This window comes from Zeus faber, assembly GCF_960531495.2.
Source record: "Zeus faber genome assembly, chromosome: 7".
In the NCBI taxonomy this organism is placed as follows: Eukaryota; Metazoa; Chordata; class Actinopteri; order Zeiformes; family Zeidae; genus Zeus; species Zeus faber.
In genome coordinates this window covers 24946299-25090477 of record NC_137203.1, presented here as the reverse complement: position 1 = coordinate 25090477, position 144179 = coordinate 24946299, and the positions used below count along the sequence as shown (strand labels likewise).

The window sequence follows — 144179 nt, the reverse complement described above, 5'->3', positions numbered from 1 at the left end:
GTGTTTACGAGGTGCTCTGGGCCCCTGGTGAGCCTTCCTCTATACCTGCAAGAGAAGAGTCCTCTGAGAGAGGACGCCGGCAACGGGAAAAACAATGTGGATCGGTGCGGCGTTGTGCTTCGGTAGCGCTCGATGCATACGATGAACCCGACGTCTCGGCCCAGGGTGTAGGGTTCAGCGGCCCGCCCCTTCCTGCCTTTGTCTGTCTTTGTTTGCCGGGGGTACGGCTTCATCAACAACCGGTGGCCTGGTGCGTGACCCCGGACGGACGGGTTCCTCGCAGAAGACCTGCCCATATACGTTGAATCAGGGTGACAGGAGCTACAGGTATTTCATTTGTAAATGAAGTAAAAACCCTGAAGGGATGGAGACCTGTTTTGATGGCTATCATGGAAACTAAGAAGAAGTCAAAACTTGGTTTTACCGCAAAGTTATAGGACGGGATACAGCCCGGGGGACGCGTAGGATTAGGACTGAGTGGGCGAGTTGAAACCTGCTCCCTGGGCTTGCTCCCGCTTTGACAGAGCATGAAAAATAGTATCTTGACAATAAATGACAAATGACAACAGTAGAAGTCTGTAGTGAAATATAATTTCTCAAACCCCCACATGAAGAAGCGATACCACGCCGGTGTAACACTTACAGCATACTGGAAATGGCTGCAGTCAAACTGAACCTGTGATACCTGCAGCTACAAGATCAAGGTGAGAGAGTTAGAAGAAAACAGCAAAAGAAAACAAACCAACATGAAGACACCTAAGCGCTTCTCAGTGATATTCTTTGTTTCCACGACACCGAGGGACAAGCTTTCACGGGCCCAAAGTCAAATAGTGCTCAGCATTCCAACGTGGCAGACAGGTCGTTCTATTCAGCAACCCGAGCAAACGGCAGTGCTTCGCCTCGCCCGGCTCCTGGTGTTCGGGGAGGGATTCCCGTGGGGGATTTGTCGAACAGGAGATGAGACTCACCTGTCAGAGGGAGAAAAGCCCTTTGGCTTCAGCACACAAAGAGCGTGACAACATTTTTTTTGACAGATGCTTCCTAGTGACCCACAAGGAGAGATGGGAAAACACACGCCAGAGGGCGTGGGTGACGTGTAGTGATTGACTTTTTTTGCTTTCATCAGCCTGTCACGTCATCTTTTACTGAGTTGAATATACCTGTATTAAAGAAAAAAAAGGTAAAGAATTAATTCATTTGCATTTTGCAAGCATTTCACTCAGAGAACAGTAAGAAATGGACCAACTTTAGAATATTGCCCTCAACCCCAATCCAATTCGGGGCAAACGCATTGTTCAAAGAGGTCATTTGGCTGCAGGCCTGTTGCGTAAATCCAAGTTAGCGAGCAGCAGACATTGTGATGACTTTTCTTTTTTTGGGCATAAATGAGGGAGAATCCGATTCTATCACCTCCCACCCCCCTTCCCACTGCGATTATCAGCGAGTCTCCTGAGGAGCGCTGGTTTCCGTAGACGTGATGGGGAGGTGTTTCCTGTGGCAGGTCTGTCTGCTGCTGATTAGAGCCCATCCATCAGCCAGACCTCCACTGAGCAGAAGGAGGAGGGCATTGTCCCGCGCTGACCAGACGCTCGTATAGAGGCCACACCACTGTGGCTCTGCACCCCGTGCCTCGTCCTCTCTGGCCAAAAATCCAGACCACCGTCCGAGTTGAGTCCGCCTCCTAGTTAACTGCTTGTTTGGACCGAGGTGACCCGCCGATCCAAAAACTTCAGGTTTTGCCTATCTTTTGGTCAGCAATAACTGTAAATAATCTTCTTATTGTCGCGTATTTATTGAGCCATAGAAATGCATGAAGGGCGATGATCTATATAGTCTATATATGTGGTGATATAAATGTTTTTTATAAATTGCTATCGAATAGATTTCATTCTATTTTTTATCCCATTATATTAAAAACTGTTTCAATTATGTGACTCACTTAACTTAATCTGTGCTGTGTGAAGCTCCACTACGTTCGACTTGGATGGTGAATATCCTCCACAGGGCAGACAGGCTGCCTCCAGTGACACAGTCACCACCCTTCACCGGCACAGACACCGGGAGATTGATCGCCCTACACTTACAGTAAACCGGCTTTCTCCCGTTAGGCCACCCCATGAAGAAAGGACGCACAATAACAGGATGACTGGAGTCTAAAAACAGTGTTTTGTTTTTTTTCTTTTGCCGCAGCCTTGGGGGCATCACTTTCCTTGGCTTCCAGCAGCAGTGTAAACAGGAGGTGGTGAAGTATCCTCCTGCCCTGCCCCGCCCCGGCGTGGCTACTGAGCCAGCAACTGAGTCTCAGAGACAGTGTTATGGCTACTGTCTATTGTGTGTAAGGTGTTTCTGGCTAGATAGTCCGTGATGCATGGTCCACTGTGAGAATGCAATTGCGCTCGCCACTGAGTGATTCGGGGAGTGCCAGATTCATTGGGAATGAGTCACAAGAAACGCTGGAAGCCTCAGAAAGACCTCCTCTGGACATCAAGCCAAAAACAATAACATCAAAAAAACCATTTTGACAGTGAAAAAGCACTCAAGGCACAAGGGTTATAGAAATGAAGGCGAGCGCGGCGACTGGAGGCGTGGCCGAAGAATCCGAGGAGCTCCCTAACAAATCCCTGTGGTTAAAAATAACAGGAAATAGCAGCGAAAAGACAAACTTCATATATATTGTGTCAATTCCCATTGCTCTCGTTTACTGAATATACTCAATACATCACATTTCACTCTAGATTTAGGTTCTCTTTCAGTCTTGTTCCACTCCGAGGACCTGGCGTAACTTGTGCTCATAACATTCCACTTTTCGGAGTGCTAAATCTTGTACGTTGTGGAACTATACTTTTTACAATGATACATCAAAAGAAGAAATTACGAGGGACGCCCTGGTGGGAAGCCATTCCCTCCCTTCTATTACTGTCGAAGGGCCCCTTCTAGCCATGCGGTTATCCGGATGCTGCATTCCTGGGTGACTGAACGCCGGTGACCGGGCTCACCTCAACCTGTCAGGTTACTGAAGCTGGGCCTGACGGAGACAATGCCCCGGGTCAACGGGGCCACGCTGCAATCACTAGAGGCAACGCATTCTGTTACTCCCGGTTGACCTCTGACCTTTGGAGGATCAATAAAAGGAGCCAAAGATGTGCGAAAAAAAAAGAGTAAACAAAAACCATGTTGACATCCGTTCAGCAAAGAATGAGTTGAAAATCCTTTTAAATGTGGTTTTGTATTACTTCAACTTTGACTGGATCACATTTGATTGGCTCCACTCTTTGGGTTTTAGCAAACGGCCACTTCCTGACACCTAAACTTCAGCCGCTTGATTAGAGGTTTCTCCGCAGCAGGGATTTACAGACAATATGCGTCAGGCTTGAGTGCACTGATCGAACTGAATGTCCTCCCCTGCTTGGACTGTGAGGTACAGAGCATGTACTGTGCAGGTGGAGAATAAGGTGGAGGCGGTGGGGGCGGGGGGGACCAGGGCAGAGCTATGATGCAGAGCCAACAGAGGAGGGAAATGAGAGTCAGGCTGCGAGAGATTTATAGCGTTCATAATAAAGGTTTCAGAGGAAGGATTACACCATAACAATGTAAGTGGGGGGGGGGATAGAGTAGCGGAACAGGCACTACTTGGCCCCCATCAGGAACACAGCGCCGTTAATAGTCTGGCAACGCCCGCTGTTATTGTTCTGGAGACACTTACTGTACGCCAGGCGGGCTCCTCTCTGCAACACATTGGGGTTTCCGTTTGCCATCCGGAGCTGCCGTGAGCTCATCGTCATCAGCATGGGCCTTTTTGAAGCCGCGGCCAAGTTCCACTGAGGCTCAACTCATTCTAATTGAAATATTAATAATACTGCTTCAAATATTTGCACAATGGCAATTTACGCCTGATCTGTTCCACTTACCTTTCCTGGCACTTTGAGGCAGGCGCCGTGGAATTTTCAGTCGAACTAAGCGGTCACTTGGGATCGGCTGCAGGTCGGTCTACGCCGCGGCTCACAATCTGGTGGGAGGAAGTTGTACGAATGGACAAATTCAAATGTTAAAAATCGTTTTAAACTTGCTATAAAGTATTCCAGCCTGTATTCTGTGCTCATGCATTGACTGCCCTAAATCACTCTCAACTCCACCAAACTTACCCTCGATAATTTCCCTGTTCCGTTTCAGTACATGCATGATGTTGAATGTTTTTTTTTCAAATTCCACAGCTAACGAGTCCTTGGGGGCGGAGGTTGACGTGAAAAACTCTTATCAGAGAAACTGCAGGATTTACAGCAATTATCTACCAGGCTGGGTCACTTCATCACAAAAAAACAGTTGGTACATATTACATTTGCTGTGATAAAACCTCCTACAGACATTCTGCACTCAGTGGAAATTTAAGGCTTGGCCGACAACCCCAAGACGTTTAAAGCAGTACCTCCACAGTTCACTGACTCAAATTCACAAAAGCATCCCATCTTCTGGCACATAGCAAACCACAATTCCAGAAACACCAAGATTCTAATTAGAGAAACAGAGCCACAAAGAATTTTCCTGCAGAGGTGGGTGGTTGGAGAATAGTCGGAGCAGGGGGCTTCAATAGAGAATTTCTCCAGCTTTCCCCTCCTCTTTTGTTGTTCAGGCGTGGGCTGTCAGATCCTATGTGTGCTGGGGAGCAAGTGAATTGAGGGAGCTGGGAAGGCTCTGTGGAAGCCGGCGTTGCGACCCGACGCCGGCCTCTGACCCTGGCACGACCGGAGCTCAGCGGCTCAGCGGCAGGACTCCCAGGCCGACATGACAGCTCCCGCTGCAGGGGACTGGCGGTGGGTAGCCTGCCGCTAATCCCCACCAGACCAGGCTCCTGCAAGCTGCTGCCGCTGCCCCGCCTGCCCGCCTTCATTCCTGCACAAAGTATTCAACACCAAACACCACCACCTCGCAGGGGAAAGAGCCCAACGGAGCTGCATGGATAGAAAGAAGGTAGAAAAAGGTGCATGGGAGGAGAGAGAGGGTGGTCTGTAATATTGTAATTCACCCCCATCTAGAAATACAGAAATATATGCTGGATTCTCAATTAGGCCCCACATTGGGTGGCATATTTCAGATTCCACGTCTGTGTGTAGCCCTGGTGCACAATGATGAAAGTGCATGCTACAGAGCTCAGAGGAGCCAGACTCAGGGGCTCCCTGAAAGCAATTATTCTGGCATGGCCGTAAAGATACACACACACTGATACACGCACAGAGGGTCAAGCCGTGGTGGCCGGGGCCTGACTCCCAGAGCTCCGGCTCTCCAAACACACCCTTTCATTTTTTTTTTTACAAGGAGAGCACAGGAGCCATTGGAGCCACTGGAGAGGAAGAGAGGAAAAGATAGGGACATGCAGAGCCACACTGTGGGGTTGGATGGGTGGGTGTGTGGGTGAGGTATTGACGCATTGTGTGACCAGGGAAGGACTTTGTTAGGTTCTTTAGGTTTGCAGATCAATTACAAATTGCAAATGATCTCCTTTTCATTTGAAGATTTACATGGTTATGCTCTTATCGTTTGCTTATCGTTTTCACAGCCTTCTGAACCTAGAAAAACAAACAAAAAAAAATCAGGGAGATGTTTTCACCTCTTTCCGCAGGGCAGGGTGACATACTGAAGCAGCAAGAAGACATCACAGCTGCAGAGACAAACTCCCACCACCAAGGTACACAATGCTCTGACAGGAAACTTCTTCAACCGAGCGGCAGCATCTGTGGCCAAAGGGCCGGTGCGTACGGCCTGTATGTGCGTGTCGTGTCGAGCGTGGGGGGCATCCTCGCCGCGTGGGAAGGGAAAAGAGATGGTGAGAGTAAGCATCCTGTGCGACGATGCCTCATCCGTGCGGGCGTCGCCTGAAAACACGGAAAACACTTGTCGCTGCCAAATGCCATTAGCTACTGTTCTGGATCCACTGTGCGAGTCACGGTGTGTCAGGAGCCTCGAGCCAGGCAGCCTCTTCTGATAGTCTGGTAAGAACTATGAGAAGAGACATTTTTTCGACTTTAAGGGGAAGGCGGGGAGGCACCCACACAATTTAGAGCGCAACTAAAAATGTAGAGCAAAACCAATGGACGGTCTATAAACTACTCAACAGTATATAGGGCTGGACAGGCCGGTACTGTCGCCCGCCATGTGGACTCACAGATCTGATGGCTCCTCCCCAAGGGACCCCAGGCCCTTGTAGTAGTTCAGCTGAGGTCCTCTCCAACTCGTCACAATTACAGTATCTCAGTATTTCCGAGAATGACGGGCGGACCATGGCATTGGTCTTCTGTGAAAACATTTAATTTCAGCCTATTTTTCTCAAGGGGTGGTGAGGTATTTGGCTGAAATTGGGTAACCTTCAAACAAATAAAAGAGGGGGTGTTAACAAGTTACTAAAGAATGGTTCCACCTGTATAACCTGGACCCAATATAACGGTACCCTGAAGCAGTTCGCACTCTTCGGGGGCGGTTAGTCTAAAACAGTATTGAATCAATTAGTGATTGATGTAAGGCCATGGTTTTGTAAGGAGTTGGAGGAGGCTGAGAGAAGAGCCTGTGCTGTCATACACCCATTTTGCTCCCCTTCGTACATATCTGCACCACCGGCGTTCTCAGTTTTGCAAGTTTATTAAAACACCTCTGAAACCTGTGACTTTTTCAACCCTCTCCGAGAGGCGAGGGTGGGCCCCCAGCCTCTCACATGACCTCGCGGTGATAACCCGGGCCCTCTGGGGGAAGAGGAGAGGGGGGAGTGTGGACGCCGCCACACCACTCCAACCGCACCATCTGTGGCCAGGCGGCTTCACACACAGGCTCCGGCACACGTGTGCAGCAGCAACCCCCCGTATCCATTCAACCAACACTGGATTATTCAAACTCGAATAAGTTACTGTACCTCGCGAGCGCCGGCCTTGCTCATGACCGCGGATCAAGAAGCGTTAATAGCAGACAAAGAGTTTTTTTCTGTTCTCACAAGGTCAGGGTTCATGTTGTTGGAACTATTAGTGTGATTCACAAGGGATAAAAGATACTTAACTGCGGTCAATTTAGTATAACCCTCCAAGTATCGGATAACACCGTGGCTAAATGAAATTAGAAATGCTTTCTCACTGAGCTGAAACTATTGTGTCCTCGATTTACCACGTTCAACTAACGAATCGAACATAGCAGCTCAAGTTATTAATACATGATTATTATAGCTTACACACGTCTGAAGAGAGGCCAGACAGTGGCAGTACCCCAATTGCTTTTCTGGGCCTGTCTGCTGCTTTTTAAAGGATTGGTTAGCTGATTTTGGCAAGGCCTACTAGGCGATACCTGAATAGACGGTTAGCATCTGGACTTTATGTTTGTAAATGTCTGTCGACTCGGCAACTAATTTTGTCTTGGAATCCAAATATTACGCAAAAGTAAGCGACGGCCTATTTATATATGGATTTGTAACTGGCAAGCACTTGTAAAGCTTGCTTTCAATGTTGTCTCTTTCCAGCCAGAATTCTACCACAATGCCTACCCACCTGGCGCACCTTGGGGCTGATATAATTTTAATTAAAAAAAAAAGTGTCCAACAGCCGACCCATTAAGCAGGGACAGCGGTCCACTGCTTCATTTTCTATACAGTACTGACACTGGACTGCCCAATCACTACTCTTTGGAGTCCCACCCCAGCCCAGCAAGCGCGTTCAGAGTGATTTTTAATGGGGAAATTTTGTCAGTCACCACCTCCCCGGCCCGGCCGTCTGGCCAAAAAATGCCAGGGACAATTTTTTGTCCCAGTCCAGCCCTGCTCCTGGGTGGCATATAATCATTCACAGCAGGCCAGACCTGAAGCCTCGCCTGTAGCGTGTCAGTCATCTGTTGTTAACATGTAGCCCAACATCTATATCTGTCTTCCGTCTCCCCCCGTGTCTCCCCGTGTGCCCCGTGTCTTTTCAAAGCACAGAGCTTTGTTCAAAAAAACCTCTGCCGCCACGGCACTCAGTCCGCCAATGTGCACGCCAGAGAGCGGGGCCATTGTTATCTAATTACAGGCCTCCTCTCTTTGATTACGCGAGAGTCTGGTTGACTGCGATTAGGGAGTCAGCTGTGCCCTGGGTCCGGGCTCCTGTCGGCTCCTTCGGCTGGAACCAACAGCTTGCAAACACAACCCAGGCCAAACAATGCTCGGTTCAGTTGCGGTTGGCGCCAGTTGCTTGTTTGAAATCTGAAAATGCTTTTGGGTCGTGCGAGAGTCTTTGTCAGATGGGGTTTCAAAGAGGGCTGGGGCCGCATGAACGAGCGATTAATTTGTGACGAAATGAAATGGAGAGCACCTGTGACATCTGGATAGGCCAAAACTGAATCCCATGTGTGGCTCCATCCTCTTGCATATAGGAGTGGAACATCAGTACAATAGCGAACCGAATAATGAGAGGGTCACAGTGAGTCAGTGTCAGTGGGCCAAAACTATTGTTTAAGGTGACTGAGGTGGAAGACAGCATGATGTCAGTGTGTGTGTGCGTGCGTGCGTGCATGCGTGTGTGTGTGTGTGTGTGTGTGTGTGTGTGTGTGTGTGCGCGTGCGTGCGTGTGTGTGTGTGCGTGCGTGCGTGTGTGTGTGTGTGTGTGTAAATGAGTAAGGGAACGGATATTGTTCAGACTGCAGTTGATCTGATTGAGTTCTCGGGCTGCATTTCATGAGAAATGTCCCCCTTTCAGTTGCAAAAAATTCTGTTTGATTTGCAAGCCTATAACAAATTGTTTCAAGATGGCAGCTCTGACCCGTCTCTCCATACATATAGGAATGAATGGAGGAGCGCTTTTCCTGGGGGAGCACTCGCAGGAAACACCTTCTCCTTTATTATCTTTCATGCTGTTATCGCTGGCAGCGCCTGCCGACTCTCTCCCCGTCTCACTAATCTCCTCGGCAGGCGCGGCCCGCACGCCATCCCAGCAGTGCATTTCTCAGGGCCTCTTGCCCTTCCAACACCCAGCAGCAACCCCCCTAAAAGCCGCTCTGCTCATGTAACCACAGAATGCAGTCATACGCAGATCTGCACCAAGGGGTCGATGTATATACATATAGACCACAGAGCGTGTCCTACCTTAAATGTATTGTGTTTTCTCATTGGTGTTCTTTTTTCATTTGAGCTCAATTAAAAAGCCAAAAACCAATAAAATATATTTTCATGTCATGTCATTTGTCCCAGTGATTAGTGATTACTCGTCATGATCTGATATCTATTTCAGGCAAGACCTGATGGGATCTGGCCAGATGCCAGACCTGTGGCGGAGTCAAGGTGACAACGGCGAGCACACATGCAATCACGGTTACATACGGGACGTAAGCGGATGAATGGTGTGGCATAACGGATGATTCCGATATATGAACACAACCTGAAGCTCCGCGTCCAGATGTGCTCTAATAATGCTGTAGCAGAAATAGAGGCTCAAATTACACGTTTGTTGAGTTAAGGTTCTTTGGGAGAGGCTGTTAATTTTCAGTGTAGAAAAAGCTGGGTCTGAAGAATAATTGTAGGCCTTGTTTTTCGAGCTTAACTTTCTCTGAACCAACATACATCACAACAGTGATAGATTGAGAAGCCTGTGTGTGTGTGTGTGTGTGTGTCTGTGTGTGTGTGTGTGTGTGTGTGTGTTTTACAGAGGATCTACCAGCCTTTGCAGGGCAGTCTCAAGCCTGAATTCAGGATTAGGAGTTTTAAAGATTTGAGAAATGGCACCCGAGCGAGTCGGTGTTGCGGCGGTAGATCAAGAACCACAAGCCTTGAGAGTGGTAATCTAACATAAACTAACAATTTCATACAAGCGTATCCAGGCCGCAACCCGATCATCCGGCGGTCAGGCTACCTCGATGCTCGCGTCAACTGCACCGCTGGGTTTCCGATCCCCCCCCTCCATGGCACCCGCAGCCTCCGCCCGCTCGGCTCCGAAGACACAACACCCACTGTGCTTGCATCCCCGCAGCCCACTGGAAACAAGGGGAGAGCCCGGCTCGCTCCTTGTCAGCGGGAAACAGACCTGCTTTGTTTCCCATGGCCTTTTGCATCTATCTGCCCTGTCGCCGCACTCAAGGACATCCTCGCGTTACTGTATTCCAGGGCCTGTACTTCCAAGGAAAGGGGAGCTGGGGGGCCTCATTAAGACTGGTGGACATCAAACCCACTGGTTAGCTGTATGGTTCCCACTCTGCAGAGAGGGAGAGAGAGAGAGGGAGAGAGAGAGAGACGCTGCCCTGATACTTTTTATCCTTGTCTGGTCTCCAGAGCTCCACAGTGTCCAGCTGGAGGAGCGGTGAGAGGGAGTGCGGGAGAGGAAGTATGTTACTATCTGCTTGAAGAGAGTCTGGGGAGAACCTCCCCCGCCTCCAGATCTAATATGACGCTGCTCTGCGGCCACTACTGGAGCCTCATCGGTCTTACTTCACCTACCTACCTCATCGACATACGCCGTCATTCTGGTTATTAAGCTTGGCCATCCATCTGAAGAATATCATCTGTGGAGGTTCAGCATCCTGCTCGCAGACACTCCGGCAGGACAGGCGGCCATGGGGAGGCGCTCCTTTCGGTCCACATCACCGCGTTAATCATCATCGTCATCCTATCATCGCCAGCCGCTTGCTGGACGACAGCTACTATGCTTTACTATGAACTCAAAGGTTTCAGGGGGAGGATTTAATGCCGCTAACCACAGTGCATTATCGGCACGCATACTTGGCTTCCCTTAAGAGCGTTCCTGCAGCCGCCTCCACTGCAGCCCTACAGCTAGCTGGCACAGCTGTAACGTTAATCATTATAACAGCATCGCCGTCTCGTACGGGGGAATGAGCCAAGATGTGTTTCATCGTCCAAGCCGAAGTTAGAACGATGATAAATCCTCTTATTGCTTAAAGTGTTGTGGTGTTGAAATCTACTCAGGCGTTAAGTGGAACGAGAATCGCGGTAAACATGCTCCCGCATCAAAGTGGGAGGCAGCGGTCTAGCAAAAGCTCGTCCCAGCGGTACCAGGCAGCCGGTTGGCTTTTGCGTAAAAGCGTAGGTTTACTGCCATATATCACATTAAAAGCGGTCTCACAACGGCGTTTGTACAATTCCCAAATGTGACGATGGAGACACATTAGTTCAGAAGAGGAGGTTGACAGCTGGGGTCATCAAAGAGACTTTACTGCCGCCACCTCTCACACAGCCCCCCAACTCCACCCAAACAATCACAGGAAAGGGCCGCGAGTCTTCAGGAGATGAGCAGCGCACAAACATCTTCAAGCAGGATCCAATCGACTGGCACTGAAGTTGGGTGTGTGTGTCCGTCCGTGTGTGTCTGTGTGTGTGTGTGTGTGGGGGCGTATCCTGTTTTTACCTCCCAGCAGCAACAAGTGGCTTTGTGTGCCAACGCTGGCAAGGAATCAAGAAATGCAAGGTTTTGTACCTTAAAGTTTAGACCGGACCACATAGGAGATGGAGATCTTCTCTGGAACATCTATGGGTCCAAGCGCTCACCAACCCACCGTTGGTGGTGAACAAGCAGCAGTAACAGCGGCTTTGAACACGTTAGTCTGTTAAGTGCCTCCTCACACAGAGGACATCCTCCCCATATGGTGAGGGGGGCCGGGCTCCAGTAGTAATCTGCTCCCACTGTTTATAAAATAAACAGGCCCCCGAACGCCAACACACTGGCTACCCAGTTTCTTCCCCCTCCCGTGCCCCCTATAATGCATCTGGCTGACCTTTGACCTGGATACTTTGAACTCAGTTTCCTGTCCGGTGCATCGTGGATATTGCGCAATCGCAAAATGTGCACTGTAAGCCCTTTTTTTTTCACAAAGCGGAAACGAGAACTACAAATACAGTATATTCCTGTTGATGAGGGAGGGAAACCCCCAAACAAGGGGAGGGGTCAGAGTGGTAAACTTTGATTATAAATCAAATCACAAACACAGGCTAGGGGTTAATAGACAAAACAAATTAAACTGACTCTGCAATTGCAATGACGCTGCAATTCGAGGGCGAAGTCCCTTATTATTGCAAATTTCTGCGCCAATAAAATGCAATGGCATTACCTTTTCAAATACCAGGCTGGTTTCACACAACACCCCTCCCTCAATGGCTTCGGCCCCCCACCGCTGCTCTGTGGGAGCCCCCCAGGCCTGCTAGTCCAGCGACGGGAGAATGAGAGGAGATAAACCCGTGCTCGGCCTCCGTCAACACGACAGGCTTTCCAAAGCGAGTAGAGTTACCGCCGGCATTCCTCCGGGGACTCGGTGGGAGTGGGAGCGGGGACCGGGGCTACTCAGACACGGGAGGTTGCTAATCTGCCCCGGGTCTGCCTGCTGATGCCCACCATCTGTGTCTGTAACTCATCACCCGCTGGCCAGGAGCCCTCCACAGGCACACCCACAAGTAAACAAATACCCGGAGAGAGAGAGAGAGAGAGCCGTTTAGAGGCTACCTGGCCAGCTTTTTAATTAGAGATAATCAGAGCCACCTAACAAGCCCAGTGAGGATGAGGTAAGCCCTTAAGAAGCGAGGATAATAGACCTGGCCAGCTGTGAATAATGTGCATGGGGGGGCGGAGGGGGGGCACAATTAGCTCAGATCCTTTCGTCACCCTTATTACGGGAAGAAAAGAATCCGGGACAACTGGCCAAAACAATCAGAAATCCAATAAATACACGAATGGAAGTAGTGAGGTGAGAGGCCAGCCAGTGTTTTTTCCTTGAGCTGGCAGGCGTCGGGAGAATGTGGGGGTTTGCGTATGGTTCATTTACCTGACAAGACTTTACAGCCATAATTGTGCTCAGCCTCTGGCACTACTGAGCTGGACGTATCAAGTTAAGAGGTCAGCGAAATGAGTGCGGGGGTGCAGGGGGTGCAGGGAACAACTGTTTGAGATTGAGGAGCCTCAAAGCCTCCTCGGGGGAGTGGGGGCAGCCGAGCGGGGCGCGCAGGTGTGCAGCACTTACCCTCCCCTCCCCTCCCCTCCCCTCCACGCCCATCTCTCGGGGCTACGATGTTCTCCAGGCTCTGCGGCAAGCAGGTGCTTAGCAAAATCATTCACTACACCTTGGTTTATCTTCACTCCCCGCCCGCACGCCCGAATGCACCCGACAGCGGTTGTTCATTTTGTGTGATTTAACGCTGCTGCGTTTCGGGGCGAGATAAGCGAACACATGGACTGATCCACCTTCTTTAAGTATGTTGGTGTAAGGCTATATTTCTCTTGGGAGCAACTGGATTAAGAACGATGATGTTTAAAGCACTGGCTAAATGTGCCCGCGAGAATTCTTGCTCGTTGTTCTTAGTTAGATTTACCCGCTAAGTATTAATCACATGCTTCGACCAAATATGATCATGGAATGGAAACGCACCGCACCAAAACCTACAATTCTATACAATACAACCTACAATATTCACAAGCGCCTCCATATTGTAAACTGGAATAGTTGATCCTCGCGTTTGGTCTGAAAACATTAGCACACATCATAATATTATTCAATGGAAATCTCTGTTTGGAAAGGTAAGAAATAGATTACATAATGGCAGATCATGCATGGGGAACATTTACAAGAGAGCCCTTCTGCAATCACTGACCTTCCGGGGGGGGGGGCTTCACGGACAGAGAATGGACCGCACCAACAAGCAGACAATTTGAATCTTACACCACGGACGCCATGTTGAAATGTGAGGACCGGCGTAATCACAACTACCTCAGAGAAGAAACGCTCTCTTTCAGAGGACCAAGAAAGAGAAACGAATTTATGCCAGTGATTGGGTTCCACAAAGTTAAATACGAGTATACTTTCCTGAGAGTAAAACACGAATAATTCAATTATCCACTCCGGCCGTGACACAGGCGGTCCCTTCCTGGTGTGTCTTACATAAGGACTAATGTCTCTCTAGCTGCAATAGATAACATTTTGGCCCGCCCTCCCTCTGTTCCCTCACCGTGAACTGCTCACCTGCGCAGACCGATACAAGGCCCGATCTCATATTCACCACCGCTACCCTAAAAATTTGACCCAAGTCAACCTGCCGCGGTCCGTCAAACATGGGAATCGGACACCCCAGAAAACACAAGGCACCTTTGCTCTGCACTTTGCCTGCCCCCGGCCCAGAGCCCGGCACCCGATTCCCCTGGCACCCCCGCCGGCGCATCAGCGCAGAGACCTGGGACCAGAGGGAAAGTCAACCGCATCACATGAATCAACCTCTGTGACAGGGCTCCGCTCCGTGATCACACAGGGATCACAAGTCTCTCTTTTAGCGGCTCCCTCCCTCTCGCCGCCGTCTCTCTCGGACAAGGGACAAGAAAAAAGGCCGCTGGGATGGCCCTCTGAAGCCGCATATTTCCGTTGACGAAGAGATAAATCAGATCATTTCTGGAGTTAGGAAGGGAGCACAGAGAGGGCCTTCTTGGTAGCCTTCCTTTGAGATGTAAATGGCACGGTGGCACTGAAAGAGGACCAGGTGTCCAGTGCAAAAGAGGGAAAGCGTGACGGTGCATGCATTCCTCAGAGAGCTGGAGCATTAACTGTTGCTGTCCCTCATGTGGGCAATCATCAACAGAGCCCATAATGGCCCTATCGGATTGGCACGCAACAACTGTCTGTGTACATATTTGATTTAAATCATTAACAAAAAACAGTACAACCTATTATTTTTAAGGTACACACAAAGTACACAAAAAATCAATTGTAATAGTGGAAATAACGCTAAAAAGTTGTACTCTAACATGCATTGGGATTAGGAGGAGAGAAAACGGGTTATAAAACACTACAATAAATGCTGAATGATCAATAAAGGAACCTCTCCAATCCAGACAGATATTACTTCCACATCTTCCTGTGACTTGTTACCCAGTTCTGTCCTTGGCCTTTAATCACTAGAGGCATTCTACAAGCAAAACACTCAACGTGATTTACCTTGCTTACTGGGGTTACAGAGGTAGTCATTTGCCCTGAACTCCGTAAGCCCAAGGCACAATGTTGGTTTCCACTCTAATTATCCCACACCTTGAGGTGAGGGGCAAAAAGGCATTTGACACCAAATTAAGGAAAGCGAAGCAAACCATTATTAACCTCGGCGGCTTACGGGCCACAAATTACCTTGCACAGGGTGAGTTTAGGGTGAGGAGTAATCCTAGATGGGTAGAGGTCAAATATCCATCTTGTGGTTGAGTTAATTAATTTCAAAGGGTATAGCTGGTGCACCACCTGCTGTTGAAAGTGAGTCACTGCATGGAGCAATTAACATCACTGCAGTGTGGAGCTAAGTCTTTGGGGCTTCGGCCTCAAAAACACTTACATATCTAGACAGATTAAAAACATTAAAAAAGATTCATGTAATGAATAGAAGATGATAGAACTTTTTGCTCAGAACTTTATTTGTAAAGGTCAAAGTATTTAATGTCTGTGTTAACCCTACTTTTGTCTGCAAATGGTAAAATACTACCAATCTCTATAACAATCAAAATAAATGGCAAGGGGTTACTACCAAGAGTTAACCTGATATTCCCAAGGAAAAGACTGATGCTAAGATATGGTGTTGTCAATTGCAAAAATACATTTCATTACAAAACAAATGTTATTTTACATGTCATATCTACATGTTGCATATTAAATTAAACAAATACATCAGCAAAATTGTGAGTGTGTAATAAAAGCGCCTAAAAAAATGCATATAAGGTGACAAACCCATTAAGCTGTTTTACCATTCAAAATGTATTGCTATATATATATATAAGTAACCTGTACATGCTTTCTATAGAAGAGGCTCTTAGTGGATGGCTGGCATAAACACAAATATTTTACCCACTACTTGTGTAGTTCCTTACTGGTTAAACTGCCATTGTAACAAAATATTCAGCTCAGCCAAGTTCATTGTCTGTTCAACACCAGAGGATCATGTTCTGAAATAAAAGCGGCAACAATCCCAACATGACACCTTAACTCCCAAGGAATTGAGCACTATTCTGCAATAATAATGTCCCTGTCCCAAAAAAAGAAAAAAAAAAAAAATCCCTTTCATCTGTAATAACTGAGAAAAAGTATGGATGGGCAGAGGCTGAGTAAAAGGTTTTACTTTGCTTTGGGAATTCTAGCACAAGCAAGATCACACTTCGAGCTCTTAGCTCCGACTGGAGCAATAACAGGAGTTGGGTCAGCACCTTGATCTGCAAACATTCACACACCTTCCAAACCTTCCAGACATATCAAAAAGGAAATACATGCGCAAATACATATAACAGATTTGCATTTGGCAAAAAAAAAAAAAAGACAAGCATTTAGACAGATTAGCTTTTAAGAAGGCAGGAATGTGTCATACAGTGAGGAATGTCCACTATCTTCCTTTCTGTTTCCTACCCATAATGAAACATAGTGTCTGGAAATGCCTGGCCCAGTTCATCTTTGCTTTTACATCGCCCCCAATTCACATCCATCCATAACCAATTCTGTTAAGACTTGACACTTTGGTGTCACAAAACAAACAAGGCACAAAGAATCTAATTGGATACCGTGCTTAACACTGCGCTTGCTGCAAATAAATAATCAGTGATGAAAAAAATTATAATAATAAAAAAAAAAGAAAAGAAATTTGAGTGGTTAAAAACCTGGTCCGACTAAGCGCAGTAATGAAAGTTGGATGAGTTCCAACAAGAATCTTAAAATGAGTGTTCTTGAATTTTTTTGCCAGGGGAATAACCCAGAGTATTTGCAGGGCAATCTAGGGCTGCCCCCTGGTGAGTGCAAAAGGAGTTTGAAACCTTAAACCTTCAGATATTAGATGTGTAACATGAGTCGAGCACTTAAACGTTTTCTTGATTGAAGGAAGGAAAAAAAAAAACAACAAAAAAAAAAAAACGTATAGAAAAAAGAATGGAAAACAATTATTGCGTTAACAAGCTTGTAACTGGAGTTGACATCAACAAAGTATTATTCAATTGAATTCAGTGTTGGCTTTGACCAGAACTGTGCAGAGAAAAGATTGCCTACGACACACAACTGTAACTAGATCTTGACCCAAAATGCTATTAAGACATCCATAAAAAGAAATGAATAACCTTTCTCACAGTGGGCTGGTTAAACACGTGATACCACAACATCTGGAGAAACTAAGAAGGCGTTAGTTGTGTCACACTTGGCATGACTGATTGACGTGTTTACCAGACGTGTGCTAGGCAAGTGGTGCTAGTGGTGTCTAAAAACAGCATGTGGAACACACACACACACACACACACACACACACACACACACACACACACACACACACACACACACACACACACACACACACACACACACACACACACACACACACACACACACACACACACACACACACACACACACACACACCGTGAAAGACCATGGCATGGTTTGGCTGGTTGCTGGTGTTATTTTCAAACGTGCAATGCCCCACTACATCCTAGAGGGAGCTACAGGTAGGTGTCCTGCTCTGTGCTGCTGAGGCTCTGTGTGGAGCGCTGCAACGGAGACTCTTTGGCGAGGGACAGTCCGCTAGGGGGGACTTGATGCTGGGGGGGAGGAGGAGGGACGTCTTCGGGCACAGTCTGTGGCAGGGCTGGGGGCGTATCGCTGGTGTCTGGAAACTGGTCCGGCGGGGGCTGGTCCAGCGGGGACTGGTCCGGCGGGGTCTGGTCCGGCGGGGTCTGGTTCGGCGGGGACTGGTTCGGCGGGGACTGGTCCGGCGGGGACTGGTCCGGCGGGGACTGGTCCGGCGGGGACTGGTCCGGCGGGGGCTGGTCCGGCGGGGGCTGGTCCGGCGGGGGCTGGGCCGGCGGGGGCTGGGCCGGCTGGTCCAGCGGGGGCTGGGCCGGCGGGGGCTGGGCCGGCTGGGCCGGCGGGGGCTGGGCCGGCGGGGGCTGGTTCGGCGGGGGCTGGTTCGGCGGGGGCTGGTTCGGCGGGGGCTGGTTCGGCGGGGGCTGGTGCTCACTGGGGAGAGGGTAAGGATTGGGGATCTCCTCAACGTGCTTGGAGGACTTCTTTGTGCTTTTATCCTTCTTGCTTTTCTTCTGGGCCTTCTTGAGCTGAGGGGTGGCCTGCGGGGGCGGCGGGGCAGCCTCCACTATGATGGTGGGGTTCTGCTGCAGGTCCTGGCGCCGGAGCGGCTCGGACAGCATGATGACCCGGGCGCCGTGCATCCTAGGAGGCGACTTGAAGTTCAGCTCGCCCCTGTTCTTCCTCCAGCGTTTCAGCTGGGAGTAGTGCTCCCTCTCAATGTCTCTCGCCGACACCGGAACTTCCAGGATCTGATGCAGGAAGAGAGAGTTCAGAGCTGGGTGACAATAGAGGGGCTACCATAGCATTAGCACCGACGACTCGGTCTTGACTACTGCAGTGAAATCACTGACTTTTAAGCCCAGTGTGTCAATTACTTTCTGACATAACAGTAAACTGTCACTGAGTCAAAAAAGCAAATGCAACTATGAAACTGCGTTTTAATACACAAGCACAGTATCCTCAATAACAATATAGAAATATGCAGATTTCAGGGAAGTGACCAAGTATTCTGTGGTAAATCAAACCAACCACCACTGCCCACCACATAATTTCTGGTTATTCTGTGCACAATCTGAATTGTGAGATAATACCAAATGTCCAGGGGCAAACCAGGATGGATGGTACCCGCACAGTAAGACTGGCCATCCAAATAATAGAGCCATTGTCTATCTGGGCCTTTTTTTTGCCAAAAGCCTGAAGCGCCCGGCCACTGGGCAGCCTGCGCCCTAGTCAAACTGCCTCTGTATCACTTCAGCTCGCTCTGTGACTCTTCCCTTCCCTCTCCTGCCTTTCTGAACAGCCATTGTTCTCTGCAAGCACCACGTCCAGTGTGTCATGAGGGCTCCATTAAATCGTTAAATATGAAACCAACCAGAGGCATTCCGACTTTCCCCAAGAGGCCTGCGTTTACTTAGTTAGCAGGCACTATTCATGTTGTTCAAATAGTAGAGGCTCTCGCAAGATATGCAGCTTTGGAATTTCTCACAGCTCTGTGCAATTTCTTTGGAGGCACCACCTTGTCGTTTGCACTCACCTCCCGGACCAGGAAGCCCTCCTGCATGTAGCGTGGCTCCATGGCTTTGAGAAGCTCCATCGTTTCATACTGTCCCTGACAGGCTTTCAGCTTGTCACGAGTCCCCAGCATTGACTTCAGCAGCACCAGACCCACACGGAAGATGATCTTCACTCCTGGTCAAAGAAAAAGGCTATAAAAATAGAGTGATATTCACCACAACTGGGTGAAGAGTGATTCGATTTATTTCAACTAGAAATGTCGCAATGATTACATATAGCAATTGTTGAGCTGACCTGGATCATTCTGCTAAGTCTTTACATTTCACAAACACTTTTCCATCCAAATGTCAAGGCATTTTAAGCCAAAGTTAGAAATAGCGCTATAAATAGAATGCATATTAGGCATGTTTCCATTGGTTGCAAGTGTCTATGCAAATGTAAATGTTCCAATGTTCAACAGCATTAACAGTTGCAAGTTTCACTGTTATCAAACAATGATAGAGGGCAGTTTAATCATTAATCGTAATTATTTGTATGACAACCTCAACGTCAACTTAAATGTTTGCGATAGCCCTAATTGTGATGGAAAATTCCAAATAAAAAAAAAAACAGAGCAGAAGTGACAAGTTGGTGCATGCGTTTATCTGAGCCTGTGGTACCGTCGCAGAGGAACATGTCCCAGACACGCAGCACAGAGGCCCAGGGCAGCGTTCTGGAGAAGGCGCACATGAACCACTCGGTCATGTAAAGGATGGGGTCGATCTTGTGCTTCTCCAGGTGACGGTAGGAGATCGGGGAGACACGCCGCAGCAGGGCAAACAGGATCTCCCCATCCAACTGGATCGCTTCCTGAAAGAGAGGCGGGCAGGCACGGGGTGGTGGTTGTTGACAACAACAGACTTGCATTGTTAGGGATGAGGCAATGAATGCAATGTTGGGTAATTCAACATCCATTATTAAAATGAGGGAGTTTATCACCATTATGGAAGGCTTTTTTTTGCTGTCCCCTTTTTGCTGCTGGAACGATGTCAATTTCCCCTTTGTGGGACTAATAAAGGTTTATCTTATCTTAATACAATTGGTGCATATAGTCTTGCATCTCCTTTTTAGCTTCCAATTATGTTTTAACGATGTGACGTTTCATCAGTGAATCTAGCATACAATGAAAATTGTCTTCTATAATAATACCTGGCTACAGCAGTCTAGGCAGGAGCCGACATGCATAACTGATCTTACCAGTTTGGACACAAGATAGATATTTCCGTTTTATTCAGTTGGCCAAACATTGGGACATTACGGCAATGTTCCTAAGTGCCAAGAGTGACAATACCCAAGGCTTATGGTAATCACACTGGGTTAACTTGATTTTAACAAGTCCGGGCCACAGAATGGCTGTAATTTGGGAGATTACAATATGAGAGCCAAGGAGCAACCCCTGAAGCCAACGACTAAATACAGCGACAAATTAGAAATGACAAAACCCCATGACCATGTCATATGCTTGTACTAGAGGGAACGTTTCCAGCCTCACCAGGCCAGGGCTGTAGTACCCGGGAAGATACTTCTCACAGATTTGGACAAGCCCCCAGAAGGCATCCTGTGGAAACAAATACACCAGATGTTAGAGGACTGGATGGAACAGTTCCTTATACCCCTTTCCCACTTCACCAAAAACCTGGTAAACACCCGCGCATATCCGGCATTTGTCATCAGTGGGAAAGGTAAAACCTAGGTTTCAGCGCCGGGTCAAATGACCCTGCAATAGACACAGGTTTTGAATGGCTCCACCTCCGATCAGCTCTGAGGGGAACAGGACAACACGACACGCATTGTAGTTCCGGACAGTGTATCTGTGTATCATGTGATCATTACATATACGATTTAGAATCCACAATCAGAAGTTATTGAATATTTTTCCGCATGGGGGATCATGAAATGGAGCACAGCGGAGAACCCCAACGCTCCCCGCCGGACTCCAAGTCACTCTAGCATCGCCCCAAGCCGATCCCCGCTACCTGCCGCTGAAGTGCACCGGCAGCATCTACTGAGTGTTGGGACGTTCACAAACGACCCGATTATTTTGAAACGCTTAAAATCCCCCATCCCACCACCACCCCAGTGTTATGTGGTTGTTTGTTTAAGTTGCTGTCTCCTCTACTGTTTTGTCCCCAATCACACTGGAACATGATGTCAAACCTGACACACCAGAGGGGGGGGGGGGGGGGGGGGGAGTATTGGGTGCCTGGGTGCTGACACATACCTCACTACAATATAATGTGATGTCCCTCGCGCACAGAGCAAGTCATTACGGTCATTATATTTACAAGAGAAGCTGGGTACTGGGTTTGTGTTCAGGCAGTGGAAGGCCTACCTCAGCAGGCATGTGCATGAGCAGCACAGCAGCAACGGGGGCCTGGGCCTGGCAGTAGCCCTCCTCTGGTCTGTACAGAGTGTAGGCCTTAAGAACACGGAACAGGTCCTGCTGCCTGCGAGGAGAGCAAAAACAAAACACGTGTCCACAAAGAGCAGTCACGCAGCCATTTCAAATGTCGAAAAAGGAAAGTGTCGTCCACTCCACGCAGTGATGAGGTCATGGGATAATGTACCCGTGGCCGCCGCGCGACACAAACATCTCGTGGAAAGGAAACTGACGATGCAGGTCCTTTTCGATCACATCCAGCCACTTGGGGTCCCCTGCCTGGTTATCTAGCTCCTGGAAAAACAAATTTAGACAACTGTGACGGCCATTTATCACCATTTTAGCAACTGTTATAGCTACAGTTCAACAAATGTCAAAGTACTTTCAATGGACCTATCCTCAATAAAATAATTGAGTACAGTGCAGTATGTATCTCTGGTCCTAGGATGAAATAAAAAATAATTATGTGTTTACAATCTGGGTGGAACTCAACAGTTCTGAATTTAAACTCAGCATGTGTCCAAAAATAACACCCAACAACTGTCTACAAGGCAAGGCTGTAATTGTTTTGTGCAAGAGGTTCTGTATGAATATATTTATTGTTTCACCTCTAATGCATAATACCCAAACTGCCGAAGAGCAGTTAATGTACTTTAAAAATTGAAAGCTAACTGACCACCACTCTGCACATTACTATAGTTTCTCAGGGTCCACAATATGCAGTTATAAAACCTTTGCTGCACGTCATCAATTTTTAGCACAGCGATTCCAAATTGGCTGAAACAGCAGATGAGGTTCAATGGAGGTCCAAAATGAAATCACAGCCTGAGGAGGAAGGAGTAAGGAGGAAATGAGAGTGGTACTCGGCTAACCTGAAACTTCCCCTGGTTCTGCTCCCTCTTCACCTTCCCGCCCGAAAGGTAGAGCCATGCTCGGCCTCGGAGTGCAGGAGGGATCCCTTTCTGGCAGCGCAGCCTCACCTGGGCCACGGAGGAAAAACACGGGAGTTTAATAAACAAAGCAGTGGACAGTAATAACACACACCATCTGTATAGTCAGCAGTACAGGTGAGGGTATTGTCACTTGAAAAGCATTTCCTTTCTGGTCGAGCAAATTAGGAATTGAAACCTCTGCTGGCTTAAAACTTCTCCCCCCTCTGTCATTGTGTTACTGTACTGTAGTGACCAGTAAATTCTATGTAATAATAAGCACATAAAGGTAGAGGAAAATTTTAAATTAACATTCCAAGGGGCTGGTTAACTGCTGAAGCATCTAGGCTTAGCAGAATATAATGGTGAGGGTGAGCAGGACAAAGACAATGTTGTTTCAAGCTAGTTTTACAAATTATACAGATATTCTAAATCTGACTATTTGCCCTGAAGGCATATGCTTATTTGAAATAAACAAGGACAAGCCATGTTTAAATATACAGCTCAAATGAGAAAAAATAAACAAAACACTCCTTAACAATTTGTACATTTGCCTCATAAATAATTATTTTGAAATATGCTTACAAGATAAACTCACGCTGCTCATTTGCCACTAGCTGAGCCTTAAGACAGTCAATGATAACCTCAGAGTTCCGTTTTTAGACAGCTGTGTTTGCTTTTCTAATTGAACGGGGACATGGACAGCTATAAGCAGATCATAAGCGTGGAAATGAAATTCATAATCTTCACTCCTTGAACAACTAGAAAACTGGGGAGGAAAAAGACAAACATTCACCTGACATTGATCAACCGTTTCTTTACGACACACTGTTGACATGAAGCGCAAATTTGACTGCACTGAGACCACGCAACAAGCTGCTCCCACGTAACCTCATAACAGTGTCTGCCATGCGATGTCGGGGAAGCACCACCCCGATTCTTAGCCCGTCAAACTGTCACATGGCGTGTGGGATGACTTGGGATGGAGGAATGGCTCTGAGCCACACCCTGCTGCTGACTCATGGAAATGATCCGAGGTTGCAGCACAATGCTTACACGGCAGAGAGCACTTCACACCGGAAGAAACCCGCTTGACAAGTGGATATGCAAACAAAGAGGACACAAATGGGCCTAGTTCTGGCACAATTCGATACTGACACTCTGAAGACTACCACTAACAGTTTCACAGAACAAGCTGAGCGATACTGAATAGACCTAAAGTGGTTCTGCGTACAGGCATCAAAATGCAGGTTAAATACGTTGCAATATCAAATGTCTGGATATAAGGGCTTATAACTCAAAGCATGTCCATAACAGGGCAAATTAATAATTTTCATGCGTGTAGAACACTCTGCCCAGACCTTGCTGTGTCTCTTGAACATCCATTTGTCCCAGTGGCTGAGCATGTCCAGCCATTTCACCTCCCTTTGCCGAAGAACCCCGGGAGGGACGTCCTGAGCCCTGGGGAGATAAGAGAGCAGAGTTACTGAGTGCTTGATCCAAAACAAAATCCAGGCCTGTTCTCAACATCTTATTTTGGTCTGTTTACGATTAAATGTTCTGGTATACTAAAATGCTCCGATATACCCTGGTGTAAAGCATTTTATGCAAGAAAGTTAAATACTGTAAGGAGCTCTATTGTGTGCAAGATAAGCTTATTAAAAAACATGACAACATCTTGGTATGCCTTGCTTTGAGGAGGACACTCTAGGTGCAGCCTAAACCTTTGGGTGGGCCTGTCGCATGAGGTAATTTATGCTTGGTGCATTCAGCGCAATCCAAGAAAAGGCCCGGCGTATTGAAAGTTCTTAAACAGAAAAAGAAAATATAGTTTAGCCGAAGCTGCATTTATGATTGAGGCCTGGTTCCTCACTGAGCTGTATAATTATCCAATCAGCATAGGCCTGTAATTGTAGTATGTGAAAAGTCTTCAAAGACGACTCTTAAAAGACGTCTTAAAAAGCTGCAGCTCTTTTTGCTTTGAAAAAAAAAAAAAAGACAGACCATGGTGTACCATGCTACACTTGTAAATTGTTTTTGGGTTCTTGCTTTGATTGCCAAGACAAATGTCTGTGTACGCTGTACATTTGATGATTTATGCTCGCCAATTCTGATCTCCACAAGAGTCTAAGCTATCATACATTGCGTGCAGTTATTGCCACACAGTGTTGATAAAGCATTAAACTTAGCGATAACTAACAATAGCCCTGAGCAAATAAAAAAATAAAATAAAAAGAAAAAGGGGCAAACCCCCATAACTAAAGGTCTTTCAGTAATAGGGTGCCAGAGCTGTGGCTCAAGGCATGCCAAAACTCCAGAAAACAGGAAGCTTCAAGCCAGCCAGCGTTTGGCACAAATCTCACTCATTCCTTCCATTCCCATGCTGGAGACTTGAGGCCCAGAGCAAAGGAGAAGAAAAGCTTTCTTCACAAACTCATTGTACACTGCCTCTATGGATCAAACTATGAATGAATTCATATGAATGAATCATTAAAAAAAAAAAAAAAAAAAAAAGGGGAAAAAGATAACATTACTCAAAAGACATCTAGAGTAACAAGTACATGAATTTCCCTTTGGGGGATTAAGTATTATGTTATGACATACGTCAAAAGAAAATAGTAAACTATTGAAAGACAGAATTATAGCATAAAAATGTTGCTTGTTCAAGAATGGACGGCAAAGGCTTGCAAAAGTTAGAACTGAAAGTGGAATACCACACATTTTCAGCAATAACACCATCAAATCCATAGAGTACATTGGTGGTGTGGTGATACAGAGAGGTGTAGTGATTGGTTCTATGGACCACATAACTCTAGGGTATAGGTTTGGCCATGTTAATGCAGAAAATGGGTGGCATTCCTCTTTAAAAAGGCACGATAAACGATTGCCCTGATCCCAAGGCCTGTATTAGGAATACGTATGAGCCAACTCTTTCAAAGACCTGCAGGTACGTTTGTTCATGCCAAGTCATAGGCGAATCTAGACATAAAGAAAGTGCAAGGTGCCACGCCCACAATTAGGATGGAGAATGCGACCCGTTTCCAGCATTGAAAGTGGGTCGCCCTGTGAAGCCCAAATAAAGTCAGAGAGCGCCGAGAAATGTGCGGGTTCAGGACCAAATTCCCAGGTACATGAACACATGATCCGTCCAACGCGATCGCTAGGATCAACAATAGAGACTTGTTGAAAATGTGAATATGAATATAATATGTAATGAAATAAGACGTACAGAGAGACTTCTTAATAGTACAGCGGGGCTAAAACGATGTTGCCTGGAAGAGTTCTGTGGGGGTTTCGGTTTACGTCACTGCCCAGTCTGGAGTCGGTCCTATGGATCCCATCCCGGGGTGGCCATGTCGATGCTGTGTATGGGTATATTTCCCTTTAAAGTCACGGTGCACGTTTACACTCACGCCTGAACCCGCATGTGCCCAGACGATCAACAAGTTGCCGGCACACAATAAACACGAGACACGATGTTGACGGCCTGCGTGGGAATTCCACTCACCACTCCTCGGAGTACTTCTGAGCTCCGCCAATAAATCCATATTTATCGGTGTGTCTGTCGCTGGTGAAGCCGTTGATCTCCGAGTCGGAGCCCAGGGAGCTTTCGTCGTCGAGATGAGTGTGACTGCTGCTGTTCGTCCTGATGCTCCTCGTATCCACTGACCGGCGGCCGTTCTCTATCTGTGCCATAGTTAGCTGGAGAGCTAACCTGGCCGACTAGCTTGACAGCCGAAAAACCCAAACTATTTCTCTGGTAGCATCGTCGAGCCAGGCAGCATATGTCTCATGCTTCTAACTGGCCGCTATATACTGTTATCTCGGACAGTTGACCGAGGAAGACTGGCCGGGCAGAGCGAAGCAGAGGTTATTCGGGACACGGGAGGGTGATTCACTCGCTCCTGCTGCCTAGCGTCAATGCTAATGTCAAAGTTAGCACCAGCTAGCTTAGCTTTTTCAAATGCTAATGCAACGTCAGCTGGTCGTGTCAACAAGCGATTATCTTCGTTACCGGTTGTACGTTTTTAGTCACGATCGCTTCCCTTTTCCAACATAGCTCGCAAGTTAACTTTTTATTTTTGCCGACGTTTACCTATCTGACTGTAGCTTGTGTCCCAGACATGTTCCCACCTCCAGGCTTGGGACCAGCCCTCGTACCCTGGCGATGCGGAGCCCGTGAACGATTTGTTCATGGCGAATCGTTTAAATGACTCAGGGCCACTCCGGCGAAAAGCTCGTTTCGTTCGCGACTCGGTGACTGCAGTCAGACGCAGACATTTACCGAGACATAATCTTGATTAATTAATGAAAAGCCCAAACAAGGTCCTAAAAATGAGAGGACGTTCAACTCGCAAACTCTATAATTGCTAAGGAGTAAATGAATACGGGAAAAATCTATTGACATAATTCATGTTGAATGTGACTGACACTTCGTATTCCACCAAAGTAACACATTTTGATAAAGTAAATGTATTTAGTGATCCACACTTTCTGATAAAAAAAAAACAGTTTGATAAAAACCCTCGATCCTTTTGAGCTGCGGCGCCCTAAACCAACTGAAGCAAAAGGAACGACTCTTTTTACTGAGTGACTCTCATGAACCGAATCCCACAGAGAGCCGAACCTTTCATCACAGCCACTGTCTTACTAGTTCTGCTGCTGCCATGTGGCAGATTCTGGACATGGCAGCAGGTTAAGAACTATAATACTTATTACAGCTATAAATCTCAACTCCTTTGACTTATTACAGCTATAAACCTCAACTTCTTTGACTTATTACAGCTATAAACCTGAACTCCTTTGAGATTTACTTTCTTTTATAAAATTATAGGGTCAGATGAACACAGAGGAACAAAACAAAGCAAAAAACATGAACGTAAGATGTACACAATTCCTTTATTCAATGTATTACAAGCTTGAAGCTCCACATGCTCCCCAAAGTGTGATCATATATTTGTATTACATGCAGTTACGGATTTCTCAAGAAAACTAAACTCATACAACATACAAAGCAACAGAACTGACATTGAGAGACGAAACCTGGAAATTGTATGATATTGTACTGTGGAAACAAAAAAAAAAAAAAAAGTCCATCTGTAAATGTTCTAAATAAATGAAATTAGACAATTATCAAGACCAATTTAACAGGAAAAAAAAGAAATCTAAAAGCAAAGTACTGCCAAATAATAAACAGCATCATCAGATGAAACTTTATTGGGAAACTACTTGTGGTTGTCTGGCTCACTTCTTTCTGCCACCTCTCTCTTTTAGGGCCAGATGAATGACTGAGCCATTGTTCATGTTGTAGTAGGCCAGGGAGTTGGAATCTTTGATGAAAATACCCTGGGAAAAAAAATGGTAAAAAGTATAGTCAGCCACACATAAGAGATGACAAGCTGCATATTCCGCAATGTTAAGGGAAAAAAAAAAAAAGTTTTACCTCATACTGCAACTTCTGTTTTCCTGCCGGCATGCCCGTGGCTTCGTGGATTTTCACTTTGATAACAGACACCTGCGAAATCATTTGTATTAGCGTTTAATACGCATAAATGAGAGGCACACACATGCCATGAAACAGATAGAAAGATAGAAGATTCATACCTGATCTGTGAGCGGGACGGTGAAGTTGAGCACCTGTCCACTCAGCTTCCATTCAGTCTTGTCTTGCATGTTGGGAACCTGCACTTTGACAGCCACAGGACCCTAAAGGTGGGAGAATTTAAAAATAATAATAATGAAAATCTAGACTTGGGTTAGCGACTTTCAGCAACAGGGCTCAACCATCCAAACAGACAAACAAGAAGTTGATGACGTGACAAACCTTGTTTCGGCGTAGAAACTCCTCCTCGGGCATGAGGTTGTCTTCAGTCTTCATCTTCTTGCTGACCGGCTCGTCGTCATGGGGTGGGGGTGGGTGGGAAGGTGGGGCGGGGACGGAGCTGGGGGGCTGTGGCACAGGAGGGGCCGGGACGAAGGCTGGGGAAGGAGGCAACATGGGTGCCATTAAGTAGGGAGAAACCTACAATCACTTACAGACAATCATTCATAATAATATTCAATTGTTCGCATCCTGCAGGAAAAGGGCGTCCAAGGCGGATTCTTACCAGTAGGGACCACCATGGGCGGGGGCCGGGGAGCCATGATGTGGGCGGCTGTGGGAGGCATGGGCACCACATTGATGCGGGGGGCGTGCATCATGGGCGGCATGGGGGTGAGAACTTGTCCAGGGCCGAGGCGCACCACGGGAGCCATGGGCGGCCGGGGAAGCACCGGCACAGCAGACAGGAGAGTGGTGCGCACCGGAGGAGGCATCTGCATTCAAGAACAGGTCGACAACAGGGATGAAACAATATTGATTCAACATCCAAAACATTTGGCTAATAAAAAGCACCAATCCATAGGCTTCACTGAACAATATAGAGTGAGTATATAGTGAGTTTTCTTTTGGCACCAGTAGAACACGATTGGCACATAATCCATTTTCTCCACTAGACATCCAACATTGTTCAGTATCTAAATAGCGGAAAATCAAGTCACTTTTCTTAAACATCATTACATCTCAAACATCACATGTTTGAGGTCTCTCAAAAATGGATTTTTATACTGGTGATCTTGCACCTAACTCTATACCTTAGTACCTATTTTAGACAGCATCTAAAACCATACATCCACATTTAATAATTTATGAGATACACATGTACGGTAGATAAGTGAGCGGAAGAAATGATGAACGGAAACTTACAGAGGGAGGCGGCCGGGGCATGGTCATGGGAGGGTTGGGTTTGGACATATTGGGAGCGGAGGAGGGAATGGGAGGATGGTGGTGAATGTCACTGGGCTTGCTTGGGCCGATCTTCTCTTTGTTATCGTCCTCTCCCACCAGGCCCTTGGCCTTGTGGATGGCCTCGATCTGCTCCTGCAGGGTGATGTTGGCTTGGGCCGCCTGCTGGGTACGTGCCATGCTCCCAGAGTGACCGTCCCAAGTCACCTGTGGGTGAAGTGAATTAAGTATGTGACTCAAAGTCAACATGAAAGTTATAGGGATTTAAAAAAGCATCAGCTTAACAGAATTTGCATCATATACACTCTCATCACTGCGCTCACCTTCTCTTCAGGCTTCTGGATTTCTTCCTCTCCGATCTTCTTACCGATGGCAGTCTCCTCCACACCGAAGATATCGGTACGCCTCTCTGCCAGTTGCTTTAGGCTGCTCTCGATGTCCAGTCCAGGGGCATAAACCTCGTCCTCAATCTGCCTCTCCCTGATGCTGCGGTCCCTCTGCTCCAACCAGCGGGGGTCCAGCAGGCCGATGCGCATGTGCTCCTGCATCTTACTAGCTGGGATCTTCTCTCCGGTGATGGGAGAGATAAGGTACTCATCCGGAGTTGTGACTGCGGGCGGAGGCTTGGAGGCTGAGGGGGGAGAAGAAAAAAACAAAACCTTAATGATGCTGAGGCTATTAGAAAGTTAAGAGCTGCTCATAGTATTCCTGAATTGGACTAGGTTTTACCCTTGGGGTCGTAGTCTTTGCGGATGATAACTTGATCTGGAGTTGGGGGCAGTGGGGGTGGCATTGGGTTGTCTGGGGGCAACGGTGCCTTCATACCCTCATCCTCCTCCTCATCAGAGCCCTAGGAAAATCACAGAGGGAAGGATTTTTACATCATGGAAATATTATAGAATAGTCACTGCGCTGTGCTAGATTTTGTTGTCTGCTGACCTCGTCCATATCCTGCACTTGAGTGTCCTGATCGGGCTGCGAGGGCTGGCCTTCGTTCCGCTGCTCACGCTCGTCCTCATCATCCTCGCTCTCCACCTCCATCTCCACCTCCTCACTCTCACCAAACTTCTCGTAGCGCTCCTGGATCAGGATGCGAGCTCCAAGCTCCTCTGGTGTGGTGGGCGGCGGGAAGTGGCCTGAGGAAACACCACGTTTTGACAAAGTTAAACAAATATAAAGATGTAGATAAGATAAGATGAACCTTTATAAGTCCCACAACTGGGAAATTTACAAAAAGTTGTGTTTGTCTCTTCCATCAGCCTATTTAACTTGTCATTATTTTACCTTTTGACTGGCACATTTTGATAATTTATAGGCCCTCATTTATTTTGTTAATCTGTATTGAAGTGTTTTTTTTTATTTAATTCCACCTACCTTGCTCATTGGGTTGGAAGTCCACTGTCTCCACAACTACAAAGTCGTGCCAGTCAATTTGGGCGTACGCCACTCGTTCCTTCTCCCTTTCCTCCTCCTCCTTCTTCCTTTCACGCTCCTGGAACTTTGCCCACTCCACACGGTACCTCACCTAGTGTGTTTCATGGTAGGCGGTTATCACAAATGTAAAATGGACAGAGAATAAATAGTCTGAATGTAAGAGCCAGATTACTGGACGTACCTGGTCCATCACCTCTCGTGGATTCTCAGCTTCTCTCTTCAGCTTCAGCAGAAGGCCTTTGGGTGGGATGAGAATCTACAGCGCGTCACAAGACAGAACACATTAAACACCTGACACATTTCACTTGAAATGTAATTGTGCTGCAGGGGCGAACCTATCAGTTACCTTAGTGTACTGCTCCACAAGCTTGGTAAAGTAGTTAAAAAGGCTGTGCTGTGGTCGCAGGAAGTCAAATTGGTAGTTCCTCTGTTCTTTCTGCATGAGCTGAGTGAGAAACTGTCGCCCGTTGCGGGCGACAAACTGGGCAGTGAGCTTGACAACGTCAAGATCAAATGCCGAAATTGATGGAGGATCAGCAATAAACTCAAACTCGGGAGGTGGCTCTTTGGGAATCACCGTCTCATGGATCACCTGAGATTGCACCTGTTTACCGTTGGAAAATACAACTAGTAAGAACACATAACAGAAACAATATGTTGTATATTCATATTGGTACGGTGCATATTTGTATTAATATGCATTTACATATTAATACCTTTTGAGGGAGCTGCTGTGACTGTTGCATTGCCTGCTGCTGCATAACTTTCGGGACAGCTGCAGACGGCTCCTGCGCCTTGCCCTCCTTGAATTCATTGACTTTGTGACGGTAGTAGGCATGATATGGGTCGTTGGGGTTGAGGAAATTAAATTTGGGATTATTAATCTCATTTTGGCGGATCCTTGCTTCGAACTCAGGCCCGTTCCTGTAAAAATGACAGGAGTTAGCATGGTCATACAAAACAGGTTCAAATTAACATAATGTTCTACAACATATAAATTATTTCAGAAATTCAGGAGATTCCAACCTGGCAACGAAGCTGGCTGTCTTATCAACAATGTTTCGGACCTCAGGAGGGGGATATATGATGCCAACTATGGGCTTAGTGGCTGGGGTTTCTTCTATTGGTTCATCGGCCTGTTGAAAACAGCACACATTGTTTTTGAAGAATAAATTTGCCTCATTTACAGAATCAACACTTGATGCGTGACTGGACATTTATTTGACCGGGTGAGTAAGCCAGTGTGGATATTTGGCAACGTTTTGAAAAGAGCAACAAGGCAGTTGCACAGAAATGTCAAACCAAATGTCCAAGCAATTTCTTAAAAAGGTATCATTTGTATGGAATAACGTGTGCTGTGGCCTCTCGCCAACGTGTGCACATTATGACCATTTAAGTTTTTCAGTTTTGCGTTGAACAACGGGATTGGATCAAACGCTCCAACTTCATCAATGCGGTTTGTGTTGATGTTTTTACTGTACACGTATACAGTGTCTATACTCAGCATTTCACCAGAGCTAAAATCGCCGGTCTCTTGGTATGATTTTAGGACACTATATCAGTGGTTCGGCAACTGATATAAATCCACCGTTTATTAAATATATTATGTGGCATTTACAGTCCAAAGGCAGTTTGAGCAGCTGCTTGTTTAACACTTGTCCTTGTTAACGTTACCTTGTTGTTGGGTTCCGGCTGGACGATCTGAACAGGCCCGGGAGGCATGGCTGTGTGTTAGTGGCTGGTAGACAAAAATCAACAAAAATAATCAGTAATAGCGCTAACTCGGTGTTAATATCTGTGTTGTACGCATAAACAAAAACAACAACAACGGTAAAAAAAACAGCTGAATTTGTTACACTTGAGAACTTACCGCGTCGTGCTTTCGTCGACCCGTCTTCAATGGAGGCGAAGTACTTCCGGGAGCGTGCCGCTCAGCATTGTGGGACATGAAGTTCTTTTCGGTTAATTATTTTTTTTAAACGCGTCGTCTTGGAGACGGAGCGTCAACAGAAGCGGTTCGCGTCGCTTCGCTACGCTAAGGTGGACTCGAGATAACGAAAAGAGGCTCGAAAATGACTCAGTTCTTAGGCCGCCCAGACTGTGTAGAGAGCCTCCGAAAAGATGTGTACGACCTCCAGGGCGTCTTTCTGGAAGTGTTCTCCAGGACGGGACCCGTTCGCGCTCCCTCCTGGAAGTTCCCAGACAAGCTCTCCTGCCACCTGGACCTGGTGTCGCTGCTGGCACACTACGACTTTATTGATGGAGACGAGGAGTTCAGTCGGCACTCCCACGTTGTCTTGCTAGAGCTGGTGATCGACAGGTAATGTCTGGCCTTGCATCGAGATGCAGAATAGTCTCACACAACCGCAACAAGATCAAATCACATAAAATAACATGACATCTTCCATTGACTCTTAAAAGAAATCGAGTGCTGAAAGAAAGAAAGAAAGACAATTAAATAAAAATAGCATATACAGTATGTACACAATGATACGAATATAATACATAATATGTCTTATATTATATACTAATAATAATACAATGATTTTTATTTGGATAGCACCTTGCATACACAACATGCAACTCAAAGTGATTTCCATTAAACAAAGGCAACGAAATAGTAACAATATTTTTTATAAATATATAATATTTATAATATATATATATATTACGTAACTCAAAATAAATGGAAGACCACCAATTTGACCAAAGATATCATTGATAAAGCCAAATCTTCTTCCCCTCTTTTCTAGCCATTTAACTCTAGATCTTATTAATGCGCCGTTGTCCACTAGATAAATGTAATCCATCTCTAATTGAGTTTCCTTCACTTTGAGCTCCGCTTCAACAAATACATCATCTATTAGTCAACAAAACATTTACTTTGTTTTGTTATTCAAGAATTCTGACTTTTTGATTATTGCTGCGTTTGTGCTTCTTTGATTGCCACATATCTGGCCTTGTTATATCTCCAATAAGTATTATAATGAAATATTTATTCAATTATTTTTTTAATACTATAATAAAATTTTGTCATCTTTCAAGAAAGCACTAATTTGACAAAGCAGCAAATTAATGAAACGTATTTGACAAATTGGTAGGTCTGAGGTGATATTAGAAAAAGATCAATCCTAGATTAAGAAGATGGTCCAAATACAATCTTGCAGCCTGTATTAAGATTGAAAATGTGCAATGTCCAGAGGAGCCGGTCTAATCTTCATTTCAATAATACATTTGCCATAATCGTACAAATCCATATTTCTCAAAGATTTTACAATTGTTATCCATTGTGTTGTTAGTTGTAAATTCTTGGTCTCTACAATTTGTGCAATCACTACTCCTAAGTACAATATTTTCTCATTAAGCCTCCCAATTGGCTCTCCGGTTTCCATAGCTTCTGTTTAGTTAGTATTTAATTCGTAGCCAGAGTAGGAGATATATTTTTCTATTTCTTCCATCGTTGATGGTAGTGATTTATGGATGTCAGTTAGAAACACAATTACATTATTTGCACAAAGTGATGATTTATTCTGTTCTTTCCCCATTGATACACCTCTTATATTTAAGATTTTCCTAATACTTTCCGCCCAAGCCTCCCTATATATTGTAAATATCTGTGTTGATAGCGATCTGGATCTCAGCTTCCATGTATTTGAATTTTTCTTTATGTTGATAAACATCCACACCAAGCTGTTGCACGATTCAGGTCAAGTCTCCATTTTTCTAGAAATCACTGAGATTCTCCTGAATACGGAAGCGCATTGCATTCACAAAATTGTCTCGTAATTACGAGGTCTTTTCTCATAATTATGAGATAAGTTAAGGACCCCAAAAACCGATTATTTTTTAATCGTATTATTTATTTTTCTTCTTCTTCTTCTTCTTCTTCTTCTTCTTCTTCTTCTTCTTCTTCTTCTTCTTCTTCTTCTTATTATTATTATTATTATTGGGTGGGAGCCCAATTGCTTCTGTTAATGAGAAACCGATGTCAGCAGTCTATGGATTTCATGGCTCTGTTGCACTCACAGACAAGATGAATAAAATTGGTATTCGGAGCAGTTCGACATGCGGTCATCCAAGTTTGATCCTTCATTATTGTGGAATAACTTAGTAAAAAACTGTTTTTTTATCATTGCCTCAACGCAGGCAAATGAGAGCTCGCACAGGTCACATGATACCATTGCAGTCTAGTCACTGGTCAACAAACAGGTCCTCACCAAGATAGCGGCACGTGCAGATGTAACTGACGTCAGACTTTCTTTGATGTCATGGATAGGATGAACCCACAGACAATCTGAATGAGATGTTTATTCGGGATAGTTCCAACCTTGCGTTGGTCAAGTTTCATCGAGATCGGTTCAGTATTGTGGATGGAGTTTGTGATCAACAATCACTACCTTACCAAGATGGCGCCGCCACGCACCGACTTATAAATCCTTGTGCGCATACTCTACGGATTGAGTCCAGAAAGCTTGCCCCAAGCTCGGTAGGGCCATTGCCCAAAGCCATAGCTGGACCATCAATGGGTCTCCCGCTTGTACGGTCAGTTGCCTCCTGCAGTCTCCTGAGGGATACGGATCACAGCAGAGGTCATGGGTCCCTACACGTGCCATCCTGGACCCATCCCTCATCGAGGACTTCAACCGAGATCATCCAGACCAGCCTGGTGGGACGTTAGGGGACGTCCCTAGACCTCCATGTTATTTCAGATCCGCCCACTCCTGTTTGCTTTACTGTCACTCCCTTCCCTCCAACTGGTTTCCCCCGACTACAGCTCATTCCCTCGTTGGTCCCTCAGTATTAATACCAGTCCACTTCCCTTTGTTCTCTACCAGATTGTTCAAGTTCAAGTTCACGTTCAAGTTCAAGAGATTATTTGTCACATACATATACATACGGTCATACATATATGCAGTTAAATGTCATGACACCCGGTGATTAGGCACAATAAGCTCTAAAAATACTAAAAAATACCAAAATGTGCATAATCGACACAAGGTGCTCGCGCAGGCAGCCGCAAGGGGAGGCGCCACAATCGCGATTCTGCGTTCTATAATTATATAATAGAGATTGCTGATTTAAACACTTTTTATTCATTACTCATTATATTGTATCACTGTTTGTTCATTATTCACTATGGAACCCTCATAGAACATGAAACTGTCCCTGGGTGCCAGTAAAATAGAATATGGGACTGTCACCAAGTTTCAGAATAATTCAACCTGTAACTCTCATTTAGTTTTAGTAGAACACAACATGTAACTAACATGGAAATGTCCAGTGCAAACTTCAAATGAAAGTCCTTTTCACTTTTAAGACGCAAATATACATTTATATTGTATTTATATGGTACTTGCCGTTCCAAAATAAATTGCAATCATTGCAAAAAAAATAAACAAATAAAATAAATGGCCAACTCTTCTCACTCTCGTTTACTGGAAGTCCTCCTTCCCTCACCATGTATTAAACCAAGTGAATCAAATCGATTCATCGAAGTGCATGAGTTACTCGTCAAGAACCAAGTCTCAAAAAAGGGTCCAGCTTTTCATCACAAGGGGAGCTCCGCTGTGCCAGCTATAGAAACACAGTCTGCACACAATGTTCGAATATTGTCAGGCGGGAGATAAATAACTTTTCTAATCTCCTTTGTTTACCTTGAAGTACCTCCAAACAGCGACATTTCCTTTTTTTCCCCTCTCTTTTTTAAGCGTCAACTACGCAACTACGTTACATTACGTTGGAATCGGGTTTGAGTACCGGAACCTTTTTACCAGTACAGCACATGAGCACAATATCGGGCGTGTACATTTAACTGGCACAGAGTCAGAAAATATATCTGACACTGATCGTCCGATCACCAGTCATGGCTGATAAAGCTGAATGGCTGATGAATCTCACGTAAGCTGGTATTTCGTACCTGTGTGTTTTGAACAAGAATTGCATAGTTGGTACACAAAATGTGTGCAGGTTGGCAGGTCTGCAAGCTACAGCATTTAGATTACATTGACTGTAAATATATTTAAAAGACACAAAAACTGCGTTATTGCACCCGTAAAAATGCCCCCAATACCTACGTTGAGGAGACGTAGATGACAAGTTTCTTTTTGGAACTCAGTGATGGTTATGCGTTCTGTCTGGTGTGTTTGAACGAAAGCATTACGAGTGAGTACACAGATCACCTGATAGCACTGCAGTTTACCAGGCCGTTACGAATCTGCATACCCGGAACAAATGAACTTCTGTATTCACAAAACACACTTGAACAGTGAGCCAAAGCACACTCATCCATTTAACTTTAACAAAGTGCCGACTACCCGCGTATTGCTGCCGGCAGTTATATTTAGGGGTCCAGCCCGCAGCGCAAGTTGACGGAGAACACAGACCACTTGATAGCAATGCAGTCTACCAGGCCATTACAAATCTGCACTCATAAAATATACTGGAGGAGATAGCCAGGACATCGGGCTCTCGGTGGATGGTTGTCGGCTCCGGCAGGGTTAGGCGTTGTGGGTATTTTAGCTGAGTGCAATTTGCCCTTGTTTTTCATCTGACCACAATTATCTTTGCGCGCCAAAGTAAATAATTTGTGCATCCATATGCCAGCGAAAGCCTGCTGCAGGCTCCGTGGTTGTGCACACACGCAGGCTCTGTGTTTTTTTTTTGTTTCGTTCAATTAGAAAAAAGCAAATACATCTAATCTTCTCATATTCATCTCTTATCTTGTTTCATTTGGAGAAGCAGATAACCTTCAGAATGATAACCGCTGTCCAGAAACCCACCCACAGCCTAAAACACCACCCGATCATAGAATAACGCTGTAACCAGGCCAGAACGAATGAACATCTGCAGTCACAAAACACAGCGGAACAGAGAGCCAACGCACACTCATCCATTGAACTTTAACGCAGGGCCGACTACCCTGGAACCCGTGTATTGCTGTCTGCAGCAATATTGGATCCCTATTGTTATTGCTCTGCGTTTGTCGGGCTAAAAGTATTTGAAACACAACAATGACAGTAAAAAAGGAAACAACAGACATGGTTGAGGTCTCGTTAAAACCCGGCCGTTTCAGATGTCTTGAGGTTGAGTTTGATCAATATCGATCTACATTTGGAGCAGAAATTTGTCAAAAACTGCTGGAAATTTACCGGAAGTTGAAGAACGTTGGCGCAACTTGATTAGTTTGAGGAGTGGGCGCTTTGTGACATCATCATCCAAAGTCATGTAAGTCCAAGCTTCGTCTCTCGGAAATCATTCCCCTCCCCCCACATGCGAGTACGAAATCTAGACAGACAGCTTGATGTGGGGTTGCGTTTAAAGGAAACTTGGAAAACTGTAACTCATGCTGCGTTTTACAAAACCCCGGAAACGTATAAGTTCAAGTTCAAGAGATTATTTGTCACATACATATACATACGGTCATACATATATGCAGTGAAATGTCATGACACCTGGTGATTACGCACAATAAGCTCTATAAGCTCTAAAAATACTAAAACAAACCAAAATGTGCGTAATCGACACAAGGTGCTCACGCAGGCAGCCGCAAGGGGAGGCGCCACAATCGTGATTCTGGGTTCTATAAGTTGTATTGCAAGTTGAGAAGTTGAACTGCAGATTAACTCTTTCCTAGATGCAATGGCATACAAATACTCTGTGTTGCATGCTGACAACACAGGTTAAAAGAAATAAATAAGAATTATAACGCTCAAACCTGACTATCGACCACCTGATAAGCCTTTGTGAGGAAGAAGGACAGAGTGAAGCACATCGTTTTCAGTTTAAGTAATTAGCGGAATTTCGGTGAGGCTGCCAACTTTGCCTGCTGGAAACTGTATTCTAGAACTGGCTGGAAAAGAGGTTTTCGTGTCTCGCGCACATCTGTGGCCGTGCATGTTCACAGATGTGTAATGTGCAATGTGGTCGTCTTCCTGACTGCGCTTAATGATCTAGCGGCGTCGACCAAATGCGATAAACAGTTGAATCGTTCAAAGAAGACGTTTTCGCACTGCAGGAAGTTCAAAGAACCATCGGAGGAAACAACCTCTTCTTTCGTGTTCGCACTGTGTCATCCAGAAAAGATCGTAATTCTTAAAACAGCATTCTTCATGGATATTTATACTGAACGCCAGAAGAGCAACATACAGTGACAAAATTGCACGTTGATTGATCAAGTCCCTGGTGTTCGCAACTTTTGCACCCAGTGCTGTAAAACTGTTAATATGTACCTGTGGCAGTTTCGCCTACTACCCGCCACCCACGTGGCATTTTCAGGGACCTCCGGCACAGAGACACAGACGACGGGGTTGTAGACACGCCAGTTTATTGTAGAGAGTGGGCTAGTTGGAATAAGCCCAGAAGCATATGGAGATGTGTCATAACAAGGGCTCCTATCCTGAGTGTGTGTGGGGATGGGGGTTTTCCCTGTTGCTCGTTAGAGGTTGTGGGTCCCTACAGGTGCAAACCTGGACCCATCCCTCATCGAGGACTTAAGACCGAGACCATCCAGACCAGCCTGGTGGGACGTTAGGGGATGTCCCTAGACTGCCATATTATTTCAGATCCGCCCACATCTGTTTGCTTTGCTGTCACACCCTTCCCTTCACCTGGTTTCACCCGCCTGCAGCTCATTTCCTCGTTGGTCCCTCATATAAATACCAGTCCATTTCCCCTTGTTCTCTGCCAGATTGTCTCTTGCATTACGCTGAGTAATCCCGCACTACTTCCTGATTCCTGTACCTTCCATCCGAACCTGTGCCTGCTTCCCTGGACCCTGATTCTCTGCCTGTTCCCTGCCGGATCAGTCTCCGACTGATCTCCTGGTTTTGACCCCTGCCTGTTTTTTTAAATAAACCTTGTGGACTTCGACTTCATACCTGATTTTTTTTTTGTGTCGTGCTTATGGGTTCATATCCGTTCTCACTGAGCATAACGGTACAAAGGGAATTTTGTACAGGCGGGTTCAGCAAGATAACAAAGAGTCTCAAATTATGGAAAGAATTCTGTGTCATAGTTCAAAAATATAATAATAAATAAAAATGTTATTACTAATGTTATTAATAAAAAAGTTAACACTTTAATAAGAAAGATAAATACTACAATCCACATTTTAAATGCAAAAAAACAAACCTACTTCCCCACTCACAAACAAATAATGTGTAACTTGTGTTTTTACAAAATTGCATTTTGCTAATAAATGTGGCATAATTTATATCTGATTTAATATATTTTCATATGGCTTCTTCCACTTGTGTTTTAACAGCAGCCCAAATCCATTGTTATGTTGTATAACCATCCTCTTCTGTTACTAAATGTTGTGTGTGTGTGTGTGTGTGTCACCTATTTTCATATAGCAACATTTTACAACTTAAAACACGCATTTAAATGGTAAATCAAACGTGGATCCGTTTTAGTTTGTGTTCTGTGACATGCATCACTGCGGGGTTGGAGTGGGTGCACAGATTGGATCCTGGAGTGGACTCCACAAACTTGCACCTGGTGTGAATGTAACATTTGAAAGTTCTAACATCATCATGGAGACTATGCTTTAAGGTTTTTTTTTCCATTTAATGTCTGTGATACCGTTAGTAGTTCAAAATTTAGCTCAGAACTTTATCCACCCCAATGGGTGTTCACTCCACTCCAGGATCCGGTCCGTGCATCCACTCCAACCCCCCCCCCCCCCCTTCCCTCCCCTGACATGATATTTGTGTCACAATTCGAAATACAAATGCAAACGGTTCCACACACGCAAGCATCAACCACTTAAATTGGTGTTTAAAAGTTGTAAGTGATACATGTGAAAGTATGATATACTGTACATACACACACACATGCCCACACGTACGTGAAAATATATTTAATCACATATAAATAATGCAAAATTTATTTGCAAAATGGTTAAAACAACAAAATAATTCAATTTGTGGATGGAGACGTTCTGTATGTTTCAGTGTTTTTCCACAGATTTATGGACTGTAGCATCAGCATCTTTTTTCCAATTGTATTTGCATTTATTTTATTCTATTTTATTATGTATATTATATATATATATATACATTTATTTATTTTATTATTTATTATATTTATATATATTTTGTGAATTGTGACAACAGAATTCCTTCTGTAGAAAATGACAAAATTCTTAGGACATCAGGAGTGTGTAGAGAGCCTCCGAAAAGATGTGTACGACCTCCAGGGCATTTTTCTGGAAGTGTTCTCCAGGACGGGACCCGTTCGCGCTCCCTCCTGGAAGTTCCCAGACAAGCTCTCCTGCAACCTGGACCTGGTGTCGCTGCTGGCACACTACGACTTTATTTATGGAGACGATGAGTTCAGTCAGCACTCCCACGTTGTCTTGCTAGAGCTGGTGATCGACAGGTAATGTCTGGCCTTGCATCGAGATGCAGAATAATCTCACACAACCGTACTGATACTTGTCTTCTCCACAGACTATTGCTTCTTCTGCAAAGTTTTAACGTTTATGCCGAGCTGTTGAGGAGTGGACAAAGCAGAGACCACACCCCGAAGAAAGGCTGTGTCTCCGTGGGTCTTGTGGTCCGACAGTATTGGAATAATTTGATAAAATTTGGTGACCTAAAGGTATGCTGATATTTTCAAAACCAAAGATTTTAAAATAAAAAACATAGATAAGTAAAAGACATACATTTATCTCACTGAGTCTAACGATTTATGTTTATAATTGATACCCTATATACCCATACAAATAACTTATCCTGTACATAGCATTTGTATATTTTTATATATATTTGACTATTTCTGCTGAGTATTTTTCATTTTTTGTTTGGCAATTTTAATTTAATAAAAACTTTACTTTTTATTGTATTTTGTTACTATTTTGTTTTATTTTTTTTTATTTCAGATTGGTAAATCATCTGTAGAAATGCAATCATCCTCACCATGACAAATTCCTGATAAATGTAAAAGCACCTGGCGGAATAAACTCATTCTTATTCTAATTGCCACGTCCTTTCTTCTGACAGGGCACCTGCACAGATAATCAAACTCCGCCTGAAACAAAGCGATTTGACTCTGATGAGAAAGCCGGTTCCGTTGTACCAGCCCAGACCTGCGATGTCGGTAGTCAGACCATCGAGTCATCCCTGGTCCCATGCGATGCCTGTAACCAGGTGCAGTCGGTCCTCAGGCAGATGGGCGATGCTCTGGTGGAGCTCTGCCAGAGTGAGGGCCTGCCTTCTTCGCTGCAACCCCTCTTGGAAGCTGTGGAGGACAGCGCCCAAATGGGCCGTCTCACAGCTAGCGACATCGGCCAGTGGGCCAGAGAGCCTCGCAGGGACATGGGGCGGCTGAGGAAGCATCTGCAGGACATGCGGGGGACAGTGCAGACTCTGAGGGATAAACTAGCGGCGGCAGAGAGCGAGCGGGAACACATCGGTTCTCAGTTAGAGGCCACACGGGAGTCGCTGAAGCTGGAGAGGACCAGCAATGAAGCCAGCAAACACCAGATCAAGCGCTCGCTGCAGGAGGCACAAAGAACCCTGAAAGAAACTGAAAACAGACGACAAGTGGAGCAACAACAGCTGCAGAGCGGTACAGTGACCGGACAAATCCATGCGAGGGTAATTTACTTACTGTGCTTGTTTATATTTTTATTTTTTATCAATGTTTATTGCAGAAATGTTGTCCTTGGAGGAGAGCAACTCCAGACTTAATGAGGAATTGGCTTCACAACTTGAAAGGTTAAACGTGCTTGGTAAGATGGTCAAGGGTGTTGGTGGGATGTGTAAAATATTTTTGTATCCATGTCCGTAGCCACGCTGAAGCTGGCTAGAAATTATTCTATTTGCTTGTAGAATGTGAGAAAAACGAGCTGCAGAAGACAGCCGGGGCCTTGCAGATCATGGAAGAAGCCCATCACAATCTGCAGGAAAGGACACAACGGCTGGAGAGTCAGATCTGTGAAAGTCAACTCAGTCTCGACAAGGAGAGCGCCAAGTACCAGAGTGCCTGTCGTCAGCAAGAGGTCATTATCCCAGACCGGCATCTGATTCTTTTCTGTGTAGTTTTTTCACATTTAGACCTATGACCTCCTTCAAATCCAGTCAATGCAGGCCAAACAGAAGTCACTGTTGGAGAGACTGGATGCTCTGGACCAGGACTGTGTGGAGCTACAGAGGCAGCTGGTGGAGTGCGAGGAGAGAGAGAGCGACCTCCAGAAGGGACTGAGACACCTGTCGCAGGAGAAGGACCAACTATTTGCACAATTCACAGAAGAGCAGGTAGGCCCGGTTCACCCTTAAGTGCTGTTGTTGTAATAACGCCTGCCTAATATTACATGCTGTAGCTACTCCTTGCTCTCCCCAGGCCTTGCATTCGGAGGTCCAGAAGGAGAGGCTGCAGCTAGAGTCTCGAGGGAACGCGCTGAAGAGCAACGTGGCCCAACTGCAGGGGGAAGTGCAGGAATTGAAGCAGAGGGAGAGATTGCTGGTGGCCTTCCCAGAGCTCTCCCCACTGCACAAGGCACAAGCCCAGAGTAAGCATTTGTTCAATTTTTCCGTTTGTCTTTCTACACCGCGTTCCAAATTATTATGCTAATTGGATTTAAGTGTCATAAACATTTAATTTTTTTATTTTTCAATGAAACTCATGGATGGTATTGTGTCTCAGGGCTTTTTGGATCACTGAAATCAATCTCAGACACCTGTAATAATTAGTTTGCCAGGTGAGCCCAGTTAAAGGAAAACTACTTAAGAAGGATGTTCCCCATTATTAAGCAGGCCACAGGTTTCAAGCAATATGGAAAAGAAAAAGGATCTCTCTGCTGCAGAAAAGCGTCAAAAAGTGCAATGCCTTGGACAAGGTATGAAAACATTCGATACTTCACGAAAACTTAAGCGTGATCATCGTACTGTGAAGAGATTTGTGGCTGATTCAGAGCACAGATGTGTTGGTGCAGATAGAGGCATAATGAGGAAGGTTTCTGCCAGACAAATTCATGGGATGAAGAGAGCAGCTGCTAAAATGCCGTTACAAAGCAGCAAACAGGTATTTGAAGCTGCTAGTGCCTCTGGAGTCCTACAAACCTCAAGGTGTAGGATCCTCCAGAGGCTTGCAGTTGTGCATAAACCTACTATTGGGCCACCCCTAACCAATGCTCACAAGCAGAAACGGTTGCAGTGGGCCCCAAATACATGAAGACTAATTTTCAAACAGTCTTGTTTACTGATTGTGTCGTGCAACCCTGGATGGTCCAGATGGATGGAGCAGTGGATGGTTGGTGGATGGCCACCATGTCCCAACAAGGATGCGACATCAGCGAGGAGGTGGCGGAGTCATGTTTTGGGCCGGAATCATGGGGAGAGAGCTGGTAGGCCCCTTTAGGGTCCCTGAAGGTGTGAAAACAACCTCAGCAAAGTATATCGTTTCTGACTGACCACTTTCTTCCATGGTACAAAAAGAAGAACCGTGCCTTCCGTAGCAAAATCCTCTTCATGCATGACAATGCACCATCTCATGCTGCAAAGAATACCTGTCATTTCACCTGTTTTATTGGCTGCTATTGGCATAAAAGGAGAGAAACACATGGTGTGGCCCCCATCCTCCCCTGACCTCAACCCTATTGACAACCTTTGGAGCATCCTCAAGCAAAAGATCTATGAGGGTGGGAGGCAGTTTGCATCAAAACAGCAGCTCTGGGAGGCTATTCTGACATCCTGCAAAGAAATTCAAGCAGAAACTCTCCAAAAACAAGTTCAATGGATGCAAGAATTGTGAAGGTGATATCAAAGAAGGGTCCTATGTTAACATGTTACTTGGCCTGTTAAGATGTTTTGGATTGAAATAGCTTTTGATTTCAGTAAATATGACCTCCTAATGCTGCAAATTTAAGAAATGACCATTTTCAGTTCTTTACAACCTATAAAATATTTTGAAACTCTGTTGTGCATAATAATTTTGAACAGTGCATTTTCTCGCACAGCGAGTTTTTTATTTAAAAAAATAAATACTGTTATCATTGGGAGATTTGTTCAATAACATTTGAATTATACCCTAACGGTTGATGAGTTGAAAATTATACTGACTGTCATTTGCATCGACTATTTAGGAAAACCAGAGAAAAATATCATTTGCATAATAATTTGGAACGCGGTATTCATCTCCATAATTCAAGGTGTTAAAACATTCATAAGTAATATCCAGGATGTCTTCTTTTCATCTCTGCAAGGCACAGGGGATGTACAGTTAGATATGGAGCAGCAATTGGAGGCCAATTGTGTTCGGATCCAGGTTTTGGAACAAGAGAATGTCACTCTGCTTAACAGCCTCGGCAAACTAAGGGAAAGAGCCCAAACTATTGCCACCAAGGTAAGGTATCAGGTTTGTTTATAATGGGAGTCATAATTTAAATAAATGTAGTAACACTGCTGAACTGACCTGCAAACAACATCGATGTAGCACTGTTGCTGCAGATCACTAAATAGCTTGATAAGTAATTGTGACTGTGTGTTTTTGTCGATAGGACACCTCACCTGCAGCGGTGTGGACCCATCCACTGCCCAACACAACTCCCTGGGAACAACAGAACAGTGGGAAACAAAGACAGCACAGTCCTTTGTGAGTTACCATCCATTTGTAGAACTATTAGTCCATGAATACGTCACATCTTGCATTGTCACAAAATGAGGGTGTTTTCTCGCTGTGGTGTAAATCTGTGCTGTACATCACCATCGCCTTTGTCACCTTTTGTTCCACAGACGGAGCAGCAATGTGGAACAGTTAAAATACGACATATGGAGCGGAGCGGGCGATGGACAGAGCGTCCCTGAGCCAATCAGGCCGGGAGATCGAAAGCCCAACATGTATTCCTCCCCCCCCGCGGCCTCTCCCACATCCCTGCTGCTGCACTGTCAGGGCCTGAGTGGCAGCCCGGGAACGGGGGCGGTTAAGACCTTCGGCCAATTACGCCGTGCCTCCTCGTCAGTCATGGCAAGGAGGCACGCCATGAACCAGTGGAAAAAGTGAACCCCGGAGACAGTTGGAGACGGTTTTTAATCCGAAGACGCCAGAGAGATTGTCCAAATTGACCATAGTCCGAGCTGAAGATTAGAAGTGTTGCAGCATGCACCGCTATACACCACCCTTCCATCTCTGATCACATCTTTATAATACTGATGTCATTGTGACAATGTAGGAAGGCTGATTAAAACCTGTTTACTGTTAGTATATTGGTGTTTTTACAAATTCTATATTGTGTTGCTGAACACATGGGTGTATAAAACAACTTGACTAACAGGCTTCGTGGCAGGTGAGTCACACCCACTGAGTGGGAGGTTTGTATAACCTTGGATGACAAACACACACAGACACACACACACACACACACACAGGGCCACGCTGGCAGACAGGCCGACTGCTTTCCAAGCTTCTCTGATGAGGAAGGGAGTTCCAATAGCAACACAAGTGAGCTTTCGATGGTGCACTGTTGAGTCTCCGCACGATGTTTAACCTGCCGAAGAACTGTGTCAATGTGTAATGCTACAAAGGTACGTCGGAAACACAACCCCAGGTTTCCCTGAATATTTAATCCTGTCATCATGGATGACATTCTTCAGTTGAAATTCGAGATCTCATGAGCTTGGTCTTGGTCTTGTAATCTGAACCCCCAAAAAGAAAATTTGGAATCCCACTCTTAATGGCAGCAGCTGGAGCCCTGCCTCACTATTTGTTTGGTTGGACGGTTGGTTGCATCAGAGTTACAATGAATGACGTCTGTAAGCACCTTAATGACAAAGGCTAAGAACCAATAAGCTTTTGTTTTTTGGATGACTGAACACCATATCTTTTACTGCATTTCATACCATGAAAGACAATTAATGACTTGACCCAAGGTTAATCCTAAAACTGAGTTAACGATTTAGATGTCTCACCAAGCGTGTAATTTGTCTTTATCCTTCTCTTGCCTTGCGCCTTTAATGCCATTGAATGTTATTTTAATCCCACACTTGACACTGTGATCCAGTGCTTTGTTTTAAAAATCGGATGTGTGACTTTGTAGTGGTCAAAATGAGCATGGGTGACATTAAATTAAAGTAGATATTTGTTGAGGAGAACTACAGTCAATATCAATCTGAATTAATATGGGGTGGTTGTATTGTAGGGAAAGAAAACAGCACTGTTTGCTTGATTTGCTGACCTTAGAGAATGACAGTTCAATCGGTAGGGCTCTTCCTGTGTGTACTGTACTGTATACTTCCCCTTTATGTACTGCCATTGCTGTAAATGTCATGTTTACATTTTCAGAATTTTGTGAGAACACACCTTTCATTATTATTCACAACATTAATTTATGCAATGGCTCAATGCACTCATAAGCACAGGTTCTTGTGAATTCTGCTTTAAAACATTTATTTCTCACAAATAATTTACTCCTCTGAACTTTCACAACAGAAAAAGACTGAAGATTTTAATGTGCGAGTACAGAATACAATACTAACGAGAAGTTATAAAAGATTTGAAGAAGAGCTTACATAACTATGCTTGCTGGCGCAAAAAAGAGACTTTGTATAGCCATCACCACATTAAAGTAAAGCACCACAGTGTCCATACCTTCCACTTGCCCACACACCAGGAACACAGCTGACACGCAGTCATGCCTCAGTTTACAAACAATGTGCAAATATCTACACAAGCCCACTGAATCTGATTTCCTTTGTAATGAAGAACAGAGACCACCTACATTTTGTATACATTTGTTGTGTGACCTTCGTGTGTCTTTTCTGTCATTTCAAATAAAAATAAAATCCCATCAAAGTGTGACAATCTACCAAAAAAAAAACAAAAACAAAAAAAAAACAACCTTCAAACAAACCTCAAACGCTTTGGAAAACACTCTTAAACATTGTTAAGGCCATTGGTTTCTTATGTTGACATAAAAGTTCCACTAAATATGAATAGATATAATGTAAATAATAGCGTCCTTTTTCTGACATAAAAGTGACCCACAAAGAATTAGACCCATCCAGCATGCTCGATGGACTGATCAGGCCAGACACAAAGAGATGGAAATAAAATCGCCTACTATCCGTACTGATGTTAATTTTTTTCAGCCTGTGAAAGTGTTATCCCCGCAATGACGAGAATAATCAAACACCCCCCCCCCCCCCAGTTAGGGTGATCTCCTCTCCATAATCTAGGTCAAACTGTGGTGCGGCCGCAGGGACTCCAAATACAAATCTGTGTGCTTACGGAGGCGGCAGGGGGACAAGATAGGACCCATGTCTGACAAAACAAAACCACCCATCGACGTAGGCTGCGATCCCACCCTGGAGAGACATGCAATTTGTGCTTGCCTTACATATAACAACACATACTACTCATTTCACAAAAAAAAGACTTGATGACAATAAATCCAACATCTCATCATCTGTCTCATGCCGACCTGGAGATAAAGGAGAGGGAGCTGTCACCCCAGCAATGCATGGGAAAACCCACGAGAAGTGCAAGATCTGTGATATGTAAGAGAGCGGGGTCATGGGACGAGAGTCGGGGGGGGGGGATTAAAGCGAGGATTGAAAGTGCTGCTCACCCGTCTAATTGGGGAACACAAACGAATGATGGGTGAGAACATTTGAGCTGAGCGTTCATTCACCTCACCAATACTGCGCTGCACAGAGATGAAAGTGGCGTGCTGTAACGGTATCTGAGAAATACATAATAGAAAAATAATGATAATAGAAAAATAATTAAAAGTTTTACAAATGAAGCGAAGTAGAATTTATGGGGGAGCCATTAGACACAGGACAAGCATGTAAGAGAAAGTGAGAAAGCGACAGGCAAGAGGTGCCGTGTGGGTAGAGCGTAAAAATAAACGAGGTGGAAATGTGTGAACTTGCACTCGCACACTTGTTCCTGTGTGGGAAAGGCATTTCTTTGCTCCACTCGATTAAACGATGCAAAAAGCTGAGCTTACGCTGATTTGACTCGTGATCAAGTTGGTAAGAATTGAAAATCAAAGTGGCAAACATATTTTGCCCGCTGTAAAAAAAAATTTTAAATAACAACGACATCCACTGAGTATACTTGACTATAAGTGCGGATTGGTGCACCAACAAAGCACCGTTTTACTTGAAACGTGTGCTGTTTGACAAACTGTCCAGAGGACAAATATTTGGTTACATTATAGGCTGGGACACAGGAAAAAAACAAAAACGTAAGAATGTGCTGGTTATAAAGAATTTACCACAACTGAGAGATGCTGAGAGATAAAAGACAGATATAAAACTCTTATGTTCCGATATTACAAGATATATAAGTGTGCTTCACGACGAGACATTGTGCATCGCTCCCTTGCGGTGCACTTACATATGCAGAGCAGGGAGATTTGAGAGTTTTGGCAGTCAGTCCAGAAAGTGTCAGGCCCAAGCACACGATGAAAAAAGGAGTGAAAATACTGAAGGACAGTAATAGAACAGTATATAAATGGGAGTGGACAGATAATATTGACCCATGTAATGTCACTAGCTTGGAGAAGATAAGGTCCTCGCTGTGTTCTCCACAGTCATGGAGGCCGCGGAGGCGTTGACGTTCGGGGCCGAGGCATCCACTTGTCCGTCTGGCTGCACGGACTGCACCGTCTCCACCAGGCTGCCGCTGGGGAGCACCACGTACCTGGCGGCCATGTCCTTGGGTAGCAGCTCCCGCAGGCCCTCCTTACTGTGCCAAATCCCATAGCCAAAATACACAAACAGACCTAGGAAAATGAGGCGAAATACCCAAGAACTGAATCAACTTGACAGTTATGACGACTTCAGCCTCTGCTGATCTTAGGATGAGCCACTGAGTCATTGCCTTATGAAATTAAATAAATAAAACCTTTTTTGCCCTCTTTAGTCCTTTTAACAACATTTAATGGAATTCATTTTCTATCCATAAGCAAGTGGTATAACATGTCCTTCAAACAAATTGATAAATAAAACAAACTTATTTTCAAAAATATCTGTTAATTCAACTGTAAGTTATCCTCAAAGTAACTTTGTTGTTCAATGATCAACATAAAACAGGTAATAATCAAATAATAAAAGGAATGGGTTGAACAAAAACAAAATATATACTTGTTGGCTTTGCTTTACCTATTGCAATCCATACTGTAAAGCGAATCCAGGTGAGATAGCTGAGTTTCAGCATCAGGAACACATTCATTAGGATACTGACACCAGGAACGAATGGAACCAGTGGCACCTAAAAAATTGGAAAGAGGATGTCCATTATACATTAAATTATTGTGTTAAATGTCTGTGAATCATAACAACTGTATTAAATGGAAAATGTGCCAAAAGGCTGAGCAGAATGGTTTTGTTTGGCAGGATTTCCCATGAATGTTTGCTGCTGAATTCGAGGTTATTTTCTTCAGCAGACAGAACCGTTTGAAAATCTGATAGCATTTTATTCCTAAAGAGAAAAACAAATCTCAGAGAGTTGGGGTCTCTCAATTACCATTCTACCCACCCTTAACAACTGGTAAAACTGTAAGAGGAGCAAACCTGGAAGGTTTTGGTCTTGGTTTGAGGCTCATGCACCCATATGAGCACCAGGCTGACGATGTAGGCTAAGCTGAAAATAAGCACCAGCAATTTAAAGCTCCAGACAGGCAACTGCAGCGGATTCGTCCCAAACTCCACCACAGCGCAGAGGGAAACGGAGCTCACCATCAGAGCCAGCACACAGAAGGCCACCACTTCGCCTGGCTCAAAGTCCCCCAGCAGCCTGCCCAGATATGGTTCCAAGCGGGCCTTGAGCTGCCCTACTCCACGATGCTCCGTTTCCTTTGCCCGCTCCACCAACTGGAGCTTGTCGGAGAAAGACTCGTACTCCTTTAGCTCCCCGCTGTCCTCCTTTATTGTCTGGGATTCTGAGGTGGCTGGGAAGGGTCCAGCGTTGGGGTTGGGTGATGTGGAGGAGTTGCCACTGGAGCTGCTTTTGCCAGGCTGGAAACGTAGCACAATAATGCTGGCCGCCACAAAGGTGTAGGCAAGGAGGGTACCGATGGAGAGGAACTGCACCAGAGCTTCCAGGTCAAAGATGAGAGCGATGATAGCCATAAGGATTCCAAACACTAAGATGGCATTGACAGGGACCTTGGTGACAGGGTTGACTCTAGCAAAGATGGAAAAGAACAACCCATCCTCCGCCATCGCATAAACAATCCGAGGAAGGGAGAAGAGGTTGCACAGCAGCACAGTGTTCATGGCTGGAGACAGAGAGGAGAGAATCATTACGATGCATCAGATTACAGTGCCATGCAGTCATTATGTCTTCTCACAATACCAGGACAATATATTTAGTGTCTAATTTCTATAATTAAAAGAAAAAGACACTCACCACAGATGGAACCAACTGCAACAATCACTCCAGCCCAACTGTAACCACGACGAAAGAAAGCGTCTGCAAGCGCTGAGTTCGGGTCCAGCGTGTGCCAGGGCACCATTAGTGTGAGCACTGTGGAGACCAGGATGTAGGCTGTGGTGGCCAGGGCAAGGGACACCGCCGTGGCAATGGGAACAGCTTTCTGGGGGTTCTTCGCCTCTTCGCTTGAGGATGCGATCACATCAAAACCCACAAAGGCATAGAAACAGGTGGCTGAACCTGCCAATATCCCAGACAACCCAAAAGGGGCAAAGCCTCCTTCTTTCTGGCTCCAGTTGGCTGGTTCAGCCAGTACAAAGCCAAAGACCAGGATGAAAGCTATGATACCCATGCTAATGGTCGAGAAGATGTGGTTGAGGTAAGAGGACACCTGAACCCCAAATGATATGAAGCAAGAGGCAACTACTAGAATCCCTGCTGCAAGCAAGTCGGGGTAATGGGCAAGGAAGGGAACATCCCAGTCCATAATGTGTGTCTGAGTAAAGTTCTGTATGGCGTGGTTGAAAATGGAGTCAAGGTAGCCGCTCCATGCACGTGCCACAGCCGCCCCACCAATCATGTTCTCCAAAATCACATTCCAGCCAATAAGGAAGGCCCATATCTCTCCCACAGAGACATATGTGAACATGTAGGCAGATCCTGTTTTGGGAATACGTGCTCCAAACTCTGCATAACAAAAGGCTGCCAGTAAGGAAGCAATACCTGCCAAGAGGAAGGATATGATGACAGCGGGCCCAACCATATCTTTTGCTATGGTGCCGGTCAGAACATAAAGTCCAGAGCCCACCATGCCACCGAGGCCGAGCAGTGTTAGGTCCAACGTCGACAAGCAACGTTTCAGCGACGTGGCCATCATGTCGTCATCTAGCGTCTTCAGTCGGTTCAGCCTCTGACAGAGGCGCACCGCTGGTGCACATCCGTTCACACACGTCGCCATAGCTACAGAGTTAGATGCAGCGGCTGGGAAGGATTGTGTTCACACAATTACTTTGGGTCCATGCCCTTATTAAACAATCCTGCAAGACAAAGCACAAATAAATTAAGAAAAACACTGCATTTTAAAACGTGCCTATGTGCCATTTTGGGTAACAGCTTGACAGTCACCAAGGTGCCCTGCTGCCAATGGCTTATAATCAACGACACAGGTTATAAGGACAAGGATATGAGAACATTGTATGTGATGGTGCCAAACTGCTGTCAGTTAATCATCAACTCAACTCTTATTCTTCGGTCTCGCTTAAACCAGAGATTAATGTCTGGAATTGCATGTGAGATACGCGTTCAGAATTTCGCGAGAATGGAAGCTCCCAATTCAAATCTGTAAAGTAGGTATATTATATTTAGGCCTTCTACCCCTGCACCTAGGTGATCTGTAACGCAGAGCCCCGCTGTGCAGGACAGTCCACAGCAGCGTCTGTTTCTTTCGTCTTTTTATTTCATTTATCGCGGAGGAAGAAGGCGCACGCGCCCCGCATCCCCGTCGAGGAGCAACAGCCGATGACGTCACTCCGGACATATGGCGGCTGATGCTCCTGTTATGATTACGCAATGTTTTATCCTCCCGACGAGCGTCGCCGCAAACGGAGGCGAGGTAAATACGCTCTCAAAAAAAAAAAAAAAACGACCGACGACACCCTCGTCGGTCGCCTTCAATTCCACACTGGGGGGGAAAAATAAAATTAAAAATAAAAAAAAAACCCCAATGCGTATGCCCACTTAATTATTTATAACCAACTCACACAAAGGACCATTTTGTTCATCACTCCTATCGTTCAACAGGAGCCGACACAGCCCCTGTACAGGCTGTGATGTGGGGCTATCTTCTTTTTTTTTTTTTTTTTTGGCACGCAGGTTTTAAATATAAATCACATCACTACTGGGTTGCCTTCTATCTATCTATCTATCTATCTATCTATCTATTTTTTAAAGGACCAAATAAGTCATATGACAAGTACACTTACATGTTTACCTTTATCATCCGTCCAGCAGGTCCAGTGGCTGTGCTAGTGACCTAAGCGGGGCGCGTCGTCCGTCATCGCCTGAGAAGGTGCGACGAGAGCGCCCAACGGAGCTGCCTCTTAAAGACACAGCGACACCCGATCGTCCCGCTTCTGGGGTTCGGGCGGAGGGAGGTGGGTGAGGGTTGCCCGCCCTGCGCCCGTCGATTAGTTGACTTCGAAAGAAAATCGGCACACACAACGCGTGTGGCGTCCAGGGCAGGCAAATGTAAAACAAATACAAACACGCTCAGCAGTCTCAAGCCCTTTTATTTTCCTCATCTGTTACGAAATGACATTTCACTGCATACACGTATAAACGTATGTATATCTATGTGACAAATAAACCTCTTGAAATTCTCAGGGAATTTGCAGCACATTGATGAATTTCACGAAATTCAACATTGCAATTGAAGTTACGGTCAATGCCACTTCGTGTTTCTGTCATCGTTCCACTTCAAGTAATATAAAGTCAGGTGACATTGATTGCCAAAGGAGGGCCTCAATTACATATAATTTAGCATAATTAGCTTAACTACTCTTTGGATCACCAGCAGTCTGGTAAAAGTGCCATAGCAAATATGTGGCCACATGGCACAGTGCACTGCACTGCTGCCTCACAGCAAGAAGGTCCTACTTTCAACTCTGCCTGGTGGGTTATCTCCCAATTAACCCTCCCAATTAGGGAGTTTGTATGTTCTCGCCGTGCTCACATGGGGTTTCCTCCATGGAACATCAGTAGGGACCCCCACCAAAAACATGCACATCATCATCGTCTGACCAGCGAGGGACATATGTGACCAGGTCCCTGGGCGTGTTGTTGAATGCTGCCCGCTGCCTGCCCCCCCCCGGAGGAAGGACAAGCCAGGATGGATTAAATGCAGAGGACCCATTTCACCAGTCATTGTAGTGGCGTGATGTGTGACAATTAAAGATTCTTCAGCCCAGTCAAGATGAAGTCTTTTCAAATTTGAAAAAATTAAGTTCAAGCTTGATCCACAGCTCATCTTCTTGTTGACTTAGCAGGCTAGCCACTCTAGTGAAATATTTCTGAAATATAACTGCCTTAAACTGGTGTGTCAAGACAAAACCTATTAACATACCCCCCTTGTTGATCTGGATGGTATCTTTATGGTATCCCTTACATTGAAAATTCCATTATTATTTTTAGTATCCCATCATAATTATATTCTTGACAAAAATCAGACCACCGTTACATGGACTTTTAATGATCACGGAGAGTTGTAATGATGCCATGCGATCAACAGGACATTGTTAACTCCAATCTGAGCACCACTGGACGGTGACCAATCTTTCAATTCAATGAAGCCTCAATATCAAAGACTCAAGGACTGCGACTCCTTCTGTTGAAGCTTGAGAATCAATTCAACAAGGTTCATCTGCATCGTTAGCTCCTGAAATGACAAAGGGGAACGTGAGACCTCAGATGGCTCAACTGTAATTGCTCCATCACCATCTGCTGGACATTTTACTACATCAGAAATTACACCTGTGCTACTAATTTTCAATTTCTTTACGTTAACAAGAAACTCAGTAATGACCTGAGCATTAGTCGTGATGTAGAACCCAGGAACACCAGCCTTCTCCAATGTGTTCTGCTGGTCTATCACTTTTTGGTCCATTTCAGCCACAATCTTCTTATCCATCATTTTCTGCTCCTCACGAACACGGATCTCTAGAACCTGATGGTACGATTTGGAAGCGGTTGAACACTAGAAACAAATGTGGTTGTGACCAAGGCAACATCAGTACAAATATGTTTCTATATTAGGGGGAAAAAAAACAACCTCTGGAAATTGACAGGAGAGTTCAAAAAAGTATGATTTAAAAAGCCTTTATCATGACTAAATTGGTCTTGAAATCTTGGCTTTTCATGACATAAATAATACTGATTAATCTTGTAGTATATCTTTCCCCCTCTGTTATTCTATGAGCACCTACCACTACTTTTTGAATGCACATTCTACATCACAGAGCACCCTGTGTTCCTCCTCTACTCCTTCATGGTTTTTTAATATTGTTGCAGTCTAACTTGGCAGTTTTACAATGGAGTGAGTAATGGTTAAGAAAGTCAGCTTTCCCATTTTCTTACCTCTACCTCACCTTGTTGGTTTGTTTTGAGGAGTGCAAGATTGTGAGGTTTGCAGACCTGCAGGGCTTCTTTGTGCTTCTTCGCCATGTCCTGCTTGAGGGCTAAGTATCAAGGTAGACGGCGGAAACATTTATCCTCACCATACGCAAATGCATCCAAATAGAATGTGTTTTCTATTTAAATTGTCAAACCTTGATGTTCACAATGAAGCTTTTGTCTCTGGTTGTACAGATTCCTCTCTGTCAGATGCTGAATGTCAAGTAGCCTCTGCACGATTTCATACACCGTTCCATCTATGAGGGCCAGGGCCAGGTCACCCAGTGTGCTGTAGGACAGGCGTTGCTGGAAAGAGCTATTAAAGGAGAGCCCAAGCACGCACACACTAGAGTGGTCACAATTATTATATCATCATCTGATTATTTCAGCTGATTGCGATCTCTCTAAAAGCGTCAGACTCCACAGTCATACGTTTCATCTGGATATAAGGTGAATTTTAAACCTATGTCATAAATTATGCAATAAGTAAAATGTGAAATAGGTGAGCTTTCCATCAGTTGGAATTCATTTTGAACGTTCGATACGAATAAATGACTCCTCTTGAGTAGTATTATTCCACTATTGAAAAAAAAAAATACAATTCAATTGGTCATCGCAATTATTACAAATAATAGTGAACTCTAGTGATCTAGTGATCATGGCCGTGACTGCCCTAGCACACACATTCCCGTTTAACACCTTTTCATCTTTAGTTGTAGCATCCAATGTGCTCGTCAGACTTTTTGTATATTGTTAAAAAAAAAAAATAATACTCGTGGTTCCTAACTTGAGTCACCTGGGCAGATCTTTGACCAGTGTCTGCAGCTCAGACAGCAGGTAGTAGTGCCTCTCCTGCTGTTTGGTGGAGTCACACTGCACGCTGGTTCCGGTGTAAACGTCCATCGCACAGGTAGCGCGTAAGCTTAGCAACCCAATTGTGTTTCTCACAACATAACCACCTTATTTCGTCAACAAGCCATGCAATTGTGAAATTAAATGGCTGATATGACACATACACGCAAAACCCACAAGAACTCTAACAACTAAATACACGCGAATACTCGAACGGGGATATAGTAATGGTCGAATTGGGTTCATGGACCCAACATCGGTGGCTCTCTTTATGCCTGTCTGCAATTAAATGACCCTGAAGAGGTGAGGATATTTAATCCAACGGATCACAAATATTGTGGCATAATCAACACCCGTGAATTATTCGACATTAGATTTGGGTTATTTTAGGTTATTGTTTTTTTCTATGAAATTTTTGTCGTTGTTTGAGCTGGCTTTCTGCACACATAGCCTAGATAGGAAGCTGGACATTTGCTGCGTTCAAGTGACACCAGAACTCGGAAAGATCTGAACCTTAACTCGGAAAAGTGCAAAGCGACGACAATTTGAGCCGGGATTCCAAGTCGGGATTTTATGGCGGATTCCGAACCACCCTGTCATGTTTATGCGATGTCAACATACGTTTTGTAGCTTATATGATTCACAAGATTCCAAACATCGGGTATTTACTGCCTTGTCCGGATTCATGCCAACAACAGCAATGTTCCACGTAAAATATTCCACATTTAGCTCGGAAGTGGGGGCTCGGAATGACAGATTTCCGAGTTTGATTTGAATGCAGCAATAGCGCTGCACTCGGTGAGCTGCCGCTACCCGCAGGACATCGATATGTCCGCCAGGTGGCACTGCCGTCACGAAAGTACCGTTAATGAGACGAAAGCCGATTTAGGGGCAATTAGCGCCGTTAGGCGCAGAAGGCGACACGCGCCTCTGCAACTGGTTCCGTGAGAAGTGGATACAGCCATTAACCCGACGTTTTCGGTCGCCGCGGACGGCATTCGAGTTTAAACGATCCACTTCAGGGAGACAGGACCCCATTGAGAGGGACTAGAACTCCACCAACCCATTGGACGGGCGCCCGAGTTGCGCACGACTGGTGGGCTGCGCCGTCACGCACAGAAGGCGCGATGCAATGAAGTCAGTTGCGGAGAAGCAGAACACGATTTAAAGGACGGATGGGCACATAACTGCAGTTGGATCAATAGCTCTCCTCATTAAAATGGCCAAAAATACATCTCTTTATTTTCGAATTGTCGAGGGCAGGAGCCTCCCAGCCAAAGACGTGTAAGTTATTTCTTATTTCCATGGGATTATACGGCTTTTAAATAATGTTCATATCGTAGGCCAAAGGATACGACGCAGCGTTCATCTTTTTGTTGTTGTTGTTGTTGTTGTTGTTGTTGTAGTTGTTGTTGTTGTTGTTGTTATAAAAAAAAAAGTTGAATTACTGTAAACTGTCTCACATCTCGAAAGAATCTGGGGATTGCGGGGGCGGTGATGGGGGTGAGGTCCAGAGGATTTGGTGAACAATGTCTATTCTCAAAGAAATTGAGATATGAAGTCACCATGAAGATAATTTGGACATTTTACACATGCTGTCATGTTTTTCGTGCCCACTCTAGCTCTGGGACTAGTGATCCATACTGCATTGTAAAAGTTGACAATGAAGTCGTGGCCAGGTGAGTTTTACCCTTTACACTACGAAAATAGTCCTAAATATAAATATGTGCGGTGCATGCTTAAAAATATTGATCACGAATTATTATTATTATTATTATTATTATTATTATTATTATTATTATTATTATTATTAATAATAATAATAACAATAATAATAATAATAATATTCATATCAATAGTATAATTTATACTCAATTATTATGTTTTTTTATTATCATATTATTAGATTCTTCTAAATGATTATCAATTTAATTTAATCCAATCAGTGACTTCTTGCCATTCCCTTTTCATACATTTTTGCTTGTCCCACTATTCAGCATAGGTAAAGTGTGTGGTAAAGTTGCATGTAGTTGTGCTTTGAAGGTAGAAAACCTGATACTTGGCTGGCCTTTAAGACAAGCACAGGTAACCATGGAGAGGGATGCATTAATTATTTCAGGGGGCTCCTATTGTAAGCAAAGATATATTTGCAGCACGGGGCTGATATATAGGATGGGAGTCAGGCTGTGTACAGTATTAATGCAATGCAATGCTATTTTAACAAAGAAGAAATAACGGCATCTTATTTATAACAAGTACCACATTTCCAAAGGCACCTGCCCCATGTCATTCATATTGACATCTGATAAACTCGAGGCCATAGTTTCATACACACAGATGTTATGGGGTACAACAGGAAGGCTGATTCATTTTGGGGCATCCATAAAGTCTGCACAATGAAGCAGTTATTTAGTGCCGATGCTAATTATGCCTCAGCTGTACTGTTAGTGCTGATGACCTGCTGAGTGTGATATTCATAAACTGTGTGTGGTTGTTCAACAGTGAGGGAAATCACGGTGTCATCATTTCCACCACAATATCTGAATAATCACCTCGACCCCTGAATCATTGCCGCCTCCTCACATAGATTTATGTTATTTGTCTCGCAAGACCTAAGACTTGCAGGTACTAGTGTATTGGACCTTATTTTGCAGAACCGCTACGGTGTGGAAGAACCTTAATCCTTTCTGGGGAGAAGAGTACACACTGCACCTTCCAATGGGATTCCACTCTCTCTCCTTTTATGTCATGGACGAGGACACGATCAGGTAACGTCATGTCAAGCTGCTACTCATTGCTTGAGGTGCCTTGGGGTTAACCCGTGATCTGATGTATTTTATAAGGTTAAAGCAACAAGTACAATTGGACTGAAACCTCCATGCTTTGAATAAACAAACATCATCATCAGGCAGATGGTGGGCCACATTGAGAGACTGAGGGCTGTATCTTTCCCCTTTTCTCATGACCTGCAGAGTCCACATCAGTCTGTCTTTATGGTAATTCTGTCAAACCGTGGTGAGGAATTCCTTTGGCGCCCTGATCTAGCCACATATCAAGGATGATAATCTTTATCTGTGTCTTTTACCTCAGCCATGACGACGTAATCGGGAAGATAACTCTAAGCAAAGACGTCATTGGGTCCCAAGCTAAAGGTATGACTACTCAAAGTGCATGGCTATGTGTACAGGGACGGCCACACGACCAGAGCTCAGAGGTCAGGTTCCCACGCAGGGTTAAAGGTCTCCGTTTTTTCAAGCTGCTTTTTTGGGAATTTTATTTATCATGCTCTTGCAGGCTCAGTGCCATGCTTTGATTTATAGATACAGTTTTTTACGTTCCCGTTTTGTATACTAAAGCAGCAAACGAATGAAATTGGCACAGGAATATCTCTTCTTGTTGGTACCATAATGGCTCTCTGTCTGAATAAACTCTCGAGTGTTTGCTAGCATAGTGCAGCTCAGGGTGTTTGGCCAGAGCGCTGCGGAACAAGAACAACCAACAGCTTCTCAAACTAATTTACACTTGCGTTTGTAACGGAGACATCTGAATCAATGAAATGATTTATCTGCTCAGTAAAAAGAACACCAAAGCACTTTGTCCTGACATATGGCATTAAAACACCTTATGTCATGAATTTGTGTGTTTTTAACTCCAATATGGTAAATAATTAATCAACCCCTACACAACTGAAAATATTTTCTTTTATTGAATAAGAGAGGTTTTCTTATATTACTGTTTTAATATAACTATGGTATAATGCTGTAGGTGCTGGATACTGTTGCCTTGGCTTTGGCAGCAGCCTGGCATGACCTTCAATCTTATAATTCACTTTAACATGCAGCCGCTGAAGGAGCTACTCCCTCGCACAAGCCTTTTCCAAGACCGGCCTTGAAACTCGTCCCCCACACTGATAAACGACGGAAAATTAACAAATTGTATTTGGACATGCCATACAACATCGATTTGATGAAATGTTTTTCTCTGCGCTCCGTTCGAAGGCCAATATGACACGATATTTGGCGCGTGGAAACTTAGACTCTGTACAAGCCTGTGGAAGATTCTACATCCATGTTTCTCTAGTATTTAATATAAAAGTTATACTTACAAATCCATTTTTTGTCATGTTTGTCTGTGTGCAGTAAGTAGTAGTAGTAATATTGTACAAATAATCCGTTCAACAATTTTGCTTAATTGAGTTCCTCTGTGTGGGTGCACGGTCAGGGCTAGATAACTGGGTGAACCTGACGAGGGTGGACCCAGATGAGGAGGTCCAGGGGGAGATCCACCTGGGTCTGGAGCTGCTGAAAGAAGCAGAGAAGATCCGCCTTCGCTGCGAGGTCTTCGAAGCCAGGTAACCCAATGTAGTAGCGCGGACCACGCAGCTGGAATGAGCTTTTCGGGCAAAGGTAGGTGTCTTTCTTGACAGTTTTGAGAGATGGGTTTAGGATGCGGTGATCCAGATACCACAGTCCCCAGGTTAAAGAACTCAGCTTCAGTATGTCTGCGGCCGGGCTGCTTTCAGCGAAGAGGCTGGTCGTCTCATCACTGCCTCTGCGCTCACAGTTTGTCACCGTCACCCCGCAGGCCTTCACCCTCCGCTCGGCGCTCTGTCAGGTCTTGAGTCACACGGCCACTACGGTTTCTCACTAATCACAGTCCCATCTGTGTGTCCCAGTGCAAGCCAGACTCCTCTACTCGCTGTCGAAGGAGCTAACAACCATGACAATAATGGCTTGTTTCTGTGTTATTCAAAAGTCACCGGATGGCTGTTGATTGAGTTTGAAAGAATTAGGGCGCAGAATCAAGTGGTGGAGTAGGGCTGGACGATAACTTGATATAATCATATATTCAGTCATCTCTCAGCCCCTCATTTCCCTTCGGTAATGGGTCTCGTTGAGCTTTTCAGTGTGTTGATCCATGTTATGTCTTTGGTTGCATTGCAAAACAGAGACCTGGCGCCAAGAGACATCTCCGGAACCTCCGATCCATTTGCCAGAGTCATTGTCAACAACCGCAGTGCAGACACCTCGGTGAGCTTCATGTGTGTGTGCCAGGGGCGGAAATGAAGGGGGAGGGGAGTCCGGACCCCCCCTTCCTGTTGTCCACCTAAATTCGTCATTGTAAACATGACTATATCATTTTAAATAATCGCGGCTCTGTGCTCGGATCGCTCCCTCTCTGACGGTACTGACTGTGCCCACGGCGCCTGTGATCGGCTCGCCAAATCGGTGTGTTTTTATTTCCCTCAGTTTCCTGATGTAACAAAACAAGCACCCCCCCCCCCCCTTCTCAAACCAAATTAACACCATTGGTGTGTGCTGCTGTGACTTAATGTAGTGGAGAGAGTAGAGCAAGCCTTTCCTCGTCATTAAGCCTTCCTGTTGTTTTCTATTTATTATTTTGCACGGCATATTTCCATACAGTATTTCTTTTTCAAAACGAGACCTCACACTTCCTTCTTCAATGGGTCATTCTTGTCTTCTTTTTCCTGCCTTTTCCTCTCCTTCTTGTTCTTCTTCCTCGACCTTATCTCATGACGATAGCTATGATAAGCGATGGCAGATTGGATAGAGTTAGTGATGACTTTATTGAAGGCTTTGAAATATTGCCTGGATTCAGATTATCAAGAAGACCCGTTTCCCACACTGGGGAGAAACGCTGGAGCTGGAGTTGCAGCGTGAGGAGCTGAGCGAGGAGGCGACGGTGACTCTGGAGGTCTGGGACTGGGACATGGTGGGCAAGAACGACTTCCTGGGAAAGGTGAAAAACGTCATGGTGCATGTGATACGTAATACAGACTCCCTGCCTTTTGCTGTTGCTTTACACTACAGTATATTGAGAACATTGTCTGTGCTGTATTGGCTTTCTGTAGGTCATTGTTATTGTCTGATATTGTGGCCTCCCTTGTCGTTTATTAAAACAGGTGGAAATCCCTTTTGCTTGTTTACACAAGACACCTCTGTTGGAGGGCTGGTTTCGTTTGCTCCCACTGGGAAACAATGAGGATGATGCTGGGTGAGGATTATGGGTGTGTGTGTGTGTGTGTGTTTGTTTATACGCCAATGGCAAATTAACTGTATGCAGGTCTTTGTGTGTATGTGTGTGTTTAGTTTAACTTGAGAAACGTTAGAATGAACAAACAACCATGGCATTTAGTTGCTTTTAAAGCGGTAATCCATCAGATCATCTGTCTTGGGTTGATTGCACTGCGTGTCCCAGAATGCCATTTTTCACTGCTCACTTGAGGTGGTGGGGATCTGTTCATCAGTGGGTGCTGTTCTTTTTTTGTGAATGTTCATCCAAAGTTACCTTTTACTGATTTCAACTAGCTAAGCTGCTTAATCAAATTCAGTGCAGCTCCCTTTCACTTCTTGCACTTGCCGATCTTTGCAGTCTTGCTCGGGATGGCAGACCCCGCCCCCAGCAATGGAAACAGCATATCGAGAAGACCATACATAAAGCAAATACATTTTATGGCTTTTTCATAAAAAGTGGTAGCTAAAAAATATATAAAATACAGGTCAAACAAAATTATCTTACCCCTTATGGATAAAAAACAAAAGACCCCAAACCGGAGGTAAGAATTGGAATACGATTTTTACATTTTTATATTTCAAGAAAGAGCTCTCATTTTATTTTAAGCCAGCATATCCTTCAGCATGCATACATATTTAGTAAGGTCTTTGTCAACATCTGCTCACAGAGATAATTTTAGAGCGAGGGGAGTGCAACACTAACAGCAGCAGCCCACTTTCAGTGTGAAGCCGCGCTCAGAGGTTCATTAGAGAATGACTCACGGCTTCAGGGGCATTTAGTTAAGGGGATGAGGCAGAAAAAGCCATAAAATGTCATTACACCTCCAGTATCCCACTTCAAGAGACCCCATTAAGACATCTAACTTTAACTATGGAAATTTACATGGCTTCTAACCTAAGGCATGTCAAATGAGCAGAACTATTAGCTCAGGCCCGAGAGCGGGATCCTCCAATGTCACCGTTGTTTACAAACCAGAGGTTTTGAAAATAAATAGGAGTGCAAGACTCCCGTCGAGAGCTTTTAAAAGACACATTTATGATATCCACTTGCTCTTGCCAACTCTGAGATCAGCACAGGCAGCTGTGCAATTTCACTTCCAAGTTGCATTAGTTGTCACAAAAAATGCGCAGGATTTTTGGTTTCTAAGAAATCCCCTTATTCCATACAAAGTGTCCTGAATTATATCAACAGCATGGGTTAATTTTCTTTCCCACTCTTGTCCATCTACACGCAGAGGCAAATTGGGGGCGTTGCGTCTTAAGGTGCGCTTGGTGGAGGATCGTATCCTGCCCTCCATGTACTACCAGCCCCTCATTGACCTGCTGGTGGAGTCAGTCATCTCTCCTGCAGAGGTCAGCAGCTCTGCCCTCCTCCAAGTTTTACGTGTCACTCTACTGTGTGCTTAAGGTTTCATATGTGCCGTTTATCATTTGTATGTCTGTTATGGACAGTGCTATTTTTTTTGTTACTTGACCTGATGCACGCTTCTCTTTTGACTTTATAAATGTATAAAGTCCACCGGGCTGCAGACCTGTGCCGGGCCGCGGGGTTGCCCTGTTTAGTCTGTGCATTATTTTTTATTTTTTTACGGCAAAGATCAGAGAGAAAACAAATCGAAAACAAGCGAGTGAACACTGTTATTGTCGTAGAGCTATTTATCTATTAATCTAGTATCTATCTGTATTTTCCCTCCCAGTGCTGTACCGTCCGCTGCTTAACGGTTGCAGATGGCTGCAGTGCGGGTGAGGGTGCCTCCTCGCCGGGTCGGTCTGTTTATCTACAGTATTTATCTATTATTTATTTTCCCTCCCCACGCTGTTTACGCTGCTTAACGGTGGCGGGCGGCCGCGGTGCGGGTGGGGGTGCTGCAGTGGGCTGTGCTGTGCCTCGCTCTGCTCGCCGGTCCCGAAGTCAGGGGCAGAATTCTGAGTTTATTTTCGAAACACATGGGTACCTTTTTTTGCACGACCCTTATACTCTTTTATTTATATATTCTTTTATTTTAGGTGTACTTAATATATATATTTATTTATTTTCCTCCGTGGAAACCCGGAGACACTCTACTCCCATTTGAGAAACACTGATCAAGATCATTGTGTATCATCTTACATTGGTATCTTATTAAACGAAAGACACTATGGCAGATTTAGATCCTATATATAAAGCTACAAAAGCATACCTCTTATACTTAGATCCACTGAGAAAACTGGCCTCTGAGTTAACTGATGATTGTAAGGTTTAGATGCTAACCTCAGCTAGTTTATATTCATATATTTGGTTTTAATATTTTATAATAAATAATAATAATAATACTATATGGTATATAATATATGGTACCATTTAATAGTTGATTGTTATTATTCATTATAAAAAAAATTACCCACTTGAAATATTGTTGCCTGGTGGCTGGGCAGCCCACGTAACCTTCCCAAATCCAGTGCAAAAAGAAACACCCAGCCCTGCACCCCGAGGGTGCAAGGCCCAACGGGAAAGGGGAACCGGCGGAGCGGTTTCAGACTCTCTGGACTTAGGCAATGGAAACTGGCTTAAGGTACGTGGAATGTCACCTCTCTAGGGGGAAATGGCCTGGACTAGTGCATGAGGTTGAGCAATACCAACTAGATCAAGTTGGGCTTACTTCTACGCACAGTGTTTGCTCCTTGATAGGGGGTGGACTCTCGCCTACTCAGGAATTGTCCAGGGTGAGAACTGCCAGGCGGGTGTGGGGATACTCACAAGTCCCCCACTGGCAGCTGCACAGTTTGAGTTTGTCCCAATGGATGAGAGGGTCGCCTCAGTGTGACTATGAGTTGCAGAGAGGAAACTCTGACTGTTGTTTGTTTATATGCACCTAACAACAGTTCCGATTATTCTGCCTTCTTAGAGAAGATGGAAGGGGTGCTGGAGAAGGCCCCACTCACAGACTCCATAGTCCTACTAGGAGACTTCAGCACTCATGTGGGCAACAATGAGGGAACCCGGAGGGGCGTGATTTGGAGGAACAGCCTCCCTGACCTGAATCTGAGTGCTGGGTTGTTATTGGACTTCTGTGCTAGTCATGGATTGTCCATAACAAACACCATCTTCAAACAGATGCTCATAAGATGCAAAAAGATGCTTATAAGTGCACTTGGCACCAGAGCACCTTTGTGTCGTTTCAGCACACCTGCGGCCATATGATCTGGACACTTGGGTGAAGAGAGGGGCTGAGCTGTCAACTGATCACCATCTGGGGTGAGTTGGGTCAGCTGGAGGGGGAAGCTGCCAGACAGACCTGGTAAGACCAAAACGCCACAGTGACAGCAGTTGCGAAAGCAAACTCTAGGGTGTGGGAGGAGTTCGGAGAGGCTATGGAGAAGGTCTTTCGGGCGGCCTCAAGGAGGTTCTGGAAAACCATTCGGTGACTGAGGAGGGGAGAGAAGCACATCGCCGAGGCTGTTCTCAGCAATGCGGGGAAACTCTGATATATCCTTGAAAGGTGGAGACATTTGAACTCCTGGAACTCCTGAACCCGATGTGCATGTCCTCTGAAGAGGCAGGGGTTGGAAGAGTCTGGCGGGTCAGAGTCTATTTCCTTGGCAGAGGTCACTGAGGTTGTTGGAAAGCTCCTCAGTGGCAAGGTGCCAGGAGTGGATGAGCTCCGTCCAGAAATGCCGGGTGCCCTGGATGTTGTGGGGATGACTCTGCAATTTCGCGTGGACGTTGGGAACAGTGCCTTTGGACTGGCAGACCGGGATGGGGGTCCCTATTTTTGAAAATGGGGACCGAACCGTGTGTTACAATTATCAGGTGAATCACATTACTCAGCCTGGGAAAGTCTATGCTAAAGTGCTAGAAAGGAGACTCCAGCCGATTTAGGAGACTCCCCAGATTTAGGAGGAACAATGCGGTTTTCGTCCTGGTCATGGAACAGCAGACCAGCTTTTTACTCTGCCGCAGATGATCAAAGGAGCATGGGAGTTTGCCCAACCTGTCTACATCTGTTTTGTGGATTTGGAGAAGGCGGCGGCAGTATGGGTGCCAGGGCTATCTGCGAGATATTCGGTCCTTAAAGACTCAAAGCAAGAGCTTCATGGACACGATATCAAGGTGTAGCCATGGTTGTCCGGAGAGGGTACAGTTTGGTGACATAAGGGTGGCATCACTGCTATTTGCAATGTGATGTCGTCTTTTTGGTGCCATCACACTGTGACCTTCGACACACACTTCACCGGTTTGCAGCCAAGTGTGATGCCGTGAGGATGAGGATCAGCACCTCTAAATCTGAGGCCATAGTTCTCTCATGTAAAAAGATGGCTTGTCCACTACAGGTGAGGGGGGAGCAACTGCCCCAGGGGGAGGTGTTCAGGTATCTTGGGATCTCTTCACGAATGAGGGTAAAAGGGATCAGGAAATTTATCTCTGGTACGGTGAAGCAGCTGCAGTAATGCAGGTACTGTACCGGACCGTGGTGGTGAAGAGGGAGCTGAGTCGCAAGACTCGGTCTTCGTTCCGACCCTCATCTATGGTTATGAGCTATGGGTAGTGACCAAAAGAATGAGATTGTGGATACAAGCAGCTGAAATGGGATTTCTCCATAGGGTGGCGGGGCTCACTCTCTGTGATAGTGTGAGGAACTCCATGATGCGGGAGGACCTCAGAGGACAGCCGCTGCCCGTCCGCATGGAGAGGAGTCAGTTGAGGTGGTTCAGGCATCTTGTAAGGATTCCCCCTGGACACCTCCCTTTGGAGGTGTACCGGGCACGTCCAACTGGGAGGAGACCCAGGGGCAGACCCAGGACATGCTAGAGAGATCTATATCTCTCAGCTGGCCAGGGAACGCCAAGGGATCCCCTAGGAAAGGGTAAAGAAAGTTGCTGAATGTCCCTTGCTTGGAAAGGAACATCTGGGCTGCTCGGTTGGCCCTGTTGCCAGGATAAGCTGGTTAGAAAATGTTGACCTGCCGTTTCTGCTACAATATCCCCAACCTCCATGGCTTCTCGCCGCCAGGTTGAAGACAGCAGCACCCTGACCATGCTGGAGGAGGTGACGACAGTGGAGAGCCGGCAGGACGTTTCAATGACCCTGGTGAAGATCTATCTGGGTCAGGGCCTGGTGGTGCCCTTCCTGGACTACCTTAACACACGGGAAGTCAATCACACCAGTAAGACTTATTTAAGGAACAAGCAGTTGCTGTATTTTTTTAAAGATATTTTTTGGGGCATTTTCATGCTTTATTTGGTAGCAACAGTGTGTGGAGAAAGGGAAGGCAGGGAACAGAGAGAGGGGATGACATGCAGCAAAGGGCCTCGTGCCGGAATTAAACCCGGGTCGCTGTGGTAAGGACTCAGCTTTGAAAATGTTGCGCTCTACCTGATGAGCCACTGGAGCAGCCAGCAGTTGCTGTATCTATATTCACTGAGCACTTTATTACGAACACCTGTCCATCTACTTACATATTCATGCAATTATCTAATCTAATAATGCAGATACGGGTCAGCATTTCCTGTTAATGTTCACATCAACCATCAGAATGGGGAAAAAATGTGATCTCAGTGTTTTCGACAGTGTCACGATTGTTGGTGTCAGACGGGCTGGTTTGAATATTTCTGTAACTGCTGATCTTCTGGGACCACGACAGTCTCTAGAGTTTACTCAGAATGGTGCAAAAAAACAAAAACCATCCAGTGAGCGGCAGTTCTGCGGACAGAAACACCTTATTGATGAGAGGTCAACGGAGAACGGCCAGACTGGTTTGAGCTGACAGAAAGGCTACGGTAACTCAGATAACCACTGCACAATTGTGGTGAGCATAAAAGCATCTCAGAATACATAACACGCTGAACCTTGAGGTGGATGGGCTACAACGGCAGAAGACCACGTCGAGTTCCACTTCTGTCAACCGAGGCTGCAGTGGGCACAGGCCACTGTCCAAAACTGGACAGTTGAAGACTGGAAAAATGTAGCCTAGTATGATGAATCTCTATTTCTGCTGAGGCACACAGATGGTAGGGTCAGAATTTCTGCCAGAACAGGATGAATCCATGGACCCAACCTGTCTTGTGTCAACAGTCCAGGCTCGTGGCAGTGATGTAATGGTGTGGGGAATTTTTTCTTGGCACACTTCTTGGGCCTTAACACCAATCAATCATCACTTGAATGCCAGAGCCTATTTCACTATTGTTGCTGACCATGTGCATCCCTTCATGGCCACAATTTACCCATCTTCTAATGGCTATTTCCAGCATGATAATGCATCACATCACAAAGAAAAGTCGTCTCAAACTGGTTTCATGAACGTGACAGTGAGTTCAATGTTCTTCAGTGACTTTCCCAGTCACCGGATCTGAATCCAATGAAAGACCTTTGGGATGTGATAGAACGGGAGATTCACAACATGAATGTGCAGCTGACAAATCTGCAGGAATTGCATGACGCAGTTATGTCAACATGGACCAGAATCTCAAAGGAATGTTCCCAACATCTTGTGGAATCCATGCCAAGAAGAATTCAGGCTGTTTTGAGGACAAAGGGGTAGTATGGTGTTCCTAATAAAGTGCTCATTGAGTGTATATTATAAACCTGAACACAGCTCAGCAGAACCATAAGGTAATGGTAGTTGGCCAGGAGAGGAAGGTGTGAGAAAATTGAATAATGTAAGAATGTATATGCAGTTGTCAAATATTTTCTTTAGTGAACCAGTCAGTTTGGAAGCCTCGCATTTAATAATAAATATTGTTTAACTCTAGAATTGGCTTCATCAATTTGCCTCTTACCTCTTACATAAAGCAATTGGCATAACAATGGCCAGTGTCCATAACATCTAAGTTTATCCCTGTGAATAAGTGTTAGAATGCGTCAGAATGGGGGTGACCCCATCTGTCGAAGCACTCTTGTTTTTCACCCTCTAGACTCTAGAGGCCCCATTCTGACACACTAAAAATCCAATCTGGACAATCATTAGAAGTCCTCTAGAGTCTATAGGACTTCTAATGATTGTCCAGATTGGATTTTTAGTTTATGTTACAGTCTCTCAATGCTACAAACGTGTCCTGTGTGTGTGCACAGTTTGTCCCACCAGAACTATATTTACTAACCCAATGCTAATTATCCCCTTACTCGACAGTTATGCCATGATTTTGGGTGGGTGTCCATTAGTGCTATTTTGCCACAGTACCATGTCCCTGGGGAGATACACACTGAGCTGCACCAGGGTCTCAGGGTTTTATCAGTGCAGTTTAAGATAATGAGTGTAGTGCTGAAGTTTCCATAGCAACTATACATGATCTAAATGGGAGCTGGCTGATGATTGTCAATTGGAAAAGTAAAAAGAAAATACCCCAAATAAAAATAAACATACTTCAACTGTGGGGTCTTGCAGATGTATCAACTTCAACCGCAGAAGTAAACTTCAGCTTTTACCTGATATCCTTTGAGCTGTATACCTGAACCAGCTTGCCTGGTAATCACCGTAGATGTATCATATCTCTACCTTGAAGGATTTGGGAAACATGGTAGCAGAGCCGGATGATTGGGTGTCAGCCTGACCTCTGTGCTGATACTGAGCTGTAAGCCTCTGAAGGAGCACAACACCCCGAGGACTTACTATATGTGGCTTGATATAAAAGTCATTACTTCCTCTTCCTCAGCCATTTCCCTTCTTTGTCGTTGTCTCTAACAGCGGATCCAAATACCCTATTTCGCTCCAACTCCCTGGCATCCAAAGCCATGGAACAGTTCATGAAGGTGTGTCTGTGTATTTGATTTTATGACGTTTCACGTTGTTTGTAATTACATATGTTTGCTCCCTTGATGAAAAACTATACTCCACCTTCCGAGCATTTATTTCCCTGTCTGTTATTTTTTGCAATGGATGTAAACAGTGAGTGCTTGGCATACGTTGAAGTTCTTCTGGATGGAACCGTTATGTTTATCTGTAGTCCGTCTTTTCTGAAAACGCACTGTTTTTAATACTATTTTGCAGGCTGTTGGGATGCTCTATCTACACGAGGTGCTAAAGCCCACCATCAACCGTATCTTTGATGACAAGAAGTATATTGAACTGGACCCATGCAAGATCGATTTGAACCGCTCCAGGTATAACAAGCCTCGAACAATGTCCTTGATAGACAACAGCCTCGGTCGTTTGCTGACCTAGGATGCTATCTGTTTCACAGAGGCTTGTCTTGTTTCACAAATAATAAAGTAGGACTTTTTGGGCCATTATGCCACTGTGATACTATGTGTTAACTAAAGGTTGGATAGGAAAGCTGTCACAGGCATACTTTCTTGACAATTCTGCCTTGGAAGGAAGACATCAATGTGAGGAAATGGAGGAAGAATGTAAAAAGGGGGCTGTTGCTTGGCAACTGGCATGAGCCCCCCTGAGATGCGTATCTCTGACATGGAGGGAAATCACGGGATCTAGCTTATACTACTTCTATAGCACGTGCCTGCCAATATCTGATCTATGGTCTGTGCCTATTGTATCCTTTCATACTCTTGCAGGATGCTTAAAACAAATGTAATAGCATGTGACATCACTGGGCACACTATCAATAGCCTTTTCGTCTCTGGTTTCTTTTTTTTTATTGCAAGGCGCATCTCCTTTAAAGGTGCCGTTTCAGAGGCTGAGGTGCGGGACAGCAGTGTGGAGATACTTCAGTGCTACCTGTCCAGCGTCATTGAGTCCATTGTGGACTCTGTTGACCAGTGTCCTCCCGTCATGAGAGTGGCCTTCAAACAGCTGCACAAGAGGGTGGAGGAGCAATTTTCCGAACCAGAGTATGAGGTTGGTCTAGAGCTGGTTTAGAAAAGTCATTTCTATCTTGGAGGACAAATATACTGTTATGTGCATTTAGGTGTTTGAGATGCTGCATGTACATATGTGCATCTCTGTTTGTACATCCATTGATTATTTACACTTAAATCTTGAGAGGCATGCATTCATGGCATTGATTACTGCTAGACTGTCAATGTCACAACAGATGAGAGTAAGGAGTACTCTAGAAATAGAGTATAATATCTAATAGTTATGAAAATATTTATAGGTTACAAAATATTTATAGGTTACAATTATATATATCAATGACAGGGAACTAAAAGCAAAAATATAAAGAGCCACACAATTTTTCACACTCTGATTGTTTCAAACACTCACTTCAATGACGTTTTGGACAGGATGTGAAGTACCTGGCCATCAGCGGATTCTTTTTCCTCCGTTTCTTTGCTCCCGCCATTCTGACTCCTAAACTCTTCCACCTGAGGGATCAGCATGCAGACACACGCACCAGCAGGACACTACTGCTGCTGGCCAAGGTACGCTGCATTTTACTCACTGGCCCATGTACACACACACATATAACCATAACATTAGTAACATAAATAAATGCAGCAAGTGAAGGCATAGACATGTGGCACCTAAACGCGACCGGATGGCCATTCTCATCTGCACTTGTAACATTATCATCAATTGGATGCATTTCTGCAACAGAGTGTTCTTACAGTATTGGTATAGGCAGCATTGTCTGTAAAGACTGACAAATAAGACTAATACTGCTTGTCCATCAGCTCACAGACTTTTTATCTAAAATAAAGTAACAACAGCAGTTTGAACGTTTATTCAAGAGCCCATTTCTAAAAGTTTGTTCATAAATACTTATATTAGGTCAAAATAAAACCTCAGCCCTTGATAAAAGTCGTCCATCTGCACCACCTGTCCCCCCAAAATGACATCTCTCAATTAATCATCTACAGTGTTAACAAATGGCATGTCAGCAAGTGTGTGACATCTCAGACACAAAGTGGAGAAAATACTTTCTTGATTTCCGGTGCACTGCTTCTTCGTCTAGATATGATGTTGCGCTGTCCATGGTACTGAAGCCCTGTTGCTATGCGTCCTCCACAGAGATGGGGAGTGGGCTATTTTTACCACTGTGTGCACTGTGACCAAGCTGCGGTTCAAAGCAGAGAGTCAGGGGGGAGATGTGGAGAGGGACTTCCTTCTCCCACCCTCGGCCAGGTGTGGGCTGGACAAAAGGCCTCACAGCAGGCCTGGCCTTAGGGACCCTTTTTGATCTCCAAATTTGAGAGAGACGGGGCCAGACAAGCTGCAGGTTCAGAGATGGCGAGTTCACATGCATGAAATAATCTCTTTGTCACTTAACATCAAGTTAGGGAAGTCTAACACTTGCTCCTGCAACTAAATGTGGTTCTAATGCCTTAAAATAATGCGTTTTAGAATTAAAAAAATGCGTTGAAGTGTAGTGTGTGAAAATGTTGAGATTCAAAGTCTTTTTTTTCGGTTCTTTTCCAGGCCTTACAGAGTGTTGGGAACCTGGGCCTGCAGCTGGGTCACGGAAAGGAGCAGTGGATGGTGCCACTCCATCCCATTATCCTGCGTAGTGTTGCTTCTGTCAAAGACTTCCTCGACAAGTTGATTGACATTGATCATGACAACGGTAAGATTGCATTGCCAGAGTACTAAACTGATGGAGGAGCATCTGAGGTTCTGGATGGAGGCCTGGGCAACATCACATTATCTTTCATGAATACCTCAGTACTGATAATTTGATGATCTTTTGGGGATAAATATTGCTTTCATAAGATATTTACACACAATAAATATTTGAGAAACAATCATTAATGTCGATATTATGACTAAAGGAATCAATGCCAAATAAAGAAAATACATGTAAATACATGTATTTACAGCTTTTACAGCCTTAAAGAGCAGGATATGATAACATTTGACTATAATTGCGATATTGCTATGATCAAAAACCCAGACGACGTCTAGTCTCATATAACAACATAAATATTATATTGATATATTTCCCAGACCTATGTGGATGTAGAACTTGGCTTAGGCCCTTCTAATTTTCTATCTGCCAGGTGCTACTGATGCAATGTCCAGTCATTACTCGGATAAAGAAGAACAATACACTGGTTGTGAAATATTCATAACCAGCTCGAGGCTTAGAAAAAAAAGATGACAGGAGTAGGAGGTTGGCAAAGCGTTGGCCAGAGTAGTCATTGCCAATTATATTGTACACACCACGCTGGTTCAGCTCAAGCTCCTTTCTGGCTGTCACGTGTGAGTGGTTTTGTGGTCGTGAAGCATCTAAGCTGTCTGACATATTATGTTTCAGTTGCACCATCATACCTACAGGTTTTTTTCTTAGTTTAAAGGCCAGTTTGACATTTAATGCTCTTGAGGTGGATTTGCTGTTCAGTAGTGGATGCTTGTTTTGTCCCTTTGAAGATGCACATGTGATGGCGGGGGTGGGGAATAGGGTTCAGACATACTTTAACAAGAAATGGCTGAAATTGTTGTTATTTCACAGTAGATATTTATTTTGCTCATGAACACAGTAGTATAGCTCCACCTTGTGTCTATATTGATACACATACAGTACATGTTAATTATTCATCCACTGCATTTGTTTGCAACCTCCTGTATAAAACCCATCCATCTCTCTACGGCAGTGTCTGAGGTGCCCCAGAGGGCCATATTCCAACCCTCAGTCACAGTGAAAGAGGGGTACCTTCACAAGCACAAGGCTGAGGGGCCACAGCTCTTGTCCCGCTTTGCTTTTAAGAAACGCTACTTCTGGCTCACTAGTGAGACCCTGTCCTACGCCAAGACCCCCGACTGGCAGGTAGGGAAAATTGTTGTCCTGTACCCTGCTGACCCAATGTGAAATTACCACAAGGTGCTGTTCAGATACAGCAGTATTTATTTCCAGACCCGTAAGGTTGTCTATTTTCACCAGCCTGCTCCTATTAAAATTATATATTTCCCATCTAATTTTGGAGTTGATGAACTAATTTGGTTTCTGGGTGAAGCGGTTCCTTTATGGTACCATAATGAAAATGAAATCACTTTCGTTTATGAAAATCAAAGTCAGATGAAAGTGACACACATTATTAGGAAGGTGACACGCAGTCTCTTAAGATGAATTATTTGCCGTGTCCCCCCTTCAAAAGACGTTTTATTATCATCATGGCTCATAGAAAACGGGGAACATTTTAATCAACCCTCTGCTGGTTCTGATCTATTTGTGTTTCCCTCTCTTGGGAGAACATCATTATAAGTGTTATTACGATGTGATGCCCGACCTGGTGATAATGATCTCTGCTCATTCACCAGCCAGAGACATTGAGAAAGACATGGAGCCAGAGAGAGAGAGAGAGAGAGAGAGAGCTCTCTATAGTCCCATAAAAAGTGCTTGCTTTCAGTCCCTGCTTTGTGTGACTGGAATAAAGGCTGGGTTAATTGAGGGCCGGACATATTCCTGCTAACATTGCAAATCAGATTGCAGACAATATTCTGCCTCCCCTCTCCTTCCTCAACGCTGTAGCACTTCAGTGTGAGTTCCCTATTTGAGGTGGCTGATTTACACTTTAAAGTATCCCTTTTTCCTCCACACTGTTCCCCCTCCCCTGTTCCTCCATAACCAAGCCAAGCTGCTCCACTGCTTTGTAGTGGGGAAATGATAAATCAAGTCATGGCAGGGATGTTTCAACCTACTTTTCTTCAGGCCCAGACAGAAGGCTGCCCCGTCATCTGTGGCCGCCGTGTGTTTGTGTTAATTGGTGAGGTTGTCTGTGGCTGAATCGTTGCAGGTGCGCTCTTCGATCCCTATTCATTGCGTGTGTGCGGTGGAGAGGGTGGATGAGAATGCCTTTCAGCAGCAGAACGTAATGCAGGTCATCACCCAGGACAACGACGGACAGCTGCACACCATGTACATCCAGTGCAAGGTTAGTGGGATGACACCAACCAGTAAAACATCCTGACCTCTCTCTTTCATTCGTTTGTTTGTAAGTATATCACTATGTAACGTGTAAATATTGCACAATATACATTGGTAGTTCTTGTTAAAAGTATGTCTCAGAGACTCTAAATACAGCCTTTATTATAAATAATATATAATCAAATGTATCAGAATTTATTTGCTTTTGTTATAGTGTAGTTTTTAAGACATGTTTGTCTTGCTTTCCATTTAATGTTTAGTATACATCTAGTGTTGATCAATTGTTTTCATCGAGTAGGCACAGCGGTTTAATTATTTCATTTGGTATCGACTTGGGGTTAGGGTTTCTTCACAATTTTAAGGCTGTTTCAAGACTCCATGTTGCAGGACCACAAAATGACATGATATGGAAATTGGAATGGTTTTCCATTTTCTCAATGCTTCATTTTCGGTTCAAGTAACAATTGAATACGGTCTGGCGGAGGGGGGCGTTTGAAATGTCAGCTGAGAGATTATAAATGTGTGCGGGGGGGGGGGGCTCTGACCCCTTCATCCATGTGTAGAATGTGAATGAGCTGAACCAGTGGCTGTCGGCCATCAGGAAAGCCAGCATCTACAATGAGCGCATGCTGCCCTCTTTCCATCCGGGGGCTCATCGAAGTGGCAAGTGGACGTGCTGCCTGCAGGCTGAGCGCATCGGTAACCCTGACCTTGATGTCTGATGTCGAAACGGTTATGACATTTTTTGAAGTTGTGACAATGAGTGAACTGAGCCCTGTGCAACATTTTTGGTAATTTCTTTGAAAGGTGTTTAGCCCGGAATTCCCTCACAGCCATTTCTGTAAAAAAAAAAAAAAAGTTATCAGTATGTAGTTTATCACTTGCCACTGACCATTTGTCAGGCACCGTTGATAATAATCTCCTTTGAATGGCAGATGTTTATGTAGTGATAACGTAAAATGAAGCCGCACACCATTTACTCAAGGGTTTGTGTCCAGCTTTAGGCTGCAGTAAAACCCACTCTGCTGTGACTCTGGGGGACTGGAGCGACCCACTGGATCCTGACGTAGAGACTCAGACCATATACAAACAGATCCTGCACGGCAGAGATAAACTCAGGTCAGTGGAGAATCATAGACTAATAAATATATCACTCACTGAACACTAGAGGGCAATGTTGCAGCACTGTCCTGGGCAGAATGTATGTCTTGGGTGATGTCTTGTCATTATCATTCTTACCCTCTAACTGTGCCACTGTGAAGACTGTTGGGTGGTTAAAAGGAAGGTTTCAGAGAAGGTTTAATCATCTCATGATTTCCCCAGGTTAAAATATTTGGAAATGCCAGCCAGTGAGACGAGCACTAAGGAGGAAAAGAGAATCAAGTCAGCAGTTCATCCAGGTCAGCCTGCAGCTACGAAGTACAAAGACTAATAACAAAAATGTAGCTGTTCTCAGTTTGTTCGCTTGTTTGTCTGTCGGTACTACTGTCATGAAGTCCCATTGCTATGCTCTTAGAAGGTGTTTCTCTATTGTTCCTCGAAACCAGATGGTGCAGAGTGCAGCATGCAGCTGCAGAAGTCCAGTCGTGCCGTGGTTGAGCGACTCTTAGGCGTCATCATGGATCTGGAGCAGGCTCACATCACCTTCCAGTGCAGGGAAAAGGAGGAGGCCACCGGTCTCATACTGACACCCTAGACAAGACTGTACTGCCGGACGAGACTAGGCTAGAGCGGCTTCTCAGGCCAGCTCTGCGACCCACAACAAAGTCTGCAGAGGGATTTATACCATGTGGAGCCCTCGAGCTGTTCACATTGTTGGTGGTGTTGGCAGGGACGGTCGCCACAAGAACAACCTTTGTATGCTTCCCGCTGCGGAACTTTTGTCATTTTTCCATGTCATCTCCAACAGCATGACCATAATGTAAATGTTGATTCTGAAGTGTAATCTGTCGTGATGGACATCACTAAGTAGTTGCACGTCCTGCATCCACTTGTTGTGAAAATGTGAAAATAAGCTTTTATATGTTGAGATCTTGTACAGTACATGGTCTCAATCTTTTATGCAATCAGCTCAGTGGAGTGTAATCTGCAGTACATGAATTTTGATATTGCTTTTATTCTTTCATGCTATTGTTATTACTTCAAATTGCCACCATGGCTACGAACGTAGCCAAGAAATAGTCAGTAATTCCCCTGAGTGAATGCTTTCAAAACACATGCCACAAAATTGTTCCCTTGCAGGATAGTGTCCTCCCTTTTAGACTGTTGTATAACTGATGCCATGGACACTTAACATAAAGGTTTGTGATTATCTTGGTGCTTTTGCCAGTGATTTCCAACTTAGCTTAGCTATATATTTTTTATAACAACTGCACCAGTAATATAGGTAACATTTACCTGTTACACATGTTAATGTTCTTTGCCTTTAGTTTTTCACACCCCATTTATGTATCAGATTTACACTATAGACTTATGTTCGTACAGTTTCGGTGCCATTTAAATTTAGCTTTAAGGTTTGGGACAAAATTAGAAATGCCAGTGTATTTTGTTTTTTTCTTTTGTTTTGAAATTTAGATTTTTTTTTTAACACTCCCTTAGAATATTTTTTCTGGTAAGAGACATGTTGTCAATGTGAACATTTTACATGTTAGCAATTTATTGGACCCCTGCAGGTATGGGTTGCATATGTGAATTGTGACAAAAATGGCCCATCTGAGTGCAAGGGAACACCCTGTCATATTTGATTTATAGACATTATTAAACTACATCAACTCTAGGTGTATTACTTAGAGATTGAATAACAACTTGAAAATGAGAAAACCTTTCTGCTGCCCTGCTAACCTGTAATATTCAAATTCAAAAGCCAAACAAGACAATCAAATATACAAATCTAAAGTTAAAATAGTGTTTACTGAATGCTTAACTGAATTGACTGCGTCCAAAGGCTAATGAATAGATTTGCCATTTTCTTACAATATGTTGGGACCTGTTGGGCTGTAATCTCCCAAAACACAAAACGTCACAACTAGAGTGAGGTTGAATTGTTGCTTATTGTGTACTCTCTGATGAAGGGTTATAATAAAATATTTGTCTGTATTTGGTTTTGCTATTACAAAATGGTCGTTTTCTCAAATTGACATGTCTTTATTACGGGTTTATTCAAGGATAGGTAGGTTCGTATGGTGGCCCTGAGAGCTCAACGCACGCACTGCAACTTAAGAGAACACATATAAATAGGCAAAACACCACATAATTAAGAAAACATCTTCACCAATATGACACATGCACAGCATTTCAAGAGATTTATTTGTCACATAAATATACTGTACATACATTCATACATATATGTGGTGAAATGTCTTAAGAAAACGCATTTAGAAAATCCGCCGCAAATCCATATGTGAACTGCATAGCAAAACGCTTTGCGAATACGAAAAACACAACCACAATAACGGGGAACACAACCGCATTAACGGAAAACAAAACTCCGTTAACGGAAAACACAAATGTATTTACAGGAAACACAAACACAAAAACACATTACAGAAGTCAGCCACACCGGATGCGATTTAACTGCAATAAAATATATTCAGCAAAATTATTTTGTGTCTATAATTATACTTTATATAAAAATGTATACCAGTACCAACCTTTTATATCAATCCACATGTTTTTATTTAAGTGATTCAGTGAATTATTCACTGATTTGTTGGCAGGGATACATTCACAAGTGAGTGAATCCCCCTTTTCACCCAAAATATTCTCATCATTCATGAACTTCACACTATCACGGAGCTGGTATAAGTTGTTTTCTCTGGAATATCACACTTAAATTGCTTAAATAAAAACTGTGGATTGATATAAAAGTTGTTCTTTTCCATTTAATAATTACATGGAGGAAGCAGATGGAGGATGTGGAGACAGTGGTCTCATGTAGTGCAATTGGTCTGTGCTAGTTGCGGCTCCAGGTTGTCACTTGTATAAATTCTTATGTATAATTACAGACACAGAATGATTTAGTTTAATACATTTTATCGCAGATAAATCAGTGCATCCAGTTTGGCTCACTTCTGTAATCGTGTGGCTCAGTTCTTTAATGTAGCTTTGATGTTGTGTTTCCTGTTCATACAGTTGTGTTTTCCATTAATGCGTTTATTTATTTATTTTTAATGCCATTGTGTTTTCCGTTAATGAGGTTGTGTTTTTCCCATTAATGCAGGTGTGTTTTCCATTAATATGTTTGTGTTTTCTGTTCATGCGTTTGTGTTTTCTGTTAACGCGTTTGCGTTTTTTGTTAATGCAGTTGTGTTTTTTGTTAATATTGTTGTTTTCCATTCATGCGTTTGTGTTTTCTGTTAATGCAGTTGTGTTGTCTCTTAATGTATTTGTGTTTTCCGTTAATGTGGTTGTGTTTTCCGTTAATGCGGTTGTTTTTCCATTAATGTGGTTGTATTTGCCGTTAATGTGGTTGTGTTTTCTGTTGATGTGTCTGTGTTTTCTGTTAAGGCGCTTGTGATTTTCTGTTAAGGCGCTTGTGTTTTCCGTTAATGCGGTTGTGATTTTTCTAATTTGCAAAGCGTTTTGTCTATTTTCACATTATTTCTTAAATTGCAGTGTGTTGAGCTCCCAGGGCCATCGCTATTTTTCAACCATGGCCTTAATAAATGTTCATGATTTCTAACTATCTATATATCTATATATATCATAAGCTGAAAACTGACCAGTCTGCTGCAGCTTCTCACTGTGCTTAAATGCTGTCCAATAGCGCAAACTTAAAAAAATGTAAAATAATCCAAAATAAATAAATGTCCTGTTCGTAAAATGGGAACCTATAATTCAAGAAATTTTGTGTCTGGTGCCATATTTAGACCAGAGGTGGGACAAGGATGGAAGGCGTGGCTGTCGGCGAGTCTATCGCTCGCGGGACCTCCTCAGCGCAGCCAATCACAGGCCTAGCGGTTCCCCTCGCGGGCCATTGAGGGGGCAGTGGGCGGGGCCCACTTACCGTGCCCCTGTGCAGAAACTCGGCTCTCCGTTTCGCGTTCTTTTCCGGGCGGGACGCCACGGCTCAGGCAAAACTGATTTATAGCGGCAAGGGGGAAAGGAAGAACCAGGAAGAGAGGAGGGTCAAACAAACTACCCCTGCTGAGGGCACATTTATTTTCCCACAAGAAACACACAACACATGCAACAAGGTCATCACAATTCAATAGACTGATAGATTAAGAAGCCCTTTATAGTATGATCAATGTTTCTATAGCAATGTAGCTTTTTTTTAGTTTGACACATATGTTTATGGAAGGAACTCTGTGTCACAATTCACAAAATATATAATAAAAAATAAATACAAATACAACATTTTTTTCATTTTATTGATATATGTTTTAATTATATTATTATATGATATATATTTGTGAATTGTGACACAGAATTCTTGAATTGTCTCTGTGTGAACCATGTTGAAATGACGAAGGTTAGACATTGTTGTATAGAATTGAAAGTTAAACCACAAAATCATGTCTTTCAAATGTCAAACCAAACCAAAGCTGACTGCGTAAAGTGCAAAACAGCAAGTTGTTTCACACGTCGCAAAATTAGATAGGGAGGAGCAAAACGCTCTCTCTTCCTCATCTCCACAAACAAAAACCCTAGAGATAGAGAAATAAATATTTTTCAATTAACCACAGTATAAAGCAAAACCCTGGATGACATTTCGAAAGAAGCGAGGAATTGAATCATTTACAAACCCTACACGTTGCCAATAGACATATGCGCATTTTGGTGGACATGCACCTCTCGTAGATCATCACTAAAAGGACATGACCCTACTGTAGGAAATGAAACTGGACGTGCTTGTCATACATTCAAATGCGTACAAGGACAAACAAATAGACACTTTTCACACAGGATGTACAGGTATAATTGAAGAGAAATTGGTACATTATGGACTGAAGCTTACTACAGTAAATGACACCTTACGAAAAGGGCCCTTCTTGCTACACATAATATACGTATTAGCTCTTACATAGGGCAAATTGCATAAACATCATCCCACCTTTATAAACAAAGAACCAACACGTTTTGTTGTTCGTCATCCTCTCTGAACCCGAGAACTGTGTGAACTGCCGACAGATCTAAAAGGGTCCGCCGTAAGAATTGCGCTCATACATACGGATTGAAACGCTTAAAATCAAAGTTACAGTAAAGAAGCAATCAATCATTTTGGATTTATACAACTCTGTCTCAAGACCTTTTCTACTTAAAAAAAAAAAAAAAAAAGACATTTTATTCCCTGATAAGACTTGGAAGGGTTCCTTCCCGCCGTCTCGTATAAAGGTCATCAAAAGCCAGCGAACGAGAGAAAAGTTGAAATCGAAACAGGAAAAATGACCAAACTGCTTCACGGAGCCGGGGAAAGAACCAGCTGAAAATAGCTTGGCTCGTTGTGGCCAACACCGTAACAGTCCACTTGGGTGGACTTTGACACAAAACACAATATTGAATTAGGATGGGGGGGATTTGGTCAACTTCAGTGTTGCGGTTTTCCCAAAGTATTGTAAAACTAGTTATATTTGGGATAATTGTGCGCAATTAAATACCTGACCGAACTTCTCCCTCCCTACAGGAATTTCACCGATCAGGGAAATCTCGCCCCATCTCGTACTCCAGCGATCTGAAAATAAAAAAGAATGATCTAAATCGCTCTTTGACCGAGACCTGCAGTTTCCACCTTCGGGATTAAAAAAAAATAAAATAAAAATTAAGTCAATAAATTGTCCATGGGGGGGGCGGGGGGGGGCATCGTCATGCTGTTAAAGTCCCCCCTCCGATAATAAAGACACACTTACTGTAGAACTGGAATCCCTCAGGGGCTCAACTACACAGATTCTACATTAAGGTAACTACAGCAGCGTAAGCTAAGACTACGGGTATTATAAGAAGTTCAGAACATGTCATACATACTTCAACAGTCCCTGACATACTGACAAATTCATATTTGTCAGATTTGATGTATACATGTGAGCATGTGCCTGTATATAGATATGTGGACAAGTCGATGTACAGTATTGACCATTTTCTACACAGAGTAGTATAAAAATAAATGAACTTACACCATTGACTCAAAATGAGCTCAGATTTAAAGGTATATTATGTATGCAAATGTACATCATATTTTTCTAACGGAATATATATATATATATATATATATATATATATATATATATATATATATATATATATATATTTCAAAACATTACAAGCCAGTTTATAAATGTCAACTTAAAAAAATAAACAACAGGTGTTGCCAATATAGTTTTAAGACATTTCCCCCCCAAGAAATGAAAGGGTTGAAAAAAGCAAACCGCTGCCTCAAAGTGCTATGGAAGACTATGATTCACCCCCTAAATATTCAGTGGATTAAACCCACAAGTGGGTGCCCAAACTGCAAACCTTAACATCAATGTCCTTTGGAATGCCAAAATCTATCTCAGCTCATTAAAATTGATCAGATATAATTATGGAGAATTATACAACACTTGGTTGACTGAGGAAAAGAAAATACACGACTTCAAATGAAGACTTCAAACGTTCCTGTCGCCAACAGGCCTGGAGTCTGTGTAACTGGGGGTGGGGGGCAAAGAGAGAATTCATTTTTACCTAAACATCAATATGGAACTACGCTCTAGAAAACCTTGACGGGCCTCGTACTGTAGAACGTGCATCCCTACCGCTGAGGAGGCGGAGGCAAAGGGGGCGTGGCCACATGTCACACCGAGACACCGAGTCAATGAGCCCACAGAGGACGCCGCGTGTGCACGGCCACCGCCGCACAAATATGCTGCAGAGAGCAGCGCACAGTCCAACGCCGCACCGGCCCACCAGAGGCGTGCAGATCCCAGTGGAGCGCACAGTGAGGCTTGGCCCAAGATGGATCCCTGCAGGGGAAACAGTAAATCTTTGAGAGTAGCGCTGTTAACTCAGAGGCACGCTTGGATCCTCTGTTCAAAGACTTACACTAACCCCAATATGTTAATATCGCAGAACGTGCATGCATACAGCTCAACCCCCGAGAGAGCATGGGTGGATGGCGTCGGGTTTCTTCCAGCTGGAGGACAATAAAACCGACTTTATTAACAGAGGTCAGCATCATCAGTTTGCCAAAAAAAACAAAAAAAACTAGTGGGTCTAACCTCGGCAGGGAGAAAAAGCCTCCTTCATTGCCGCAGCATTTCAAGGTGCTCACTTCCTCGTACAAGCAGTCAAACTGATTGGTAAGATGCTTGCTTCCACGACATCAACTACACTTCCCTTCGAATGCAGTCTTCAAGGTTACCCTTCAAAAATACAATTACCACTGAACACTAATATTTCAGCTCGCCGGAACTGAACACATGCACTACACAGTAGACCTTCACTTCTCAAGGTGATTGATACATTCTATCCGAACTCCAGCACACCCACAATTTGCAAGTTTGGGTGAGTGCAAGTCCGACACAAACACCAAGCCACGCGTTAAGCGTTATGAACGAAGTTATTTAATTTCTACATCAGGAAAGTAACGGGGGAAGCCATTGACTACTTAAGTTAACTGCGTATTGAAATTCTCCAGAATCTTTCTACACAATATTAAGAAAACAACTGTGACTGCCAACATACTTCCAACAGCGTATTTCCGTGTGTTCAATAGGTACATATTAACATATTAATTAAAATGTTCCATATTGGAATACATCACTGATCCCGTTCTCCTTGCAAAAGTTGCAACATTCATAATGCAGATTTTGTCTGGGCCAAGCAATTTGGAGACGTCCATTTGCTGATGTTCTACCTGATGCTCTGGAACCCTCATCACCTCATGTACCGAAACCATATTCCATATGTCGCACAAAGGATTTACATTCCCTATAACCTGCAGCTTGAATTGTTGAGATACAATTCTCACGTTATCTCCCCACTCGTTTACCCCTTTCCAACAATTTTGCAAACAAGATACATTCTCAAGGTATGGACCAAGAGGCACCCATGGGGAAATCTTAAGATTTTAGGTAATGAAAATTTAACAGAATTAACTGTATTAAATCATCGACCATAACCATGTTGTTTGCTATATTTCTGTTGCTCCTGCACCCACATGGTGTATGTGTAGGCTCTGTTTTGGGTGAGGGGCGGGCGGAGTAAAGGACTTGCTGCTGCTTGCATGTCCCCCCCCCAGGGCCCACGCTCTGGGAGACTGGTGGGTGGGGGGAGGGAGGGGGTGGCGGCGGTGAACTGATGCTCCTCGGTGCCCACTCTGCGGGCCCTCAGTCCTTCAGGTTTTCCTCGCCCACCCCCTGGGCCAACAGCTCCGTCAGCACGTTGTCCAGGTAGTTGGGGTCCGGGTAGCCGTGGCCCGTCAGGTTGGAGCCAAACTCCGTTTTGTGGTGGATCTCGTTCCACACCACCGTGTCCGACTCGCCCGTGGTGCTGGACGTTCCGATGGTGAAGATGAGGCGGCGGTCCCAGGCCATGATCAGGAGCTTCAGAACCTGGGGGGATGGAGGAGAGTGAAGTAGTGGAGGTGCTTGGATGTAATGGAAAGGACCAAAATCTTTGCGAAGACACCAGAAAACATTGGGCTTTGCCCTTAAAAGTTATCACAATGCTACATACACAGTATACAGAGCTGTAATAAACATCGTTGGAGTATTGGACCTTTCTGTCCAGAAGAAAGAAAACTTTTTCCTTGGACCAAACGGAACCTCACTGCAGTAGGCTTTAACGCTTGCTAAGCGTTCTGCGCTGGAGCTCGGTGTCTTGGAGCGGCATCAAAACTTTACCTTTCTGCCTTTGTCGTTGTCGGGGAGGTAGCAGTGCCGAGGGAAGCCTCTGGCGCTGAACTTCTTCCCGGGGTTGGGGTGCTCAGCGGTCTGGGGAAAATGTCAACAGCGAATACAGTCACGACTTCTTGTTTCTCTTTCAATTACAACTTAAATGTAGAGGGAAATGTCAACGGCGCCCACAGGACTGCCTTGCGCGAGTCTTTCATCGCCCCTATCCACACGCGCTCATTCCTGTGTACAATGGCCTGGCTGTCAACGTTTGGACGAGATTAAACCTCAATGAATCTCGTCTCTGCCAGTTACACCCAGCGGACACCACAGAGGAGGAATGTTTAGAGAATACTGACGATTTTTTTACTTTCTCCACAGGCTCATGCAGTGCACTCACTACATGCATAAGTATGTGGAGTTACCCAAGGAGCCTACAGCCCATAATGTGTATGCTAATATCCGCTGAAATGTCCTTGTACTTGGTAGGGGAATGCCTTCCATGCGGGTGTGCGTCTAAATCCCATCTAGTTCACATGTACCATTAAAATGAGCCTACTCTATTTCATGGAATTTTGCACTCTGTTGTGGAGTAATTTCCTTTCCTCTGAAACAGACTGACTGAGAGGATGATTATAGAGGGAGAGAGAAAGATAGAGAGAGAGAAAGAGAGAGAGAACGACAGAGAGAGCGAGCGAGCAAGAGAGAGAGAGAGAGAGAGAGAGAGAGAGAGAGAGAGAGAGAGAGAGGGAGAGGGAGGCCCTTTGAAACGTCCCCTTGCGTGCTGTGTAGTGCTGTGCTGCAGTGTGGACTGGCCGCTGGTCAGATGCCCCCTCACGGGAGACTAAGCTTGCTCATCTGGTATTAAAGGTCAGTTTATTGACTTTATTACAGCTCAGCTATGCAGTCAGAATGAAATATGTCTCCCACTCCTCCCTTACACCTATTTCTTGCCCCCTGACTGAAGGGAGGCGAAATGAACAGTGCTCCCTTTCAGAGAAGGTAAAGCCTCTCTAAGGGACGCTATAAAGCCAGTTAAATATTCCCATTGACAGGACGTTGAAAGAAGGCCAAAGGCCAGCTTGTGTTTCACTTGTTACTGTCGCTGTCTTTCACCCCTATAATAATATTCCTATAGCTTCCCATTCTGACTATTTACTACGTATAATAGTTTGTAATTTAATGCCACTACTACTACTTCTACTACTACTTTGTTGACGACACAAAGATCAACCATGACATTACTGTCATGTGCAAAGGGCTGGCAGCTGCCCGTCGAAAAGGCACAGGATGTGGAAAGACAGGAGTTAGAGTAGTTGGGAGAAAGAGAGGGGTATTTTTGGTGAAGGGAGACTCCAGACCAGACCTGGATGCCGGCAGGAATGTCGTAGACGATGCGGATGGTCTTGGAGTCTTGGTAACCGGGCAGGCAGTGGGGGATGACGTGGTACTCCATCTTCCCTGGGGGCTGGGTGCCAGTCTTCTCCCCGTAGATGGCCTTACACGTCGGGCACTGAAGACTCCCATCCTTTGTAAAAAATGAATACAAATAAAAAGAACGGACAGACGTACGACCGTTTCGGGAAGTTCTTGCCTAAAGCAACAGTTACGATGATAGATAGATAATAGATTGAATCAGTGGCTGGCAACTCCAAGGGGTAGATCGGTATGACAGGTAAGATTATAGAAACCTTTGATCTTTGCAAAACAACTTCAGGGCTTGATCGTGAGCCAAAGCCATGTATTTAAATCCAACTTCACAACATAAAAGATGTATCACTTCATCACTGAGAGACAATATGATAGCGTCTGGCTGACAAGTGCTCACCCACCTTATTGCCATTGTTGTACATGGCCACCAGGCACAACAGATGGTACATGTGGCCACACTTGCCAAGCTTGCCCACAAACTCTGGCTTGATGCCTTTGTGCTGCAGGACGCCTTCATAGCCGGATGACATTACCAGCCTCTCCATGCAGATGGTGCAGTCCTGGCAAACGGCACCAAACACACCTTCGACTCACCATTCGGCATCACACTTTGTAAAGGCATTCACTATTAACTTTCTTTCTTTCTTCATACCTTCTGTATCTGCTGAATGCACATATCTGTCCTTAGTGTGTGTGTGTGTGTGTGTGTGTGTGTGTGTGTGTGTGTGTCTGTGTGTATGTGTGTGTGTGTGTGTGTGTGTGTGTGTGTGTGTGTGTGTGTGTGTGTGTGTGTGTTTGGGTGCATGCATGTGTGTGTCTGTGTGTGTGCCCTCACCTCATCAGGGACTACTTTTATCTTGTCTGTGTATCTCCGGACCACATCTTCTGGGTTTTTTCCTGGGAAAAAGGACCATAAGAGTATTCAACCGAGTACTTACACATACACCCAAACACACATGTACGCACGCACGCACCAAAACACACACAAACACACACACACACACACACACACACACACACACACACACACACGCACACGCACACGCACACGCACACACACACACACACACAGCCTGATACACACAGGCGCCCACTTTCACACACACTTGAAGAAGATGAGAAAGCGATCTAACGTGGGCATGCTGCACTTGTTCAATATGATAAGTCAATATGAAGCGGGTGATGCTTGCTTGTCCTTTAATTACTCTGGAATAACTCCCAGATCTGTGTCAGAGTGTGTTTTTACGAGGCGTCTACGACCACTCCTCTTGCCCAGAAGTACCCACCTGGGTTGCGGTGATCACAGCCAGACTTGCACCTCATTAGATCAAGTGGGTTTGCCTGTGCGTGTGTGTGTGTGTGTGTGTGTGTGTGTGTGTGTGTGTGTGTGCACGTATGCATGCTGAAGTGTTAAGAGGCATTTGAGATGTAAAACAGGAGGTGACCTTCAGCGCCGACACACAAGAACAAGTGAGCCATTTCCAGCACAAACCTACAGCTATCTATCTATCTATCTATCTATCTATCTATCTATCTATCTATCTATCTATCTATCTATCTATCTATCTATCTATCTATCTATCTATCTATCTATCTATCTATCTATGTGCCTGGGCTGTTTGGTGTTTACTCATAACTCTCGATGTACAGTGACCACTGCACACAATAGAGGCAAGGCCAAACATCCAGGCTGATCAATGAAGAAAAACGGCCCCCCCGGGAGCCCTGTGGTTTCCAAGGTGTCCATTGACCGGGACCTTATTTAAGCCCCCCCACCCCCCACGACAAGCTCTTGATAAACGGGGGCTTCTCTTATTCAGTCCAGGTCAGAACAGGGCAATATGACCGTGGCGATGTGGCTGAGAGTGAAGGCAGTAGCAGTTCATCTAACACAGCGTGGAGGCGACTCAATGGGCACACACCCATCAACTAGCTGCTGCCGAGTCATTTTCGTTAACAGTATGCGTGCCGCCACTCCACTGTCACAGATACTTGGCTTAGTTGAGCCGCTTTCGGCTGCCACCGCAGCTTAGATCCAATTGCTTTAGACGCGGAGGTTTGTGCGAGTCTGACCTGTCAGAGAGCCGGGCCGAGGCAGTCAGGCTTCTCATTTCATTAACCAGCCACCCAATAGAGTCAACACCATACGAAATGGTTCAAAAACTTAAAAAGTGAGGACATAGGGTTTCAAGTCAGTTGATTCCTTTCTGCTCCCCACATCCTCCATCTTACCTCTCCGTAGGTGCTTCTTCTTGGTCTTGCGGCGGATGCCGTTGACCCCTGGCACGGGCTTCATGTCGCTCTTATTGATGGGCGGCGGGTGGAGGATGGGCTTCGGGGCGCGTGTCAAACAAACGGGCAAGCCTGCCGCACACATCAGGATACCAGTCATTCCTGGAGCGTGTGGACGTAACACACACACACATGCACACACATGACAGAAACACAGGTAGAGGTAGACAAAAAAATATATATACTGAAATTATGACAAATGAGTGAACAATGACATCACGACAACAGTAGGCTACAATATGTATGTGACAAATAATCTCTTGAACTTGATCTTGAACTTGAACTAGGTTGATTGTTATGTAAAACAAGTTACCTAACCCTCCCGGGGAAAAAAAGATGACTAAATAAAAAGTTAGCCTAAGGTGTGTTCCTCGCATCTGCTGAACATACATTCAGAGAGAGAATTTGTCTGACCTGCGAGCGCCGGGTGCACTGGACCAGATCCGGTCAGATTCTTCACCGGGAGGGCGGGAACTCTGCGTGGAATAAGAGAGAGAAAAAAATAAAAATCCACTCTTTGAAATGTTTGTGTTGACGTCATGCACATCATGCAGCAAAAAGTCTTCATCAATATTCAATTTGGAAAACGTCCTTTCAAGACCATTATCATATGAGGATATTCAAATCACCATATTTGCATAATGCAAACACATTCTATTAACAAGGAACTCATTTTTATTTATCTGTCCTAGGGTGGACAGCACAGAAAATGTCCCAGATTGAGAACGACAACACTTTACAGTTCCGCGATGCTTAGCATGTGAAAAAAACACAAGGCTCAAGGCACAGATGGAGACGACTGCAACGAGATGAGACAGCTTGACTCATGACCACGCCGCTGCTGCTGGACCTTGATTGGGAATGGCATTTGCAGGGGCCCAGCCGTGCAAATCCCACGCAGAGGACAAAGACAAAGACAGTCGACTTGTTTACCCGGCGAGACCCTTCGGAGCAGGGCGGCGGGAGATAAATGCAGAGCCGACAAAAAAACGGCGGGGCTATTTACACTGAATGCCTGCAACTCCAGAGGTCACTTTTAAGCAGAGAAAGGTAGGACCTTCATTTCCTACGTCACAGTTTAGAGTCCAAGTCCCACCATGAATCCCACCAGATAAATGGACTGCGTTTATATAGAGCTATTAGGGGATAGAGACTTGCTCGACCTCTGGAGCTCACCCGTCCAGGGTGGGTTCTTATCAAGCTTCCTCACTCACGCACTCATTCACTCATATGAGGAAATACATCCAGACTGAGGTTGTGGACAGAAATCGCTCTGTGGTTTCATGGGCCCTCGTGAATGCCCATGGAGAGGACTGCACGGAGCTTCTTTGTTTCCATGCCAGGAGAGCACTGCCATGAGGCCCTGACAGTAGGTCCTGCACGTGTTCCATCACCTCTGAGGTATAGAAACCAGTGGTTGAACCAGCGGACCACATCCACCAGACTAAAGCACCGGGGTAGGCCAGGTACACCACTTGTTCAAATTAATGAACATGTCATATGGGCGACATCCGATTCACATTAGCGCATAAAGCAGGGACCTATAGTGAAATAGCTACCTTATGGCCAAGGTGTGTTACTGTGCTTCGGTGGGTAAAACCCTCCCTTTTATTCAAACACGGAATTTTATCAAGTCCAACGCACAGCCGGCTCCCGTCCCCTTTCAGCGCGTGTATAATTCAGGCTTTGTTTGGAGAGTGTCGAGATGAAACAACTGATTTTCATGAAAAAAACAAAAAACGGAACATGAAGCCTTTAGAACTGTTTCTGTTTTGCATCCCATCTGCATATGTATACACAAACACACACACACACACACACACACACACACACACACACACACACACACACACACACACACAACGCGCGTATAGAGACGAGCTGGTCATGAATGTGTTATACAATTATTAATAGGGAATGCTTTGGACTCCATATTAATCGGGTTAATTTTTACTGGTATTCTAGCGAGGGTGTCGACACTGGAACATCTAGCGAACCGCAGTTTAATTACATATAAATAGGCAATCTTAATGAAACAGCTGCACACTGCTCGATTTGGCAGCAAAATGAAACATGGAGATAGATCCGGGGAAGGTATCTGCTACGCCAGAATGAATGTTGATGATATGTTGACAAAAACCTGTCGAAACTGTTATTAACATATGAATTGACGTGAAAAATTAAAGATTTAATGAAATAAATTAAATACATATAATATATAGAAATGATATTATATTATATTATATTATATTATATTAATGTATTTATTTAATTGAATATATGTACTAATATTTAATTTAATTGTGTTGAATTGAATTGAATAAATATATCAATGCCCTTGACGGTGACCAGTTTGCGACATCCCAGTGTTGATACAAATTTTGTAAACCAACTTGACAATCTGCAGGCATCTCCTCCACCCACCTCTGGCACTCTTTTGCACCCGGCTAAACTTGTGACTCCTGGACTTGCCGAGAACCGTTCACCTCCAGCGGACGGTGACCCCACCCGTCCCCGCGGCGCCATCGTGCAGCTCTGGCGCCCACTGACCCACGAAACCTCATTTTCATCACCATCTAATGACAAGCCCTGAACACTACCACCACCACAGCACTTCCCCCCTTTCTTTTTTTACTTTCTCTTACACAATAACACACAAATAAAAATGTTTTTGCCCTTTTAGTAAACATCTAGGAGCACAAAGGATAGACTGTGTTACGACCCGGCGACAACCCTGCAGAGAATGTCTCATGATGTTCAGCAGCTACAGTAGCGCCTGGATCTTACCGCCCACAAAACATGATCGGTTTTTACGAAACAAAACAAAACCCTGAGATGTTCCATTTCTCAGTCACGGCGGCAGCAGAGATTCTTGGGGATTTATTCAGACTCGGGACAGCTGCAGTTCCTCTCGCCCTGCCAGCTCTCATCACTCTCTTCCCCGAAAAAACACGTACACTTCACCGCTTTCTTCTGTCCATCCTTCCCTCCTGCTCCTGCTCCTCCACCTTCTCCCGTTTGTCCTCCTCCTCCTCCTCCTCCGAGGAATCAAGACAGAGGTGATGAAAATTTCAGCCAGGAACTGACCCGAGCTTAAAAGTTGCCTCTTTCTACTTCGAACAAGTCCAAGGTGGGAGGTGTTCCATGTCCCCAAAACCAGACCGAAAATTTCTACGAGCAGAAACTCAGAACTGCGTGTTACTCAAACTTGTGGATATTGTGTGTATATGATCCAAGTGAAAACCAAGATAGTGTGACATTCAGACTCATGTTAATTAGATTAGATTCAACTACTTGTCATTGCAAGTACAAGTACTGAGGCAAGAAAATGCTTTATACCAATCTTAGCAACTTAAGCATCTCGGAGAGTGGGCTGCCATATAGAGGTACCTAGGGAACAATTAGGAGGTTAAGTGTCTTGCTCAAGGACACATCAGCACGCTAGGAGGAGCTGGGGATTGAGCCTGCAATCTTGTGATTACCAGAGAACCCGCTCTTCCTCCTGAGCCACTGCCCCCCTCATCATGCTGACCTCAGCGCTCCCATGACCCTCAGCATAAAGAAAAGGGATCGATGGATTGCTTCTTTAGATTCGAACATCCTCATTAGTCTCTCCGCCTCCTCGACAGTTATTTCCTCACTTCTGTTGTGCTCCATCCATCCGTCCCTTAGCGAGTCACAAGCTCGCCGCGAGGACTTAATCACATCGGAAGCCCCAAACACAGAAGCCACATTTACTGTAGGCCTAGTTAGAAAACTGCTGACGGAGGACTAATACCTCCTCATCTGTTTACCACACGCCATAAAGAGAGTGTGGTGGGGGGAGAGGAACTCCAGCAGCGCCTTAATCGCATATTGATGTGGAGAGAGTAAGGCCGGGGCCAACGCCGCCCCCTCGGCAATTGTGATGGAGATTAAAGAGGGGTTAATGCACTTTACAATGCACCTGAAATGCCCTAAAATAAGCAATAATGGTGCGGAATAAGCTGGAATTGCATCAGCTTAGTCCTGATCCCTTTTAATTAAAAAAATATATATTATTTTAATGGAGGGCTTCGGAGTAAAGCAGCGAAGCAGCAACCACCGGGATAACGATCTAACACAAAGCCCTCCGGTACAAACCCGGTCTCACAGTCTTGATACATGAAGAGGGAAGTACGTCAACACGAGCACCAGCAGCTGCCCTGTGCAGCTTTTGGAATATGCAACCTCATTATGGTCACATGAAGAAGAAAGAAGGGTCTCTCTCTTACCCCTCATCCTCCTGCTCCCTCTCCACATGCATTGTCGGTTGCATGGAAAGGGAAAACATCGGCGCTGTCTGGCTGGGTGACAAATACCTCTAGGTCTTGTTTCTGTTGAATAAGGAAGTCCATGAGGGGAAGTGCAGGAGAGGAAGTGGATGAAAACTCCCTTGGTTCATGCAAACTGCTCAAGCTCATGTGTCTGTCCTCTTATCTCCATCTATCTCTATTTCTATCTCTGTCAGTGAGCGGTAATAAGCAAACAGCTTACGCGCAGAGCGCTTTGATGTAAAAAAAACCAAGCGGCTCGTTGATCATCCGTGTCCCCTCCAGCACAGCTCCACCCAACAAACTGAGATAAGACAGCGGAGATAAGATATTGTGTGGAGGCTCCATTTTCTAAGATGTTATCATGCTGACATGTTGTGTGTAGGATGTCGTCTGTTTCTAGTAATCAGTGGCCCCATCAATCAATCAGCCGACCAACTAATCGATCGATCGATCAATCAATGAATATGATCCAGGTGACGCAAAGGGATTACAAACAGTAACAGAAGACACATTGTTGATGTTTCCCAGATTGTGACATCCTACAGACAGTGTATGGTAAGGTCTGCAGGTTGCAGTACATACACAACTAACTTCCAGGTAACAGTGTAAAACAAAACCCATGTTTTCAAAAACCAGCAGTTGGTGCCACTTCTAATATTTATTTATTACACACCGTTCCCCAGATGAAAAATCGGCCCCAAACGCCACCCTCCGCTCCCCCGCCGGACCACGACCGGCAGGCTTCTTAACATCGATATTTGAAGTCTGACCTTCATCATCCTCGACCCGTGCAGGCCTGAGTTCCTAATGCTGTTACACATTACATGCGGGGATTAGTTTTTTCTCCATCAACGAGGAACATATAATCCTATTTTCAGATACAGTAAGGCGAGACGCACGTGTTTGTGCATGTGTGTTTGTGCGTGCGTGCGTGTGTGTGTGTGTGCGTGTGTGTGTGTGTGTGTAAACGTGTGTGCAACCGCTTTAGTGAAGGTGCTGCAAATGACATGTTTGTACACAGCATAAGCCAAAGAGTGGGTGTGTGAAAAACACACACACACAAAAAACCAAACAGACAAGATCTGAAGTTGAGTGTGGCGTTGAGTGTGTGTGGGTTCTCTTGTTCAGCGTCTGCAGTGTGCGCTCGTGGCAATGTGCAAGGGAGTTCACGTTGCCACCGCGTGAGAGTTTGGGTCTTGAAGTCTGCGAGCTAACCACACTCATCCTGTACATCGAGCCACTCGCCTGAGAACCGGTGTGAGCTCCGCCCCATCGATCTCAACACGTACTCCATCCCCAGCTTCTGTTGTTTCTCTCCTCGTTATTTCTCTCCGCCAGGTAACGGCTGCCCTAGGAGGCGTGTAAAGCTACGCTTTATAAAACAACTTCACCAACACCTTGAAGCCTGAATCCTCCAGATACATCTGAGGCCTCATCCACACGTTTATGGATATTTCTGAAAAAGCATCCCCCCGCTCCCTCTCTGTTGAAAAAAAACAAAAAAAAACCAAAAAACCCCTGTCCACATCAGCAGTGTTTGCGAAAATCTCTCCATCCACACGAGAGTAGAAAAACTATTTTAACATTTTCACATAAGCATGCCCCGGCCAATAGGGGGCAATAATATGTCATAAACCTTGGTGTCACACGCCACAGAAGAGCATGAGGAGCAGGCACGTTGAGCTTCTTACACGATACTGTATGGGCAACATTTCTAAAGTCGGAGGGACTTTTAAACTTCTAATGGAGACACGGTGGACAACACAACGGTCGTCGGGGGTTCCTGACTCAAAGTTGAGGTCCCAACGTCGGCGTTTTCAAGAAGCTCCGTTTTAATTCCCCCACACGAAAACGCGGAAATCCAGAGTTTGAAAAAAAACCTCCACCCTTTCTACAAGCTTTGTTTCCAGTGACCCAGAATGCGCGTTCTCGTGCCAAGGCCATGATGCTGAGGAGATACTACAGGGCCCGGGAAGATTTCACTTCTGCTTTTACGCAAGGAATAGATTCAAGCCGGCTACATCCACAATCCCTTTCGCTTGCCAACTGGATGAAACAGGGTCACAGCCTGTAATGAGGAGCGAATATCACACATTACCTTGCAGCGGAGCAGAATTTAGGCCAGCCAAAGCGACAGAGCGAGCGTCCCGGATGAAGGGCGGCACCATCTATCCCCACGCATAATAGTAACTGTGTCTCTCCCCGTGAGTAGGGAGAGCAAAATGGAATCAAATGAGATCGGCATGGTGAGGATTTAATTTTAGTAAAGAACGCTGGATTGCGGTGGCGGTGGCGGTGGCGGTGGGGGGGTATCAGTTACAGTGCGAGATGCGGTTCCTCTCCTCCCCCTCCCTTTCATTTGAATCGTTCCCAGGTCAGAGCGCTCTTCCGAAGCTCCCGTTTTTCCTTGATCCATTATTCATTCCTCCCCGAGCGTCGCTGTGCCTGCACAGCAAATAGGCTTCCATGGCTACGCCGGAGTGCAGCTCTATGCAGGGACACCTTCCCTACCAACACACACAAACAAACACACGCTCACACACACACACACACACACACACACACACACACACACACACGTACGGACAAACACGCAGACGTGTACGACTTTCAAAGAGTTTGCGTTGGAAACTTAACACAGTGTTTCATCCAGGGCTCGGGATGGCGGTGGTAATGAATTCGTTTCGAAAGCAGAAGCACCAGACTGGAAATGGAGGAGCTGCAGTGTTTCACACGTATTGGGGTCAACATAAGCCTGTTATCTAGGAATACCATTACCACGGTAGTCAGGGAGAAAGGACGGCAGCAGTGGACCTGCAGCTTTCTCTGCAGATCACATTGAGTATACCGTTAACAAGAGCGGCCAATAAATCAGCAACATAGAGAGAGACTAAACAGAGATAGAGGGAGAGGGAGAGAGAGAGAGAGAGAGAGCGAGAGAGACAGACACATGCAGGCAATGGCTTTTTCAACAAGCAGACAAGAAGGGGGGATTGTCTCTGTCTCTTTTTGTATCTTCCCATTGCTGTTGGCTGCAGAATCATCTCCAGTCCGAGCATTATATGGGCAGCCGTGAGAACTAACAGGCGAGTGGAGGCCGAATGGAAATGAAGGGGAAAGAGAGGGAGAGAGCGGGATTTGGGTTTACCCTGGTGGGATGGCTCCTCTGGCGGCACCCATGGAGATGCGCTGGGTGCCTGGCCGGTTCAGGTTGTTCTGCCCGTTGATAGTGAGGGTGTGGTGGTGGCCGTGCGAGGCGGAGAGGGTGGGCAAGGCGGGGGAGCAGGGGAAGTTGGCAGCGGACAGCGGCGTCTGCACCTGCTCAGCCTTGGTGTGGCCCCCCGCTGCACTGATGATGTTGTTCTTGTTGGGGGCCGAGGAGGCCGAGGAGGATGGGGACCAGAGCGTTGTCCCAGAGAAGGTGTTGCTCTGCCGCACCGTCGCGGTGCTCGCCCCACTGGCGTTGCCCCCCGCCGCTGCCCCGCCTCCGTACAGCTTACGCCGCTGCGAGGCCAGGATGGCGTTGGAGGCGGCCCTGGTGCTATTGACCAGGATGCACTGCTGGCAGGAGCAGGGCTGCCCTGAGCTGGCCCCCACCGGCCACGACTGGGATTTGGGGATGGAGCCCATGATGAGGGGGTAGGCTAGGTCCATGCGCCGCCGCAGGCGCCGCTTGCGTTGGCTCTGCCTGTTGGTCTGGGCCATGCTGTTAAAGTCAATGAGGTAGCAGAAGCCCAGAGAGGTCAGGTCCAGCCAGGGGTGCTGCTTCTCGTAGGCGTTTTGGATGGTCACGCAGATCTCCATGTCATAGGGTGTCCACGAGCCATTGTCGTTCTCCCACTCCCACACCACGCCCTTTCCTGGGGCAGACGACGGCTCATAGAAGTTCCTCTGCACTGGACGCATGGTGCCTGAAGAGGAAGGAAAGAAGAGGCAGGGAGGGTCACTTGATGGAAGAGTGGAATTAATCCATTACACACAACAGAGTAAAGTAATTATGGTATTGGTATTATTGTATTCATATTTAAAATACACAAACAAATACAACTTCCTAACTTGAAGATCAAATCAGGTATGTACAGTATCTGTAGGACTATATGCGGCTCACACCCTCGGCCCATTCCTGCTTCAGCCTGGAGGGTTGAGCCACTGGCTGTGTACATCTCTGTGCCTCTGCCGATGGCCAATCTGCTCCTGCCTCCGTTGTAATACAATTACTGCAGTCACATGGGAAATCAGGGCACCTCTGCCCATCCTCCCACCCCCACTGCTGCACGTCAGCCGGGGTACCCAGGCACTACAGCAGGGAGCCGCCCCTTCTCTCCCCCGCGCTTAATTTAACGGGTAAATGCACACTCCCCTACGGCTGGGGTGGAGGTGAATGGTGGAGGGGGGTGATAACGGAGGGCCGTGAGTGTGCACACGTTAAAGATGGGCGTGGGAGTGAAGGGAGGGGTGGGTATGCACATAGGGAGCCCCCTGCGAGTCGGATGGAACGACCCGGCACTGGCAGCCGAGGATCAAATGAATCGGCAGAACATGATCGTGGTGACCTTGAATCTCATCTTGTGAAGGACCAGGCTCTTTTGGATGTCCTTCTGAACTTCATGAAGAGGTATGAAAAAACGCAGAGTCACACAGGCAGATGCACGCAAAAAAAAAACAAAAAAAAAAAAACGGCACCTCCACACTCACGCACACATGCTCAGGGAGCTGGCTCTTCAGTTAGTCACAAATAAACTTTTATCTAGTTGTCCAGTTTCCCCCACAGTATTCCTCTCAAAGGCCTTGTTCACTTTCCTGGTATCTTGTCTTGGCAAAGGACTGCAAGACAGCTGCAGACAAGTGCTTTTGTTCATTGTTTAAAGGCCCTGTGTTTGCTTTTGGAAATGGTGCTATTTGTAAGGCTTTTCAATGCCTTGTCTATGCTTTCTCTTTCCCCCAGCCGGAGCTGGACTTTCACCTCCTAAGTAAGGTGAAAGTCGATGGACAATTCTATGGGCCGAAAACTAGAGAGGGCACAGAAAACTTCCCAAAGGATGTATAACTTCATTTAAAACCTATGCTATAAATCCTATACAAAGGCATTCCGTCCTTCACAATGAAATATAATAAAACCCATCAATTATGCCAGGTGTCACGAAATAAGTTAAAATTTTCCAATCCATGTCCACTTCCTCTCCTGTCAAAAAATGGGTTGGGTCCTCTGTGCGATAGAGGGCCAAAGTGGATATCATCACGTCACGCAGAAATCATAAATCAGGATGCCAAAAACTGAAAAGAAAGGAAAGGCGGGCATAGGAGTGAAGCGATCCTTTTGCTAAGAAAGGTTAGTTTATCTGGCACTTTTAGGAGACCTATGGATCATTAAGACGGCTGGTTAACTTGCTCATCTTGCTTCCGTCCTTCCCCCTTTCTATTTCCTGGGAATTACTTTAATTTCACGAGTGAAACCTATTCTCTATTTCCCTTCCCTTTAAATATTTATCTCTAGGTTGGATGATGAGCTACGTTATACATAAACTCTTGTGGAGGTCGATGTTTATGACTCCTCTGACACAACGCAAATAATTAAATTAAAATGAGAATTCTTTATTGCCATTCCCTAAACAGCTATATTTTTTCCTTGAACGTTAAATTCCAACAAAAACTTTAACACCCTAGGTCACGATACGCTGTTGGTATAGCGTAAAGTACGCTTTAAAAGAAGACAGGGCCGGGGTTAATGTTCTCCAGGTCTAACATTAAGTACGGGACACTTAATGTATGTGTCATGTCACCCTTGATGCCAATAACCATCACAACATATAATATTTTGTCTAGTACAGTATTACCCTTTTTATTGTGTACATTTTTCAGAAGCTTAGGACTCCCATTTTTTTATTTCAACTCAAGTGTTTATCTAGACGGCCAACGTAAAGTCAGGGAAATTATGTTTTACGCCGTGGCCTTTTACGACCGCCAGCCAGCTATGGCAGTGAAAAACACATTTTGGCTACCTTGACATCTGCTGTTAGTGCCAATATTATAGCTTGTTGTCAATCCATTACTCTGAAAACCACTAATTTCAGTTTTGAGCCCACATGCAAAAGTAATTACATTTGAAAACTCCTTTATGAGCTGAATTCATGATATATGCATATAAGGCTCAATTTATAATTCAGTGTTACTGAAGATGAAACTGAGGACTTCAGCTCCACCTGTCCATGGCATTGGTATCGAATGGTCTCTTTTGACATGTCTGGATGTGGTTGTTATAGTTCTTCAGCATGATGCGGTAAGTAAATGCACCGTGAGGTGAGAGCAGCACGGGTACAAGCAAAGAGAAGTGGCCAACGGGGAATTATGAACCTAAAAAGTACTGTATGAAAGTCTGATATGTTTGAACAGCTGCCGGATTCTTCCACCGCGCACCACCCCTGGAGTATGAAGTTGTTTTTGAGTTATTTGGGTTCCAGGCTGGGGTTAACTGGTTTGGGGCCCCAGACCGGAAGCCTTGTTTCAACACGCAGACTGAAAAACCTCCTCTGAGCCCCTTAATCTGCTGTCTCTCGGCCGTGATTTACCGGTTTGTATATGCAACGGCTCCTGCCAAAAAGAAGGTTGGGCCCAGCCTGTTGAGGTTCTCCTCGAGACCCTTTGTGCTCTTCCTATCAGGAAACCGGGAGAGTGATAGAGAGAGGTCACTTCCTGTCAACCCCCCAGCCTGCCCTACATACACACACACACACACACACACACACACACACACACACACACACACACACACACACACACACACACACACACACACACACACACACACACACACACACACATAGAAATAACCCACATCCCTTATCTTGGCCCCTGTGACGTCCTACAGACGTCCTTGTCCCGGACACCAGTGCGGTCTTATCTGCTGTGTGGTGGCGGCGTGTGATGTATCGGTGTCACACCCCACAGTGGGGCTTTCACTCCAGATGTCACACATGGGGGGGGTCCTATGCCCACCACGGTCTGCCCATTTATCCAACATGATTTGCTTTGGAATAATAATTCAACTGACAGGCCTATATAATAATAAGATAATCATCTGTTTAAAAACTAAAAACTAAAAACTAAAAACTTTATATCCAGTTTTTCAGTTATTTTACTGTTATTCATCAGTACATTTGAGTGGGAGCTCATAACTGTATATTATTATTAATGTGTATTTATTTCCTTAATAAACCAGGGGATACATTTTAACAATTATAATAATAAGCTATTTTGGGATTATGGAATGTATTTGCATGTATTTAATGGATTGAGCAATTAAAAAAAAAAGAAAAAACATATTTGAAACTATGGAATTTAATTAACATTTTTCAAACTCAGCATAGCTCATCTGAAGTAAACACAATACCTCCAGTAGTAAATCTGATCTGCATGCAGTGATTCATTGTGGGTATTAGACGGCGTCTCTTTGACACTGACACCTATGCTGCTCCTAGGGTGGATTTATTTTCCCATAAAATCCCCCAAATTAAACTAGCCACTTACACCTGGCATGTCCTGCTGTGATACCTGTTTTTTCTAAAAACAGGATAATTTCATAGCGGTTTGTGTGGTCACAGAGACGCAGGGGGAGGATTCCTCTTGTCACGGAGGTTTCTTCTCCGTCTCCGTCTCCTCAGGGGGAATTACCCAGCCTGAGAACGTTCCTACTACTACAGTACCACTCCTCGTCCCAGGGTCCACCACTCACTCTTCTCATCCGCCGTTGACGTTAACACCCCTCCCTCCCTTCCTCCCTCCCTCCCTCCCCGTTCCCCCGCGTTCTCCTTCCATGGATGGATGTCTCACCTTGGCTCCAGACCAACACAGTCCATCTGAGCCGTTCCTCACATTTTCCAATCCGTCACTCACCAGGGGCCCCGCACCGACAGCGCGCAGCGCTCCGCTCTTGGACAGAGAATCTGTGTCATTGAATTAAGAGCCCGCAAAACCTGGGCGCTGACGCTGTGGACAGTGGACAGGCGGGTGGACAGGAGGCGCCCGGATCGAGCTCTCCTATGTATCCTGATAACTGTCAAGCCTCTCCAATTTCCCGCGAGGCCACGCCAAGCCTATTAAAACATATTGCCGCGCATTTCCTCTTAACTATGGATGGAGAATGGCCATTGACAGGTGCAGCCGGCTCTGTGTTGCCTGAGAGGTAGGGAAAGCCTTTTAATCTGCCGACGAACCTGTCTCTGTCGACGAACCTGACGAATGGCCGTCAACGAAATGGCCGGAACGGCAACGCCAGAAAGCTCCAGATCTTGAGCGCTTTTACATGAGCGGTTTCTTAATTGCCATGGAACGGGGTTGACTCATTCTTTAGGCGGGAATGCCTTCTTATAACTTCAGCCAGGAGGATGATCATGTCCATGATTGAATAGTCAAATATGTTAAAGCTCTGACGTCCGTGCAAACTTGCAGATCAAAAAAACAACAGAAAAACAATGATTAATGTGTGAATGACGGTGTGTTCGTTTAAGGGGAATATTGTTCACCGTCTTTCAGTTATAAGTCAGTCTTCTGCAAGCAAACATAGGCATAGGCATCCATAATTAGCCTGCCTTGACAGAAGAAAAGAGAGTTTGGCACATGAGTCTCCGATTTTATTAGTAATGGGAGTGCTGCAGCTTTAAAATTGATGTCACTCATCAACTTTTCTTCCAATAATAAGCCCATTGAGCTGTTTTGCAATGGAAGATCAGGGCGGCAATAAAAGATACGGTGCATGAATTGATGTCACATAACCTTCACACTAATAATGTATTCTCAAATGAATAGTGAATGTCAGATGAATATTCTAATAAATGCAACAATATGGGGCAATAAAGTAAGTGAAGTGTGTTTGATGTTCGTCATAAACCCCCCAGCGCAGCTTGAAAGAAAATTGCACTTTCATCTCCCCAAAAAAGGGCCTTCACAAACAATAAACCCAGTCAGACTGTTAAAGGCCATGAAACGAGAATTCTGTGGAGGGGATGAAAAATGCGTCATCTGATCATCGACTCAGCTGAAAAACATCTGGGTCACGAAAAGATCTGTCCTATGTGATGAGAAATGGTGGGCAATGTTTCATTTTCTCTCGGCGGACCATCAAGGCTTTAGATGTAACAAATCCTGCCCGCTTATAAAAGGCGACGGCCTACCTGTACATCAAAGTTGGAAGATCTTTTCAGATCTGTAAGAGCATTAACTGCTCATTAGTGACTACCAGGAGATCATACGCCATAATAATGAGGGTGACAGCCTGGCATTAAGCCGGTTTAACAGCATTAAAAGTTATAAAGTCCTCGCTCCCCCTGCTCCTCTCCCATCAAGTCACATATTAAAGCTGATTTTTATACAAAGATGACACGCACTATAGCTTCCGCAGAATGCAGGGCTTTCAAATGAGCCACGGCGCTGAAAAACAACTCGGATTCCCTAAAGCGTGATCCATGTCTTTGTAGCCAGAGTGACGGATGAACAAAAAGCAAAGAAGGTGCTGTTGGCTGGGAGGAGGGAGAGAGAGAGAGAGAGAGAGAGTGAGAGAACGAGACAGATAAAGAGAGGTGCAGGAGGCCAGTAAGAAAGGAGGAGAGAGGAACTGTAGACTGAGGGCCAAACACTTTTGAGTGAGGCATGTGATGAGCTATTTTTTGCCAAAGAACAATAAAACAAGAGATGTCTCCCTATAAGAACGGGATGAGGAACACTGCAGCAAGGCAAACTCGAACAGGCCAGTTTGTGCTGCCAAGAAGGGGTGGTGGTGCTGGTGGCGGTGGTGGTGGGGAGGAGAGAGGAGGGGGGGGGGGTTTCTGGAATCTACCCACCCCACCACCCCCAAAAACTATTCTTATCCCCTTTAATACACGCATGTGCTCGCTTCCAGAAACGCACGCGCAGATCCATGGCCACCGCAGAACTGGCCACTTCCCATGGACGTGTGCAGAGCTTGCAGTTACACGCTGGAGAATGAAGTTCGTTACACGCCAGCTCCTGTGCTGCAGCGATGCAACAGACCCTGAAACAACCTTCTGATGTGGGTGTCGTGACCATCTGAGGGGGCCGCGGCTTGCACCGTGACTCACAGCGTGCACAACTTCAGATGTGGGTGTGTGTGTGTGTGTGTGTGTGTGTGTGTGTGTGTGTGTGTGTGCGCGCGCGTGCGTGCGTGCGTGCGTGCAAATCTGTACTACCACAAGTGAGTGTGTGCATGTGTGAGCACTGCTGCTGCATATACTACTGTACACTGAGTGTGTTAATGACAATAGCGTGCGTGAGTGCGCCGTGTCCCTGTGACTGCTTCTACTTCGCCCCCTCCTCCCTACGTCCAGCAGGAAGCTAGTTACCATCCCAGCATGCTGCTGTCACAAAAACAGGGCAGGAGGGAGAGGAGGCGGGGGCAGAGCTCCAGGCCTGGGCTGTTGCGCACACACACACACACACACACACACACACGCACACACACACAGACACACACACACAAACAAAGGCACACACATCCACCTCGCCAAGTCTGGCTGGTGTGTATATGTGTGTGTGTGTGTGTGGTAGGGGTGCAGTTGGTTGACACAACAGCCTTCTTGTGAGCAGACGCTAATTGTTTTCACAGGTGGCAGATTAGATGTTGCCATTTTCACTTTTACAGTACGATTTGTGCATTTGGCTCATTAACACGGCCCCAGACACAACTTCACGACTGCAAATGAAGCCGATTTTTCCGGCTGCACCTTGCTGTGCAATATTTTGGATTTTCTGTGATAAACCCACAAGTGGCTTGTCATAACATGGCACATCTTCACCACTATGTCAAAGCTGCTGGCACCTTTTCTCTCATGCCTGGAAAGAGGATTGATGCAAGATGTCGGGAGCACAGCCAACCCATACAAATGCTTAATATTCATGCGAGAAGTAATTTCGACTTCAAGACCTTGGCAGAACGTTGCTTTCAGCTGCTATTCACACATGATTGCAAAATGTGAAAGATCTTTGAATATACACCAGTAGTCCTTGTCGGGGATCCCTCTGCCCAGTCCGTTCTCAGAGTTTCTCCATTTAAATGTATTTTTCCTGGGAGTTTTTCTCTTGAGTATGTTCAGAATACGTTACAGGATGTTGCATAGTTTTCTCTCATGAGCCATGATTAATACATATAAAAGTTGCATCGATCAAGTAAACTCAGTAGTGGAAAAAGTAGTCAGTCCTTTTACATAAATTAAAGCACAAATACGCTGACACAGAATTATTCAAGCAGAATTATTTTGAGATGAAGTAGAATAAAAAGTACCGATATGGGCTTTTAAATGTAGTCGAGTAAAAGTTAAAAGTCTCTCTGAATCTGAATACACCAAAGTAAGTACAGACACTTGAAAAATGTACTTAAGTAGAGTAACAAAGTACTTGCACTTTGTTACTCTGCTTGCCTGTAGTGGTGTCGTGCAGCCATCTGGAGCTGGAGCTGGAGCCTCGGGCGCCGCTGCGAGGGAGTGTGTGAGTGGCCCGTGTGCCTGACAGCTGACCTTGCATGCGAGAGGACGATCACTCTGCCCTCCGCTTCGAATAAGAGAGTGACAACAGTGACACTCACCGGCGGCCACACCCACACCAAACACCCACACATTACAAACACACACAAGATGTGCATGTTTGTACTATTTGTGCACTATTTATGCATGACGTGTCTGGCGCTGAGCACTACGAGAGCGTGCGCAGCACAACGCTGATTGAGAGGTGCCGCGAGGTCAGCAGGGACAGAGGAAAAAAAAAAGGAACCTCATCGGATGACACAGGCCGATGTAGTGAAACACAAATGATTACAGAGCGACACGGAACCGCTTGTGTCAGTTGTGCCTTGTGTAAACCTGCGAGTTCCAAAGAGTTAAGGTTACAATACAGTTGATGACAAAAGTGAGAGTGCTTAGAGAACCGTGACTCACGACCAAAGGAATCATGACCAAAGGAATCATGACCAAGGGAATCATGACCAAAGGGTGCTAGTAAGTAGTAGTTAATGGGCTGTAATAAGATGGAACGTATCTATTAAATATCACAGCAGAATATTCTTCTGTACAGATAAATGTACTTGCAGTGAGTCGCTAAGCTGAAGTGAGCTTCAAACTTCAAAAGTCAAGCGTGTCTTACTAGACTGACGAGAAGAGAGTAAAAAGCTGTGGGTACAAAATAACTGTTGTTCACGTCAGTCGCTCTGGATCAGCTTTGATCAACCATTGAACAGACTGCGTCTGACTGAGAGGAGACAGTGGAACATTTCATCCTTACACGCAAAATCAAGTTTGCCAGAGCACTTCTTTTTGTAGTTCTTCTCATTCTGATTATTATTATTAGTAGTAGTAGTAGCAGTGACATTAGACTTGGAATTGACTTTGTCATCTATGACTAAGAATTAGTTTGGACTTGAGACTAAATGGCTTGATAGAGGCTGTCTTCATAGCACTTGCTTCACGCACCAGAAATAAACAAAAAAACATCTCAGCTAATCGGCTGACAAAATGTTTGTCAAGAATCATTATGACAAAACAATAACGCACCTTCCTTCATCAAGACATCTATGACGGAATGCTTTAAGTCAAAACCCACAAATCCAGGTCATCATTTGCATGTAACTGTGATCAATACATTGCCACTATTGTTTGAATTGTTATAAGTGCATTGCAGTAATATAGTCAGTCAGCAACATAATCAATCATAATCATAATCAATGTTGTTATCATTGAAGAACCTGCCATTTTTATTCTGCCATTGTTCTTTTTCATTTATATAAAGCTAGATTGATAAAACGGTTAATGAAATGATGGCTCTGATGCACATGGACTGAGGCGGCAATTAACTGCTGTAAAATGCAAACAACAGATCATCTCGTACGCCCGATGCGATTTTGTCTGTTCCTTCAGCGAAACTCTACACCACCCTTGCAAATCAAACACTGATACTACAGATTCAGACAAGATGCTCTTTTGCCATCGCCTATCCAATGCTCGTGGCACTCCGATCCTCCGCTCCGAGGAAACCCCAGAGCTTCAGCCGACTAAGGAACCAGTTTGTGCCTGTCAAGGCTGAATGTCAGGGGTGTGTGTAAAATCTGGGTCACTTCTCCATGTGAGAGTTGCCATTGAATCGCTTTAAGCCTTCATGGAGCCTGACCACGGGCGTAGGAGCCTTTATGAAAGGCCACAGAGTCTTTACAGAGTCTTTACAGAGTCTTTACAGACTCTTTACAGAGTCTTCGCGGTGTTAATAATAACCACCGCTCTAAAAGCCTTGAGGCAGACTTATATCTCAAAGCCTGAAATTGCCCCCAACATTCTCAGCGGTTTCCCAAAAAGCTCTGTATAAAGGGGATACTAGAGGAGGAGAAAGGGAAGCAGCTGAAATATGAATGAAGGTGTTGCAGGGGCTCTGCACTGCAGGTGGATTCCTAACTTGTAACTTGCATGCTTACCTGCACCGCTATCAGATGTTGTGTACATTGCTTGAGCGCGGCCAGATATCTTCACACTCCTTGGAGGCTTTGGATATATTAGCTGCAGAAATGTACATAATTTAAAGGGAACGAGCATAGATTAATCATTCATGATTCTCCATGGAGGCTTGTCCTCTAACAGATTAAGGTCAATTTTAAAAATCAATTTAATTTGCGCAAGCTTAACTATGATGACGAAATCAGCTAAACAATCCCCCCCAAAAAATGACTCGAAGAAGTGTGAATGAGCAATGATACAGTGAGTCTACAATATTTATCATCTACCTTCATTGGTTCAGGTGTCCTTGTAAACTAATCCACTACTTGCTGTCAAGGAAACACAATTTCTTTCTATTTCTTGACCAGAAGGCTTAGCGTTGTATGCTCTGACTTTTATTTGCTTTACCAATGACTCTGACAAAATAATGTGGTTTTCCCATTTATTTCCCCACAAATTCCCATGCAATGGACTAACTTCCTTCCTACAGTGCCCAGCCTCAGCGTCCTCTGCTTTGGACAGACAAGGGGACCCTCAGACACCAGGACAGGTGTGCTCGCGTTGCCTTCAGCCCGGACATGCTCGTGTCCTTTGATGGAGGTGGGACAAGTGGTCCTGGTCGTCGGCAAGCCGGCGCCCTCACCCGGTCCAAAAGGGAGGTATAGTATACTGGTAAGGATACAAGGGGGTACACATCAGGCTCTGTTGGATTCAGGCTGTATTCAGAAACTGATCCACCAGTGCCTGCTTTGACCCGGGGTCCCTGTGGAGGCATCATGGGTAAAATGTGTATGCATGGGGATATTCCCAAGTACCCAGTAGAACCGGTGGAAATTCACTGCCGGGGTCAAAAGCATAGAGTGAAGGCCGTGGTTAGCTCCTGCCTCACTGCCTCCTGCCTCCCTGTTATTAGGGATTGATTGGCCAGGGTTTCATGGACTAGTTAGGGAGGTAGTGGGGGCACATTTACAACCGGCGGAGACGTGTGAGAGGTGCGCAGTGGAGACGCAGGTTAATCTGAGGCGACTGGCCTCCAAGGGAGCACACACAGGCTCCTGAGGTCAGCTGCATGGCCAATTTCCTGCTCGAACAGTTGCATGACAACACCCTGCGCTCAGCCTTTGACCAGGTGATGAAAATTGATAGTCAACTGGTGTCCAGTGGCGCAGCTTCCACTCACCTGTACTTCTGCGTACTCCAGGTTAAGTTAGAATAAGTTGTGACACTCAAACAGAGGAGGTAAGGAAGGAGGTGGATTTGCGAATGTGATAGTAGGGTCCATCCTGCCGCGTATGCTCGTTAGTTCTTTGGTGAAAGAATTGGGATGGACCTCATCAGGTGATTAGACTGGCGTGCATTTAGATACCGCTTTGTATTAGTCCTGATAGATTATGCAACATTGTATCCCGAATGATATACCGGTATCACACAGCGAGTGGGGGATGTTGATTATGAGGTTGTGCCTCCTTCCATGCTCCTTAAAGCATGGAAGGAGGCAGCCCTTAGTCTCTTTGGCAAAAGTGTAGTAGAGAGAGATGAGTTGGGACTGGAGGTCCCAAAGTCTAATCAATTCACCCCAGTCCCTTGTAATGATCTATCACTGGGCCAAAGAGAAGAGGTTGCCGACTTGCTGACGTTTTCTCCTCCTTGCCAGGGTGCACCACCCTCATAGACCACCACATCGAATCTTCCCCAGAGGTAACGGTACGTTTACGGCCTTATCGCTTGCCTGAGCACAAAATATAGGTGGTACAGGCAGAGATCAAGGCCATGTTAGACATGGGAGTGTTTGAGGTGTCCAACAGTGACTGGTGTAGCCCCATGGTGCTGGTATTGAAGCCTGATCGGTCCATACGGTTCTGTGTGGACTATCACAGGGTGAATGACGTGTAAAATTTGATGCCTATCCAATGCCCCAGGTCGACGAACTCCTGGATCGACTTGGCACGGCCCGCTTTTACATTGGATTTTACCAAGGGCTACTGGCAGATTCCTTTTCTCCAGCGTCTAGGGAAAAATCTGCCTTCTCCACTCCGGAACCACAACAACAACCCAAAGAAGTGTGTGGTTGGTCAGAGGGAGGTACGGTATCTGGGGTACCAGTTGGGTGGTAGGCATGTGCGTCCTCAGATAGACTAGGCAGCTGCAATTGCAGCCTGCCAAAGGCCCAAGACAAAGAAACAGGTGAGGAGATTTTTGATGATGGCAGGCGGGGCGGTCTAATGCAGGCGGTTCCCCGGCCTAAGTCGGGCAGTGAGGGTATGTGGCAGTGGAGAATGATTTTGGCGGCATCTGCAGGTGGAGAGAGCCAGCACTGGCAACCGAAAGTGGAGGCATCTGCAGGAGATTGAGGTAATTAGCAGAATCCTAAAATGTTGCTATGGTTTTCATCTCTCTCTCTCTCTCTCTCTCTCTCTCTCTCTCTCTCCTGACAGCGAGACCGGTCTCCCACTCCAGTCTGCAGCCTACAATTATTGGTGACAACGTTTGTCTGAAAATGCAAACGTTGTTGTCTTTTCAGGCAAACGTTGTTGTCTTATGCTTGAAATAAACTCCCAGCAGCGACAGTTTTTTGTTCAACCTGCGTCCTGGTCCATCTCTACCCTGCAACCGACAGAGTCATGTAACACCATCCATGCGAGGGACAGAATGGAATTTTCATGATGAAGATTCACCTTGAATCCCCGGTAAAAAAAAAATCACAAGACACTATGCAATTTATAGTTATTAACGAGTCCTCTGGAAAAGTGTAGGTGTTTGTTTGTGTGTGTGTGTGTGTGTGTGTGTGTGTGTGTGTGTGGCAGCGCAGGAGGCTTCCAGCAGCTTTCTGGTGGGGCCGGAAGTTCTTCTAGCCCAGTGGTCACAGCACCTGGAGCCTCACCAGGAGTCATGATAAAGAAGCACTTACAGGAGACAGAGGGAGAGATGGAGAGGCTGGGGTATGTGTGTGTGTGTGTGTGTGTGTGTGTGTGTGTGTGTGTGTGTGCGTGCGTGAAAGCGAGAGCAAGAGCTAGAGAGAGAAAGAGAGGGAGGAGGAGAGAGACGGTGAGAGAAAGGGGGAGGGTCCACATTGATATTCTGCTGAGTGCCCAGGCTGCAAACAATCAAAATAAGTGATTGTTGTCCTGTGGGTGGGGAGGAGAGTGTGGGAGTGTGAACTTTCTGTTTGTCTGCCAAGATATATATATGTGTGTGTGTGTGTGTGTGTGTGTGTGTGTGTGTGTGTGTGTGTGTGTGTGTGTGCGCGCGCGTGTGCGTGCTAGTGTGTGTGTGTGTGTGTGTAGGTGAGCATGCATAGGTTAGTGTTCTTGTGCTCCTGTCCCTGTTGCAGTAAACCCCCTTAATTTTCATTAGTCTGTGGGACAGCCTGTGACCATGTGACCACGCCTTAAATCCACTCTGTGGATGCCTGTTCATCTTAACGGCCAAAAGCATTGTCCATTTGCTGAGCACTATTAAGTTCTTGTCACTTAAGGTCAGTAGATATATTCATAGTTTTGACACTACTGTTGTATTCTGTATTCTGTATGTATAATATGTCTATTATGCCATCTATACAACTAAAGAGGCGGAGCTTGCAGAGCCAGTTCCGTCAAACAACTCGACGGCGCCACAAACTTCCGCACCCTTATGAGTCAGCCTATTTAAGCAGCCAATCCCAGTTGCCCTACTTGCTTTTCTTCCTGCTTCGCCGCCTGCTTTGTTTGCTGTGTTGCTGCGCTCCCTCCACCTCCCCTGCATCCACCTGTTGGGCTCTACTCTTCTATCCAACCAAGCTCGTCACTCCAATATTTCTAGCTCATTAGGCATGCCTTTATTTTCTGTACACCTCGCCGGGAGTGATGAGCGGTAGAGCCCAGATGCCCAACCTCAAACAATGCTAAATAAAGATAATTTTCAACTAAATCTAAAAGTTGTCCATCAGAACTGCAACTTACTAATAAAGAAAGCCAAACTAGTGTCATTGGCAGATATTGCTCTAGAATCTCGCTGTTGAAAATGACTTGATGTTGAGTTGTTTGGGAGGGATTAGCGAGACGTTAGGTTGTATTTACAACAACCCGACAATCTCACCTATGTTTGGTGTTTTAACCCGTTTTTTTTTTTCTTTCGTACATCACCTGTTTCTGATCTCACCATGATTTCCATTCAAAGGCTTAGACTGCAGACTCAGCGGCAGGAACACTTTGGTGTTTCCAGGACGAAACATCTGGAACTCTCAGAGGAAGTTAGTTCCGAGTGGCATGGCCTCGGCGGTTCCACTGAACAGCTGGATGCTCACATTCACCTCATCCATCACATTTTGTGACTGCTCCATTGACTCAAACAGCAATGACATTTTAATGAATATACACACTCACTGCAATAGATCAAGTTGATAGGAGGTCCTGCCACAGTTATGTCGAAAAAGGTTTTTTCATGCAGAGGGGGAATGGCTCCAGACTCCTCCTCTTCCTCCTCCTCCTCCTCCTCCTCCTCCTCCTCGCAGGAGGCTGGGCGAGGTGTGGAGGAGGTGCGGAGCCTCGGACTGACCGCTCTCCAAAGCCGACGGGTCCCCGATAAGGAGGCAGAGAGTGGCTTTGAGGGGGCGATGGCTCGATGTTTGAGAAAGTTATATACTCTCAGGAGTTCAAAGCGATGACTCACTGGATTTAGAAATGACAAAAGCCATGCCCTGAGAGACTGTCGCCGTGTGCAGTGTGATGTCTGCTGTGTGCGGAAGTGAACGGGCCGGGACACCGTCTTCGCCATCATGCAATAAGGCCGGGGAACTACAAGGATCCTTTTGCAATGTACAGTATATAATCACTGCATATAATCTGTTCAGACAATCGAACATTCGGCTCTTGGTCGCTGGAAAGGGATGAGACGGCGCAGTGAGGAGCGGAGGGAGAACAAACGAGGGTGCACTTTGACACTTATCGGAGTAAAAACATAAGGAATGTGCATCCCTATCCAGTGTGTGTGTGTGTGTTTGTACAGTATGTGTGTGTCCTCTCTGGCCTTACCACCTTGCATCAGAAAAAAAAGCAAAAGCTCCACCTCTCCCTCTGCTCCCTTTCTCCCTTCACTCCTCCTTTCCTCTCTCTCTCTCTCTATGTCTCTCCATCCTTCTTCCTGTCCATGTCCCAGTGGAATTCAGCCAGCAAGTGAGTGCAGATTTACAAGAACACACACACACTAACATGGCATGATGGAATAAGTAATCATTCCCAAAGACTCTAAATTGAAGAAAATGGTCAATAGTCACATTTTTTTTGTGCAGTCAAGTGTTTTTATATCTAACACATTGCATATGTAGAAATATATGCAAGCCCAACCACACACTGTATATAGATAAACACACACTGTCGTGGGTTGCTTGAACCGAAGATTATTTGCTAAATATAAAATTCAGCTCTCTTTACGCGCTACATTCTGTCTGACGCAAGTGGGATTTCACAGCCGGGTCCGATGCGTGCGCTCGCAGCATGACCTGTGGCACGTACATAACGGGACTCCTTTTTCTAGCTTCCTCCTCCGCTCCTCCCAAACACCCGAGGAGAGGTTCGTTCTCACAACCACAACAAACAAGATGAGCAATGTCGGACTTCTGCCGGGCCGACGCGGCAACGCAAAAGGACTTGATCACCCAACAGACGTCGAATTAAATCAGCACATATTTGTGTACTGTATGTTTTTCCTGCTGTTCCGGTGCTGGGCTGGGCTGTGAATACTAGCTATGTTGGATATGCAGCATTGTGCTCCACATTTATATGGGAAAAATACTTCTTTGGTACAAAATGTTATGCTATTCGTCTCCCACAACGTCAGTCGCAACAATTTGAGAAAGACGTTTCGATTTTGACTACTATTCATGTACAAATGCAGAATTGCAACAGCAATTTTTTCCTATTTCCTAAGGGTGCACCTTCGAGGTGGCCTCTCCGTGCAACCTCTTTATCACCTGCTGAAATGTGAAATGAAATGAGTGGGAGAGAGGGGGGGGGGGGAGAAAAAGGCCAGAAGGGAAGCAATGGTAGCTGTGGTGTGAAATCCATCTGACTGGCTGTAAGTATTGGGGTATGATGGAGGTGGCAGATAAGCCCATGTGCTGCTTTAGAAGTGGGTGGAGTGAAAGGGAAATCAGTCCACAGCAGTGTTTATAGGTTCAAACACCCCTCTGGGGAAAATAATGGATCGATCCTCCTTTGGCCACAGGCCAAACCGCTCCCTGTAGCAGTTGGAAATTCATCCACCCTATAGGGTTGGATATATACAGTACATGTGCATTGAAACCCATAAGCTTAACCTGAGTGTGTGTGTATATGTATATATATATATATATATATATATATATATATATATATATATATATATATATATATATATATATATGTGGATGAAAATGGGGTCATACTTGACATAGTGAGTCACATGGAGAGATGTTCCTCCCACACAAACACATACATCCACAGACCGACCAGAGTAATAGTCTTGAGAAAACATCGCATTGAGATGAACCCCATGGCCTGTGTTTTGCACGGCACAGATTACAGACGGGTCCGAGGGTACTTTCCACAAAGTGCCGTCCCGCTGCAGAGGCTGTGGTGTGCGCGCTGTCATCATAATACGCTGATTAGAGAGGGGAGAAGAACTTAAATACAGCCTGCGGCTCATTTAAGTCAGAGTGGCTCTGCGTCATTCAGGGCTCGCTTCCCACTTCCCACCCATGGGATCTCCTCCCGAACCGCCGGAGGGCACTCCCACAACGCCTGCCGGGAGTCCGCGCAAACACCCAACGCCACCGCAGCTGGCTGAGGGCTCTGCTCTCGAATGCACGTGCCTGCGCGTGCTCTCTATCGTTTTCTCTCTCTCCCACATACACACAAAGGCACACACACTTACAGTGGGAAACACACACGCACGCACTCACGTACACAAGGGACAGGGGACATGAGGCATAAACAAGTGGAACACAACTCTCCCTTTCCAAGTCCTGCCAGCGAACAGCTTTAGAGGACAAGATCAGTGGCTCAGACAAAACAGGGTTTTCCCAGGGGGCTGATCCATAAGTCTGCAGTCGAGCAAGTCGCTGTGGTTCACCAGCTGTCCTACAAATAGCAAATATCCACTGGAAAGAAGACGCGTCGAAAATCCACATTAAACAGAGCTCGCTACAACCCCTGATGCGAGCGGCGTCTACATCATAATTGCCAGTGAGCTGCGCCTGACGGGAGCGCAGATCAATGAGCGCGGTGGGGCTGAGGCTTTGGCCGCAGGCCTTGAGGGGACGGCGAGGGGACAGCCTGAGGAAGAGGAAAGTGGAGGACGGCGAGGAGGGCGTCCAGGCTAGCCGTTCATCAAGCCCATGCTGCGACAGTTTCATCCAACCAGACAGGCAAGGCTACCCACACCGAGCGGCGCAACGAGTGGCCACGCCAGGCCCCTGCTGCGGTGTAATGGCTGCCAAACCGCCGGGCGGCTCGTTGACCCCTTTACTCATGCCCTGCGCTGTATGAGGGACGTGGACGGGGAGGACTTACGTTTCGCTCTGTCAGCCGTGCTTCTTTCACACAAGTTCCTCACAAGCGCTTGGAGGCAAGAGGAAACATCATGGCCTATAATTCTGAAGCTACTTTTATGATTTGTGGTTACTTCATGCAGGACCTACAAGCTTCTGTGCCTGGTTCTTGTTTCCTTAACTTGCACTTGAATATGACAATATGACATGACAAACATCTGGAGACACCTGCGATATTATTTTGTTTTCTTACCTAGTCCTTTAGCCGTGGCTATTATATTGAGTGACAAGGCCTCCATTCCATTTCATTTAAGCCTGGGTGAATGCTAGAAGGTTGGGTACAATATAGGGCTGGGCAATAAACCAATCTCCATAATTTTCACGATAAAATCTTCCACGATAACAATGATACATTTAGGGGATTTAATTTTGACACAGTTTTATGAGTCTGTTTTCCTCTACCTACAAAGACACGACGCAAACAGCCAGCAGAGAAACAACCATGTTCAATTGAACTCAAGGACACCATGTCTAAATTGCATAAAGAGTCGTGCCGATGCGTTCTGCACATACAATATTATATTACACATGTTATTATCAAACACAAAGTCTGAGCAGTGTTGGGGTCCAGGAGCGCCGGGGCTTCCTCCGCTCTCTCCCCGGCTGCGTTGCTCTCCGGCCGGGCAGCGCGCAGCGGGGATGAGGCCCCTCCCCCGGAGCTGACGTGGTGGATCTTCCTCAAACACCACCTTGAACTCGAACTTGCCCTCCTCCCAACCCCAGCCCGGCCAGGCCCCCATCCCCTCAAATGGGGAGCGATTAAAGAATCGATCAATATCAAAAAACCTAACATGATAACATTTTTGGCCATATAGTCCAGCCCTAGAACAATAACGGAATAATGCTATCGACCTTCCATACGAGGGACAAAGGTTCAATTAACGTTTTCACGTTCGGACAAAAGTCAGCGTGGTTCAAGCGGCAGAGATGTGTCCTCTGACTCCAACAGATGTCTGAGTCCTCTCCTTCACGTCTTTGCTTCACACGCAGGGACGGCAGGAAGGGTGTACAGCGAGAGGAGGGGCCTGTTGATCTGGTTAAAGTCAGTGCAGCCAAGCATCTGCTCATGCTTAATGATGATAAGCATAATGTGAGACGACGGGGATCAAACAGACAGTGGCTGGACTCAGTGGATGTGGAATATAACAAGCAGCAATGGGTGAATCCTTTTTGCCTTACTAACCCCACAATGCGTTCATGATCTACAATGCTGCTGGCCCTTAGGTAAAGGTTCCTGGGACGGGGTCCATATTTAGGACAATAATTGAAGATCAAAGTATCATCTCTTGTGGTTACACTGGGACCCTACCTGCACCGACCTCTCCAAACCCTAAGGATCCTCTCGCACTTAGTCGATTTGCACAAAAGCGTCTGCTTAAAACATAATGTCAACCTAATGTACTGTAGTGAACCGTAAAAAGGCGCTTTACATCATAAAAATAGCCGACACATCTGGTCTGCAGGAGTTGATACGACACAACTTTGTGAAAAAGCGACAGATTCCAAATGAACAAGAAAGATTCCAGCCAACAATGCACTTTATGGAGACCACACTTTAAATGGAGAGACGGGCTGATCAACTACAGTGTGAATGAATTTGCTTGACAAATGCACAGCCATCTCCATCACGATGACCTTTGGCAAGGTCGTGGCATTTCAGCTGCGGCATACGCAAGCCACTGAATGATTCAATCGCTGCTACACTTGTTTTTGTCTCGCACGTCTGAGGGCTTCCATCTCCTGTGGTAGCAACTCCTCTTAGCTCAACCTGTGGCTCGTCTCATCCAAATCCCCAAAGGAGATCATCTCACACTCTCACTAATACCTCAGGTAGTTGCACGACTTGTGCAGCAAACACATTTTAATTGGTTGTACTGGGAAATAGTGTGTCATGTTGTGTGAGAGATGGAGCAAACTCGACATACGCCCGTCGCCCAATTTGTTCGCGATTCATGAATGCAACGACAAGATGAACGCATTCGCTGTCTGACATTCCGAGGAGCAGGGAACCCTCTTACCTGTGTCCTGTCGGAACTGGTGCATGGACTGCAGGTCTATGATGTAAGGGGTGAGCTGGGCGTCCACCTGACCCAGGACCACCGTCCCCCGGGCGTCCCCCTTCAGCACGTTCTCGATATGGTGGCAGACCGCCGCGCTGTAGGGCCTCCAGCGTCCATGCTCGTTCAGCCACTCCCAGACCACCACCCTGGCCAGGTTCTGAGGGGGGTACCCCAGCCCGTTTACGGACACCAGCGCCCCGGAGCCCGGGCGAGCCATTTCCCTCTCCCTTCCTGGTGTGTTTACCAGGTTATAACGCCCCGGCGGCCCGGCCAGTCAGCCGAAACACCGACACATTTCGAAGGAACGCTTGGATCAGCAGGGGGTTAGGCAGTCTTCAATCATCTGGGGCATCTTCATCACGTGAGGGGGTGCCGTCTCTCGTGTTGTCTTTGAGGAGCCTGAAGAAGATGATGATGATGATGATGATGATGATGGTGATGATGATGCTGATGCTGAGGAGCAGCCTCAGACCTCCACAGCGAGACACAGCAGGAGGGATGCAGCAGGTAGAGGCGGCGCGCTCTCTAAACCAGACAGGGGGAGAGCAGAGGAAACACAAAGAGAAATAAACAGACCCGTCCTCGAAATGTGTTATATGGAATGGAGAGCAGGGGAATGGAGGAAAAATACAACAGGGGGTTCAATGGGCTCGATCTATTGTCACATACTGTACGTAGTACACCTGGTAAATGCATTGTTTACTGTGGAGGAGTGTTTTTGACATGAGACCTCTAAGGTAAACAGTGAGCGGAGATAAACCATATATATATATATATATATATATGGTTTATCTCCGCTCACTGTGTGTATATATATATATATATATATATATATATATATATATATATATATATATAGTGGCTCTGGTACAGACCTGTGGGTCGGGATTCCACGGATCCTTCAGGTAAAAAGGTAAGTCGTCCGCGTCTTCGGTCGAGAATCATGTTGCAAAATCAAACCCCAGGCGCGGATCCATGCGAGGCAGATGGATTTCCACATCACTTACAGTAGGAATGCATGTTCGCAAAATTACATCCCCCCCCCCCCCCCCTCCAGACGCGTGATATATAAAAAAAAAAAAAAAAATAATAATAATAATAAAAATTCGATCGATGTGGGTTAAGCAGACGTGTCGGACCCCGCCACTGCTCTCCGCTCCTCTCTCCGCTGTGTCAGAGCGGACGCATGGCCCCAATTCCACCGCTGGTCCAGACGAGCTGCAGAGCCATCTTTGCTGTGTGGCTTCGAATTCCGCTCGGCGTCTCCGCTTTTCTCACGCACACGCGTAGTAAACGCCAGTCTCCAAGGCGTGTGCGTGTTTACGCGCCGAGGTCCACACGCACACCGCGACGCGCACCGGGACGCGCCGGGACCCTGCAAGGAGGGAGGGTTGAGCTGAGGTCCACTTCGTTACAAAAAAAACATTCTATACTGTATAACTTGAAATCAATAATGGCAATTGTAAGTATATGATTTTTATGTTTAATAGTCGTTTATAATAATTGAGGGATGTCGTTTTTTTTATTGTAAATGAATTTGCATAGCAACATTTATGTCAGGATAGATTTTGTGCAAACCCGGTTGTGCTGAAATGAACACTCGTATTTCATTTCTTTCGTTACATTGCCAAAGGAATGGAAAGGATCAATAAACAATTTTTTTTTTGTCTTAGTTGAAATCAGTTGGGCTCTACAGTAGGTTAGTATAATTAGAGAAAAGTGTGAATGCAGTTTCCCTTGAATCAATTCAGATGAATACAAAAAGTGTGAGGTGAGGTTAACAGGCGTGTTCATTGCAATGATTTGAAATGAAATTAGGTGAATACATTTTAAATCATTCTTGAGCATTTGAGCTCATCAGGGTCTTTTTAATGGATATGATTCAATTGAGAATTTGTATTATTATAATTTCGTAATATTATTCAAAAAATATTATTAATAATATGAATATATAATAATGATAATTATTGTTATTATTTATCATATTTGGTAACTGTGTTACCACACCAAACACACCATCTTCATACAACTAAAGCATAACAATTTTCGACCGTCCATCCATCCTAAAATTATACATAAATGTTTAACAATTCTTAACCTGAAACCGAAATATAAAGTATCTCTGACCTAATACAAAAACATAACAATTTCTAACCATATGCCTAAACATAAGTTTAAAGCCCACAACTACATTTGTAAACCAGCAATGGGATAATACTGATGGCCCATTTTTGAGAGAGAAAGTTCATGCTTTATTAAATTATATCGATATAATAATCCAGTAGATGTGATTTGTGAACGCGCCTCTGAAAGAAATGTACAGTCCACGGTTGACACCTCGTGGCCATTGTAAGTAACTGAACGATGCGATCTTGGTGTATGTTGCCAAATGTTTAATGATTATGAAACATTGTAATAGCTAAAATATAAACAATATCTACAAAGACCAAAAAGGTATGAGAGTATTTGAGAGCATGATTCAACATACACTTACTGCAAATATATTGCTTGAGAAATGATATTATCAGGTGGCTTGGAATTTTTCCATGGTAAGTAGACAGACCTACATCAGAATCTCCCCCACCACCAATATTTGACATGCACAGTTAGCTCTCATTTTGAGTAAAGTTTGCAATATATGCATTTGGCAGATTATAAATAATTGTCTTGCTGGTTTAGCTGCGTAAAGTAATGTAAACTAGGACCAATTTATTTTCATTGAGATGTTGGATCGTTGTCAATAGGTCATTTATCTCAGCATAAATGAAACACCCAGTTTGCTTTATGATCTTGTTGTATACTGCTGTGTATAAGAGAAGCAGTCCAGCATATAAAGTAAACATTGCTATATTCAGTTTGAATTGTTATTACTGTTTTCTTTTACTATCTAACATGATCTTGGATTCTACATTAAACAAAGACATGAAAAAAAAAAGAAAAACAAATGAATAAATGATTTATAAATTTAATAACATTATATCCCGTGACAGCAGTTTTTTTTTAAATGCCCTTATACAGTATCAGACATTGATAGATAACGGTAAGCTAAAACTTGTTTTCTCAGAGACATGCTCTCCTTGAACGCCTCACACACCCTGGTCATTTTCTCACTATCTCCATCTGTTTCTCTAACACACACCCACACGCAAAATATGTCCCATTAAACATTATTTCAGACTGCAGTTTAAACATGTACACCATTGCTGTTTTTGCGAGCCAGCCAAAAGCGAGGTGAAAATACTCTCACCCCGGTAACCAGCGTATTACATTGTACATTAATGCGATCCTACGGTAGTGGTAATACACTGATATCATAAGGTGAGGGACATTCGAGGATTATTTTAATGGTTTGAATTCTCTAACATGGATGCAGCTGAAAACACGTTGTTATAAGTTGCTGATATGACCAAAGTGCGTTGCTGGAAGATGGAGTGAATTAATATTCCATGAATATATTTGTATGATTTAAACCGACTCAACAGGCACTAATGCAGATATTTGGCTGAGATATTATCGAATGCGCCATGTACAGTAAGACAGGATAAGGTTGAAGACAAAAAGAGGAAAAGAGGAGCCGGATGTGTGAAACAGTAAGCCACACGGGGTTCCAGTGAGAAACATTTGGCATGCGTCAAAGAAGTCCCTCTCAACATTAAAAAAGGTTCATTTCATATAAAGGTCCATTCATGTGTTTTCTCTTTTATTCCTTTTCTTTCTAATTCAGTGTTGCATAAAAAGCAGGCTACACAGTGGGTCAGGCTTTATACTGCTCTTGCAGTGTGTGAGTGTATATGTGTGTGTGTGTGTGTGTGTGTGTGTGTGTGCGTACGTGTGCGTGTGCGTGTGTAAGCATGTTTATGTGTGTGTGTGCTGTGTTAAACTGTTCGGTCGGCCCCCGAGCGCTTGCGGACAACCTTGCCCCCGTTGACCTGGTCCACTGCCAGCGTCTCCAGCTCCGCCTGCGGTGGGGCTGGGGCTGTGGCGCCGTGGGGGATGCGGTGCGCTACGCCCACGTGCGCCCTGTGAGGAGATGGGCGGTTTCGGGCAGGGCTGTGGCGGGGGCTGGACTGGCCACTCAGCGAGGAGAGGGGGGAGCGCTCGGAGGCGATGGGCGGGATGACGGCGGGCCGCTCCGGCACCATGTGGGGCTCGGGCGTTTCCCGGCCTGCCTGCAGGAAGGGGGTGGGGTCGGGCATGGCGTCCACCGCCTCCCGCAGGGCGAGGCGCCGTCCGTCCGGGCCCAGCCGGTACACCTCCGTCAGCTCCGGGTGCAGCGGCTGCGAGAGGCTCTTCTTCATGCGGCGGCGGGGGGTCTCGGGCTGCCTGTCCTTGGCCGGTGGCGGGCTGGGCTTGTAGGACGTGACGGGGCTGACGTTGGGACTGGCCTCCGACGAGCTGCCCGCCAGCAGCTTCTTCTTGGTGGCGTGGAGCTGCGAGGTGAGGTAGGCAATGGTGCTGGCCCGCTGCTCCAGCTCCCCGGAGAGCACGGCCAGCTTGTGGCTCTTCATCTTCAGCTCCTCCAGGTACTTCTTCTCCCGCTCCTTGATTGTGTTCTCCAGCACGGAGATCATGGCATTCTTCTGCTCCAGCTCCCGCAGCAGCTCCGTGTTCTCCACCTCCTTCTTCTTCAGCTGGGCCTCCAGTTCCTCGCACCTCCTCTGCAGCTCCCTGCAGCGCGCCTCGCTGCTGTCTGCACGCGCGCGCACGCACACACACACACACACACACACACACACACACACACACACACACACACACACACACACACACACACACACACACACACACACACACAGAGAGGAGGTGAAACAGCGGCTTCCACATGCACAATAACACACGCACACAAGGCTACAGACGCACAATAAGAAGGACACATTCAGACATTCAAGCATGTAAACACACAATAGATCACCCACTGACTTTTGCAAAAACACAGACACACAAAGGCACAAGCACACGCACATGAACATAGACACACACCCACACGCACCTGTAGGCCAAAACATCAGACTATCTGTACAGCGAATGCAGCCTATCTGAGTGTGAGCCTATGGAGACTTATCTGCAGTGGGCAGAGTCTCATATTACAGCTTAGGGCATAAAACGAGGACACGGCCCATCCCCGACCTTCATCTCTGCTCGCCCAATGCCGCCCCTCCCAAACCTACTCTCAGTGCTGTAAAAAATGGTGCCCGGCAAATAAACAACATAAAAACTGAAATAAAACAATGTAAATCACAAATTTTTTTTTTCATTTTCACCCCTTTCACAGATCGTTAATAACCAGTGCTATTGTTACTGTGTTTGGCTGCTTCCACTGTATCATATTTCTTTTGCTTTTAAAATTGGGATACTCCTTGACCTTGAAGTTTCTGTGTGGAAAAAAAGGCATCGCTGTTTTCAAGTTTGTTCCATACCACTCTGTTTCTATGCACTGGGGATATTGCCACCTAAAGAGTGTAACTTTTAGGGCACAACTTTGACTGGATTAATGGCTGTCTCAACGTATGAGAAGATGGCAATGATTGGAGTGGGGGGGTGTTGTTTTGGGATAATTAAATTCCAATCTGATTACAGGAGTAATGCATTTTTGATTGGTTTGTGAAACAAAATGACTTGACATTGAAATATTGACTAATTACAAAGCTAATTATCAGGAATAATAAAGACGTTAGGGTAATGTTTCTGAGTAATGCCTTTTCACCCGTCGCCAGTAAACACTTGTTTTTCCACCGTGTCTTGTGGACAGATCCATTTCTGGGTCCGTAGGAGCTGGGGTTGGTTTGGTTCCCGACGCCCAGCTGGAACAGTGGAGCCCTGCTGGACCAAGCAGGCTGCAGACTGTGCATTAGTGCTGTGACACATAATCAAATTTCCTGCGCTGCGATCCATGAGTCCTCTCGTGCTAACCTGATAGTGCCTCTGACAGCGGCCCCTTAAACGTATTGGGGCCCCAGCCGGAGCCCATTCGGAAAGACATAGAACAGAGCACAGCTAACGCACTGATGTCTGGGATCAGGTTTCCCGTTGAATAATACAAAAGGGATGGGGAGTCGTCAAAGCCAGGGTGGAAGTTAAATCTATGTATCCGAGCATTTTCAATCAATGCTATCTTACTTATGTTTGTTTGTGTGTGTTTGTGTGTGTGTGTGTGCAGCCTGAAGAAGAGAGTAGACTGGGTGCTGTAACTGGGTCTGAATCAGAACAGTGTTGTGACTCTTGTGTCATGGCCATGGTAACGTGGGGGAGGGGGGCGGGCTTGGTGGTTGGCTGGGAGCTGTGGGATCCGGGAGAGGGATGACAGTTCCCCTGAACAGCAGGGGGTCAGCCATGCTTACTGGGTGCGACTGTGTTACCAGGAGACAGAAAGCTACGCAGTGCAGCGAGGTCCGGAGCTAGAGAAACGTATTTATAGCTTTGACTTTTTGGGGGGGTTTGAGCTGGTCTTGGCAAATGCCGCTGCTGCTTTTATTGTTGTTTTTTAATGATTTGTGTAGCCTAGACCAATGCACCGGGGTATATGAAAGAATACACATGTATAGGAGCATGCTTAAAATGAGCAGTATTATTTTCACTGGTATCGTATTAATTAACTTATTGTTGAAACCACAGATGGGAATTATAGTGACAGAACTGTTATGCAGTAATCCAATCTTAATCAATTAGTTTACTCCTGTTGTTATGAGCCAAATACAACAGAGCATGAATGTAAAGTGTGTCACCGCGTTGTGCATCGGGCGTGTGATCTTACCTGAAGGATCAGAACTCCTCACAGTCAGCTCGTATGTCAGGTCTGTGGAAGGAGCAAAGGTTGGCATTTCATTGTTAGTCCATTGTGTGACATGCCCCCCAAAACCCCCCCCAAAAAAAACAAGAAAACAAAAAGAGCGCTCTCCACAGCAGCAGCGGTCACCGAAGCAGCGTCGGTCTCTACCATATGGCGCTGCAGGGTCAAAGGAAGATAAGTGAGAGTTTCTGGCTGGCTTAGAGGCGGGTTAGTTAGCAGTAGTGGAAAATCGGGGATTGGGGCATAGTGATATTTCATTTCACCTTGATTTAGTTCTTGGGGATACATTGAGGGATGAACCCTCATTTTTCAATGATGCTGAGATCACATTAGGCAAAAAAAAATCTCAATAAATATATACACAAATAACAAAATAAAAACAACAAAAATAATTAAGAGAATTACAACACAAACACCAACATTGGTTAAAACAATTCCTTGTGAAAACAATTACATTCTAAAACAATGAGATTTGTAAGCATATTTTTAAAATGTCCTAATGGTATCAAGGAATTAATATTTAAAGTCCATTATATTCCAGCGCACAACAAGTCTGGCGCACAACATTTAAAAGCATTATTTCTGAGTTCGGAGTTGACATTAATATTTGTTAGGCCTGCTGTGTCTCTCTTGAATATCCACCCTCAATCAATTTGTAAAAATGATTGATCATGGTACTCCATTTTCCAACAGTACAGAGCTTAGTGCCACTGACTGATGGTTGGAAAAAGTGCCTTTCCATTAAGACTAATATTGCAGCACGACCAATTTGAAACTGCAGCTTGTGTAATGGTAGGGTCACACAGACTGCAATGCATTTCAAACGGAGCTCAGCTTCATCCTGCTGCAGGGTGGCAGAGCGACGACCAGCGGCGAGCTGACAGCTTCACGGCGACAAGGAAAGTTGAACATAATTAAACTTTATGAAAATGAGCAGTGCCGAGCACTGGGCGATAGGAGAGAAGACATGCCCTCAATGGCGCTGATCCCTGGAAAATGAACACTCGGACCACTGCGTCTTGTTCCTATTTTATTTAAATTAAAAACGTCCCTCAAATTAGCCATAAAATAAGGAACACGTCATTTTATGTTTCTTCAATGAGGGCAATACTTTATTTTAAGGAACGGATGGCAAGATTATTAATGGTTATTTATTTTTCAAAGTAAACACCTACACTATATATATATTTTTTTTAAGTACGCACGGCACCATCTATCTATATAATGTATATTAGATATGGAACGGGAGAGAGGTTTGAGCCGACACGGGCACAAACACCAGGGGCGTAGGAGCCCCGTCGCAGGAGGTGTGACCGTACAGCGATGAGACGAGAGCTGCTTGGCTTTGCCCTGCAGCCCTGTCCCTGCCCGTGTGACACTTCCATAAAAAGATACTTCATCAATAACTTCTTATGCTGGTTATTATTATTATTATTATTATTAATATTATTATTATTATTATTATTGTTATTAGGGTTCCAGCCTGAAGGGCTGTAGAATGGCTAGAATGCATAATCTGAGTGGTAATTTCAGCAAAAAACTTCAAAGACAGAGTTTTGGGGATTTCAGAGACCTATATTAATTTGTTGAAAAGGAGCATAATTGGTCTGCTATAACAGCCACCACTCCTTTGGGATATGGTATACAGCAGTGGCTCTCAATGTGGGGTTCTTCAAGAGGTTCTGGGAGGTCTCACCTCAAATTTGTTCTGAAACAGGTTTTAGTATACAGATAAGGCGAAATCTGTGAAAGTTATCTCTATCGGAGTAAATATAACACGGCACTCACGCTGAAACCCCCTTGGCTGACGTCACTTCAGCGCCACTTCAGAGTTCCAGAGCAGTGTGAATACAACCAGAAAAAAGGCCCTTGAAGGTATCTAGTTCTCAGCGGACCTCCCTAGTTCGAAAACGCCTATTGTGAGGATACAGCAAGCATGTGATTGGTCTCACTCCTTTGAACAAAGTGAAACTAACTGAACTGACTGTAACTGAAACACGCCCGTTGCTGCTCACAGCTTTAATTTTAGCCAATTGCGCTGCTTAATCTGTTGAGCGCCAAAAGGTTTGAGCCTGTTATTTGTCACTTGCGGTAATTCATGTTAGTGGCAAACCGGTAGAAACCAATTTTTTTCTTGTCGCTTTATTATTCTTCTTAATTGCCTTATACTGCATCTCAAATTGCCATGAGCTGGAATGAGCTAGAAACATGAAACTTGGCTCAATAACTGGAAATGATGTGCAAATGCTTCCCAAGAAACATGAGCCCAATCAGCCAGAGGGTGCAGCTGTAATTAAGGCCACGCCCCTCACACAATGACACACAAGTCCAGTTCAATATGCGCTACAAAAAAAGCCTTGTGGACCATAAAAGTCTTCCATGATGGATTTTTTGCTAATTTGCATAATATGAAAAACAGTAATGTGAATAGACTTTTTTGGATTATGACTGTATCAACACCAAATCTGGTAAATCTGTTGCTAATGGCGGGGCTTAGCAGAAAGTTGGCTATAACACATCAACCATTTATCCTCTCATCCTAATCCTCCCATCCTATCATCATAATTAATGGTAGATATCTTCAGTCCGAATTTGGGAATAGGTCTACCAAAGCATTTAGAACGCAACCCATAGGGGGTGCCACAAATGCCAGAATACCCCGGTGTACAGAATTTCACCAGACTTGGTGCACATGCTCTGTGGGCAAGTATTAACCAAAATCTGAAGTGCCATATTGATTGGTGAAAGTGGGCATGTGCAACATTTTTTTGGTTGATGGCAGCAATGTTTTTGGACCAATCTTGCTCATTTATAATAGAAATGTGTATCTCAATCATGCAACGCTGATACCAAATTCAAGTCCATTTACCTTACTGTTTTCCACATTATGCAAATTATCTACATGTAACTATCCATAATGGTGGACTTTTATGGTCCAAGAGGCTCCTTGGATTTCGATTGTATCACTACCAACTTTGGTATACACCATTGCAGGATTGAGAGAAAATGATAAAAATCACACCCACAGACTCACACAGAGAAAAAAACCAACCCAATAACAATTCACAAGAGGGATCTAACCGGACAGCTGGAGTGGATGGTGCCTGGGGCTCAGTCCATCAGTCCATCCTCTCATCAATCAAAATATTTTGGCACAGGGCGGGATTAGCAGGAAATAGGCCACTGCTCCAGCTGTCTGAGAGCAATCCTGATTAAGGGTGTCATGATTCAGATTGGAAATCAAAAATCGATTGAAATTTGCGTTCGATTTCAAACTTCAAAATCACAATCAGGATCACGATTCTCCCTGTGTTTTTGTGGGTAATATTATCTGACATGGTCGCCATATTGGGCAAGTCAGGATCCGCAAGAAAATCCAGCCTGAGCACGGGGTGTTGACTGCGGCTCGCCCTGCTCCGAACAGACTTATGTGAAATTTGGTTCGGAGGTTGGGCAAGCGGCGGTCAGCTCTGCGGAGGGGTCCTCTGCGCCCCAGCCCTCAACACACACTGCACAACACCCACTGCCCACCTGGCACTAGGGCTAGACAAAATAAGTTCAAATAGAATTTGGATATTACAAAAAATAACAATAAAGTTCAATACAATACAAGTTCATCCAGTGCAATCCAGTTTCACAGTGAACGCACATTGGAGAGAAATATTCCCGGTAACGGTGTGAGCAAAGTCTGCTTTGGCAGAAATGCGTGAGCGCAACGGCACATTTCCCTCTCCTCCGGTCTTTCACTGTGTGTACAAGGGAGAGTGCAACTTTGACCAGAATGTCAATGAGAACGACTCGAAAGCCCAACAATGGCATTTTTTTTTTTTTTTTTTTTTAATCAAACATCGAATCGTGATCTTCAAATCAAAAATCAAATCGTGGATTTGGAGAATCGTGACACCCAATATCCTGATTCAACTCAGAGGAGACATCCCACACTATGTCCTGAATATACACACCAAATTTTGTTCAAATCCGATAAAGGGGCGGGCAAATGGCAGAACTGACTCAGGTCAGGTGATGAGACGGCAAGTGTGTGATTGCTCTCATTCCTTTTTAAACAGAATTTAACTAGCTCAAGTGACTTTTCTCGGCTTTGTGAAGCCCGAAATCCATCCGTTGCTGTTCGCGGCTTTAATTTTTACGGATTGCGGTGTTCTCTTCTGTTCAGCGCAAAAAGTTTGAACCCGCAAATTGCTGCTTGCGGCTATATTTATTATTATTATTATTATTATTATTATTATTATTATTATTATTATAGTATAAGTTATCATTCTGGCAATACAAATGAAATTCAAGGGCTTAACATTTTTTTTCATTTTCAAAGACTTCATGCAAAACAAATCAGATCAATTTTTAATGTGATCTTTATTTATTTAAATATAATGAAGTGTCATTATCCATTGTTATATAGTATATCTGTTATATATATATAATATATATAATTATTATTATTATTATTATTATTAATCGCATTGTCATCTGCTATTATAAGTGTCTGTTTTCCAACCATGCTGGATTAAATGGGGGGGGCTGTTTTACACCTGTCAGTTACATTACACCTGCAGTTACATTACAACAGACCTTCTTGTGTGTATTTATTTTATATCTAGTCTTAAGAAGACTCAATTCATGTGAATAAAGTCCTATTTTGATTCAAATATTTGTACATTTCAGTTTATTAAATTTTTTATAGTTGTTTTTTTGTTGTTGTTTTTTTTGAGTTTATAAAATACATTTGTATTGTGAAGGCAGTTTTCTGTTGATTTACAATGTGCATTAAATAATTATGTTCCCGAAAATGGATGAATAATCACGATAAATAATCCTGATCACAATATTGAGTAAAATAATCGGGATTATCATTATCGTTATCATGAGCCCCATAATAGCCTTACATCAGAATGATAACCACCGTTAGTTGCTGCGTATGACACACTACCACAGCCACAAAAACTGCCTGGTCATAGAATTACTTGTTATTATAACCTGGGCAGAATGAATGAACTTCTGCAGTCACAACACACTACAGTATAGAGAGCCAAAGCAGACTAGGCCATTGAACTTTAATGAAGGGCCGACTACCGTGGACCCTGTATATTGCTGCCTGCAGCTATATTTATTATTATTATTATTATTATTAATATTATTATTATTATTATTATTATTATTATCATTTTTGTTATTATTAATGAGAAAGAGTCGTTGGACTCAGGTTTGGCAGTTCATGTTAGTAGTGGTTAGTATTTGTCCTAGGTCTGACACTATAAGACTAATATTTAAGATATCCTTTTTTGGGTGGAGGGGATATTCTGTGAGTTCTGAGGGTGAGCGTTACATTCACCTGTACAGTGTTGTTGTAACCTCTGAATCTCGGCATGAAGCCCCTTCAGCGTGTTGGCGTGGTCCTGCTGGAGAAAGAGTAGGTTCTTCTGGGTGCTGTGCAGCTGGTTCTCCAGGTTAACGTTAGCCGACGCCATGGCTGACCGCGCTCAAGACACACACTGGCCCCACCACCTGCTAACATGGAGGAAGGAGATCCAGAGCCAGAGAGAGAGAGAGAGAGAGAGAGAGGAGAGTGAGTGAAAGGCCATTCATTCTCATCCTCACACACATTTGGGTGTGCGAGACGGGCTCCAGCTTTTTGTTGTGTCTGTGCGAGAGACTGGCCAAAGAGATAATCTGCTTTGGATGATGGACTTAAATAGTAGCCATTAGAAAACACCAAATCTGTCCACATCAGGGACCATTTTCCCTTTTATTTTCAAAATGGTGGACAGGGCCCGCAATAAAATGAATGTTGGGGGAGAGCTTGAGATGCATTGTGATTGATATTCAGGGGAGTGGTGCAAGATATTATTCATAATCACATCAATGAACGCGAGGAAAACAAGACAGGGGGGAACCACAGCACGTCAGAATAAAGCTATGTTCTCAACTGAAACATAACTAAACTCACATATCTTCAGTGGAAAACGATTTCCTTGTAGAAATCATCACACTGACCCAGGGTGTGGCACGCCCTCCCCTCCCCCTCCCACGTTCCGGATGCCCTTGTCGCCAGAACCGAGTCAGATAAAGATAAAGAGACCATCAAGCTGTCCTTCTGTCTCCGCCCTCAGACCCAGACCAACGTGCTGGGCGCAGAGTTGCGCGCACATCGATCTCCCTCCGCCTCTCCAGAGTGCGGAGAAATTCTTCCCCCTCCTACATGCATTAGTGTGCTTCAATAAAACATCCACCCAGGAGCTCCTCACTCTTATATCATCTGCTCGCAAACATGAATAATGCATCCTGTGCCACCTCTCTGAACGTGTTCCTCAGTATATGCTGTTTTTTCCATCTACATTATGTTATTGTGGACAAATATACTGACCTGTATGGTGACCTCAATTCAGCAATGTTTATGACACATCGCAGGCAGTGATGCGTCATAAAGGCTTACGAGACGATCTAAGCTCAACCCCTTCCAGTAAAGCTCACTCGATGAGCACAACCCTTTGATGGGAATAACTTTTTCATTAGTAGACACATGACCACAACCACCCTAACAAAAAAATGGTTGACAGCACAGCAGTTGTGGCTACAAACTAGAGTGCCCATACTACAGAACTTTTCTGATGCAGAAAGTATTTTTTTGTCAAATGCATCAGTGGTTGTTTCTTCCATTCCCAAAATACTGAGGGAATTTCTTACCAAGAAAACAAGACCATTGCCTCTTAATAATCCCCCTCCCTTTAAAGCCAGCCTGCATCTTCTGTCTCCCTTTCCCGAACACACAAACCAGCTTTTCTCTACACAGAGGACATAAATAATCAATGAACTGCAGCAGCATGACACACTAGATACCATGCTCAGCCACAATAAGACTTAGCAGTAAGTGCTTCTCCTGTGATACAAACAGGAGGTTCAGTCAGAATATACGAACTCTACGCAACTCCATGCAATAACTGTCTACTGTCTAGAAATGTATGTTCTTGGCTTTTCTTCCTAAGATGGATGTAAATGACACTGTTTATTACAAATTAGTGCACTATTATTACTGTTGTAGTGGTATATGTGACAATTCAATTGTTCATTTATTCAATTCTTCGAATGGCAATTAATCACCAGTTAGATGCCAATTCATTGTGATTAAAATAACTAAAATGAACAATTGAATTATCTATTTTTGTGTCACTACCATAGTATAAGATTGTAATAGTGAAATAATACACATCTGCCTCAAGAGGCATTAATGGACATTAAACATTGGAACATAACAATTCGCGTTGCGTAAACAGCTAATTTGCCACGACCCAGCTGATTGAAAGCCACCTAATTCACATTCAATTTCTAGCAACATTGGTGGAAAATCACCCTTGAATTCGGTTGGAAACACAGGTTTGTGGAATCTCACGGTTTTAGAAAATGATCGCTCGAGGTACAGCCCTAAATGCTACTACTACTACGTTCTCTTCCACCATTGACGAAAACGACAACAACAATAATAATATGATAATAATGACTTATGAGAGAATTCGGACACAGAACCAAACAAGTGACTGGTATGAAAGTATCGGTTTTTAAAGGTGAACAACAACATTGGCTGTAAACAGCAGCAGTCAGGCACTGAGTCGCCCCACGGTCCTGTGGCGCTCTACGGGGCTTTACATTTCAGCACCTGCATTGCGGACAGCACCCCGCATCCCCTTCACACTGACACGGCCCTGTACAGCTGGAGCAAACGCCACCTCATCTATCGGTAACCTTCATTTGGATAGGTCGTTTTTATCGCGTGTATACTGTGGTGTCTATTCATCAGCAGGTCGCGGAGCCCGCTGATGTTAAACGTGTGTGTTGATGAGCGGTCCAACGTCAGGCGCCGCTCCGCTAGCTGACTAGCAGGTTAGCCGAGTGGCTAACTAGGCGAGAGCACCGCCCGGGAGCTGACTTACCTCTCTCCCGTCTTTAAACCACCGACAAGCGCGTGGGATGCTTGGCAAAAATAAATCGATTAAAAAGAGGTTGAAGTGCGTCGCTGGGGCTGAGGCTAAGTCCGCTCGCCCCCTCTCCGCACGTCGCCGTGCTGTCAGGGCTCCGCTCGGGCTGAGGACGGAGGGAGCGGTGTCAGGTCTCCCTCATCTCCCTGAGATACTAGACACAATACAGCGGTGCATCATGGGAAATCACAAGGCACTGCCCGGTGCATACTTAATGGCATCATTAATTGTTTATTTATTTGACCAAGAACCGCAGAAGGAATGGCCTTAACGTGTTATAGTGCGCCAAATCCAGATTACATACCGGATTTACGTTAGATAGAACGTGTGTTGTCGTCATTAGAAAACATGGGCGTCGTCGCCATGGTAACAGAGCACAGCGCCTGCTCCATGGTGACGCGTTTGTGCCATCTAGCGAGCGCTCGTATACTACAGAACGGCGTCACACAACGTTTTCAGCAAAATCCTTTTTTGTTGTTGTTGTTTGTTCTCTTTTGTTTCGGAAATGCTAACTTGAAATAGGAAAATACACAATTAAGACGTGGATGAAGCTATTTTTACGACGAGACGGTAGAGGGTACTGTTGCCCCTCCGTAGATGTTAGTCGTCATGTCACCGCCACCTTGGCCTTCCGCGCTCGCTCTCTCCCGGCCTCTCTCTCCCACTGTGCGCATGTGCGTGTGATTATACGCGGGACAATTGTGATAAATTTAAGACAGTTTAAAAGTAATATTAGACAATTTTGATCAGATCTGCATTAAAAAGATATAGGTGTGTGTGTGTGTGTGTGTGTGTGTGTGTGTGTGTGTGTGTGTGTGTGTGTGTGTGTGTGTGTGTGTGTGTGTGTGTGTGTGTGTGTGTGTGTGTGTGTGTGTGTGTGTGTGTGTGCGTGTGTGCGTGTGTGTGGTTTGCACCCCCCCCCCAATCACCAGAAAGTAAACGCTCAACTCATTACAGCAAAAGCCATTTTTGAGTTTTTCTCTGCTGAGGTATCACAACTAGACTTTTGATATTGGCCCACCGGTTCACCTTAAATTATCTCCACAAGAATTCCACGGTGGCACAGCTACTGGGTAAAATGATATGGAACAAAAACAGAGGAATCAATTTCCCTCCTCCACCTAAGAAAGAGGCTTGATTTTGTAGAAAAGGGAAAATACTTTATTGAATAAATGGGATTATTGTCTACCTCCTGAACTATTATTTGTTCGGAAGCAGCCTTTAATCTCTCCCCCGGCTTTCTCTCCCCCCTGGCGTGTTTTTGGTTGGGATTAAATTCTTCTAATTTCTTTATTTTTAGTGGTTCTGGCACACTTCCCAGATCCCAGTGGCAGCGTGGGGGGAGAACGAAACCAACCAGCCAACCAGAAGACAGGTAGTCTGCTCGGGCCCCAGCAAAAGGTCTTTCCACTTTCTGAGTCGAAAAGTAATCTCCCAATAGAGACCAATTCTTTCTTTGTGATTTGTTTTTACTTTGTGACTGTTTTACTTATAGAATTCACCATATATCATGCAGTGTAGTAAAAACGCTCTACGTGAGGAGAGAAACAAACCAAAGGCGAACAAGCAGAATTGCCCTCTGTGCTTCTACCCAGTTTTCGTAGCCTTCAGCTTGGACGGATTCCAGCTGAGAAATATCCTTTCCGCCAGTAGACCGAAGCTTCTCTCACACCTGAGGTCTCCACAGTGGGATTTCCTTTAACAAGCTGGCAGGCCTCATAAATGTGCCGCTAATTTACTGCCTAAGCAGGCCTCTAGATTGATATTCTATTCATTTACTGTATGTAGAGGGCTACAAGTTACAGCCTCTCAAACAGGGCTAGATTCATCCCTAAATGTTCCAAGCGATGCATTACGGAGAAGGCCAAGGGTGTTGGACACAGGCCCAAGTTCCCTTTAGTTAAAGTTCTCGGAAAAATAATAAGAGTAAATTATTAAACTTTTGTTACATCTACAGAGCACCAGGCAATGTTCCAGGGGTGTTCAAAAAACACGTTCGAAATAAGGAGCATGTCTCTAAGTCTGTGGGTCGCTATTTGCTAGATACTGAATGCAGATAGTCAGGTCTCTTATATAAAGTGTCTTACAAATAAAATACGACCGTACAGCAGCCTGGCTCACATGTGGCACAGTTTTACTGCCCTGACTGTGACAAGCTGCCAATACTAACACTTCTCAGGTTGTAATAGTTTTAGCGTTATTATATTGAGATTGGCAAGGCCAAAACTCCACAATTCAGAGAAAGCTAATTAAATTTTCCAGGCCTTTTTTTTTAATTTTGGTCAGCGGAGTGATAATGACTCCACTGTTGAACTGAAAATGTCATTTACGTGATCACATCAAACTTAGTCAATGAGGGCACAGTAACATGAGTTTAGTTGATATAGAACATATCATAACGACATGGCAGGACTGAAAAGCCACTGGACACACATCCACCATGGGACAGAATAGCTTTCCATCCATCTCTCAGTGTAGGGCTGCTTGTAGTTGTAATCTCTTTTGTATTTCCAGCACTTTTGCATAAGGATTTGCACTTTTCTTGAACGGCAGATATCGTATTTTCATATCTGTGCCTTTAACATAATCTTTGTATGACTCAAAGCATCAAACAATACAGAACACATTGTACAAGATCATCTCCAAACAAGCAGTGAAGTGCTTAATGCGTAAACTAAAGTCATGTGACACAGTTTTCATGTAAGGCCAAGTAGCATGGCCACCATATTGCACATTGCCCAAGCAGAATTTAATATGCCACAACTGCCAAATGACTCTCCCTATGTTTTTGGAATGTTGTTGGTAATGAAACTTGACATATGCAAGGGTGCATGCTATAGATCCACTTTTTTAAACAATTTATGAACCACTCGCAGTAAACTTTGAAGGGACTGTAACACAAGGTGCCTGCACGGCCCGTCCTAGCAGTAGAAAGGTGTGGTATGTGTTTTTTCTATAATGAATCTCTCACCGCACACTACTAGTACCAGATGCATCATGATATGACACTTAACTCTCCTGACATGAAGTGAGGAGAGTATTTAGACTCTTGGGAGGATTTAAAAGGGAATTGCAATATTCAACATTTTATTCTATCTATACCACTACTACTGCTACTACTGCTACTCCTATAAGTTCTGATAATAAGAATAATTAGGTGGCGCAGTGCATTGCACTGCTGCCTCACAGTCCTGGGTTCGATTCCCGCCTGGGGCGCTGTTGGCACCGTGCTCCGGGCGGGTTATCTCCCAAATAGGAGCCTTTCTCTGTGGAGTTTGCATGTTCTCCCCGTGCTCACATGGGGTTTCCTCCACCTAACGTCAGTAAGGACCCCCACCAAAAACATGCACACATCATCGTCTGACCAGCGATGGACACTCGTTACCAGGTCCACGGGTGTGTCCACGTATGCTGCCCACTGCTCCTGGCTGCCCCCCCGGAGGAAGGACAAGCCAGGATGGGTTAAATGCAGAGGCCTCATTACTGGCCACCATCCAAAGCGTGTGTGATAATTAAAGATTCTTCTTCTTAATAAAATCAAATGCGTATAAAAATTTAGCATGAAAAATAAATATAAATAAAAAACTTGCAACTTAAAAGAACAGACATGTCAATCAGACATGATGTTTTCATTCAGTCCGCACCCTCAAACCAACTTCAGCCTCCATAAAACTGGGCTGAGCCGATCAGGCTCCTTGTAATCTGTGACTATTTACAGTATGAGGTTTTAGCCTCAGAACTATTTGGATATTACAGATTACAGATTTCTGGTACATATATTCGCTTTAGGTCTTACTTGATTTAGAAACTGTACTGATGGTGAGAAGTAGTTCCGGCAAAGCCCGCAAAGACGTCATCGATTCGACAACTGTGGTGTGTGGGTGGGGTGGTTTAAGCAGCCACACCTGTGTTGGGTCCACGTAATTGGGCCTGGGGTCAGAGGTGGCTGTACGCCTGTTGCTCATTAGAGCAATCAATGGACAACAGGTCAACTACCCAGCCCCCCCACACACACACAGGGGGCCTCTGTCATGAAATGTGTCCATCTACTCCCGGCTTGTTACATCTTACCAATCTCTGTAATAAACTGGTGTGTTTGCAACATCCCTGCCTGTGTCTCTGTGTCGGAGGGTCCTGAAAATGCAACTCGGTTGCTGTGTATCAGGCGGAAGTGCCACAAAAAACTTCATTATTGTTCTGCTTTTTGTATTGTACTGAATACAGTTGTCACTCACATGTCTTTGTATTTAATTGTACATGAAGTCATGAAGACAATGTACGTCCCTCTACACCAACAACCCATTTTTTTCCGTTCATTCTCTATGTTAGCCATGGACACTGTGCTCACAGATTATAAAAAAGGTTGGTTGGCTTCTAGCAAAGGAGCAGACGGGTTTCCTGGAGCCGCACAATCCTCCTCCAGGCTCCTATTTCACCCAGCGCAGACATCCTCTCTGCACTGTCATAATTGGCGCTCACAAATGGATTTCCGGGAATCCCTATTTTTCCAGCGAAATGGAAGCCCGCCTGTAAATTTCAAAATGGTTTTCAAGTGAAATATTTCATCCCGGCCTGTCGTGAAAAGATGTTTACTCTGCCGATTTGTCATCAGCGTTTTCATACGTTTTCATCTATCCTGCATTCTGAGAACTCTTTAAGAGGTGCATAAACATTTAATGTTGGGGGTTTTGAGAGCTTCGGTTATGACAGCCCCGGCTCTTGAGAGGGTGTTTTCTGATTGAAAACTGTTCAAATAACCTTTATGTATATGCACAGACAAAATCAAATAATCTTTTAGCAAAACAGGCAGTTAAACCCATCCATGTGCATTAGTTGTGTGTGAACCCTCCCCTGGGGTGCAGTGCTGTAAATTGGTAGTATGTAGTATGAATCTACAGTAAATACTTTCTGTTGGAAATCCCATTAGGCTCGATCCAGGCTTCAGAGTGATGGAAACCTCCAAAGCACACAAGACTTTCACTCCTAAACACTCCTACTTGTATGGAGTGAGAGATGACTCACCCGGGACATAAGTTATCGCAACACCCCCATCCTGCCAGCCCTTAACCCCCATTACACTCTCGAACATACCAGCTGATATGTTTATTTGTGGGTATTAGTGTATAGGACCGTTGATGGGGGTCAGGGAACGCAAGAATCCGCGAGGCCCCTGATAGATGGAGAAAGGAAAACGCCCCTCAGTTATACGAGCGCTCAAACTGCTGTAGTAACCAAAAGCTTTTCTGAAATAAGTTACTATTTATTATATCGGTGCATCAGAACCCAACACAGGACTCTTTGACTTCAGCCCCTCTTCTCTTTCCAGACTCTGGAGCTTAGCAAGCATGAGGTACCTTACATGCTAGAGGATCGTATGCTGTAAATAAACACAGACTGCTGTTTATACATCTCACATATGGATTTTAGTGCCTGTGTGATCTCCAAAGGCCTTGGTTCAACTCCAGTCAAGCTGGGCTACTCATCCTTTAACAAGGAAGTCCAACTAAAACAGAGGTGCCTCGCCAAGCAAAACCTGCTTCAGAACTATTTTCCACCATCTGTGTGGCCAGGCGAAAATACAAGGATAGCAGTTCAACCCCAAAGCCTTCCCAGATTGAGAGAGGTAGATCAGTGAGATCAACACACTGTCAAGGCCCTTTCTAAAGTTGTCCTTTTTGTCCGCGGGATTGGTGAAGGGCATCAACTAGCCTTGTATGTCTCCCTGTAGGAGATGTGCTTTACAAGCTCCATGTGTCCTGGTCCTACCTGCCCTGCGGAAGCCTCCTAAAAAGAAAAACATTGTGTATCTATGTTGTGTCATTCTACTGCATCCCACGGCTTTGATACGAACTTTTTACCCCTGTTGGATACATAGTGGCTTCACAGACCAGTTCAAGCCCTGTTGAGTCCTTTTCACAGATATTTGCCCTCACGCTGGCACTGTGTTCACCTGTTTCCAACATCCGAGTCATCTTCCAGCTGCTCTCTCTGCCGGCCTGTTGTCCTCAAGGAGACCACAGCAGGGCCTTCGCTCCATAGTACTGTATGTGTGTAGTGTCGGGTCCACAGGGCCTCATGGAGGAACTAGACGAAACTATCCCCTTTCAAAGAGGAGTGAAGGGGACCACAAAAAAATTCTGGACCAGCTGCTTGGGGGGGAAACCCAACACCGGCCCGGGCTCTGTGAAACTGGTCGGCACAGGAAAGCCACGGATTATGGCCTCCACCGCCACACCGTCTTCAGTAAGGCCGGAGTCGTCCTTGGCCCTCGCCAGGCCATTCTTGTCTTGCGAAGTAAGTCTCCTCTGCAACAAAGGGGCCCTACAATATTCAGAAATTTTCAGCATCTCAACTGGAAAGAATTGAATTGCACAGGGGGGGTGGAATTCTTTAAAGAAATTCTAGTGTGTTTCTAAATCATCCAAAATGTTATTGTTCCATCCGCAGCGCTTTTCCTTTCATGAAGTTGCTGCTTGGGGTTTTTTGATGTGATTTTGATCGTTTGACCACCATACGTCAACATGTTAGAATTGTTACATAAAGGCACTAAAACACCAAGACTTTGCCTGTGATCTGTTTCAGTGCATATTCTTCCGTTTAGTGGCAAATGAGATTGAGTTTCATTTAGGGAAATTCTTTCCGTGCTGTCTTTTCAATCAAGCAAGGGCAAATCTCCACTTTGCAGCAGCACGACAGGCTTACCCCGTTGCCCCAGATTGTGCAATGAAAAGAGCCTTTATGTGCCACTCACTCAAACTCATTATCATGACTGACACCTTGCCAGGAAGCCTTACCCTTTACATTTATCAAAAAGAGTTTTAATGATGAAAAGTTTTAACCCTATACTGCTGGATAGCTGCTGTGAGAAAATGTATGAACTTCCCTGTATCACACATCGATTTTGTGATGACAAAATGCATAGCACTTGGAACAAGCGTTAGAAGCATAGTATATCTCACTTGTACATTTTCTTTTGAGCAAGCTAACTGAAAAACACCTCAATATAAATCAATATCTTGATATAAATCAACGCCGTGGCTGTTTTGATTTCACTCCTGGAGAAAAAAAGCTCTTAATGAATCAAGTGCTTGGCAGCGACTGCAGCCTCTTGACTTTGAGCTGTGTAACTGCTGCATCACATGAGAGTGTTCTGACTTGCACTCCCAAATGGCCTGCAGTCACCCAGTGAACGCCGCACGCTGTAGGCCCTCCAGGCACGGCACAGGCCCGAGCAGAAAAACAACCATGTTTGCAGTTCACACTGTCATCATGTTCTTCTTGAGGACATTAATCACAACTGAGTCATGTGTTCCATGATGGTGCCATCTATCTATCTATGTAATATAACTTCTAACTATAAAGGAAGGAATATCTGTCCATCCGTCTACAAGCGCTCATTTGTTCTACTTCGCATTTGGTGGATGTGTTGCTGGGGACCCCATGTGCAGTGTTGAATTTGGTACAATTAAGACGCATTACGCATTACAAGTTAATAAACTTGTGCTAAACAAGCCATCAGCAAGCCGCTCTGTGCAGCTGGGGCACTTTCTGACGTCACCCAAATCCACTAAGCGGGGCGATTTGTGACATCACCATGCATTTTGCGAAGTACAAGAGGCACGAGAGGAAGCGCTGTAGATGCGAGCCGAGCGCCGGGGGCCGTTGCCTTAAACATCACACAGGCACGCGAGAGGAGGACACCCCTGCGTGCCGAGGGGAGGGCCTGGTAGTCCACATAAACGCAACCAAATCATTGACTGAAGAAACCTGGACTCGACTGATCCCACTGAAGTTCGACTGTAATATTGTTCTAAGATTTTGACGTGGCGCCGCCTGTTGTGGCTGCCTGCACAGCCGCTCCAGCTGATTATGCACCTCTCTTGAATACGCTTATATTTTTACATTTGGTGCTTATTTTTTATCGCAAAGTTGTCCTTACATTTTGTTAAATTGCTTTCCCAGGCATGCAGAACACAGGACTGAATCATTGACAAGTGTGACATCAAAATGTCTTTCAAACAGGCCTGTACTGTCTCCCAAATGCTAAGGAAAGTGCAATGATTCTGGTCAAAGTAAGTCACGCTCTCGTGTGTAAGTTTTGTAGAGTTGTAGAGCGCTGAGCAGTGAGCAGTGGTGCACAGTAAGGAAACCACTTTGAATAATGAGATGCGTCATTAAATGAAATGAACTTGACGGGGGAGGGAGAGGGGACAAGCTGAAGGTTGTCTAAACTGAAACACTTTCTGTGCCGTCTTCTCTGCCCAGAGACAGCTGGCAGGACGGTAGGGGGGGAAAAGGAACACGCAGCTATCGCGACTTGTCCTCTCAAAATGGTAATTACCTACCAGAGGGAGGGTTGAGGGTGAGAACTAGGGAGATAGAGAGGAGGTAGAAAGAGGGAGATAGGGAGGGAGAGAGAGAGCGAGAGAGATGAGGTGGTTGAGATGGTGCCCTCGCATAAATTCCTGGAAGCCGCGGCTCCTGTTGGCAGGTTGTCCTTCAGTGCCTGTTAGCCCTCCCAGGTCCACGTGTTTATGTCTTGGGTTTCTCTTTCTCTCTCTTTCTCTCTCTCTCTCCCCCTCTCCCTCCCTCTCCAAATATTTTCTAATGCCACTGAAGAATGTTCTAATGTTGTTGAAGTAGCGGAGTGGCCATATCCAATGAGCAGCTGTTTTTCTTTCCTCTGATACTGCGAGAAAGGTTCCGTGGAAGGGACCCGTGCTCGGCAAACAATTCCCCTTCACCCCCGAGGTCTCGAAAATAAGGTCACACAATACGTTGAAATCTGTAAATACAACCTGGAAGTAAGACGTGAGAGAACTGATGTTGCATTATGCCACAGAACACCTATAACCAGAAAGGGCTTCTTACATACACCCTAAACTGATTGCAAAAGTTTGGGGGTCAAACAAATAAATAATACATGTTTGGTTTTTTTGTTGTTTTTTGTTTTGACTGAATTGAAGAGAACACTTGCTAAAAATAAATCCGGGCCGTAATGGAGGAATTCTGTTGGCCCAGTTGGTTCTGCAGCCAGCTGGCTGTGAGCGGGTCAGCTGCCTTTCTCTAATTCAGACTGCACAGATTCCTGCACATTTCATACATCAATAAACAAAAGAAGCCGCAGCCCAGCCCCGGCCGTGGTGGGGAAGGTGTAAACTGCTCCACCACAATGTGGCGACCGTGCCTCGCGCTGTTCTGCCATGTCACTCAGCTCGGACGGAGACGTTTAACTGATTCTCTGGGGCCCCTGTGGTGGGAAACCGCCATTTAACTTTGTCTGTGGCCACAGTTTGTTACTATTCCCTTGGCGTTTAATGAGTTTCAATATGAAATATATGCGAATTCGAAGGCGTTCGAGACAACCAGAATAACTATATAATTACTGTATATAGGTAGACATTATATAGAGGAGACACATACAGTGAATACAGTCTCAATGGATAGGCGCCTACTTCCAGTGTGTGTGTGTGTGTGTGTGTGTGTGTGTGTGTGTGTGTGTGTGTGTGTGTGTGTGTGTGTGTGTGTGTGTGTGTGTGTGTGTGTGTGTGCATGTGCGTGTGCGTGTATGCATGACCAATGGAAACAGTAAAAAATAACTATAAAGCCATATAAAAAAAATGGTATTATACAGCTTGGGTAGCTTTATTAGTTAGTTTGAGTATATTTGTTGTTTATAATTAGTTTTTGTGTGTATTGCCATATTTGTACTGACAATCTATCTATCTATCCATCTATCTATCTATCTATCTATCTATCTATCTATCTATCTATCTATCTATCTATCTATCTATCTATCTATCTATCTATCTATCTATCTATCTATTTGTCTATCTATCTATCTATCTATCTATCCATCTATCTATCTATCTATCTATCTATCTATCTATCTATCTATCTATCTATCTATCTATCTATCTATCTATCTATCCATCTATCTATCTATTTGTCTATCTATCTATCTATCTATCTATCTATCTATCTATCTATCTATCTATCTATCGACCTAAATTAACTTCTGCTCCCTATACAGGATCATTTTCTGACTGCGGCCTTAGGGGACAGGAGAACTGTAGGAGTCCTATTCATTTGAAAAGGCAAAATACAAGCAGATTTCAAGACGGGCTTTTCCGTTTTTCCCACACTACTCCCGTCTTCTGTGAACCACCGAGGGCGGAGAGGACACATCTGCTGCAGCGGCGGAGCAGAGCAGCTGATGATTACCGCAGGTAAACTTGCTTATTACCGCGCTGGAAATGAAGGGGTGCCGCTGGCAACGTGACACAAACAACATTTTATCTCGACACAGAACACCATAATTTCACTCAATATGCAACATTTGTCTCTCTTTGTCTGCCTGGCAACTTTTTGAGACCTCAAATTCAGACCACTTTCTCTGCTACGATGCAGATGATGTGAATTAAAGCAAAGTTTGGTTACGAAATGATTTTAACAGCCCTGAACTCAGGCACACACCTACTATACCCACATGTGCTCTCAATCTCTCCCTCTCTCTGGATTTTGATTTTTGAAACAATATTGTTTACTTTTATTTGAGTATATTGGTAATAAAGTGAGGTAGCTTTTACTCAGTTGCATTTACCAGTCTTCACTTACTTTTATTTACAGTATAATGATCCTGTGAAAAGCAAACTTCAAATACGAAATAGGTTAAAAAGATACTTTGCTTGAGCTCGGCTTGTCCTGTAGTGGAATCCTATTGACTGTTAAGATATGAACTGATTTTCTTGCTCTCGCTCAAGTTCTTATTTGGGACTGTACCTTTTCTTGTACTCGGCGTTAATATGATTAATATATTAATAAAAGTACTTTTTTCCACCTATATTTCGATCTCTTAGTTAAAAGCCTCAAGATCAGAACTTTACATTAAAGGAACACCAGACTACTCTTTTGCTTTTACTTATCACTATGATGATGGTATGAATGCCCGCTAAAACGATCGCTTTACGGCTGTGCGTACAGGAAGTGAATCGGCTGAGAAGTGTAAACGTTATAGTGCTTTTTATCCAGAAAAACAGCTCCTCCGTTTACTTGTGTTTGTCTACAGGCCTGTCTTGCCCATTCCAATATCGTGGGGACGCTGACGTGTCGCAGCAACGGGGCGAAGCAGTCAATGAGTGTCTATGTATATAATATATACTGTACATTATGTGCAACCAAAATAAATAAAATTTGACTAAAATTGTGACAATTTCAATTTACCTTTTCAGTGAACATGCTTCTTTCTTCTTTCTTATTTCCAAAGTGGTGTTGACCATTTCCACGGAACGCTCTGAGGAAAATGTAAAGTGATCCTGCCCAAAGCACCACATTTCAGTATATAATATAGATGTATTTATAGTCGTTATAGAGCAGAATGGTCACATTGTCCCACATCCATCCATGGGTGGGGGTAACTGGTTGGCATTTACTTACCCAAATTATATTATTATTAAAAAATGGGAAAGAAAACACACTATTCAGTTTCAAATACTTAAAAGAAAACCTACGCTGTTTCACCTCAGACAGGTGAAATAATTTCACCCAAGTTTAGCTTGGATCCTGCATCTTTTTATTAAAACTAGGCTGGGCAAAATAGTCAATATTGAATTTGAAACTATGTTCATATTATTGTTTTTACAAAGGCTTACACATGATATTAAAATAAAAAAAATAAAATTCTTAGTTTGACTGTCATTTCAATTTGGAAATCAAAACAGCGTCACATATTCAAAGCAAAAAAACATAATTTATCATATGATTCAAATGTACGATTCCAGTGGAATGATGGTTTCTGGTTGGAAGGACTTGACGAATGTTTCTTCTCCATCCGACAGCTTTAAAACTGTTGCCAACTGTCAAAGATTGAGCAGTTCCCGACTGGCACTGTTTCAGGGACAGCCAATAAGCCACATATTGACCTTTCTCTGCAGAAACCGGGGAGGGGAGGGAACCCAAAATCTAACACCAGCATGTTTGTTCAGCAGCTGTTTGAACAGGTGAGCCGCCCTTAATTGAGCCCTTTTCTGCTCACTCAGAGGATTAGAGGTAATTTTATAGAACTTTTTTCGACGGGTCTTTTAAAAATGGGCTACAGAACCAACAGCTATAACGACCCAAAATAGGCCTGGAAAAAGCACTCCTCAACATTTTAAACAAATGCATTCCTATAACTTTCACCCCTAACTTATCAATTTCATTATATATTTTGTGTGGAGCGTTGATGTGGCGTCATAATCTCTATTTTTCAAATAAAATCTCCTTAATCAACTTTAAGCCGTAAACTTATTTTTAATGAACCGCTTTACAAGAGTTTACTCTTCACGAGCTTCCACCGACGAAAAGAAAGCGCCGAGACGGGTGCACATGCGAAGGCATTGAAAAAAAAATTTAAAAAAAGGCTCCCACAGAAATATAGGAATGTTTTACAGGGACGAGGAGGCTCAGAACAGGCGGGCTGTCGGGGAGATTTTCCACTGTAAACAGCCATGCAGGAAAGTGCAAATGAGCAACCAAACAGCTGTTAAAGTTTACAAGACTGCAGCAATTTATTCATATATTAGAGGAGCTCGACTTTGAAGGGGTTGTTTACTTGAGGTCACACATGTCAACGTGGCTTTGGGGGAACAACGCAGACGTGGGGGAGGGACAGCGGTCGGCCCCTCGGCCGTTTTTGCATTTTCATTTTTGAGGTCAGAAAGGGCTCAGACAATGTGAGTCAACTTGTTAAAATGTTTACACATGCTGAGATACAGCCATTAGCTCCACCGCAAACCAGTGCCAATCAATATAAATCTGCACTCGGAGCAGGTTTTTAAGGCCTTTCAAAATCCTCTATCTGAGTTCAGGATGCAGACGACTGTAAAGGAATAAGATCCTAATTGCAGCGGCCAGTGCAGTGGAGCCGATGTGAAAGCTTATCCTTTGAGTGTGAATGGGACTGTTTACATGTACGGAGGGTTTCGTGTTGAGAGACGGTCTGAAATGACCCCAGATATGGACGTGACCTTCTCTCCAGTCTGATCTTCTCCAGATCCACAGACCTGACAGTCGTACCCACTGGAACCCAATCGTTTGTTATGTTGCTTTAGTCGTGTCTGGAACTCATCAGCACATTGTGCTGCAGAAAGCCATTGTCACGTTTTCTTTTTGCCCCTGACATATATCATTTTGCAAAATGAGCAAAGAAAGTGAGAGAGAAAAAAATACACACACAACTGGTACAAAACATCCTTCGCGGGAGTTTTAATGCCACATCCTGAGTAAGTACTTACTTAGAAATGAGAATACTATACAATTATACTGTTATACTGTATTCATTACATTTAGATATTTACTATTCTTGAGTGAGGTTGAGTAATGTATAACAATCGTCTAGTCATCAGAGTCAGCCTCCCTCTCCGATAGCCATTCGGTTTCTCTGGACACAGAGACCTTTGAGATAAAATAGTTCCCTGTACTTTCCAGACATGCCTAAACATACACTCAAAAAACCGCACCGCTTTTGGCATCATCTTTTGTCTGCATTCTGCTACATGACTTGTTAGAATGCTGGGACACACTGCAGAAGCTATAGGCTCTGAACTATAAAGGGGCAGAGCTGAGAACATAAACCGTTGGATGCAAAAAAGCCTGTAAAATATATATTGCCCCTGTGGTCTTGGCTCACAGGCGAGAGCGCTTGTTCTTTCAGGATAGCAATTACCGCG

General features: G+C 44.9%; 8 protein-coding genes across 8 annotated transcripts; 2 read left to right on the top strand and 6 right to left on the bottom strand.

The window, feature by feature from the left end:
* Nucleotides 1-17426: 17426 nt before the first annotated feature.
* Nucleotides 17427-26070, bottom strand: tbc1d10aa (TBC1 domain family, member 10Aa; the record flags this gene model as incomplete). Its single annotated transcript, XM_080004291.1, has 9 exons — nucleotides 17427-18260; nucleotides 19046-19200; nucleotides 19686-19875; nucleotides 20558-20623; nucleotides 21398-21512; nucleotides 21633-21739; nucleotides 22318-22425; nucleotides 23736-23835; nucleotides 25883-26070. The coding sequence occupies 9 exons, from the start codon at nucleotides 26068-26070 to the stop codon at nucleotides 17427-17429; spliced, it is 1863 nt and encodes a 620-aa protein (XP_079860417.1).
* Nucleotides 26071-27254: 1184 nt separating this feature from the next.
* On the bottom strand, nucleotides 27255-32521 carry sf3a1 (splicing factor 3a, subunit 1). Its single transcript, XM_080004142.1, has 16 exons — nucleotides 32463-32521; nucleotides 32267-32330; nucleotides 31619-31728; nucleotides 31309-31516; nucleotides 30939-31196; nucleotides 30774-30848; nucleotides 30533-30683; nucleotides 30098-30294; nucleotides 29888-30008; nucleotides 29482-29789; nucleotides 29120-29365; nucleotides 28482-28689; nucleotides 28199-28353; nucleotides 27979-28080; nucleotides 27818-27889; nucleotides 27255-27720 (listed from the first exon to the last, which is right to left on the bottom strand). Exons 2-16 carry the CDS (start codon nucleotides 32312-32314, stop codon nucleotides 27619-27621), a joined length of 2361 nt encoding a protein of 786 aa, XP_079860268.1. The 5' UTR covers nucleotides 32315-32330; nucleotides 32463-32521; the 3' UTR covers nucleotides 27255-27618.
* A 143-nt stretch (nucleotides 32522-32664) lies between these two features.
* On the top strand, nucleotides 32665-45595 carry ccdc157 (coiled-coil domain containing 157; the record flags this gene model as incomplete). The annotated part of the gene is made up of 10 exons (XM_080004290.1): nucleotides 32665-32912; nucleotides 41044-41149; nucleotides 41596-42163; nucleotides 42249-42326; nucleotides 42427-42596; nucleotides 42676-42852; nucleotides 42938-43106; nucleotides 44799-44938; nucleotides 45093-45187; nucleotides 45328-45595. The coding sequence occupies 10 exons, from the start codon at nucleotides 32665-32667 to the stop codon at nucleotides 45593-45595; spliced, it is 2019 nt and encodes a 672-aa protein (XP_079860416.1).
* A 3494-nt stretch (nucleotides 45596-49089) lies between these two features.
* slc7a4 (solute carrier family 7 member 4) lies at nucleotides 49090-51932 on the bottom strand (the record flags this gene model as incomplete). The annotated part of the gene is made up of 4 exons (XM_080004287.1): nucleotides 49090-49322; nucleotides 49702-49810; nucleotides 50113-50819; nucleotides 50951-51932. The coding sequence occupies 4 exons, from the start codon at nucleotides 51930-51932 to the stop codon at nucleotides 49090-49092; spliced, it is 2031 nt and encodes a 676-aa protein (XP_079860413.1).
* A 1320-nt stretch (nucleotides 51933-53252) lies between these two features.
* Nucleotides 53253-56228, bottom strand: dgcr6 (DiGeorge syndrome critical region gene 6). Its single transcript, XM_080004103.1, has 5 exons — nucleotides 55938-56228; nucleotides 55297-55457; nucleotides 55106-55206; nucleotides 54555-54695; nucleotides 53253-54407 (listed from the first exon to the last, which is right to left on the bottom strand). Exons 1-5 carry the CDS (start codon nucleotides 56042-56044, stop codon nucleotides 54330-54332), a joined length of 588 nt encoding a protein of 195 aa, XP_079860229.1. The 5' UTR covers nucleotides 56045-56228; the 3' UTR covers nucleotides 53253-54329.
* Nucleotides 56229-57212: 984 nt separating this feature from the next.
* On the top strand, nucleotides 57213-76462 carry rasal1 (RAS protein activator like 1; the record flags this gene model as incomplete). The annotated part of the gene is made up of 21 exons (XM_080004286.1): nucleotides 57213-57277; nucleotides 57616-57672; nucleotides 58648-58761; nucleotides 59084-59145; nucleotides 60215-60344; nucleotides 60942-61023; nucleotides 61613-61753; nucleotides 61917-62008; nucleotides 63264-63381; nucleotides 67019-67172; nucleotides 69690-69754; nucleotides 69993-70105; nucleotides 70607-70799; nucleotides 71189-71326; nucleotides 72324-72468; nucleotides 73496-73668; nucleotides 74636-74773; nucleotides 75330-75465; nucleotides 75765-75885; nucleotides 76090-76166; nucleotides 76314-76462. 21 exons carry the CDS (start codon nucleotides 57213-57215, stop codon nucleotides 76460-76462), a joined length of 2463 nt encoding a protein of 820 aa, XP_079860412.1.
* A 7606-nt stretch (nucleotides 76463-84068) lies between these two features.
* On the bottom strand, nucleotides 84069-115915 carry dtx1 (deltex 1, E3 ubiquitin ligase; the record flags this gene model as incomplete). The annotated part of the gene is made up of 9 exons (XM_080003336.1): nucleotides 84069-84293; nucleotides 84585-84674; nucleotides 85942-86103; nucleotides 86408-86566; nucleotides 86842-86903; nucleotides 88239-88400; nucleotides 88713-88774; nucleotides 95742-96504; nucleotides 115657-115915. The coding sequence occupies 9 exons, from the start codon at nucleotides 115913-115915 to the stop codon at nucleotides 84069-84071; spliced, it is 1944 nt and encodes a 647-aa protein (XP_079859462.1).
* Nucleotides 115916-119573: 3658 nt separating this feature from the next.
* Nucleotides 119574-130520, bottom strand: ccdc92 (coiled-coil domain containing 92; the record flags this gene model as incomplete). Its single annotated transcript, XM_080003956.1, has 4 exons — nucleotides 130426-130520; nucleotides 127833-128008; nucleotides 122450-122491; nucleotides 119574-120388 (listed from the first exon to the last, which is right to left on the bottom strand). Exons 2-4 carry the CDS (start codon nucleotides 127966-127968, stop codon nucleotides 119574-119576), a joined length of 993 nt encoding a protein of 330 aa, XP_079860082.1. The 5' UTR covers nucleotides 127969-128008; nucleotides 130426-130520.
* Nucleotides 130521-144179: the final 13659 nt, after the last annotated feature.

What these genes read in the sequence shown, in the direction of transcription:
- dgcr6 (XM_080004103.1), bottom strand. Translation starts at nt 56,044, where the DNA reads ATGGACGTTTACACCGGAACCAGCGTGCAGTGTGACTCCACCAAACAG. An exon ending in GCTTCATTGTGAACATCAAG is followed by an intron (nt 55,207 to 55,296) that starts GTTTGACAATTT and finishes CTTGATACTTAG; the next exon opens with CCCTCAAGCAGGACATGGCG. An exon ending in ACCAACAAGGTGAGGTAGAG is followed by an intron (nt 54,696 to 55,105) that starts GTAAGAAAATGG and finishes TCGTACCATCAG; the next exon opens with GTTCTAGAGATCCGTGTTCG.
- sf3a1 (XM_080004142.1), bottom strand. Translation starts at nt 32,314, where the DNA reads ATGCCTCCCGGGCCTGTTCAGATCGTCCAGCCGGAACCCAACAACAAG. An exon ending in TGCCCCGGCCGCCTCCCTCT is followed by an intron (nt 28,690 to 29,119) that starts GTAAGTTTCCGT and finishes TCTTGAATGCAG; the next exon opens with ATGCCTCCTCCGGTGCGCAC. An exon ending in GCCCATGGTGGTCCCTACTG is followed by an intron (nt 28,354 to 28,481) that starts GTAAGAATCCGC and finishes CTCCTTCCCCAG; the next exon opens with CCTTCGTCCCGGCCCCTCCT.